Source organism: Phaseolus vulgaris, chromosome 7 (genome assembly GCF_051622355.1).
Source record: "Phaseolus vulgaris cultivar YP4 chromosome 7, ASM5162235v1, whole genome shotgun sequence".
Taxonomy (NCBI): domain Eukaryota; kingdom Viridiplantae; phylum Streptophyta; class Magnoliopsida; order Fabales; family Fabaceae; genus Phaseolus; species Phaseolus vulgaris.
In genome coordinates this window covers 50547753-50671616 of record NC_143504.1, presented here as the reverse complement: position 1 = coordinate 50671616, position 123864 = coordinate 50547753, and the positions used below count along the sequence as shown (strand labels likewise).

General features: G+C 32.3%; 10 protein-coding genes, 1 long non-coding RNA gene, 1 other non-coding gene and 1 pseudogene across 37 annotated transcripts; 6 read left to right on the top strand and 7 right to left on the bottom strand.

Moving 5' to 3' along the window:
- Positions 1-19952: 19952 nt before the first annotated feature.
- On the bottom strand, positions 19953-20696 carry LOC137829953 (embryo sac development arrest protein). The gene has a single exon (XM_068636995.2). The coding sequence runs from the start codon at positions 20544-20546 to the stop codon at positions 20094-20096; it is 453 nt and encodes a 150-aa protein (XP_068493096.1). The 5' UTR covers positions 20547-20696; the 3' UTR covers positions 19953-20093.
- Positions 20697-21094: 398 nt separating this feature from the next.
- Positions 21095-22669, top strand: LOC137829954 (uncharacterized). 2 transcript variants are annotated; one of them, XR_016523064.1, is made up of 3 exons: positions 21095-21189; positions 22037-22106; positions 22371-22669. It is a non-coding gene; the product is annotated as an uncharacterized LOC137829954 (long non-coding RNA). The 2 variants fall into 2 exon arrangements; XR_011084118.1 differs by having other exon boundaries at positions 21125-21673; positions 21819-22106.
- A 7292-nt stretch (positions 22670-29961) lies between these two features.
- Positions 29962-36016, top strand: NPGR2 (no pollen germination related 2). Of its 3 annotated transcripts, none has more exons than XM_068636994.2 (6): positions 29962-30302; positions 30877-31161; positions 31670-31922; positions 32280-33487; positions 34732-34885; positions 35408-36016. In XM_068636994.2, exons 2-6 carry the CDS (start codon positions 30961-30963, stop codon positions 35725-35727), a joined length of 2136 nt encoding a protein of 711 aa, XP_068493095.2. In that variant the 5' UTR covers positions 29962-30302; positions 30877-30960; the 3' UTR covers positions 35728-36016. The 3 variants fall into 3 exon arrangements, with proteins under 3 accessions (XP_068493095.2, XP_090160615.1, XP_090160614.1); XM_090304489.1 differs by having other exon boundaries at positions 29981-30177; XM_090304488.1 differs by having other exon boundaries at positions 30011-30631.
- A 2036-nt stretch (positions 36017-38052) lies between these two features.
- Positions 38053-42705, top strand: LOC137829943 (exocyst complex component EXO84B-like; annotated as a pseudogene). Its single transcript, XR_016522924.1, has 7 exons — positions 38053-38335; positions 38499-38596; positions 38924-39968; positions 40081-40575; positions 40810-40992; positions 41669-41793; positions 42183-42705. The product of XR_016522924.1 is annotated as an exocyst complex component EXO84B-like (transcript).
- Positions 42706-44407: 1702 nt separating this feature from the next.
- Positions 44408-46426, top strand: LOC137829950 (eisosome SEG2-like protein). Of its 2 annotated transcripts, none has more exons than XM_068636992.2 (4): positions 44408-44636; positions 44813-44907; positions 45007-45964; positions 46053-46426. In XM_068636992.2, the coding sequence occupies exons 1-4, from the start codon at positions 44574-44576 to the stop codon at positions 46146-46148; spliced, it is 1212 nt and encodes a 403-aa protein (XP_068493093.1). In that variant the 5' UTR covers positions 44408-44573; the 3' UTR covers positions 46149-46426. The 2 variants fall into 2 exon arrangements, with proteins under 2 accessions (XP_068493093.1, XP_068493094.1); XM_068636993.2 differs by having other exon boundaries at positions 44424-44630.
- Positions 46384-51312, bottom strand: CESA4 (cellulose synthase A4). Of its 2 annotated transcripts, none has more exons than XM_068636990.2 (10): positions 51114-51312; positions 50919-50976; positions 50665-50758; positions 49642-50254; positions 49400-49537; positions 49070-49195; positions 48743-48955; positions 48237-48653; positions 47661-48011; positions 46384-47195 (listed from the first exon to the last, which is right to left on the bottom strand). In XM_068636990.2, the coding sequence occupies exons 1-10, from the start codon at positions 51177-51179 to the stop codon at positions 46617-46619; spliced, it is 2655 nt and encodes an 884-aa protein (XP_068493091.1). In that variant the 5' UTR covers positions 51180-51312; the 3' UTR covers positions 46384-46616. The 2 variants fall into 2 exon arrangements, with proteins under 2 accessions (XP_068493091.1, XP_068493092.1); XM_068636991.2 differs by having other exon boundaries at positions 50919-50973.
- Positions 51313-69737: 18425 nt separating this feature from the next.
- On the bottom strand, positions 69738-79141 carry LOC137829948 (protein PHOSPHATE STARVATION RESPONSE 1). Of its 16 annotated transcripts, none has more exons than XR_016523062.1 (10): positions 78833-79129; positions 77473-77538; positions 76740-77385; positions 76437-76629; positions 76260-76336; positions 76138-76177; positions 74686-74743; positions 74149-74218; positions 73169-73457; positions 69738-70388 (listed from the first exon to the last, which is right to left on the bottom strand). XR_016523062.1 is itself a non-coding variant. In XM_068636987.2 (10 exons), the coding sequence occupies exons 4-10, from the start codon at positions 77376-77378 to the stop codon at positions 70062-70064; spliced, it is 1404 nt and encodes a 467-aa protein (XP_068493088.1). In that variant the 5' UTR covers positions 77379-77385; positions 77473-77538; positions 77632-77672; positions 78833-79117; the 3' UTR covers positions 69738-70061. The 16 variants fall into 16 exon arrangements, 12 of the variants coding, with proteins under 12 accessions (XP_068493088.1, XP_068493082.1, XP_068493081.1 ...); XR_016523063.1 differs by lacking the exon at positions 77473-77538 and adding an exon at positions 77604-77672 and having other exon boundaries at positions 78833-79117; XR_011084117.1 differs by lacking the exon at positions 77473-77538 and adding an exon at positions 77604-77672 and having other exon boundaries at positions 76437-76641; positions 78833-79099.
- Positions 79142-86518: 7377 nt separating this feature from the next.
- LOC150025979 (uncharacterized) lies at positions 86519-87366 on the bottom strand. Its single transcript, XM_090304275.1, has one exon. The coding sequence runs from the start codon at positions 87095-87097 to the stop codon at positions 86807-86809; it is 291 nt and encodes a 96-aa protein (XP_090160401.1). The 5' UTR covers positions 87098-87366; the 3' UTR covers positions 86519-86806.
- A 4367-nt stretch (positions 87367-91733) lies between these two features.
- Positions 91734-93634, bottom strand: LOC137829946 (large ribosomal subunit protein uL14x/uL14z/uL14y). The gene is made up of 3 exons (XM_068636978.2): positions 92682-93634; positions 92203-92244; positions 91734-92001 (listed from the first exon to the last, which is right to left on the bottom strand). The coding sequence occupies exons 1-3, from the start codon at positions 92977-92979 to the stop codon at positions 91919-91921; spliced, it is 423 nt and encodes a 140-aa protein (XP_068493079.1). The 5' UTR covers positions 92980-93634; the 3' UTR covers positions 91734-91918.
- On the bottom strand, positions 92463-92609 carry LOC137830810 (small nucleolar RNA snoR137). The gene has a single exon (XR_011084282.1). It is a non-coding gene; the product is annotated as a small nucleolar RNA snoR137 (small nucleolar RNA).
- Positions 93635-93695: 61 nt separating the features above from the next.
- LOC137829945 (Glutathione S-transferase family protein) lies at positions 93696-95279 on the top strand. Its single transcript, XM_068636977.1, has 3 exons — positions 93696-94474; positions 94554-94803; positions 94901-95279. The coding sequence occupies exons 1-3, from the start codon at positions 93696-93698 to the stop codon at positions 95081-95083; spliced, it is 1212 nt and encodes a 403-aa protein (XP_068493078.1). The 3' UTR covers positions 95084-95279.
- Positions 95280-95729: 450 nt separating this feature from the next.
- On the bottom strand, positions 95730-104495 carry SUVR2 (SET-domain containing protein lysine methyltransferase family protein). 5 transcript variants are annotated; one of them, XR_016523061.1, is made up of 10 exons: positions 104222-104464; positions 103220-103454; positions 102560-103130; positions 101447-101895; positions 100685-101015; positions 100287-100549; positions 99373-99439; positions 99210-99260; positions 98634-98730; positions 95730-96128 (listed from the first exon to the last, which is right to left on the bottom strand). XR_016523061.1 is itself a non-coding variant. In XM_068636975.2 (9 exons), exons 2-9 carry the CDS (start codon positions 103400-103402, stop codon positions 96097-96099), a joined length of 2475 nt encoding a protein of 824 aa, XP_068493076.2. In that variant the 5' UTR covers positions 103403-103454; positions 104222-104495; the 3' UTR covers positions 95730-96096. The 5 variants fall into 5 exon arrangements, 3 of the variants coding, with proteins under 3 accessions (XP_068493076.2, XP_068493077.2, XP_090160611.1); XR_011084115.2 differs by adding an exon at positions 98935-99059 and having other exon boundaries at positions 100685-101895; positions 104222-104449; XM_068636975.2 differs by having other exon boundaries at positions 100685-101895; positions 104222-104495.
- A 13847-nt stretch (positions 104496-118342) lies between these two features.
- Positions 118343-120138, top strand: PDLP1 (plasmodesmata-located protein 1). The gene is made up of 2 exons (XM_068634616.2): positions 118343-119273; positions 119694-120138. Exons 1-2 carry the CDS (start codon positions 118529-118531, stop codon positions 119822-119824), a joined length of 876 nt encoding a protein of 291 aa, XP_068490717.1. The 5' UTR covers positions 118343-118528; the 3' UTR covers positions 119825-120138.
- Positions 120139-123864: the final 3726 nt, after the last annotated feature.

Below are 123864 nucleotides of genomic sequence, written 5' to 3'. Positions count from 1 at the left end.
TCACGCTCCCCATTGCTGATTCTGAAGGTACGCTTTCTCTGAAAAGCACGACAGGGTTCTGACACATGCCAGAAAAGCATAACAGAATTCTGTTATGCCCAGAAGCAGGGAAAGAGAGATAAAAGGAAGAATCAGAGGGAGAGTGAGGGGGATAGAAGAGAAACAGAGTGCAAGTTTTTTCTCACACACACATTTTACTAAGTTTCCAGTTTCTGGTGGTTCTGTTGAACTAACTTGATCGTCGGAGTGCAAACGGCCGCTAGAGGCGCCGTCTGTGTATTTTGCAGGTCACATTTTGAAGACATCTGAGAGAGAAAGAGTTCAGAAGGTGATTCTTCAGGAGACACAGTCGCGAAGACAGGACAGAAAAGTGTTACGAAGCGACTCACCCACGTTCAAGTTGCCGGCAGGATCAGAAATGATGTCCAATTTTGTGTAAGACACTTTTACTTGTTTAAAGTTATTTTCTTGTTGGACAATTTTCTAGACTTTTCTTAATAGTATTGGCTCAACCTCACTTTAGAGACTAAATGTTGGTCTAACCTCATTTAGATTCACCGACAAAAATTTCATTTCTTTCAAAATTTCTACAATTCTCAGAGCTTCCGCTATCAATCACCTTTTGTTGAAGAAATTCAAATAAAATAAAAACAATGAAAGATAAGATCTACAACTGAAAATGCAAACCCAGATTGCATAAGACCCATAGTCTATTTATGGACTTACTTGCAAATATGGGCCTAATTGGATTTTTTTGTTTATCTTTTGTAGGTCCACTAAAGAGAACAACTCTATGATGAAGGAAAATATAAAACATATTGAAGAAGACCTTCAAGTCATCCAAACATCAACTAGAGCGTGGGTTAGAACAATTCAAAAAGAGTGAAATTCAACTAAGACTGGTAGAGAGAAACTCTTCTATATTTTCTAGGCCTTCATCTAGTTGTAAATAATTAGAATATGATTTATTTTTTGTAATTGTGCCTAAATATTGGACCAAGTATCATAGGTTTTAGGACTTGTATTTGGGCCAATATTATAATAGGTATTATTAGGGTTGAAAGTGAGTAGTTAGAGTTACAATTGAGCATCTTTGAGCCCAATATAACCCTATAACATCTAAGATATAATACGAGACAAAATTCAGCTTGACATGAAGCATATGACGTCCACATGAAAGCTTATGAGTAGAGAGGATTTGACATAGAAAGTGAGTTTCACATGAAAAGTATGAATCCACATGACACCTTCTCATTAGAGAGTTTTATTTTGAATTTTTAAATTTTGACTCCAAAATATTCAACCTCTTACACTATAAATAAGTTAACATATTACATGTAATCAAGTTTGAAAATACGAGTCTCTTATAAATAAGTAACCAGATTACCTGTCGTGAAGTCTCTTATCGCGTCACAATTTTTTTCTCTATTTTGTGTTTGATTTCTCTATTATAGGATTTTGTTTTGATTTTTCTCTCATGATTTCAAGTATCTTATAAAAAAATATTTCAGATTTGGATTTCCTCAGTTTAAAAGAAAAAAAAAACCCAATAAGAGAGAATAATGTAAGTTTTCAATCATTAGAACTTTTCTTTCTAATATTAAAATTTTAATTGTTATTAAGTTTGTATTTTTAGATTGAAATGAAGTTAATAGTTGTAATTAAGTTCATTTCGGCTTATTAGTGGTCCACCATGATCATGTCCAATAAAGAATGTCATGGGGTCTATATGGAGAGGAACATGTTGTTATAGGAAAATTTGCTCCAACATCGTGAAGTAGACCTTCCATGCATGTCTATCTTAAGATTGTTAAAATTATTTTGGCAACAGATAAGAGAAATTATTAAAATATACATATCTACAAGTTTATTTAATATATTATATAAAAATTGAATGCATAAATATAACACATATTTGTTTAATTGTGTGTGATTAAGACTTTATATTATTATTATTACTATATTCAACATATATGATTATTTTGTTTACTGGGTACGACTTTTCAAGTGTTGTATTTAACAATGTCTTTGTCAATATTTAACCACATTTTGTATTTAGAAATAATATCTTATTAAAATATTTTTTCTTCAATAAATGGAAGTTTCACTTTTAGATAATCTAAAATAACATTAAAAGTATTTAAATATAACCTAAAAATATTTAAACATAAAATTAAAAAATATCTAGACATATTCTTAACTCATTCGAACATAAATCATAATAAAATAACAGTGTAACTACGATTAATTTTTAATTTAAATTATATATTATGAAGTCATCAACATGTCCAGTAAGAATGAGAGAAACAAAATAAAATTTTTGAGAAACCTTCAACAAACAGTAAAACACGAGTGAGTTTTCTTAGAGACAATGTTGATAACATACTTTTTTTAATATAAGTTTTATAATTAAATAAAAATTACTGAAAAATAGAATTATATTTAAGGAGTTCCACTTAAAAAATTTAGTTTTAAATTTAATTATCATAATATGTTAAGTATACTACTATCATGTATAGATGTTGCTAGAATATTTAGAGGGGAGAGAGGTCAATAGTGTGGGCTGAAGGCCCAAAGGCCAAAGCCATTCAAACCTTTTCTTTCTGCACCTCTAGAACTTCTAACTGTATCTCCACAATTTTTAAATAAACTATTTAACTCTTTGTAAAAGTGACATCCAAATTACCTGTTTTGGAGATATTATAGAATATCATGTTTAAAAAAGATATCTGGAATACAATTTCTAAAATAAGTTTTTTCCAATAGAATTTTCAGAAAAGCTTTATAAAACACATGAATTACATTTTAGAAGAATCTTTCAAAACAAAATTTTCAGAACAAGCTTATGATACCTTCTATAATGAAACTTTTAAAACAAGTTTTTCAGAAAATAAACTTTCTAAAAGGAATTATCTCTATTGTTTTGTTAGTACGAGGAAGTGGTTAGTAATAATGGAGATGAAAAAAGAAAAAAACCTATGATTTGAAGCATAAAGCTCATGTCTCTGCAAATAATGTTGAGAAGGGTTTTGATGGGTGGTTGAAAGGGATATTAGTGACTAAATTAAGAGTGGTGTGCTAATACATTTTCAAAAGGACAGACCATATGAAAATCACAGTCTCTTAATTACGAAAGAGAAACCAAAAATTCATCACAATCATTTACAGCTACACTTGGTTAAAAACTATAATGAATGAATTATGGCACCAGGTCATTTTCCTGAAGAAGAAACAATAGAAAAAAGGCTAAAAGCTTTATGAAATATCATTGGGACAAATTTGCTCTGATCTGAACCAACTCATCTACCCTTCAGAATGTGCATGATACAGTAAATGAGGGGTATCATTATGAGAAAAGGAAGGTGACAATGACATGGTGCATGCCTTAATACCACAAACAAAAAATTGTCTGAATTTTAATTCTATCTAAACTCCATAAAACCGATTCATATTATAAATAATATATGGATTTTAAGTTTAACACAATTCCATAAAATCAGTTCAGAAAGTACAATAAAATTGTTCCAATATCGATGTCGATGTGTCACGTACAATTCAACTCACACCAAACATATCACTTCAAATAACAAAGGTAACAAGAGAGAGTGCACAAATTCATACCAAAAACTAACAATTTGTGGCAGTCTCTTTCAACCCAATATTAATATTTATTCCCTCTTCGTTAAAAAATTGTTCATCATATATAGCAGCCTCTAATTAACAATTTAAACTTATCCTCATTATAAAATATTCCAGATTTTGAATGATGTGGGACTTGAACTTGGTATCTTTAAATATACCAACATTATTCACGAGGAAAGTTAGACAACATTTAGGTAGGTTTCAGTTACACCAATGAGAAAAAAAAACGATTTGACTTATCATTATGTTAGAGAGGGAGTGGGGGCTTTAAAATACACAATCTTTTTTTATCAAATATAATAATTAACAAATTGCTGATCCTTCTTCTAGACAAGGAGAAAGAAAGTGAAAAAAACATTAAAGTAAAAACAAAAGTTATTTAGATAAAGTACAAGAGAAGTCATAGTCGAAAAAAAGATAAAAATATTCTCAAAATATAACTATTGGTGCCTAACTCCTCACTATTTATTTAAATAAATGAAATAAATAAAACCTAACCTTTATTCGTTATTAATAATTTTTTATTATTGTAATAGAAAGAGAATATTATGAATACTTAAAAGCACCTATTAGTTTTGTCTTTGTTTATTTATAGGCGAGTCTATTATTATGTCATATAAAACATGTTTGGACATGTGTGTTACACACGTCACGCATTAGTTTACAAGAGCTAATGCAAAAGTTACTCTTACATGTTTTATGCTGAGAAGTTTTTTAGCATCAGTGATAATAGTAGGAAGATGAGTATAGCAGAAAACAAAATATAGAATAATTATGGCAAAATTGTAACAGCCTTCAAGATCTTTCTAATAAAAATCACACTTCTTCGTTCTAATTTATAATATTGGTGAACATAAAAAAAATTACATGAATAGCATTTTCTCCTCCAAAAATCAACACAGACAATAACTTAAAAGTGAAATGAGGGTAACCAAAAGAAATAAGAAGCATTTAGTGTGAATAAAAGTAAGTATTGAAAATATGGTAGCACGATAAATAGTTTTGCATCCATGAACTGTATTTGCCTTATTAAGAACCATGTGTACAGAGTTAAAAAAGAAGTTTGTGTGCCTCTCTTTGACAAAAATAAATAAGGGATGTGAACCAATATTTGAAAAATTGAACATGGTTCTAAATTTTTTATACAATTTAAAGAATGCTCAAATGTCTAAGTAACTAAACGAGAATAAAGTGGTTGAAATTTTGCATTTTGAGACGTTGAAAATTTAAGATATTATTGTCATCACGTTTAAAAATGAAAATTATATACGTAAGCCTATTTCTTAAATGAAAAGAAGAAAGAAAGAGGTAAAAATATAAAAAAATTGATGTTGAAAATCTCATTTTGATAGAAATAAAGTTGATTTATATATATGAATGCAAATCTTGTTTTATAAATTGATTTTATAAAATTGAGTTAAGCTTAAAGTTCACTTATTAAGATGATTTCATAGAAGAAGTGACATGCTAGATTTCGTGAAGATTTTATGGGCTAACATAATGTCATAGACATATATGAACATAGTTATATTGTATTAGAGTCTGACGTTGTGTGATTTATGCTTAGCTTTAAAAGTCCATTTACACTCAATATAATGTTTTTTAGGGGGCAAATCCACCAAAGAGCAAATTCCATTAGACTTAAGAGCATCAAGTTCACACTGCATAGTTTTTTCCAATAATAATGTTTTATCACCTCTTTAAATTATTTAGATTCTTGGATAGAGAAAAATATTATAACCAAAAGAAGAATATGTAGAAGAAAAATTATGATAAGAGAGATATTTTTTAATAGGATATTTAGTACATGAGAAATGATTGATAACAACTTTTGAAGAGAAGAGAATAGTTTGACAGTCATTCAAGTATCCACATTGTTGTTTGAGACGAGTAGAAACTTGAACAAGTGGAGGTTGTGGATCATAAGGTTGGTGTCGTAAGACATTAGTATCAGTTAAATGTAATTGATTAGAGGAAGCTTTAGCATGGGTAATGGATGTCAGTGCATTTAAACTAAAGGAATAAGATCATTAACAAGTGTAGGCACATAAATATCATTGTAAAAAAAATATAAGGAAACAAATGCGTAAACTTAGATGGATTAGGTTTGTCCATACTCGAATCAATTTTATCCTTATAGAAAACTTACTTTGGCTGAATTGATTTGAGATGTATTTATATCATTCAAAACAATTGTTTGAGAAGATGATTGTTTAATGAAATTCATTAAATTGTTGTACTGTTCTTAAGAAATCCGAATGTTAGAATTGAGTGGTTTAAACTCAAAAGGAGCAACATCTTCTTTGGCATTAACGGATACAATGATATTACTAGATTTTGTTATTGATAAAGTTGATTCATATTATATAAGTGAATGCAAACCTTACCTTACAAACTTATTTTGCAAAGTTAAATTGGATTCAAAATTCACTCATTAAGATGATATCATAATTATTTAAAGTCTATACTATGAAGAGTTTGTGTTAAGCCTATAGCATAAGGCCGATTTATAGTATATAAATGGATGGTTTTTAGGAAATATATTTAATTAAAAGAGAGAAATAAAAAATAATATAGTAATATTATACATTTTAATTAAAAGATAACTTTAATAGAAAAACACATATATTTATATTTTAAAAATTACTCTCTAGTTTTTAATATGTCACATTTATATTTTGAGTACAAAATTAATAAAAACATTAATTTTATAATTTTTAATAAATAATTTTTTCTAATAATAGTTTTATCATAATTTTTTACGTTCTTTCTATGAAGATAATCATTCATAATAGTATCTTTCATATTTGAAATAAAACATTTTTTTTCATCATATAATAACTTGTTTTCTCTCTTTATAATAAAATATTTATTTTTCTATCCACCAAAGAACAATATGTGAAAATAAAGTGAAACATTTTTTTGTGCATCTCAATAAAAATAAGTTCTCTTCTATATTTTTTAATCTTAAAACACTATTAGAAGATTTTTTTATATCATTCGTGTTTTCACCCCTCTCTATATGTATTTTTCAATCTTAACTTCAAAAACACCATTACTGTGTATATTCATAAAATAAATAATTGATACAAACTGCATTTTATTTAGATCATTGTATTCTGAATTAATGTTGTACCGGTCGGCATCGGACGACCGAGTGGTTCGAATTTAATTATTTAATTAAGCGAGGAACGTGGTTACATGTGGAATTAACGGTTACAATTCCCATTGAGCAGCAAACACACGTGAGCACTCCCTGGATTTTCGGGAACACCCCCTAGATCTCAGGAAAACATCTAACACGACCCAGGGACCACAAAACACGTCGCGAGCCATCAACTGCTTGGCCCCAATGGCCCAAGCCCAGGTGAACTTGGGAAGGGAAAAAGGAAAAAATGTACGTTTTTCATACCATCAAGAGTTCTTCTCACTTGAAAAGATCGCTGACTTGAGCGTCGGAGCACAATCGCAGGTACCCCCGCCGGCCGACCGAGGCACGCGAGGAAGTAGGAGACTTGAAGAATAGGACAACCGAAAGTGAAGTAGACACTTTGTATCGACGTGGATCAACATTACTCAGTCCCCAATATCCATATAGGTACAATTGGCGCCCACCGTGGGACCGAGTAATCACTATTCCCAGACCTAGAGGTACCAACGCTCGAGGATGGGTTCAACGGCGAACAACAACAATGATACTGCCACGGAAGAACATAGGACGATACTCCAAACCCTCCAGATTCAAATGCAGGAGTTGCTCCAGAAGGGAGTCATTGATCAACTACGTCAAGATGAAGAGAAGAAAAGACAGGAAGAGGAACGCCAGCGGCATGCGGAAGAGATAGCTCAACTGAAAGAGCAGAACAAAAGATTGATGGAAAGACTCGAGCAATCTGAGCGTGAAGGACATTCGCGTGCGCCTTCTCCACCACCACTCCAGTCAGGAACGAAGACAATAGCCCAAACAATAGCCCAAACTATACCTCCCACATCACTCGTTCAGCACACCCATCAGAGTGTGAAGCAGGTAACCCCAAACAGGGTAGCAAACCCGAGAGGCCATCCGTTCACTGATGATATCATAGCCACTCCTCTCCCTGACAAGTGGAGAGGCCTAACGATAAATCTTTACGATGGATCCACAGACCCAGACGAACATCTGAATATATTTAGAACTCAAATGACCCTTTACACAACTGATCGGACGGTGTGGTGTAAAGTCTTCCCCACCTCTCTCAGGGAAGGCCCCCTTGGATGGTTCTCTGACCTTCCACCCAATTCCATTATAAGCTTCGACGCTTTGGAATTGAAATTCACCACACAATATGCCACAAGTAGACCTCATCGGACATCCTCCATGTCCCTCCTTAATGTCAAACAAGAAAGGGGAGAATCTTTAAGAACATTCATGAACAGATTTAGCAAAGTGTGTATGAGCATTCGTAACCTTAATCCAGAAATAGCCATGCATCATTTGGTCTCAGCCATACTACCTGGAAGGTTCACTAAAAGTCTTATCAAACGGCCCCCCGTGTAATATGGATGAATTAAGAACAAGAGCGACAAAGTTCATGCAGATAGAAGAACACATTGATTATCATCGAAAGACACATGTAGAGAACACGGACAGGGGCAAAGGGATTCGTCCCCCTATAGTGCCGACCGATCGAGATCGCCATCGCCCCAACAGGGGGAAAGTTCTAGACGAAGCACTACAGATTGAATTGATTCCGGCACTAAAGCAGTCACAAACCCCTCCCAATGCCGATATCAATAAACGTTGCCAGTACCATCGTAACTACAGTCACACGACCGAAGGATGCCAAACACTAAAAGATAAAATTGAAGAGCTTGTCCAGGCCGGTCACCTCCGTAAGTTCGTAAAAGCTACTGTTACTATATCCAAGTCACCCCAGCGTGATCATGATCCCCGAGAACGTGCAGGACGAAGAGACGACCGAACCCGCGACAATCACTATCATTCAAACAGAAGGAAAAGAAGCGAAAGTCTGGTTCGACGAACGAGACCTAAAAGCGAAAGCCCTGAGCGTAGGAGCCGAACTAAACAGAAAGTTCGCGCGGTCATCAATACAATCGCTGGACCGGTATCACTCGGCCAGCCCCCTCAAGAAATTAACTACATTGCAAGTGGTTTTGCAGGTGGAGGATGTTCTAATTCAGCAAGGAAGAAACATTTAAGAGCAGTTCAATCCGTTCATTCGACCTCCACACAACGCCGACTGCACATACCACCAATCACTTTCACTGACGAAGATTTCACATCAATTGATCCATCTCAGGATGACCCCATGGTAATAATTGTGGAGATAGATAAATTCGCAATCGCAAAAGTTTTAGTAGATCATGGTAGCTCGGTCGACATCCTTTACTGGGAAACATTTAAGAAGATGAAGATCTCAGAGGCAGAGATACAACCCTACAACAAGCAGATAGTGGGTTTCTCAGGAGAAATAGTAGATACAAGAGGATTTATCGATCTATACACTACATTCGGCGATGACTACCTCAGTAAGACCTTCAACATACGATACTTACTCGTTAACGCCAACACATCGTACAATATTTTGCTCGGTCGTCCATCTATCAATAGGCTGAAAGCCATTGTCTCAACCCCCCATTTAGCTATGAAGTTCCCCTCGGTCAATAGAGATATAGCAACCGTACATGTAGATCAGAAGATAGCACGAGAGTGCTATGTAGCTAGCCTAAAGGTAGAACCAACCCGAAGGCTCTATACTACGTCGGCCGACCGAACCGCAGAACGAAGAGGCCGTTCACCAGAAAGAAGTTCTAAAGGAAGAGAATCTAGAAGACACTTAGTCGCTTTAGTTGATCTAGATCCTTGGCTGGATGATACCCGGATGGAAGCAGGGGAAGATCTTCAACCCATATTCCTCCGTGACAAAGATCGTAAGACACACATGGGGACATCTCTCAAGCCAGACGACCGAGAGGCGATCGGTAAGACGTTAACAAAAAATGTTGACCTTTTTGCTTGGACCGCCGCAGACATGCCAGGGGTAAGATCAGATGTTATCACCCATCGGTTATCTGTCTATAAAGAAGCCAGGCCGATCGCTCAAAAGAAAAGGAAACTAGGTGAAGAGCGACGTAAAGCCGCATGGGAGGAAACAGACAAGCTAGTTCAAGCTGGTTTTATTCAAAAGGCCCACTACACAACGTGGTTAGCCAATGTGGTGATGGTAAAAAAGGCGAATGGAAAATGGAGAATGTGTGTAGATTATACAGACCTTAACAAAGCATGCCCAAAGGACTCGTATCCCTTACCTACAATCGACCGACTGGTCGACGGTGCAGCCGGTCATCAAATCCTCAGTTTCCTTGATGCTTATTCGGATTATAACCAAATACAAATGTACCACCGTGATCGAGAGAAAATCGCGTTTAGAACGGATTCTGATAATTTTTTCTATGAAGTCATGCCGTTCGGTCTCAAGAATGCCGGAGTCACGTACCAGTGACTTATGGATCACGTATTCCACAACATGATCGGTCGGAACGTGGAGGTATATGTTGACGACATCGTCGTCAAATCAGATTCTTGCGAACAACATATTTCTGACTTAAAAGAAGTTTTCCAAGCCTTGCGTCAATACCGCATGCGTTTGAACCCGGAAAAGTGCGCGTTCGGCGTGGAAGGTGGGAAGTTCTTAGGCTTCATGCTCACCCATCGAGGCATAGAGGCTAATCCAGAAAAATGCAAGGCAATCACTGAAATGAGAAGTCTCAACGGACTCAAAGAGATTCAGAGACTAGTCGGTCGTCTTACATCGTTATCTCGGTTCGTACCTAAGCTTGCCGAACGAACAAGACCCATTATAAAACTTTTGAAGAAAACGACTAAGTTTGAATGGACAGATGAATGCGAACAAAATTTCCAACAGCTAAAAACATTTCTGTCATCCCCACCGGTCATCCAGAAACCGAACGCACGAGAACCCATTGTGGTCTACCTCGCTGTCTCCAATGAAGCAGTGAGTTCCGTTCTAGTACAAGAAATTGAAGCGGAAGAACGACCGGTATATTTCGTCAGCCGAGTCTTACACGACACGGAGACCCGATACCAAATGGTCGAAAAAGTTGCCTTAGCTTTAGTCATTACCGCACGACGGATGCAGATGTACTTCCAGAATCACAAGGTTATAGTTAAGACTAACTATCCCATTATGAAGATTCTCACCAAGCCTGACCTGGCCGGACGAATGATAGGTTGGGCAGTCGAACTGTCAGAATTCCATATCGAATACCAACCCAGGGGGGCCATCAAGTCCCAAGCCCTTGCTGACTTCACAGCAGAAATCACTCCCTATCCGACCGAAGAAACTCCCAGATGGACATTATACGTAGATGGGTCATCGAACAGTCGTTCGTCCGGGACAGGAGTTGTACTTGAAGGACCAGGAGAGATTGTTATCGAACAAGCCATGAAGTTTGAATTTAAAACTTCCAATAATCAGGCCAAATATGAAGCTATAATCGCAGGTATACATCTGGCGATCGAGTTAGAGATAACAAATATAATTTGTAAGAGCGACTCCCGTCTAGTCGTCGGACAACTCACAGGGGAGTATGAGGTAAGAGAAACATTACTCCAGCAGTATTTTCATTTTGTGAAAAATCTTCTAAACAGGTTCAAAGAAATCTCATTCCAACACGTACGGAGGGAAAATAACACTAGGGCGGACGCTCTATCAAGATTAGCTACCTTAAAAAAGAAAGGTATCCACCGGTCGACCATACACGTGACCCTCGCTAAACCAAGTGTTGGTACCGAAGAATGCATGGCGACCGACACTCAACCCAATTGGATGACTCCCATAAAACAATATCTGACTGATGGTGTATGCGATCCACACTTGGAGAAGACAATGAAACTACAAGCCGCCCGATACATACTAATTGGCCAAGATCTCTATAGGAGAGGGTACTCCCGTCCCCTCCTAAAATGCCTTAGTCCAGAACAGGTCACCTATGTAATGACTGAGTTACACGAGGGGATATGCGGAACCCATTCAGGAGCACGGACTATGTCCGCCAAAATTTTAAGAGCTGGATACTACTGGCCGACCGTACAGAGAGACTGCACCGAATATGTTCAAAAGTGTGTGAAGTGTCAGGAGTTGGGCACCTTGTCGCACCAAAAACCAGAACACCTGCACTACATCCTATCCCCCTGGCCATTTGTGAAGTGGGGAATGGATATTATCGGACCTTTCACACCCGGAAAAGGACAATGCAAGTTCGTATTGGTTGGCATAGATTTTTTTACCAAATGGATTGAGGCCGAACCATTAACAGCCATCACCGCCCGTAACGTACAAAGCTTTGTATGGAAAACATTGTCTGCAGGTTCGGCCTACCTCAGATCATTATCACAGATAACGGTCGACAATTCACCGACCGAGGGCTAGCTGAATTCTATGAGAAACTCCACATCAGACACATCACAAGTTCGGTCGAACACCCTCAAACCAACGGTCAGGCGAAAGCCGCCAACAAAGTTATTCTCAATGAATTGAAGAAGAGACTCAGCCCGTCCAAGGGAAATTGGACTGAAGAATTGTTAGAAGTTCTATGGGCCTATCGTTGTACCCCCCAGTCAACGACTCAGGAAACGCCTTACAGCCTGACGTACGGCACAAAAGCCATGATTCCGGTCGAGATCGGCGAACCTTCACTACGCCGACAGACATTAGACTTAGATTTGAACAAAGAAAGTCTACTAGTCGGCCTTGACCTGATCAATGAATTAAGAGACAAATGCAGGATAAGAGAAGAAGCATGCAAAATACGGGCAGCGCAAAGATATAACTCGAAAGTGAAACCACGAAACTATCAGAAGGGAGATTTAGTTTGGCGCATGCGTAGCGACGCTCGGAAGGACGGCGGAAAGTTTTCAAGTAACTGGGAAGGACCATTCCGCATTTCCGACACAGCAACAGGAGGAGCATATTACTTAGAATATTTGTCAGGAAAATTTATACCGAGAACGTGGAATGCCACGCATCTCAAATTCTATTACAGTTGATGAATGAACTCAGTGCACTATTTCCTCGCTCGGTTGTTTTATCCCTAAGGAGGGTTTTCTACCAAGAAGGTTTTAACGAGACACTTTAAATTACCAACTTTGGTCAGAAATTAACAATTATTAGTTATTAATTAACCGTTCGTTCGGTCGGAACATGTAACTAAGGTTATCTGAATTATAACTTAAAAAGTTATCTGAATCAATTAACCGTTCGTTCGGTCGGAACATGTAATTAAGGTTATCTGAATTATAACTTAAAAAGTTATCTGAATCAATTAACCGTTCGTTCGGTCGGAACATATAACTAAGGTTATCTGAATTATAACTTAAAAAGTTATCTGAATCAATTAACCGTTCGGTCGGAACATGTAACTAAGGTTATCTGAATTATAACAAACGTTATTTGATTCAATTAATCGTTCGTTCGGCCGGAACATATAACTAGGATTATCTGAATTATAATTTAAACATTATCTGAATCAATCAGTCGAAACATGTAACTAGGGTTATCTGAATTTTAACAAACGTTATTCGAATCAATTAAGCGTTCGTTTGATAGGAATATATAACTAAGGTTGAGTTATAACTCAAACGTTATCTACCAACTTTAGCCAAAAATTAATAATTCAATTATTAATTAACATTTCGTTCGGTCAGAACATATGACTAGTTATACATACTATAACGGACGTTATTTATCAAATTTTCGGTCAGAAATCAATAATCCGCTATTAAGAAACCGTTCGTTATACATATACTATTTACCTAACGACAGAAACATTTTTTTAACATAAATCCGTACTAACATTAACAATACGAAACGATGGTCAAACAATAAAAGATGTTCAAACGAACTTGTCCTTTGCCCACATCCCGGGTCCAGGTAATAATATATTCAAACAATGTTAATAGTGTCAGGATTGGTAGACTCCTCCGGTCGTACAACACCATCTCCCTGAGACGCCTCAGCCATTGGATCAGCAGTTTGTTCATTCTCTTCGGCCTCTTCGTCCTCGAGTGGCATCAGCTGACCATCTACGACGTCCATATTTGAATCATATCGCTCGTCGTCATCCGGCACCCCGTGGAAAAAGGCGACCTGCCGAACCCCCTGCCTGAAGGACTGCTCGTTGATACTCAACATAAACCCTTGAAGTTGTTCAATTTGAGCAGTCAGCGATTCCTTCTCCGCAGCCAGTCTTTCCTGCTCCTTAATGGCATCCGCTCGCCCGGCCACTACTTCATTTAGAGTAATCTTTAAAGCCTCTTGCTCTTTCCTGGCCAATTGAGCATCAGTCCGGGCCTCATCCACGACCTTCAAAGCATCCTTCAGTGAGACAGTCGGTTCACTAAGCTGAGACTTCAATTTAGGAATCGATACCGTCTTCACTCTCCTTAACTCGTCCCCAAGGGCCCTGGTCGCCACGGCCGCACGACATTGTAGCTCGACCGTCTCTTCGACCATATCCAAAGTAGGAATATTGGCAAAAATTTCCTCATCCTCACGCAAGTCAAACTGCATTGTAGGGGCCACCCTGACGGATGACACCAACAAGCTAACAGGACTGCCCGACGAAGATTGAGCTTCCGTACGAGGCACTTTAGCAGGCCGCCCCCTCTTCTTACCTTGGGCAGGAGCAGGAACAGCCTCCACCGGAACGACCTCCTGCTTGGTCGAACGCGGGACAATCCCAGCGATGGTGGCTATCTTACTCTTATTAGCCTGCATTTTCAAACTATTCATGTACTTTTTCAAACTTGGATCCATGCTCACAACAATATATGCAAAATAAACACAAAGGTAAGAAACAAATACGCTGTTAATCGAACGACCACAAGAAGAAGGTGCTCACCATTTAGGTCCGCCCACTGCTTGGACGACCCATAAAGGGCTATCAGTTCCCGCGTAGGAAGTCTACACGGTAGTTGATTCACAACCATCAAAATTTCTTGGTCGATGGGAGACAAAGATTCCCAAAACCGATGGTCAAGGGAGGTAGGATTCTCCGTCCAATGGAATGGAAATTTTGTGCTCCCATCGGCGTTATAGAATAGATCCTGGCCGTCCGGTTCGACAAACACTTTAAAAAAGTAGTCCTTAAAGTTCTTATAAGAAGTAGTAAAAGCAGCAAAACGTACATTCCCCGGACGACTAGACAACGACAACCAACCTACTGGGGTACTCGGGTAAGTGTTGTAATAATACAAAAATGATTCGGTGGTCGGCGTAAGGCCAAATATCTGACAAATAACTCGAAAGGCTTGTAAAATGGCCCATGAGTTAGGGTGCAATTGTGTCGGTGCGACGTTGAGAATCCGAAGGATACTCATGGTAAAATCATCAAAAGGTAAACTTACATGCAAATGGGAAAACAAAGTGCTATACACAAAGAAAAAGTCGTGCGGAGCATTCTCCCGGCCGTGACACACACGGTCGGTTATACCACATATATCGACATATAGCGCCTCGGCCGGACAATCTGGTGTTAGAAAGTTTTTATGGGCAGCAAGAAATTCATCTAATTTATCAGAGGACTTTATTTTACTGGGAATTCGAAGGACGGCAGGATCGACCCAATCGTAACTTGGGTCGTCCGATGCCTGACTCGCATCGCGAGTCAAAGACGAACCTACAACACTCGAAGACCCCTCAGAGGAAGGCATGACTAACCTTGAATGAAGAAGAGGACACCGGCAACAAACTCAGCACTTGGCAAACGAAACAAGCAATGCGAAACTCAGAGCAAGAGAAACGGAAAAACCCTCAACTTTGCAAATGACGCGCTATTTATAGGCAAAGAGGTGGGAAGCAAAACCCCTACATTCGTCTAGCATCGTTAGATCGAATCTAATCTAACGATCAAACACACTTGGCATATGAAACGACACATAATCCTCATCGTTCAATCCATCTAGATGTGACAGCATCCCCAAACGGCAGCTCTGCCATGCGTCACATCTTTGCCACGCATTTAATGGTGTCAGCTATCAAGCATTGTCTCGAAAACCCCCTGCGTCTTATACGACTCTTCGTCCTTCCACGACCTCGAGCCTGGGGGGCAAGTGTATCGGTCGACACCGGACGACCGAGTGGTTCGAATTTAATTATTTAATTAAGCGAGGAACATGGTTACACGTGGAATTAACGGTTACAATTCCCGCTGAGCAGCAAACACACGTGAGCACTCCCTGGATTTTCGGGAACACCCCCTAGATCCCAGGAAACCATCTAACACGACCCAGGGACCACAAAACACGTCGCGAGCCATCAACCGCTTGGCCCCATTGGCCCAAGCCCAGGTGAACTTACAAAAGGGAAGGGAAAAAGGAAAAAAGGTACGTTTTTCATACCATCAAGAGTTCTCACTTGAAAAGATCGCTGACTTGAGCGTCGGAGCACAATCGCAGGTACCCCGCCGGCCGACCGAGGCACGCGAGGAAGTAGGAGACTTGAAGAATAGGACAACCGAAAGTGAAGTAGACACCTTGTATCGACGTGGATCAACATTACTCAGTCCCCAATATCCATACAGCTACAAATGCAATAAATGCAAGCTCCAATTTATTTAAAATCTCATCGAAGGAGTCGTTTAATTCTCTTTTGAACTTTTCAAAAAGTATAAATATTGTACCGCCCTGGTAGTCGGAAGTAATGACGTGGCATCAAGCTATTGTATAGGCGTGTTGAGAGGACGCCAGGTTGGCAGAAGGGAAGGAGATCGGGGGGCTCGTGTAGTCGCCAGTTATTAAGTTGGCGTGCTCCGATCTCCAGCACACCAGAACCGGCGGTCACCAAGTTGAGGACGAAGTTGCCAGATATGAACTCAGGCGACCAAGTGATTAGAGATCGCCGGAGCAAGCACATCGCCGAAGATGAAGGTGGTACAGATTATGAAGGCGGCCGGCGAGACCACAGGGAAGGTGTATAAGAAGGCACCCTAACTCGCCAATCCCAGTAGAGATCGCACTCCAGGACAACGATGCACTGGGCAATACCATGCATAAGTAACTTAGCCAAATGAGAGTTAGAAGCAGCGCCCAAGTCAAGGAGGCTCTAGATGATGGCACGTGTACAGTTGGATGTGAGCCACATGTCCAGGTCTGTAACTGCCAGGAGAGAGAAAGTGGCCAGGTATATAAGGGTTTCCCAACGAACTTTTGAGGTACGCACGTTCAGATTGTCTTCTTTACGCTTGCGAGTTTCTAGAGTATACTGTGAGAGAGAACATTGCACGGCTCTTTGAGAGTTCTTGAGTGTTGTTCCTAGTATTTGGTGGTTCGGTCACTGACTTGGGCGTTGGAGTGCGATCGGCCGCAGCGGCACCGCTCTGTTCTTTTGCAGGTTCTTGAGGTGGATCTTGGCGGAGGACGGAGGTTGAAGCGGTGCACACGTCGATCCAAGTTTGACGAGGCAAGTTCCAACGTTTTGGTCAACAGGCAGGATCAAATATATTGAATGAATCGATAATTAACCTAGCCTTCAAATTTATAAAACATGTATAAATATAGAAACAAAATAAAAATAAAATAAAAATGGAGAAGATGAAGGATATAATAATAAAAAAACAATTGAAAAGTTACATGACAAAATTTTACGTTTTCTTATGAGTAAACCAACTTCATTTTTATCTTATTATTTTCATCTTCATTTTAAAAAATCAATGCAAAGGTATTTTTCTAAAATTGGAAAATGAATCCTCAATCTGTTTTTGCTGAAAAACATGTCAAAAAATTTGTTAGGGCACTTTTAATAATGACCAAGTATTATTTGTAAGAGAAGGAGAAGAAGATAAGAGAAAGCGAAAAACGAGAAACGAGAAACACGTTCAATACGAATTTCTTTTTAAAATTCGCGTAAAAAGAAAACAGTTGTTTAATTATTCTTGTACCTTCTTTTGGCTACCTATTATTGCATTAATTTACCTATTTGAATCCGTAGCATTTTTTTTGTAACAGAATCCAAAAGCATTTATTATATTTATAGGATAGTGATGCATATACGACCGTTATAACTTTATCTTATTTTAGATTGGAAATGTTCCATCAAATACAAATATCCATTGCAAAAAATGAAGAAACCTTTCATGACTAATCACTAATGAACACAAATCCAGTTATAGCTTCACAATATAAGGTTAAAATTACAATAATTAAGAAACGAATTGTATAAATGTCTCAAAAGCTCCAAATTAATCAAATTCTTCACAATGCACCATCGTATTTCTGTATAGAATTAACAGTTCAGTGATTAAACTAGAGTTTCAATTCCTATTTCTATGTAAAATGTTGAATGCAGAAGAACAATTTGGTCAAACTAGTAATAATTTAGAAAAAGATACAACTAACACAATTATAACACTGAAACTTGGTGATTCTAAGAACAGGTTCTGGTCTCAATAATTGAAGATGAACCAATATATATGTGTATATATATATATGTATATATATATGTATATATATATATGTATATATATATATATTTTACATATTTTTGTTTCTCAAACTTTATTACATACACTTTTTTACATAATCTTTTTTCATTGTATTAAATACACATTTTCTTTTTCTTTTTAGACAAAATATAAAACTTAAAGGGGACTCGAAAAGTGTTTTTTTATACTCTTGTATTCTTTTTTTATCCATCTTTATATTCTTAATTGGAATAATATAAATTAGTTTTTCAGATCACTACCATAAATATAATTATTAGCAAAATTGATAAAAGATCTTTCATGAAACCTAGGATAGTATAATAATCGTTTAGATATTATCCAATTATGATTTATTATATATGATTAATTAATGACTTATTTTTTTCTAATATAAAACTCGTGTTATACAACGTTTTCTATGATATGAAATTTAGTATAAAACTAAAAAGAAATTGGAAGACTAGATCAAATCCATATAAAAAAATTCAAAATTAACCTAAGCAACTATATTAAAAGTTTAAAAAAATGAAAAATAAAAAATAAGAAGACAAGGAAAGAATCTTCTCATATCTCAAAGACAACATAGAGAAAATTCCAAAATACCCTAGTTTATGTTCAACAGTGCTAATTAATGGCTTTTATTTGATAATTTGTATAATAATTATGTTAAAAGTCACATTGAAACGTGATTTTCTTGTTGATAAACCTTGTATTTTTTTTAATACTAACAGTGAATAGCTATTCAACTCTAATTGTAATAAGAATTAAGATAAGAAAATATGCTCGTCTTTTCAAGGGTGTGAAAGAGATTTAATTTATTCAAAATTATAACAAAAAACTAAAGTGTAGTTATAAAATTGAAACAATTACTGGGTTTTCAAAGCTAAATTTATTTTAAAAGCGATCTCGTTCTTCTTTTATCACAGAACCCATTTAAAAATAATTCTGCACCAGTTCAAACCAATTACTATGAACAAAAAGAACTTCAGTTCAAGTCAGATTTATATTATGTAAAGGCTTGAATTAAAAATTAGTTTATAGCAAATGGAATTTGTCTAAACCCTAATCTAACTGGGGAAGAACAACAAAACTGATTTAGTAGTTTCAGAATTCAATGCATTCAATTTGGTTGAAATTAGATTTGGAGATTGAGTTGAGTTTATCCAAATCAAACACAAACTTGTTTGTAGCACATATACAGAACAGATTGAATGGGGGTAAGAATTAAGTATCAGTGAAAAGCAGTTATAAAAATCAAGAATGAGAAGATAAGAAAATTGGAAAGCATAACTAACACGTAAGCACTTGAAATTACCAATGCACCAAAGCCATTATGATTTTACCATCATACTAATAATGATGAAACAATCTTTGTGTAAGTGCGAGAAACAATTCAAGAATAAAACCCCACAAACCCATAATCTTTCTTGCACATTTAAATGAGACATAACAGAAACTCCATAAGCATGTTTTTCTTCGTTATTAGAAGCATTATATATGGGCGTTAAAAATGTGGCACGCGCGTTACTTCAATCAACTATGAATCAGCAATGGCTAAACAGAGTCTAATTAATTTTACTTATAACAATAATCTAATGAAACGAAAGTAAGATAATTAGATAAACATGAAGATTTGTTCAGCAGAGGGAGTAGTAATAAAACAGAGGAAACAAAAGAAATGGTTGAAATGAAAAGCATGTATTTTGCATGAGAACGCATACATCAAGAGGATGACATACATACAAGTTGCATGCATCAGAAAATTTTCCTTTTCCATCTGTCTCAGATTAAAAAAGAGGAAAAAAGAAAAAAAAGAAAGAGTGATGGAGGGAGAAATTTCTCTCCCCGATTTCGTTTTGTCTCGAGAGGAACAAAACGAGGGAGAGCGAATGGGATCGTTCCACGTGTCCTAAAGGACTCTCCCAGTGGTTTTTTTTTTTTGCGTTAGATCACAAGTGCAAGAAACGGGCGAGTTGGGTGGGGTTCACCACGCCGGGGAGCTGGGTCCCACCACCCTTCAACAAACTCGCCACTTCGGCGTACCTTTCCCGCTCCTCCTCCGTCCTCTGGCACGGCGCGGCCGCCGTGGGTTCTGCTTCCTCGTCGCCGTCCTCCGTCGACTTTCCTTTGGGTGGGGCCCACGGCTGGCCTAGTAGGGTCCCCTTGGTGAGGAACTCGTGGGCCAGGTAGCCCGCTAAGAGTTGGTTGGAGGGCTTGGGCTCCTCGAAGGCGGCTTTGCTGGTGGCGGTGATCGGCTCGACGGGCCTATCGGGCTTGAGTATTTTGGTGGTGGGTGGTGGGGGTATGGGCTTGGGCCTGTCAAATGGGTCATCTCTCTCTTTGCGCTTATTGGTAGGTGTCAACACACGACGAGGGGGGAGACGCATCGTTTTGGTATTCATGGCTCTCTATCCGCATGCCACGTCACTACCAAACCACCCTCGAAACAAAACTGACACAAATAGTTTTGTTTTCAAATAATGAAAAAGAACGGTAATTATGTTATCTATCTTCGGGTGAAAAGTGAGGGGTAAAATGGTAAATACGGAAACTAGAGGGGTAAAAGGGTAAATTGACACGAAACGGATGGGGCACGCTATGGTGAAGACGATGTGATGGGAGAGAGAGAGGGAGGACAGAAACTTGTGGCCGGAATCTGGCAATTATCAAAGATTTAATAAAAACAAAATAAGAGATGAGGTAGAGAGAGAATAGAGAAGAAGAGAGAGAAAGAGAATAGAGATAGAGAGAGAGATTGTAAGAGAAAAGTGTGAGAAGAAGAGAATGCGCTGCGCGGAAGGGACCTCGTTATTTATAGGGATGCTTCTCTCTAATTGCCCTTCTGAACTTCCGCTTATTACTAAACTGCCACATTTTGACCTAAATTACTCAATTACCCTCCCGTTTTATTATTATCTGCCCAAAGTGAAGATGAAAATTTTCCCCCTTTTAAGCTTTTCATGGCGCCGAGGATTGGTTCAGATTGCATTTGCTCTCCCTTCCGCCGCGGCGGCGGCGGACGGCGATTGGTTCAACGGAAGGAGGGTGACTAATTGTTTTGTTATTTTATTAATTTTTTGTTAATTGATGAATTGTTAGAATGGTTTGATTGATTGGTTGGGTCCGGGTCTCAAGAATGTAATTGCTATTCAATTGAATTGCATGAGACACGAGAAGGTAAAGAGTTTTCTCATTTGAAATTACTTGTTTTGCTCACTCACTGATTGATTTTGCAGTAAAACCAACCGTTCTGGATTCAAGTTTTATTCGTTTGAATGTTTAGATTAAAAAAAAAAATCGTTCACCACTAGTGATGAGGAGAAGATAAACCTCTCTGGTTGGTTGGATTTCGTGCTACTCTGTGCAGAAGATGCATGCTGAGTGACATATGAATAATAGGGTCTGGAAAATGAATTCCCTCAAAATATTGCTTCAGACAGATAATCGAGAAGTTATCATATCACGTCTATTAACCTTGTTTGGTGAAGCGTATAATCTATCTTACTTGAACAACCCTAGTTTTATTTCGGTGACTATCTTATAAAACCCTTCTTTCTGTTGATTAGATAGAATGTTGGAAATGCAGAGAGATCTGTATTCATTATCACACTTAGGTTCAAATAAAACTGGACAAATTTTGACTGATTTAAACCTTCAAAATTTTGTTGTGGCAGTTTTCAGTTCGGGAGGCATGCAGATTATTTTGATTTTTTATTACATACAGGTCATTTTGATCTGTTTATATACTGCCCCGCACAGGAATTCGGCTTCTTTACTTGTCAGTTGTCTCTTGTTATGATGGCTGGTGGAGTCATTTCTTAGCACTATTTTCTGTTGTGTTAGTTTTTTATTTTTCAGATGAATAGTGAAACTTATGTACTCTTATTCAAAGGTGGGATCTGGAACTGTAGAACCTAGAGCATGGAACTCAAGGACTTGGCATAATTTTATCCCTTCTGCAGGTAATGACCATAGACCAGCACTTCCTGGTTCATCCACTATCATGGCACGCAGAATATTCAGCAAATAGCATACTGAATCACAGATAGTCACTTCTGTTCTATCTTTTCTCCTCTCTCAGAATTTAAGGGAACTGGTAATTGAGTTTTGGGGGCTATTATCCTGTGATTTAATCCCAGAGTTTGCCACGAGACTGTTAGTAACTAATGTCATGAACTTCCATAAGTGTTTTATTATTTTTTTTAGTTTAAATCCTTGGATTTCAGGCAAAGGCTGGTGGATATGATTGTTTCCCATGAAGCTGATGAATTTAAAGTAGCAGATAATTTGGTGATGATGCAAAGGTTTATCTAAATTGGTTGGCTGCACTGTTTCGGACTATGTATCATGCCCAAAGTTCAGATGCTGGAGAGATTTTGCTTTTATGCTGATCAAACTCTGAAACTTTTATTCAGCGGGTATGATTTTTATATGTTACCCTGTTTCACTTTCCTGCAATAGGTTATCTATGTATAAATTTCTGTTTTATTAAAAGAAATCCTGTTTTCTTGTTTTGCCATGTTAATCTGTCTTAGCGTAATATTCATTCTAAAGTACTTCTTTTTTAATTATAACTAATTTAAATATATATTTTAGTTTTGTTTACAATTTTACATTAAATAAATTAAAATAAAGTTTATCTAATAACTCTGAAATAAGCAAATCGTATGTTTGAATATAACTTTTAATCAACTATCTAAACACGTTTAAGTAAAATACTATTCAGCACTAGACGCGTAGCCATACAAATTTCGTTCACCCAAAAAACCCTTAGAAACTAAATTTAATGAAAATTCTAAAATAACATGATAAACATCTTTTAAACATAGTTTTCTTTCTGAAAGTAATCTAAATGCTTATTAAAACACAAATTAACATGTTGATGGTACGACTAGGATTAAAAAATAGAGCTTAAATATGAAGCATTACCTGTATGAGGCTTTTGACTTATGGTATATGATTTTGATAGTCAACTTCTTTAACCAGTATAGAATGCATAATTAGGTTGAAATGTTAATAAAATCCTAATTTGAGTTTATGTAAATAATGATAGACTCATGTTGTTTGATCAAAGTGATTAGAATTTGTTATTAATATTTTGGAAAGTGATCACTACTTACTCCTTCCTAATGGACAAAACAAATGTTAATAAGGTTATCCCTTTGATGAATCAGTTTTTTTAGTAAAATAATCACATCAAAGTTTAGATCTAATCTTTTATGCAAACCAATCTTGAATTATGCCATCAATAGTTCAAAACCTAATTTTCATAAATTTGTAGAGTTTATATTGTATTCAAATTTTGTTCCTATTATAGTTATTCTTTTTAAGACACTTCTAACTTCTTCTTTTTTGTTGAATCTTTTGTTGCTATTTACATTTATGTTTTTAATTTCTGTAATTATTTTTTCCAAAAAATATTAACTATTTGAAAATCCTTGAGAGATTGTATTATATTTTTTTAATGAAAAATAGTCGTTATAAATTCACCACTATATAGAAATAAAAAATGACAACAATTGTTTATTAGTAGAATTATTCATAATTAAACAGAAAAGACTACATTGTTGCATTAAAAAATATTAAGAAATCTCATGCATATATAAATATAATTAAATTAAACAAATAAAATTAGCAAATGATTAATTATATGTAATACTATATTATGATGTATGATTTTGTTAGGTTAATGACTAAGATGGTAAATAGAAAACTTTTACTATAAAGAGACAAGATACTAAATATGTTATTTTAAAAAAAATATAGTACACTACTAATATAGTAAATATGATAAACCAATTCCAATTATATTTTTGTTAATTTTTAAATTCAATTACGTTATAACATATATGTTAAAATTTGGACGAGTCGTATAATTTTGGTGATGATAATAAGTAATGTAAATTTTATGTGTACACTATGCATGTTATCGCATGAAGAACCAAACTATGGATGATATATGCATACATTCAACATCATAAGGATATACATGCATACTGCATAACAATTATATACATACACTGCAGAATGAAATCATTGAACATCTTCTACAAGCAACAGAAAAGCACATTCATACTTAAGGGACTGTTTGTTTGTGGTTTGTTATGCTGAAAAGATATATAAAAAAAAATACATACCAGAATTGTTACCTCAAAGTTAACTAACTCACGTGTTAGAAAAATGACACCTCAAAAGGGATAAAGGAACTTTTGTGAAATGAAAATATCTCAACTAAACTTCTTCAAGAAAAGAGATGTTAATCCCAGTGAAGGTGGAACAAACATCAAATTTATCAAAGTGCTGAAATTTTGTTAAACCGTTGGAGGATTTGTTCTTATATATAATTTGTAACATATTAAGTTAGACTAATTTATGATTCCAATCTTATTTATAATTTTCAAACTACTTTATTTATGAAAGTTAGGATAGTGAAAAATAATACTCATGATCTTAAATTTAATTTAATGGGAGTTTTAAAACATTACAACTAAGTGTTGTGACATGATCAACACATGATAATTTATGCATCTTCCAGCAACTTTTTCTTCACCAAATGTTATTTTATGAGTTAAACTTTGTTAAACATTAAATGTTATTTTGTGAATTAAACTCGTGAGTTTGATTTTAATATCAATTATGAGATTGCGTACTTATCATTAGTATTTTTATTTTTTTTATATAAACAAGTTATTTAGGATGCATCTAAGAATAATAAAATAAACATTGTTAATTTTGTTATTTTTTCATATATTATATAGGAACACGTTGGAAGTGGGTTGAATATTAGATAAACAATCAAACTTTTTGTAGAAACAAATCAAAAATGGTATATATATGTATGGATTAGAATAATTTAAAATAAATAAGTTTCGTCCAAAGAGTTTTCGTAAAGATAGTTATGAAAATAACTTGAAAAGAATTGTATATGTATATAACATATAAATACTAATATAGGAGAGAGTATAAACAATTGTTTTATATATATTAAGATTTGACCATCACTCACAAAATTTTCCATGCTTCTATATTTTTAAAATTAAATGTGAAATAAGTCTGATTTGTACTAGTCATCCAAAATAACTATTAATTTAGAAAAATGATTAAAATTTAAAATAATTTGACTATTTTCAAGAAGGAAATATTAATCAAAATTATTAAAATGATGCAAAAAAATATTTAAATTTAAGACAATTTCACCATTTTTAAGAATGTAATTAAGCTAGGTGATACATTTATTATTTTAAGAATATCTTTATTTTATAATAATTTAAATATTATAATAATATCTAAATTTAAAATAGTTAGACTGTTTTTCAGATTAAAATATTAATAAAAAATTTAAAGTAGTAAAGTAATATTTAAATATAAGATGATTTAACTAATTTTAACACTGCAATATAATTGTTAAATAAAAAGTAATTTTAAAAACAAAAATAATTATTTATTATATTGACTAAATTAGATTTTATTTTATAGATTAAAACATTATTGGCATTAAAGTAATTTTTCTAATTAATAAAAATTTACAAACTAATTTTAAATTATATATAATTAACTACCAATATTTTAGCTACTAATTTATTTAAATTATAAAATTGATAGTTTATTAGATATTAATTTAAAAATTAATTTATAAATTTATACTAACAGAAAATACTCTCGATACTAATATTTTTTTTTAATAAAATAATATTTAATTTAATCAAATAATGAATTATATTTTATCTTTAAAGTTAATTTTTATTTAATAGAGTAAGATTATAGTTGAATGATATATTTATTATTTTATAAAAAATATGATAATTACATATAATTTACTTTTATAATTTATAATAAATCATCAACAAGGATATATTATTTTTAGTATGATTTTTACTTGACTGTAATATAATTATTTTTTAATATTTCACATCGGTTATTTATATTCAAAGATTAAAAAAAAAATTATTAAACGCCTTTCATTTTTTTAAAAGTTATTTTTATGACATTGAAAGTTATATGTAATATAAATTAACAATTATTAGCTTTTTTATTCTCATAAAGATAAAAAAAAAATTTACATATAAAATAACATGTTACTAATGCTTTCTCTTTGCATATAAAACGGAATATATATATATATATATATATATATATATATATATAATTTATTATGTTGTGAAAAATAAAAAATAAAGGCAATACATTATTTAATCTTTTATGAAAAAATAATATAAAAACCATTGTTTATAATATTTTTTAAATAAATTATAAATAGTTGTTTATTTATAGGAAATAATAAATATATGACTTATTTGAAATATAGCATAAAAATATATTTATTTTAATTGAAAATAGTTTGTATTACCTTAAATATTTTATATTAAATTTAAATTATTCATAGGTAATGGTAAGAATGTAATCTAAAGATATAAAGAGCAAAACCTAAACAAGTCTATATTTATAAAGAAATATTTAAAATGTATTTAAACCTTTATTAAAAAACTTATTGCATATTTAAGTAATTGTATTTAAATAAACAAATAAATGAACTCTTTTTTTTCTGATAGGAATGCATGTGTCATCTTGTTTTTTATCTTCTTCTTTCTTCATTTTTGGTCAATGTGCATGAATCATCTTCAAAGAGGAGAGAGAATATATGAGTACCCTACATGGCCCAATAATTATGGGTACCCTACCCTATTTCTCCACCTAGTAACTCTCTCACTATGTTACTAATTAATATACTATATCATAATTCTAACCCTAACCCATCCAAATCCAACTAACTTTATAATCTATCATCAATGAATGATCTAATATTATATTAAAACACAATATAATTATAATTTTCAAATTAAATCTATTATTTTTGAAAAAATGTGTCATAAAGTAATTAGAACATACCAAGTAATGGAGGAAAAGTTAGTTTTATATCCTTAAAATGCTACTACCATTATATTAATTTTATTTTCTATAGTTTATAACTTTGTGATTTAATTAACTTTTCTGGAAATTATTTTTATAATAAAGTGAGGCAGTGGCTGCATAAGAAACCATGGACTTAGATATTTTATTTTGACCAGCACAGATATCACGTGACCAAATTCAAAATTCACATCAGAATCTCTCTCACTTTCTTTTTTATTTTAAAAGTTTTCTAAGATGATTATTGATAAATCTAATGTGAATTATGAAAAAGTAGCCACTTATTAATTGCGCCAAAGCCAAAAGCTATTGGTCATTTAGGGTAAGTTTGAATTTTTATTTGAAATACTAAACTATTTTTTTCAGTTTTCATTCATGTGTCAATCTTGGACCCTTTTTTCTTCAGTAGAGTTAATAATAAAATTTATTATAAATTTTAATTTAATTTAATTTTACAATATTTTTTTAAATTTTTTTTAGCTTTAACTCAATTTAATTTTCTAACTAAAATCCCATCACACACTTGATCATCGTCATCATTATCTTTCAATGTGACAAATCAATGTCCTTTCATATGCAATCTTGTACTTATGTTACTTAAACATGTGCATAAGATTAATTTGAAAACGTGTGATGTTATAAAATTAAATTAATAGTGTGTAAAAAGTTACCGATAATAGACCTTATTAAATTTAATAAGTTTTACTATATATTAAAGAACAAATTTAAAATTGATATTATAATTTATTAGAGTTTATGGTTGGAATTGGATGCACGTGTATTAACTTTCTCTCCCTCGATTACATGTGTTAATTTGTGTTTTGTTTTTGAAGAATGGTATTAGTTTAATCATGGCATCTAACATCTAATCAATTGAAAATAAGTGGTGGCTATTATAGTATATTTTCAACTTTGTTCTATTTTTACCATGTAGCATCTTTTGGGTATAATATACCCATGTTAGACAAACTTTCCTAAAAAGTTAAAGTTATGCTCCTATGATTCTAAACTTAGGAAAATTTGACTAATAAAATAATACCAATTTTTATATTTTTTTTACCCTAAAGTATACTTATATAAAATTTATTTTTTAATATAATATTAGATAAAAATATTTTATTAAATTTATCAAATTACACGTTTTCAGACTACTTATATATATTTAGTATTAAGCACGAGTCGATAAAAATCGGCGTGAGAAATATGATGTAAATTAAAAATAAATATAAATTTTAATTTATAAATTAATTTTTTAAAAATTAAATTAGACTTAAAATTTATTTCTAATCACATATTTAAATACACGAATCTAAAATAATAATTAATAAATTTATTAATCAAATAAATTAAGCAATAATAATTTGTAGCACATGCAAATCATATCAACATGTTAAGAATTTAAAACAATAAATGATAATTTTACTAATCAAACAAATTAAACAATAATAATTATTATTAGGACATGTAAATCATACCAATCCAATTCATGTATAAAAAACTCATGATAACTTGATAAATTAGTTAATCTTTCACAGATATAAGATTATATTTAATAATATTTATTAATTAAAAATACACATAAACTAACTTAAGTGTCTATAAACATTTTTACAGATATACCCCTCTCGCTCTCAGGAATCGTACCAAATCCACAGAAAAACAAGACAATAGAAGAGGAATCCTCTACAGTACTTATACTTTTAGGGTAATACTTATATTATTGAGATTTTAAATATATTTGTTGTTTCACAAAAATATATATTAATAGCATGTGTAACAACGTTATTTCAAACCAGTATAATAAATTTAGAGATTAAATTGATAAAAACAATTTGAGCAATAAAAAAAATGGTTTAATGCAATTTGAATGAGTTGAATAAAAAAAGTGATGAATTTATTATAATTGTATTGTAATAAATTGAGGAGTGTGATGGAAGGTGTGTGTGAAGTGTAGTTGACCACGGTTTAATGGAAACCAGCTCAACACATTCAAACCTTTTCCCACTTTGCAACTACCAAAATAAACATTATCATTCTTTACATTTTAATATGCATTTTTAACTTATGTTTTCATTCAAATTATACATTACATATCAAATATAAAAAGTAATAATACAAATATTTTATTAAAATAAATTTATTAAACTTACAAATTAATATCATATTTCCTCTGGTTTATATAGAAGCAATTTGTACATGTAAAAAACAAATATTAAAACACGTTTTGCATAAATATCCTAAAATACTGAATAAGCCTCTAATTTTTTTGTATTAATTTTACTTTTTAAAAACTTAAATATGTCTTTAGATATTTGTTGATAGCGAATAAAGCATTTACGAAAATGACAATCTAGATATAATATAATTTAATTATCTAATCAAAATCAATTTTAAATATAAATGAATACATTTAAACTATCATCTTTGTTATATTTTTCTTTATCATAATACTAACAAAATCTAATAAATATTTTAAATTTAAAAGAGACAATAATATAAAATTAAAATTATATTTAATATATTTTCAATTTTACACAGACATTATACCCTTAAAAAAGTGCAAATAACAATTTCTATAATTGGTCAAAATTTATTAAAGAGTATACAACTAAGAAATATTAAATGAACATTGAGATCATTACAGATTTGTATCTTTCATAATTTTTACTGACATTAGTAGTAAAAAGATTTAAATGAATAATATATATTTGTAACGTGTAAAAGCTAATAATAATTTTAAAAAGCAAGTGTATTATTAATATTTAAAAAGCATTTGAAGAATATTTTTTGTTAAATTGCACACGTCTTATTTTTGAAATAATTAAGGTAAAGAAGTGCATAGTACAGAGTTGTCCTCTCCGCTGTTACACCGGTAATAAAACATTGAGTGGGTCCCATAACAGTAACATTAACCACAGCCACCCATACCATTCATCTTCTCTTTTTTCTGCTTCCTTTTATTCTTGTTCTTGTCAGATCTTCTTCCTTCCTCTTCTGTTCCAATTCCATTCTTATTCTCTTCTGTTTCCATTTCAATTTCACTTCCTGTAAATATCATCACACGCAACAAAAGGGAAAAAAAGAAAACAAAAAAGAAGCAGCAGTAGAAAAACAACACAACCAAAGGTTCTCTTTGGATGCCTTACTTTTTTGCTTTCGTTGATTCAAAGGTGCCTTTGATTTGATTGCTCAAATTCAGTAATGGGTGTCGCTGTTTGTACCCTCTGCTTTTCTTGCCTCACATTCAAACGGTGAGAGTTTTACTCGTGTACTATACTGGTTTCTACGGTTCAAGTTCAAACCTTTTTTTCAGCTTACCTCACTAGCATTATTTTGTGGAAATGTTTTGCCTTTTTTCTGCTTTCTTCTGAATTTTGTAGGTGCTGAGGCACTGTGGGTCGGTTTCAATTTTGTGATGCTGGTTCTGCTATCCTTTTTTTTTCCCAGTTTTATTTGGCGTGTGGTTTAATTTTTTTTAAAGGGGTTTACACCAATACAACAGAACGCGGATGAGGAATCTGAATGCGTTTGACTCAAATTTTACTTCTTACTGGTGGGGTTTGTGCTGTTGACTTAAAGGGTATACTTTAGTTCTAATTACTTTCAAATTAAGGGGTTTGTGGTGGGTTTGTTTCCTGTTATGGGATATCGATTCCACTGCATATCAGAGCCTATTCACTAGGATCACTTTGGTTGGAAATTCCAAATCTGTGGTGCTCTATATTTTGCTTAATCTACTTGCATGAACCGAGAGCATTGAGTTCTGAAATGGTTGTTTTTGTGATGTCTGAGTTTTGAATTATGTGTGACATTGCTGGTTTGCAGAGTTTTGAGTGAAGAGGAGCAGTATGGGAAACAAGATTAAAGAGAGGAGGGAAGGTGAAGCTAGGAGAAGTTTGCAGGAAGATAATGAAGTGTCTACGGTCAGGAGAGTCGTTTGGAGGAGCTGATGAAGTGTTTCCTTCATCTGGATCTCTTGCAAGTGCAACCAAGGACTTTTCAGCTAGTGAACACTCTTGCTTAGCTGAACACATTGATAAGAAGCAGGACACTGGGAACATAGAAGAAGCTGAATCATCCTTACGTGAGAGTGGTGTCTTGAACTATGAGGTTGATTTCATCATCCTTACCTTTTGTTGTTACACTGAATAATCAGATATGATTTGTTCTTTCTTATTTACGCTAGGCCCTAGATAAAGTGAGTGTGTATATACATACTTTTTAAATTTGTTATGATTACAGGCTGATTGATTTGTTCTTGGTGAGTTACTTGTGGATGTTTAGACTAATTTCAGACTTCTGTCCATGCTTGTAGTTGTGCTGGAAAGTCAGCATCTATCTTTTTTATTATTTGACAGAATCCTTTGTCCTAATTGAACTTAGGACCAAGGAATTGTTTTCTAATTTTCTATACTTCAGTGAAACCATGACTATTATAAGTAGTTTGTGTGATGGTCAATTTATTGAGTTTAATCAATACAATTTTTTGGGACTTTAGGATTTGAGTTAATAATTCTGCAATTGTGTGTGAATTGTGCTGTGCTTGTGTGTTTCTTATTTAAAATTAGTGAATATGGTTACCATTATTATTTAAAGAAAAAATGTTTGTAATGTGCAGGAAGCTAGAGCTTTGCTAGGAAGATATGAATATCAGAAAGGAAATATAGTAGCTGCTTTACATGTCTTTGAGGGCATAGACATAGGTGTTGTGACTCCTAAGATTAAAATTGCCCTTTCCAGAAGCAGAGAACGCCGCAAGAGACATTCTCAAAATCATGCTGAACCGCAAATGTCAATACATTCTGTTGGCTTATTATTGGAATCTGTCTTCCTCAAAGCAAAATCTTTGCAGATTCTTGAAAGGTTTAAAGGTATCCCCGCTGGTTTTGTGATTCATCCTTCATAGAGTTTTTTTTTTTTACTCCAAGGGACTTGTGGGCTTTTATTGCATATTAATCTACACAATAGTAAAACCTTTTCAATCAGCATAATGTCCCCCTGATATACTGTGTTACTTGGCCTGATAATTGTGTTATTCAAAATATTTTTTTTTACTTGAGAACTACATTAACTTGAGAGTCTAGTAACCACAATATTTACACTTTGGCAGAAATTGTCTGATGAAAGGATGAGTTTTTTTTTGAAGTTGGGTAGTTTTAGAATCAATGAAACTCTATGGGAAGTGAAAGCATATTCTATTCTAATGTATCTTTCAATCATTCTTGCAGAGGCTGCCCAATCTTGCAAAGTTATTTTGGATATAGTGGAGTCTTCATTGCCTGAAGGCTTGCCTGATAACTTCGGTGCTGAATGTAAATTACAGGAGACCCTGAACAAGGCAGTTGAGCTGCTTCCAGACTTATGGAAACTTGCTGATTGTCCACGTGAAGCTATTTTGTCTTACCGGCGAGCACTACTTCATCAATGGAATCTTGATGCAGAGACTATAGCAAAGATTCAGAAAGAATTTGTTGTTTTTCTTCTTTACAGTGGAGGAGAAGCCACACCGCCTAATCTCCGTTCCCAAATGGATGGCTCATTTGTACCTAGAAACAACATAGAAGAGGCTATACTTATCTTAATGATTTTGTTAAGAAAAGTTACTCTAAATAGAATTGAGTGGGATCCTTCAATTTTAGACCACCTCTCATTTGCTCTCTCAGTTTCTGGAGATTTGACAGCTTTAGCCAATCAATTGGAAGAATTGCTTCCACGGACAATTCATAGAAGTGAAAGGTACTATGCTCTAGCTCTTTGTTATTATGGAGCAGGTAAGGATCTGGTAGCACTGGATTTTCTCAGAAAGTTGTTGAGTAGTAGAGAGAACCAAGACCATGCTCCTGGTTTGTTATTGGCTTCTAAGATTTGTTGTGAGAACTGTTCTCTTGCTGAAGAAGGAGTAACCTTCGCCAAGCGAGTGCTTCAGAACTTGGACGGCAGATGTGATCAGCTAGAAGATCATGCCAATTTCTTTCTTGGTGTCTCACTTTCAGCACAGTCAAAATTGGCTATTTCTGATTCTGAGATGTTTAAGAGACAATCTGAGGCACTTCATGCCCTAGAAACTGCTGCCAGAACGAGAAACCCCCTTGTACTATATCATCTCAGTCTAGAATATGCAGAACAAAGGAAGTTGGATGCCGCACTTCAGTATGCAAAATGCTGTATAAAACTGGAAGCTGGTACTAATATTAAAGGATGGTTGTTGTTAGCCCGGATATTGTCTGCTCAGAAACAGTTTTTGGATGCCGAATCTATCATTGATTCTGCTTTGGATCAAACTGGAAAATGGGATCAGGGTGATTTGTTGCGAACAAAAGCTAAACTTCAAATTGCACAGGGCAAGTTAAGGAATGCCATTGAGACATATACTCAGCTTCTTGCTGTTCTTCAAATTCAGAGTAAAGGTTTTGGTTCTGGAAAGAAGCTATATAAGGTTTGTTGTTGTGAATTGTAATATAACTTATGCTGATAGAATATTTTTGAATCATTGGCCTCTATTCTTGTTATTTTTACTGTTAGAATTGGATGGGTGTGGTTTCCGTGAACTTTAGAATTTATAAGATTTTTCATGAAACCTATGATCATCATGGGTTTGTAGTTAAGAACAAGGAAACGGTCCTGCTAGTCTGTACCTGAGAAAGTGAGATATTAATAGGAACGGTAATAGTGAGGATTTGAACATCATATATTTGGTTTGAGAAGGTAGAATGCATAGAGTTCCTCAGAAGAAGAGTTTTGCTTGTATTATGAAAAAACTGAAGCTTTTTTCCTCTATGCCAGCCAGATATTACCTACCTCCTTGAATAAGGAATTCATTTAATTGAATAGCATCCCTTTCAAGAGGGTGTTAGGTTTATAAGGGCTTTACATTCTTGAAGGTGTCATATTTTCAAATCTACTATGTATCATTCTAGTGTATCTCTACCTCATCTTTTGGAACTCAAACAGTCCTCACATTGTGCCTGAAGAAGTAGTCAAATCTTCTTGGATTGGAAAGCAATAGGATTAATAAGATACTAAAACCCCATTCTCTACTGATTCAAGCTTCAAGCTTTTAAAGAGTATTATTAGTTACGGCGTTAGTTTGACCAACTCGATTTGGTATAAAAGCATTTTTAACTCATACTGGATATACCATATTGCTGAAATATAAATACCTTAGGCCTTAAATAAATAAAGCATGAGGATTTGTTGAACATGTTTATTACTGAATACATCTTATTTTTTTTCTTTCTTTATGGTCTTCTGCTGATCGTCAAACTATTTGGTGAAAGAATGTCCATAGATAGTTGCTTTCTAGGACTACTACTCATGTCCTGGGTGCAATTTATCAGGATGTTCTATTTTATAAAAAAAATGTATTGTTGATTATACCTGCTCGATTCTCAGGTTAAATGTCAAAGCATTTTTTATGAATGAATTGAAGTTAATGATGTTCATGTAAGGCAATAGGATTTAGGCATATGAAATTATCATTAATGTTAAGTTTAAAATGGCTACCTACTTGTATTTGGAAATTCAAAAATTAAATCTTGCTCCAAGGTAAACATCATTGCATCTGGATGCATTTTATTCGTATTATTTGTCTTTGACTTTTTCATTTTTTTTTTAATTTTACTTGTGCAATAAGACATAATTGCTTCTAGCTGCTTACCTTTTTTCCCTACCACACGACAGGACAATAGAGATCGTGCTAGGAACTTGGAAGTGGAAATATGGCATGATATTACGTATGTGTATATCAGTCTTTTACAGTGGCATGACGCAGAGGTGTGTCTTTCAAAATCCAAGGCCATCAAACCACTCTCAGCATCTAGATATCATGCAATAGGTAATATTATCTGACTTTATTTCTGAGTTTCATTCTCTTTCCATTTAAAGTTTCTCCTGAGATAGAAAAGAAGTACGCCACAGGTTTTAATAACTGCCAGATATTATTTGATACAGAGAATATTGTTTATTTAGAGTAATCATTGTTTGCATCTATGCAATATGTTGTTGCATTTAGGTGTCTAGAGATCAGAGATTGGATTAGACCCCAGAGGCATTATTCAAATAAAACATGAAACAATGAAATAGATCTAAGATACTCCAATAATGACAAGAAGCTAACTATGTCAATGTGAATAATTAAATATATTTCTCAAAGTACATTGTATAGCAGCTTCAGAAATCAAAACATATGTTGCATGACATGGTATACATATAGTGTGGTTCAGGAAGGAATTTTCATGGTTTCAGCAGATAAAGTTGAATCAGGCTGCACAATTATAGTAAAAGTGCTAAAATTGAGAATGAGCACTGAAAATCTCTCTCTCAGACTTGTGGGTTGTTTGTTTGTTAAATTTCACAGGCATAATGTACGAAGCAAAGGGCCATTACAAAGAGGCTCTAAAATCTTTTGGTGATGCTTTGGACATTGATCCTGGCCACGTCCTTAGCTTAGTCTCCAGTGCTGTAGTTCTTAAACGATGTAGTAGTCACTCAAATCCAACAGTTAAAAGCTTTCTGATGGACGCGCTACAGCAGGACAGATTCAATGCTTCTGCTTGGTATAATCTTGCCCTTCTTCACAAAGCTGAGGGCACAGCATCATCCTTAGCTGAAGCTGCAGAATGTTTTCAAGCTGCACATGTTCTTGAAGAATCTGAACCTGTTGAACCTTTCAGATGACTCATTCTATACAGGTTGGTCTTCTGGTGGAAGCAAGAGAGCCAGCATGTCTTTCTTTAGAGATTATCCTTCTGTCTCAGGATAGCTAAGAGAGATGCATTGATCATGGTGTGGAGAGCTAGTCCAAAAGAAATTATAGTAATATACTAAACAAAAAAAGATGACAAACTCTCCAAGCAGTTTTGTGATGCAATTGCAATGATTCATGTATTCATATATAATTTTCACTTGTGTTCTTTAGTTGTCAATTCAGAAAGTAATAAATGGAAAATGAAGCATATTCACCCGATTCAGTTTACTTAAGCTACCTACTATATTAATTCCTGTTTAGCCACGGAAGTAGGAGAAATATACACCATTTTTTTTTATTAAATAAGTAAATTTTAAATCTAACATCTTAATTGGATTTGGAATCTCCAACATCTTTCTCTTTCAAATGTTTGATGATTAAGTTTTATAATATAAGCACTATCTTAACACAGTAACCAGTATGAGAACGAATTTTGAACTGTTTGATTAATCAGCAATTTAACCGAAAGGTGTCCAAAGGAAGAGGTTTGATGCTAGATAATTTATTTTAAGGTCATTGAAGGTGCTTAGATTATGATGGTTGACACGATCTTGCGCACTAGGCGTGAATGAGGTGTTGGATTAACAGAATTATTTGATTATGAGTCATAATTATCTAATAAACTTTTATCAGATTTGGTCTATTGTCTCTTTCTGCAGTATCTTTTTTCTACACTTCAATTTCAAAAGAAAATGAATTTTGAGACAAATAATTCGAATGAGTGTGACATGAACCATAAGATAAGTAAATAATAAATGATTATCATGGAGAAATTATAAGGCTTTAGCTAATGACTTTAGATTATTATATTTTTATTATTATTACTTTATTGATGTTATTATAATATGTAACTGATATATTTGTTTGGATGAGAAAGGAAACAAAGAGAAAAAGGAACAAGAAAATAATATAAAAGATATTGTTTCCACCAAAGTCATAACATAGAAATGGGTGATGATGAAGCTCATCAATACTTTGGTCCATTTGGTTGCATAAGTTTTGATAGAAAATTACCAAAAACTAAGATTTGCAAGAAATAAAAATATTAAAAATTTGAAAAATTATCAAAAGTGATAAAAAACGGGAAATTTTCTAAAACATGGTGAATGAAAAATACAACTGGATTAATAAAATACCCAGACTATGGTGGACCATTTATGCATGTAGTTCAGGTGGTCCAATACAATAATTAAGGGTAGTTCGTTTGATGACTAAAATTTCAATATTGTGGATGAAAAAAATAAAATATATTTAAAAATTTAGTTATTTGAATTTAGTTTTAATAGTTTTTTTTTATGGAAAAATGATAGTTTGACAACTACAAAAGTTATATATAACTTTCTTGATGTGATGGATTTAGAAATAAATATATATAATAAAAGATAAATTTGTAATTAAATAATATACAAAAAAATGTTAAAATGGTAGTATTGGGAGTTGTAATATAGTTGTATAAAAAAAATTTTGGTATGTAGGACACTGACACAAGACGGATACGGACACAGAGATAAGTAAAATCTCTAAAATGTAGAACACGAGAATACGAATCTATATATTAGATATAAATTGAAATTAAATATTTATGTGCAAAAGTATGTTTCAGATTCTTTTAGGAGCATGAAAATATTTTTCATGACTGGTTCAAAAGAATTTGTTCATTATTTTACTATCATAATAAAAATTTATACAATAAATTTGAGTTTTTAAAAAATTATTATATTTATACCATTTAAAATTGTGTTAGAACCGTGTAGAATCTTCAAAAATCCAACAAATATTTTTTGAATTAAATACTTCACCGATAAATCCTACAAGTGTCGACACCGATACGTTAAAGTGTCGAGCCTAGTATATATATATATATATATATATATATATATATTACCTTTTATGACAAAATTAACCTTTTTCTTAAATGAACATCGATAAATGTGTATATGAGTTTAATGAATCTTGTTCCGGTCATTTTATTTTCTCAGGTCTAAGAATCCTTTGTTTTACCGTTGGGTACCGTTTACTAAAAACTCATAATATTTCAATGATTATTTCGAATTGAATAAAAGCTTGTTGTGGAGTGTACGGTGGCCGGTCACAGACAGTAGAGTTTGTGTGAATAATACTTGGGAAGAGAGGCTCAGCTGGCTAAGGCAGCAAATATAAAAAAGAAAACGTTTGTTTGTTTGTTTGTTGAATTGAAGATAAGAATGAAACAAATAAGTTCGATTTTACGAACACATCGTAGTGCTTAACGACTATACGAAGGACAGAGTTTGAATCGGAATTACCGAAGCCTAAGCGACAAAAACACACTAAGCTATATAATTCAATTAACACCATCGCCAAATTCCTTTTTTTTTAATTGATTTTTGCATGGAAATGGAATCTTCTTCCACGCCTCCTCCTAAGTTCCGCTTCAGAGACCACTCACTCCCGGAATCTCAAAACTCGTCGGATTCCAACTCCGACGTCGGTTCCGCCTCCTCACCGTCCGTCACTCATACTCACGCTGACCTTCAAATTGAATCCATAACTGCAAGAGTATTTTCTTCAATTTCGTGTTCACCTTTTATTTATGGAAATTTTATTTTCATAATTATTCAACCAACAACATTGTTAAATAACTGGAACAAAATAATGGAACGCACGCGTAGGTTTCTTTCGGGTTTAGTTTGCCTTATTGGTCATTCGATTATTGATTTAGGGCATTAAGCATTTGTGTGATGAACTTCTGGAGCTAAAGGAAGCAGCTAATGAAGATTTACAGAGAAACATCTTTGCTAAGTATTCCACTTTCCTTAGGTAATTAAAATCTCCAACTTTTTCCTTCCAAATGTTTATCATGTATTAATTGAATTCCGTAATCACGTGTGAGAACTAAAGAGAGGGTGCATTTTTTTTTGTCAAATCAACATTTTTTATTGCATAAGGAATTTCATTTGAATGGAGTGTAAAGAGTGACAACAATGCAATCTTACTGAACAAATTTTCAAGCTTCTTTTTTGTTTGTGTACAATATTAAGAGATGTTAACAACAAGAAGGATAGTTTATGTTAAATAGTTATTCTATAGATTGTTGACTGGGAAATAATATTGAGGCGGTGATGGTGTTTTGCTCTCTCTGTGTAGAGTACTGGAGGAAGCTAGAGAAGTGGAAAATGAGTTTGTGCAAATGGAAAACCATTTTGTATCTCATAAGAAACGAGTAAAGGATCTTATAGATCGAATATATCCAAAGATATTGTCCATAGATATAACCTTCGAAGATCATATAAATGTTGTCCCATCTTTCCCCAGAGAATTGGAAGCTCTTGTCAGTGAGTGTTTAGAGAATTTAGATATTCGCATGTCAGAAAAAAAGATAGATGAAGCCCTGCACTTTCTAGAATCTGCAGAGGAACATTATCAAAGCCTTCTATTGCAAGATTGTTCCCATAGTGAGATGATTTTGTATGAATCTGTAATTTCTGAGAGGAAGTCCATGCTTATACAACAGTTGGCACAAATAGCTGAGAATAAAAGAACAGCAGGACCAGAACTTCAAAGCGCACTAGCTAAACTTTGCAGACTTGGTGATAGTCAACTTGCTATTGATCTATTGTTTAAGCATTACCATTTGCGTATTGTGACTGGAAGAGATCATTTACAGTGGGCAAAATTATCTTCAAGTAGTGAGATATATATAAGGGAACTTGCAAGGTTTGTGTTCTCAATCATTTCACAAGCAGCAAGGAGCTTTGTGATGTTGTGTGGAGAGACTTCTCCATATACCTCAGAACTCATGCTTTGGGCTTATCAAGAAACAAAGTCATTTATCGTTTGTTTTGATAAATACATTAAAGGCACCTCAGCAATAAGTGGAGGATTGTCATCTGCCATAAAAGCAGTCAAGTTTGCTGTCATTTATTGTTCTTTATTAGAAAATCAGAAATTAGTGTTGCAGCCATACTTAGTGAAGCATCTCTCTCCCTGCGTGGAAGAGATTTTAAACACGCATATAAAGCATTTTAGGAAAGTGATTGCAATCTTCTCAGCAAGCGATCCTTGGATTTTAGAGAAGTATCTTGTGTCTGGAGTCTTTGTTGGAGCTGGATCTTCAACTCTAGCTGCTGGGGAACAACATGACTATTGCTTGCTAACTACCAGTGGCCGAAAGGTTCTGACATTATTGCAGGTATGTTCTATATATTATTAGATTGCTATATGATGTAAAGTAAATTGCAAAAGATGACTAGGTAATATTGTTAATATTATTGTTTAATTTGTTATTATTTGTTTATAATCAGGCCATAGTAGAAGATATTTCTCCCTTGGTTTCCCTTCAAATGGGGAGTTTAGTCATTAGTGGAATCACTAATCTCTTCACGGAGTATATTGCTATACTTGAAAGAGCCCTTGCTTATGAAACAAGTTCAACTGAACAAGGTAGTCCAAGAATGAAGTTAGCTGAGTCACTACCACAACAGGTTTCTATTCTGGCCAATTTATCAACGTTAGTGCGGTTTCTCTCTATCATGGTAAAAAATATCTTTACCTGCACTGATCAGGCAGAACTACAAGTCTTGAAAAACCTATCAATTGTTCATCAGCTCCAAGGACTTAATGATTTCCTATTGTTTATTGAAGAGGGTTCCAATAAGTTGAGAAACGTGTTCTGCCAGCAATTAATTCTCAGAGTATTGGGTACTTACCATAGACATGAAATGTTTTCAGATAGTCATTGCAATGGCCAGTTGGAAGCTAACACCATCCACAATTCAATGCCCTCTGGTATATTTCAGGTATTATTTTGACAAATAACCACTTAAAGACTATTGATTGTTATGATATATGAACGCAATGATTTTTTCAAGACTTATCTTAGTATGCAGCACTTCTTAATTTTTGGAAGGTACTACAACTAGAAAAAAGGGTGTACATAGCTATGGATTAGTATTTCTTATCTATTTTTGCATGCCAATATGTTTATGCAAGATTTTTATTTTGATTAAATTTTTTGTCACTGTCTTGTATAGGTTTTATTTCTAGAATTGAGGAAAATAGAACAACTTGAGAAAGAGGGTGTGTTTGAAGTGAATTGGTTGATGGGATTACTGAGAGAATTAATGGAGTCTATGTTTATTTGGGTTTCCGAAAACAAAGAGATCCTTGCAACTAAAGAAGAGAATGTGAGCTCAAAACCCGATGAAGCCAAACAGGTTTTTATTTCCTTTCCTTCTATTTATTCTTTGTATGTCTATGCTGAAAGAGTAAAAGCATCACCGCCGCTAATTTGCTCTTTTTTACCAATGTGGCTGCTATTCCTATTTACTGCAAAGTCCTTCTAAAACCGATGATCTAGTTCCTATTTAAATTTTGATTATTTCCATGTCAGTGTCTGTCCCTGTCTTGTACCCAAAATTCACAAACATTTCTGGAAGACACTAGCTTCTTGGGTTGTTAACACCTTTGATGTAATATACAACAATATCCCTACATTCTTAATCACAAAATTCTAAAATCAATTGACTTCAGATGTTAGGCTTAATAGAAATGTTCATTTTTTTAAAGAAAGTTTGATGTAGTTTAAGTCTGGTGTCTAGGTAAGTGAGTTCAAATTTTAAATGGTGAAAAATCTTGAAACATTTTCTTTCTTAACCTCCAGTAGGCAAAATCAACTAACAAGGGTCTTTTTATAGCAGTCAGTAAATCTCATCTTGACACTATGATATTAACCCAAAAACAAACCCATTTTTGAGACTATATTGTTTGCTGGAATGAGATTAGTTGGAAAAAATAATGTATGAGGTTACAAAGCATGACAACAAGGAGACTATTATCACAATTTTAGTTATGTAAAGTGGTTCTTATCCATTTTCTTTTTTCATTGAGCAGTTTCTTTTGGACGTGCAATTCTTGGTGGAAATTGGAATGTATGGAGGATATTTCTCCAACGATCCTTTGCTCCTTCTTACTCTCATGAAATCAACCTTCAATTCAGCCGGAATAGACCCTTTCAAGTAATGCATTATTGGTTATAGTGCTTGAGAAATTCAGTGTTCTCTATTGATCAAAGCTCAGAACTCAAAACTATCTAACCACACATGCCACACATTTCTTTCACAAAATGCACATTCATAACCACACAGTCCCTTTAAGTTCTCTTGTATGATTACATTTGCATCAGTTCATCTGAATTCGCATCATTTGTTCCATTATTTTTCTCTCTTTTGTTCTTCATAAAGAACCTCCTTTCATGATCATATAGTTTGCAATTATTCCCATCTTTATAATATATTTACATATATATTCTCTATAATGGTTTGTCATGATATTAAAGGCAACCAAAGTTTTAAACATTGCCTAATATAGAGATATCTCCTGATGGTGGTCTGGTGTACTTTTTTAGAGATTTAGATGATGGTGATGATGATTGGGCAATAGATGCTGCTACTAAAACAATTCAAAAGCTGTTGGAGATTGAGAAAGCAAGTTTGCATCCAGAGGAGCCTGTAGTTGCCATCACAGAGGAGTCACATGAGCATGAGAACCAAATCAATCAATCCTCATATGGCAGTGATTTTTCCGAGGAAGATGATACAAATTCTTCAGAGAATAATGCAGATGCAGAGAAAGATGAGGTTGCCAAACACGAAACAGAAGGTACTGTTGATGCAAAAACAGCTTCACCAGTCATAGTATTTAGCCCTGAAGAGGGGATCATTACTGAAGGGAGTTTATGCTGATGCTGCAGACACTTCAAATTTAAGAACACTTTCTATCAGCCCTTTGCAATTAGAGAATGGATACTGATTTTGAAAGAGGCAACTGATACAAAAAAAATGACGAATCCAAGGAAACCAAATCAAGATCACACGAATGATCAACATTTATGTAATTTATAATTATAATTTTACTCAATTTTAATTTTATGCTTTGATTTAGGCTACCTAATTTTATTAACTTCAATAAAGAGGTAGATACTTTTTCACAACCTTACTTATAAGATGAGGGAAAACAAATCCTTTCTAATATTTTTATAGAAAAAAATGTTGTAAACTTTCACAAATTCATGAAATTATAATAAAAATTATCGCTTCCATCCAATGAATAACATGGTCACTTGACAACAACTCTTCAATTATTTTTAACCCATAAATCTCTTTATGATGCTTTCTTATTCTTATTATAAATTCTAAACAAGATTGTTTAAAATTCTTATTTTAAAATATAAACTCAAATATATATTTCTATCTTAAAATATAGTTCAAATAAAATTATCATAAAATATTAATAAAAATAAAATTACTCCTTTTAAATAAATTCAGATAAGTTATACACAAAATATAAATTTATATAAAATTAATCTCCTTTCGAAAAGAACTTCGATTATACAAGTCTACATAAAAAGTATATTTATAAAAATTTATTCTAAATAATTATTGAATTATTGATATTTTTCTATCAATAAATTAACTTTGATAACTTAATTATAAAAATATTTAAATAAAAATAACTAATAATATGCCGCGGTTATATATGAACATAGATACAATGATATTCAATTAACAAATAAGTCATTAAAATATCTGTATACGTTTTTCACATGTCATAACTGAAATTCACAATATTTTTTTTTATTCTTATTAACGAGTGACATATCACTTAAACAAATTTCAGTATTTGGTTGGAATTAAAATAGAAATAAAAAAATTTACCAAAATCCAAAACAAGAAAAAAAGGCAAACTTAGCAAATTTAGAAGAAATCAAGTCAGTATTTTATTAAAATGAAAAACTATTTTATTTGGGTTTTATCCCAAGAACCTCAAATTTTCTAAACTATCAAAAGCAATTAATTGCTTGTGGATTGTAAACAATAAATTTTATCATTAAATTACCTGATAGGTGCCCAAACAAATTAAAAACTAATAAAAGGGAATACAGATTTTGATCACAAAATGCCAAAATCAATAAAACGCATTTGGAACATTATTAGTTGAGTCTTTTATTAGGATGCCAAAATAATTCTATACCGTGGAAATTTGTGTCTAATATATATAATGACAAGAACATTTTGAATGAATATTTGTTGATAAAGAATATATTTATTTTAGATGCTTGTGTTATTGATAAGGTGGATAAGAGTATTGTGTATCTAACCTACATTATGATTAATAAATTTTATTTGAATATTTTTTTAAATCTAAATAATTGTTTAGAATTTGATTTATATATTTATATTTAGATCTATAGAATTGAAATTATTTTGAAATTTATATTTTCTGATACAACTTATTTTTTTTTATAAAGATTAAATTTATTTAGAGTAATATTTAATTATGTAATTTTATTTGAATTAAGTTAACAGAACAAGTAATTTAGCACGCCAACACTGTCATACTGAAGGAGGGAATTTCAAATTAATTTGAATCTCTGATGCAATAATGGGAAGATTAGCATTTAACACGATTCATTATTGAATTGAAAGAAAGCAATGAACCAAAAATGGTGAATAATTAATTCCCCTTTTCAAAGAAGCAATAGAAGAAGGAAACTGCAATTTGCAGGGTACCATCTATGTAACGGTTAGTTTCCACTTTTTCAAATAAAATACAATTTTGGTGAAAGGGAAAAAGAAGCTTTGTTTCAGGTTTGTTGACCGTTTCTGAGGCTCTCAACACGCTCTTCCACTTTCCTTTTCTTTCTTCTTTCCCTTAACACACTCTATACATGTATTTCATGCCACCACTTCCACTCATTGCCATCCCTCTACCCTTCTTCCCCACGTTTTTCCTTTGAATGGGTTGCTTTTTTGGTTGTTTTGGTTCCTCCAAACACCCAAAGAACAAGCGCAAGGTTCTTGTAAGACACTTTTCAATCCCCTCTTCCCTTCTCAACAACAACCCCAAGATTCTCTTTTTCAGTTTTTTTTTTTATAAAAATCTGATATTTTCTTTCATTTCCTTAACCCCTTTTCTTGTTTTTCTCAGCAGTGAACAGAGCTAAGTTGATTTCTTTTTTATCCTTTTTTTTTTCAGAGAAATGGTTGTACCAATGGCAAGCAAGAGCAACCTAGTGTAACTTTGGTTCAGGATTGCCCCAAAAATGCCGTTAACCCTATACCGCAACTCCAGTAAGTAATCTAATGAACTTCTATTTCATTGGTTACATTTTATTTTTGAAGCTTTTTGGTAAAGAGAAATGTTGTTTGCTACCTCTTTGGTTGATGCAGGGAGAAAAGTGAGGAGCGATTAAGTGTAAGTAGCAGAAAGAAAGTGACATTTGATTCCAACTTGAAGACCTATGAACGTAGTTTGGTGAATGAAGTTGGAGAGAGCAAGAGTGAGGATGGTGGAAAGGAGGAAGCTTTGGTTCAATCAAAGTTATCTTCCTCTGAAGATAATAGTTGTGTGACTTCAACGGGGTCTTACCCACCCAACCATAGGTACCAGAATTGCCGGGACAGTGAGGATGAGGAGGAAGAGATTGATTATGGGGACAGTGATCTTGGTGATGAAGATGACGATGTCATCAGAGAAGAGTGCAAAGAATTGGGGAGGGACTTTGGAGAAGATGGCATGGTGGCAACTACTGCTGCTGATCATGTGTTTGTTGAAGAGGTTGACGTGAAGTCAATCGAGTCCAACCCCAGTGCTAGAGACAGAAGTGTTTATGTGCATCCTGTACTGAACCCAGTGGAGAATCTCACTCAGTGGAAAGTTGTCAAGGCTAATAAAACACCATTAAGACCTCAGAAAGAGAACGAGTTTGGGGGTGTCAAAGAATCACCTTTCAGCTTGAAATCAGAAAGTGACACACCAAAGAAGTTGAACCAGGAGATCCCTGTTGATGCCAGCCTGTCAAATTGGTTGGTCTCACCAGAAACTACACCTGTTAACAAGGCTAGCTCAGTGGCTTTATTTGCTGGTACCCCTGACAGGAGCACCCCACAAAGTCCATATTCTGTGTTCAGTCATGAAGATAGGCCAATTTTAGGTGCATTGACATTGGAAGAGATCAAACAATTTTCGGCTACTTCTTCTCCAAGGAAGTCACCCAGTAGGAGTCCAGATGAGATGCCTATTATTGGCACTGTTGGGACCTACTGGAATGTTGCAGGCTCTGCAGAAGGTTCTGGCTCAGTCTCTTCCTTCAAAGGAATTCCGAACTCAACAAGCAAGTACAGAGAGGTAAAGATGAGGTGAATTTTAAGAGATGTTATTACTCATTAGTTGAGGGTGAATTCTGATTTGGACATACACTGGTGTGGTTGTGCAGGATAAGAGAGTGAATTGGCACTCAACCCCTTTTGAGACAAGATTAGAGAAAGCTTTGAATAGAGGTGCTGCTTCTTATGTTCCTCGTGTATTTTAGACAAGCTTGATATAGTGTGTGGTGTGGGGAAGCGAGTGAATTGTGCAGGGAATGTATTTTATTTATTCTTTTATAAATATGTTATAGAGTGTCAAGTGTTTAATTTTGTATTATAATTCGTACTTGGCTGTAATGTTCATCATGTTATTCGCAGCTCTAGTGCAGCTTATAACGAGTAATAGCAATAATTTCTGTGTAGTCTCTTGGTGAGATCATATTTCGTGTTTCCATGACGTCAAATAAATCATACGATATCATATACATTCTTTTGTTCTGAACCGATGAAACTTGCACCATAAATCTCTATCCAAGCTGTAAAGGATACACAATCTGTTGCTCTATTGCACTCATAATAGCACAACTAGTGGTCTTTAAGGTTATAAAGACACTTGTTCACTTTCTTATAGAAGTTAATACTCCAACAGGAAGAAAGATGCCCATGATCGTCTCCATTTACACACCACCACCTTAGCATCTTATCCCACACTGTCTGAGTGCTGGACCTGTCTGCTTGGGCAAGAAAATATCAATTCGCACCCAAATCATTGAAAAGATTATGGCTACAAGTATTGACCAGAGGATTACAATGGTAGGGGTTCTGTTTTGCTTTCCCATTAGCCCTTTGAGGAAAGGATACAAGTGCACAATGACCCACAAGGAGAAGAAAAGCTTCCCAAAGAAAGGTCCCCATGAGTCATAGCCATTGTTAATGGCGTCAGAGATTCCAGCCACAATTCCCACCATATTTAAGATCACAAGACTTGTTGGTGGGATAAGAAGAGCAGTCCACTTGAAGAGATAGAATTGTGCAAATGAAGTATCATGTGCTGATTTTGCTCTCACAGAGAAATTAGTGTTTACTCCACCAACTTTAAGAAGTCCTTGAAATACAGCAAAAAGGTGTGCAGATACACCCCCAATGACCCAGAATTGCTCATTGCGCCACCAGTCCTGAATGCTAACCCCACTCCAACGAAGCTCTAGCACGCATGTTAAGATGATGGAGATAAACAAGGCCATTAACCAAATGCTAGCAAGGTTTGACAGCTGCACAAAAGAGAACTTTAGTGAGACGATATTGTGAATAACGTTGTTTTCCCTTCTTTCTAAAGAAATAGTACTAAGTAATCACAAGAAATCACCATTGGTTCTGATAAAATTTTCCATTTAATAAAAACCAAATTCAATCACGTGGTTGTTCTCTCTAGCCAAAATCATTTAAAATTCTTCCTCAACGGGATCAAGTTAAGTGATTGTAGTACTAGACTGCTAGTATATAATGTTAAGAAGTAGCAATAATCTTATTCTTTTGAACACTCTTTTATTGAATTAAAATTTTTGAAAATTAAAAAATTTAGTGAGCCTTATTCAATGAATTCCGTTCATGAATTTGTAATTTCCAATATTTGAGAGAGTGCCTCTGCTAGCTAGTGTGTGTTACTAGCATTCTTATGTTAATGAGGAAAGCAAAGGCATGCGGTATACAAGTTAATTGAATATAAATGCACCTACAGTAGGGAGGATGAACTTTCCAGTCAGAAGACAGACAGCTGGAATTGTACAGTAGATCAGCAGGGGGATGGAAGTGAATGGATAAACGATTGAATTAGTGTAAGCCAACCTCTGTAGCCATTTCAGCTTTCCACTATAGTCGTACCACAAAGGGCAATAGCCACTAAAGAAAATCTCAGTAGAACCCGAAGCCCATTTCAGAACTTGGTGCAATCGATCGGATAGATTTATAGGAGCAGATCCCTTAAAAGCTGCTTTCTTTGGCATGCAGTACACTGATTTCCATCCTCTACAATGCATGTTAAACCCAGTTAAGATGTCTTCTGTGACTGAGCCATATAGCCACCCAATCTGCAGAAAAAAAAATGTCAAGATGACTTCATTCCTTAGCAGTCATGAAATTCTTAGTAACTGCTTTCATAAGGGAAATAAATGTCTGATTAAAAAAATGCATTATTGTTTCTTGATGGGCGCTGGAGCCCTTCTAACTACAAATCTATAAAACAGTTTCCATTTCAAGGACTTCTGTGTACAGAATGCAAAAGGGAAATAGCTCATTTGTAATAACTGGGTTACCTCTTTTCCCCATTCAGTTTTCTCTTCATAGTCACAGCTTATAACATGAATTGCTTCCTTAATCAGCACTCGGGTGTTTGTGCCTTTGGGAAGTCCACCATCTTCCATCAAAACAGAAGCAATGAAAACCGGTGATTGTCCAAATCGTTTCTCTAAACTTTTCAGGGACATGAAGGATAATTCCTCTTCCTCTTCCTCTTCGTCATCAAAGTCTACAAGCTCTTGATCAGACTCGTCATCAGATGAAGACTCAGAGTCACTAGAACAACAGCTGCTAGATGAAGGCCAGCAACAACTCTTCATCTTTGGCCTTTTATCAGAAAGTGGATCAAAGCCATATAATGCTTGCCTGTTGAACACACATCCAGTACCAACATAAAGAGGACCTTGAATCCCATCAAGGCATTTCATGTTGATCTATGATACAAAGAAAGCAACATTAAAAGGAGTAAAGATCAGTTAATGAAATTGCAATTTGTGTAAAAGTTTAGAAAAATATCCCTTACATCAAAGAACACTGTATTATGATTAGCATATCTGTCATTGCAATCGATGCCATCAAACCTTTTTGGAAATTGGACATAACAGAACTTCTTTCCAAGTTGGGGGTCCATTAAAAAGCACATAGACTCCCTAAGAACCTTGCTGTTATTGATGTATTGGTCACAATCCAGATTTAATGCAAAAGGTGCATTGCTAAGCACAGCAGAAACTCGAACCTTTTGAGAAAATAGAACAGTGCAAAGATTATAGACAGTTTTGCTGATATCATCTTCTTATAAATCGATGGAATTAAAATACATATTTGAAGTTTTAGGCTTTAAGCTACTTACCAGAGTATTCATGGCACCAGCTTTTCTGTGGTGTTGATATCCAGGACGTTTTTCCCTGGAAACATACACAAGCCGTGGCAGTTCCTTGCCTTCCTTGTCCAGTGCACCAGTGCTTCCTAGACGTACCTGCAAAGTTAAGTCCATGGATTCAGTTTTTGAGTTCTTGTTTTGTTAGTATCCAAACTTCTGAAGAAAGAATTAATATTTTTCATACTGAAAATTAACATTTTTATTTAGCGGACGTAAATCAATAAAAATTAACATTTGTTATAGACACAAAATCTAAACGCACATAAAACAAGAAACAACTGAAGAATGCAATCGCCAAACCTGAATTATTCCTGGATGATCATCCATGTTGCTCCCAGGCCATGGGTTTCCATCTTGCATCACCCACCCTTCTTCTGGTTTTTTCAGAGCCTTTGCAACCAGTACATTAATTTTCACCTTGAATTCTTCGTACTCTCTCTGCAAAAGCGCAAAGGAAAGTGCCTCAAGTCTCACATGGGCAGTAGAACAACATAAAAAAAACATCAAAAGCAACTTTCATGGTTTAGTTATGTAATCCTCACCTTCATAGCCCTGCGATCCTTAACAAATGTGGGGTGCACCTTATCTTTCAAGTAATCAAGTTTCTCAGAGAAATAAAACTCAGGTGCCCTTGTCTCAATGTTATACATTTTACAAAAAGGAACCCATATTCTAGCAAACTCAGCAGTTTCTGACAAGGTATCAAAGAGAAGCATTGAAGCACTGTCATCTGAGACATAGCAGGTAACCTTCTCAACAGGGTAATCAACAGACAAGACTGATAAAACCGTATTTGCGGTTATAATAGGTGGTTCCTTAAAAGGGTCCGCAGTGGTTACAAAGATATCAACTGGGGCTAGAAGGTTTGGCACCTCTTCACGCTCAAACCTTAAGGACAAACGTTCAAGGTAAGTTTCACGAGTAACAGGAAACCACTTGGGAAGTTGGTCAACTATCCAAGATAATGCAAGCCAGATTTCACAGACTACAGAGATTATCCATAAGGCAAGAGCATCATGCACTGGAGTTGTGATGCGCAAGTGGAAGAAGAAAACTAAAATAACGAGACGCAAGAGTATGACTATGCGATATGGGTTGATTAGGCTTGAAGCTATTGGAACCTTGCGCCACAATGGTTGCCTTGCCTCAGCCAAACTGCAAGGTGCAACACCTCCAAATATTACTCATTATTGTTGTCACAACAACAGAATTTAATTAGAAAACATTTACAGCGGAAAGTTTTTTTATACTGTTATGTAATCATAGTTTGTTATGAGTATTTTAGAAGTTATATCCAGAATGATTTCTGTTTTATTGACAAAGTAAATTTTTTTATTCTTACATTCAATAAAGGTCAAAGATAGAGAAAAATAGTTTCATATATCCATTGTTAGCGTTAAATTTGTTTACATGAACATCCAAAATAAAAAATTCGATCACTTTTCTACATCAACAATTCATTAATCAATTGGATAACATTTTATACTAACAGTATATATAAATTTATGTCTACATAGATTATGAGTTCTTTAATTCATTAATGATGTAAGAGAAGACAAACTTACAGATTTTCATCTTCTTGATCATTGCTCATTAAATTTCTCTTATCTTTCCGTTTCTCTTCATTGCTGTAGAATGCTTTCTGCGCTTCAAAATCCTCTACAGAACATAACACCAACTCAGAAAAAAAGTGTGTAAATTAACAGAAAGATCAGAGATAGGAAAAGCATTGTGATGGAGCCTAATTAGCTACTAAGGAGTAGAGTTTGTTTCCAATTTCCAAAGTTAAATTAATAGAAAAAAAGGCGTTCATGATCACCACTTCCGGCCACAGAGAATGCTTGACCATCGTTGTGTTGATTGTAGTCTCCATTCTGCTGCAAAAAAAGACACAACAGAACCTCTGCACTCAAAATCCAATTATATGTATCATAATGTTGAGTACAAAACAATTATACTTGGAGAAGCAAGCAAAATAAGGTGGAGAAAATTGTTGAATGAGCAAAGTGAATACCTGGTCCGAGAAACGGAATCCATTTCGGGAGTGAGAGCCAGTGGCTGAGGCTGCGCTCATGACCATTGCAACTAGCAAGCGTGGATTGCGGAGAGAGCAGAAGGGTATTGCTAATATAAGAAATGGAAGGTTAAGAGTGATGATAAAGGAAGAAGGATAAGCGCTATTTGAATGTAACCATCACCCTCAGAGTTGGCAAGTCGTGAATTTGATTTTGAGTCGACAATTACTTCATTTTCTCAATCATCATAACTTCACTTGCTTACTGTTAGATGCTACTTCTGCATGCATGCATGCCCATGCAAATAGTACCTAATCTCTTCTATCTAAAGTACTTGAAGCTTCAGATGGCTCGAAACTTCAGTTTTGTCTTTACAAGATAACTTGAAGGTTCATAAAGGGAGAGAGGAATATGTATTTAAATTGACTTCTATTTGTCAATGAATACGTTTTTCATTTTTCTTCACAGTTGACATCACTAGGGTAAATTAACATATAAGGAACTTGAAGTTTCAGTTTTATCTAAAAAAAACTTGAAGATTGAGAAAATAATATGTATTTAAATTGGCTTTGTCTAAGTTAATAAGCTATCTGAGAGTATTAGACTAAGATATGCATAAATAAAATAAATTTAGAAAGACGTCTCTTTTGCATTGTCTGTGGTTCACAACATGCTAATTATTTTAAAACGAAACACAAACTGAAAATCTTACTCTTGATGATGAAATTTTGGGCACACGACCTCCAACTGTGTTGGGAAACACTGTTTCAAGGTTTTAGCTAAATAAAAAACTGTCTTTTTACATTACATCTATGTTGATTGCTGATCCCATAGTGGTAGATTTTCTGTAAATCAAAAGCTGATGTGTATATTTCTAAACTAGTTCCTAATTTTTGTGTCGAATTAGTAGTTGATGGAAACATTACTCTCCACGCAAGAGATCTAGTAATATAAAGGATAGGCATGTTTTTGTGAACAATTCTTTGCATTTGCACCTTTTCGTATCAGATTGTTACGTCAATTTTGATTAAGTTGGCACATCATAATTTTGACATCTTTTATTCATAATACTTTCTATGAACAAAGGGATCTATCTGTTTACGTCCTTTTCGTTTTCTTCTCATAATTTGCTAACTTTTCTCAGAAAATTCCTTTCGGTTTGTAATTTTTATTTCAACTTGTTACTGATAAAACATTAGATCTTATTTCATGTTTATTATTCTTGCCGCCAATAAACGAAAGATATACTTTTTAGTTATTTTATTTTATAAGCGTAAATTGCTTTATTTAGTAACAGCAGGACAAAAAAATTAAACTATTTATACATAAGTTTGAGACTAGCCAACTAATAAACCATTACGTTTGGAAAGGTATTTTCACCCTACATTTTAATTACTGTTCCTCTATATAATTAACTTCAAAATTTTATATATAATTTTTCCTATTTTTTCTTATAAAATTCATAGCATACCATATCTAAAATCCGGGAAAGAAAAAAATATACAAAAATAAAAGAATAATATTTCAAATATTATTATTCACTTACACATTTGTTACAAGTTAAATATATATAAATTAATTATATCAGACTAACCGATTTATAATAAAATTAATTATAACTAAAAATAGAGATGAAACTAATACTGACTAATTTATAGTAATAGTACTAATTTATAATAAAAATTATTTTAACTAACAATAGAGATAAGACTAATATATATTAACTAGAAATAAGACTAATACCAAGTGATTTATGATAAAATTTATTTTAACTAACAATAGAGATAAAACTAATATCTCTATGAAGTCGAGGAATGAATATCCACTCATGCCTAAATTTGGAATAAAAAAATGAAAAGTAAGTGGAGTTAATACTTTTGTGTAGACATTGACAAGTTGTTGTGTTGAATTAATAGAGGAAAGCTTAATCAATCTAGAAAGTAATTTATCACGAGTCAAGTGACAATTAATCTCAATATATTTGGTTCTCTCATGAAAGATAGGAATGTGAAGAATAAGTTTATTGTCACATAACATCAAGGTAGGTTTAGGAGAAATACCAAAGTTATGAAGCAAATATGTGAGTCATTGAATCTCACAAGTGACACCATTAAGAGCACGATAGTCAGTCTCAAAAGAACTTCGCAAAACTTGGCTTGCTTCTTAGATTTCTAGGGTATAAGAGAAGAACCAAGTTAGAAAGAGAACCCAATTATGAATTTACTAGTATCAATACAACTAACCCAAACAAAATTGCTAAAAGCTTTGAGTTGAAGTTCACTAATAGAAGGAAAGTCCATGAACAACTTTAATGTAACGAAGGATACAATAAAGAGTTGTGTAATGATTATAGTGAGATGAAAAATGGATTGACTCGAGTGTTGAACGACAAAAGTAATATCAAGTTTGGTATTTATAAGATATACCAACCTACCAATCAAATGTCTATATGAAGACACCTATAAGTTATAAAACAAAGGCTCGAAAGATTGATGCAATTTGGTGCAATAAAAAAAGAGTAGAAAAAGATTTAGAATTCAACATATTAGTATCATAGAGAAGATCTAAAGCATTTTTTTTTTTACAAATATTGATACCATAAGTTCCACATGCAACCTCAAAACCAAATAAATATCTTAGATCACCAAGATCTTTTATCTTAAAACTGGCATCCAATATGTTTTTAATGTAAGAAATGATAGATAAATCATTTTCAATGAGAACAATATCCTTAACATAAACCAATAAGGCAGTGAAGGAAGTCTCATTTTTCAAAGTAAAGAGAGTAGTCAACAAAGGATTGTTTGAAACCAAGAATTATAAGAAAGGTTGATAATTGAGCATACCATTGAAAGTTGACCTGCTTCAACCATAAAAAGAGCGTTGTAACTTATAGACTTGACCATATCTGATATATTGCACACCCAAAGGCAAAACCATATACACCTCTTTTGTGAGATCACCATGAAGAAAACACTTTTCAGAAAAGATGTGGGAATAAAGTTTATTAGCAACATGGATTAAAGCATAAGACCAAAAAAGGTTGGGAAGGTTAGATTAAAATAAGAGAGATAAAGTCATATTGAATAAATGTTTATGCTTCCTTTTTTTGTTGAGGGGTTTCAACGCATGTAGTTTGATGTATAATACTACTATATTGAAAAACAAATGACTCAGGTAAATTCCACACTATTATCTTATCAAATAATTTTGATTTTTGCATCAAATTATCTTTCAACAAAATTAACAATTCCTTCCAAAAGAGGGTGTATTTTAATTTTAGAATACATTGGGAAAACCCAAAAAATCTAATATGAGCAGTAACAATAGTAATACATTAGTTATGACCATGTATAGATGTACAATCAAGGATTCCAAATATCAACACATGTTAATATAAAAGGAGAAAGAGATTTATAATGAGAAAAATCAATTTCTTTTGTTAACTTTGACAAGCATCACAAACAATATCTCTGGAAAAATTGAAAGTGGAATAATGTTGTTTCATGACTAACATGCTTTCATTAGATAAATGTCCTAATTTGCATAGCCATATATTAATGAGCACTTTATTAAAAGAATTGACATAATTGAAGGGATTTAATATAACAAGAGATGTATTGGGAAGGTTAGAGGTTGACTTAGATTTGTACATACCTGCTTCAATATTAATTATACCAATCATCCTCTTAGTGGTGAGGTCCAGTGTATCAGACACTTATTAATGTGTGGAATTAGTTAATTTGAAAATAAAGATCAAATTAAATTTGAAATTTAGTAGATATAACACATTAGTCAAAACAAGAAACTTTGAAATGTGTATGATATTAAAATATTTAGCAATCAATTGTTCTCCACTATAAGGCTTAACAATGATGGGTGAAATGTCCCGTTGTGTATTTGTATCTCTCTGTGTAAAAGTTCGACCCTAGGTGAAAATTCTAAATTTTGATTTACCTTCCATCTAAATCTAGATACAGAAAAAAAAATAAACTTATAAAATGTATGATACGAGGAGAGATAAAAAAAAAAAATGTATAATAAATATTTTTAGAAGAAAAAAAAAATACTTGTATAATTGTCTCGAAAATTTATGGATCGACTATCAAGAGAAAAATAATATCCTTTATTTTAAATTAATCAGTTAATTATATTATATTAACCAGTATTGTCTCCCTTTCATTTGAACGTGTTAGAGGCATTACTATGTTTCCTATTAATAAGTGAAGTATGAATTTCATGGCACTACCAAGGGTTCTTTGTAACATGAGAATTTCAAAAACATGATTTATTATGTCCATAGATTCCAGATTTCTAATATATTTAGTTTTGAACATGGCCTGATTGTTGTTTATATGTTGTGCATAATTGTAGTGTTCTTCTTTTAATGTCCTAATTTTTTTGTCATTAGATTTTTTTAATGAATAATAATTTGAAAGAAAGTCAAATTTCAAAAGTGCATAAAACGTTGATTAATGACCACATAACTGATTATTTATTATTTAATCCGTGATATTGTGCATTAAATTTTGTTCGAATATTTCCATTTTTTAATAGATTATTAAAAGATACTTTTTTTAAAAAGTTTGTCATTTACGTGAATTTTGATTTTTTTTCCTTTTTTTTTTCTTTTTAATGTATTTAGTTGGTTTTAAAACACTTAATTTATTGAAAAAGAAAATAAGAAAAAAATGCATATCTCTGATTTATCACATGTATTTCCATGAATTGCTTTTCCTTTTAATTTTAACATAGATTAATAATAATTATAATATTGAATAGTAGTAACAGTAATAAAAGCAAGAAAACTAAAAGTGAGCCTAATCAAAAATATTTAATAACATTAAAAAGTATAGAATTACATATTAAGTAAGAAAAATAATTTTATCTATTAATAATTTACGTATTATTTCAGTTGTTTGAGTTTAGCATTTATTATCATTTGTTAGTTTAAGAAACAATTTGCGGAGTTATGAGAAATTTTGGGATGACGTTATGATTGAAAATTAATTATCATTAAAAAAAATCATTAAATTAAAACTAATTTTAAATACTAAAAAATTTATTGGTTTCTAAATTTATTTATATTATTGATAAATAGTTTTTAAATTGGTATCTAATTTAGTTATTATGAAAATTAATTATTTTTGTCTTTAAAATTAGTTTTTATTTAATGATTTTACGGTAGTGTATAATAAAAATAGATTGTGTATAATAAAAGTATATTTTTAGGGTTTGGATTAGATAGGGAAAAGATAAAAGTGTTTGAAAAATTATAAATCATTTTATGTCATACTTCGTGTTTAAGTATTTTGGAACACATAAGAAGAATGGAAATATGGAAGTTTATTGTAAATAAATTTAAAGAAAAGTTAGTTTTATGAAAATATAAAATTTTGTGGGAGTTTGTGTAATTAAATAGTGTTAAGAATTTTTCTACTATATTACATGTTATTTTTTAGAATGTTTAAGTTAGTAGTTAGAAAGGTAAAATAATGCAAAACATTTTTTAGGATAGAACGGAAAGGAAACCCAGTCATTGTGTATAATCTGAGATGCTTTTCTTCAACATTATTACAATATGTAATATCTCAATTACATTCTGATTTTTTGCTCTCAAGCAAGTTGGTGATCTTTAATATTTATTGGGTATTAAGTTTAAATATCTCTCCAATGCTTTTCTTCTTCTTTTTTTCTCAATCTAAAAAATATATTTGTGATATACTTAACATGTTGAAATGTGTTCTCTAAATACAATCCCTTCTTAAAGAATTAATCATTGTAAGTCGTAACAACTTTTTGTTACATTGTACAATCTTCTTATAACTACAAGCATGTATTGATAAGAACTTTGACATGAATAAAATCAGTTTCTTCTCAAAACTTCTCTTTGCATATTTGTTTCTATCAAAGCGTATTATGCCCTAAACAAGAAGTGTGATATTATTGTTATTATTATTTGAAAACTAATGCATATGGACATGTATGAAATAGATTAATAATAAAGTATTAGAACCCATACACATTTTCGGAAATTTTAACGGCTCCATATTACATCACCTTACTAATATAAGGGTAACAATCTCGTGGATTTTTTTTATGCGTCTACTCCTGCATCTAATTCTAATGGTCACCGTCACTTTTTTTTGTTATTCAACAATTGTTATGCTTCATTTGTTTTTCTCCTACCCAAAAATGTCTCAATCTAATATTTCAGATTATGTAATCTGAAAGTCTTTTTCTAAAAGCTTATTTTCATATGTATATTTTCATATGTATGATTAGTTTCTGGATTACATAATCTAGAAGTTTAAATTAGCTTTTAGATTATGTAATCTGGAAGTTTTTTTTTTTCAAATGTATGTCTGAATTACATAATCCAGAATTTACTCTCAAATCTAGACATTCATATTATATAATCCAGAATACCATTTTTTTAAAATATATTCTGAATTATATAATCCATAAGCTATTTTCAAATTCGAGATTAATTTTCGGATTATGTAATCCAAAATATGACAATGACACAAGAAGGATAAAAAAATATTTTCATGTTTTGTATGGAGTGACAGAAGAACATATGGAGATGTAGGTCTAGTTGTTAGCTCAAACTCAAAGCCCAACTAGGTAAAACCTAGGCCCATTATCAATAAACAAGTTTCTTTAACGGGAAAATTCTTTCTGCACCCCTTTTTTTCTCATGCACTCCCTTACTTTAAAAAATACTAAAATTACCCTTCTTAATTTTTTAATCATAGAATGTGAAATCCAGATACTTTCTCAATTCTAAAAAGTTAATATTTGTGATTTTTTTTTATATATTTTGAATTGTACAATTTATTTTATTTTATTTTTACACATACATTACTGTATTTTTATTCTATTTTATTTTCTATTCTAAAAGAGATTTTATTTTAATTATTTTACTTGCAGTTCTAAAAATTTAAATGAAGGTTTTGTTAATTGATAAGAAATATATATTTTATAATAAAATTAAAAAGAAAACATCTTTTACTAGCACTGATGCCTTATTTAAAAGCTCTGCATGCGGTTTCCATCTTTAAAAAAATCCTTTTGTATTGTTTGAAATATAATATATATATATATATATATATATATATATATATATATATTCTCGTATTAGTTAAACCAGTTTATGAATTAACCAATATTTGATGCCTTTTTTAAACACTTATATAATTTCTGTAAAAAAACACTCATGTAATTTAGTGTTACTATTGTAATTAAAAGCATATGCTAAACTTTTCTTATCTTCATATTATTTATACAAATTTTTTATTATGTTTTTTTCAACTTAAAACAGGTTTAAAAATTTATAATAATTGTATAAATAAAAAAGTAAAGTTTAGAGGAAAAAAATAAGTGCAAAAAATGTTATAACCAAATTACTTTTAGGTTGAACAAATTGACTTACAAAGGTATGAGGTATAGAAGCAGTGAAGGCTTGGTAGTTACTAGTATGATAATTTAATAATTAAGGAATAACCTTTTGAATATTGTGAATCGACCTTACAATTGTTTTCTGATTAATAGAATTTGGACCTGATCAATGTAGAAGTGTGGTAGAGATAATGAGTTCTGAGCAATAATTAATTAGACCTAACCTTGATAATAGGCATTTAAGTAGAAGATTATTATTATTGCAGATAAAGTGTCATATTAAACATAAAAAAGATAATTAAGTAACACGTACGTCAGATAAACCTGGGTTAATCTTTTTCTTCCCACAAATTAATTTACTTTTTGAGATTGACCAGGTGAAGTGTTCCATCAATTAAAGTAAATTCATTTATTTCTTTATCTTTCGTACTCAAAATCATAGAAGTTTGATTGTTTTAATTTGTATACTAAAATATGTACGTCAAATAATATTTTAATACAACTTTCTAATTTTGATTTTAATTTTTATATCTGTATCTACCCATGAAAATTTCTTAATACATAAAGAATCATCTCTAGTAATTAACATGATTTATAAGTAGTTTCTAATAATGCACATTTTAATTCAGTGACTGTGTGGTGTGCACGCCAAATCATTTAAAAAGGCATAAATTTATGATTAGTGTTTGATATTTAAAAATGTTAATATACAGTTTTACTGTAAACGATATTTATAATGTATGTTCATTATCTTCACATATTAAGAAATAATGTCATTTTACATTTATATGCTTAAAATAAGACCTTCATATGTAGCATAACATGCAAAATATGTTATATAATATTGTGAGCTTGATTTAATACGAGGTTGTCCATATATATATAAACACTTCTCATTTGTATTTTTATCAAAAAGTGGATATCTTTAAAATGAGAGAGATTGAAAAGTTGAAACTCTTATGCTGAGATATGAATGAAAGATGAGATTTGAAAGTGATTTTACTTGAAATAGGACTTTATGATTTCAAATAAGAAAAAAAAATGAAAATAAGAAACTTAATGTGAAAGGAAAAACAAATATTAATCTTAATAATAATATCTTAAATAACATGAGAACAATTTGTTATTTAATTAATGCTTTTTTAATCAAGAAAAGCCTTATCTGTGTAGAGGAGAAGAAAATATTATTACCCTCCTTCCTCTATACTACATATATTATAATTAACTAGTTAATGATTTTGAGTCTTAAATTACAATTATTACCACATAATTAGCATAAGGACTACTTAATACAGGACAAGTTGCTAATAGCCACCTTGTTAATCAGCTCTCATGATTTTTTTCATTGACAAAACCTAATTTACTCTTTTCCTTTTGTTAATCGTTTAATGCTATAATTGAAAAATATATCTTTATTTAAAATTTCATATTATGCTTTTTTTAATCTATCTTTATTTATTATTTTAACGCATCACATATATATGATTTTCCTCTCTTTTTTCTTTAAAAAACATAGTTAAGAAAAAATATTGATTAATATTATTTTGGACAATGATACTTTGATATTGGTATATATTTTTTTCTTTGACACTGCTATTTTTATATACATTCACTTGATAATTGCTTTTCATAATAAAATATTCTATTATAATAATAAAAACAAATAAAAAAATATTATAATAAAATAATAATTTATGAGTTATAAATTGAAAAGGAGAGTAATCTATAGTTACCCAAACTTATATTTTCTTTTCCTTACATCTATCACTTATTTCCTCTTCTTGTATTTTTATTTTTTTTTCTACTTGTCTCTCTCTTCCTTCTACCCATGCAATCCAAAATCTATTCACCCACGCATTCATACAAAAAAATAAAATAAAGCATTTGTACTTAAGCTTACCATTAAATTTCCAAGTCCGTTTGTAGCAGAGGCTTTTGCATGAGGAGCTGCAATGGCATAATCACTGGCTCTCACTCCCGAAATAAAGTCCATTAGGGTCAACAAGAAAATGCACACTACATCTTCCTTCGATCCAATGCTGGTACGAGAATGACTAATGAGAAACTAAAAAACAACCATTTTGTGTCAAGAATTTAAAAATCGAAGTGTACCACCATAGATATAACAAATAACAACATCAATATTGGAGTTTTGAACCAAACCAAGAAAAGTAAAAGGAGGGTCTCAACATGTATACCTCATCAACCACCACAATCTTCTGGGAAATGGGATTCATTTCGGGAGTCAGATCCAGTGAATAAGCTACCAGCTAGTTCATATGTATGATACATATAGATGCCAAGAAACTCAAACATTGTGGTGTGAAATTAATCAAGATTCTAAAGAAGGTGAGAGGAAAATAGAAGAACATACGGTATTTATATGTGCAGAAGAATCGAGTTGGGTGGTGACTTGACAGTAAGATATCAACTGCAAGTGTTTGAATTAGGAGAGGAGTATCTGTCAAAGAGCGAGTTGAGAAGTCGTACGTGTGTGTGTGTGGTTTGAGTCTATGTTGTAAGAGAGGAATTGGTGAGTTGAGAATAAAATATCAAGAGTTTGAACACAAGATACATATATAGTTGTTTTCATTTTCTACATTGCTTGCCCTTAAAGTTGTCTTTCCTAAATTTTTATTGGATAGAAGAAGGAATAGTGTTCATGCAAATTCAGGTTGGAGCGTCACGTCCCCACCTTATCATGGTACAATACCAAACATTGGTGTATGCTCAGAACAGAACCAAATCTCTGAGGTTCTCGACATGATGAGACTTGAGCACCACAGTTTATGTCTTAATTACCAGACATTTCTCACTCATTGATTCTTGTATACCAGCACAACTGGTTGTGATTGATTGTGAACTGTCTGAGGATTTAATTTGCATATATGGAAATGAATCCATGTTTGATTTAGAGAGAAAAAAAACATTGTACGATATAACTAGATACCACGCATTTAACTTCTGAAATAAGTCTTTAACCACCCCTGCCCTCACACATATATATTTTATAAAAATATTATTAACAAAAATTGAGAATCAAAATTTTATAATTTGTAATGTATTTAAAAATATATTAAAAGGCATATAAGTAACATTTCTAAAAAAATATATATATATGGTCACAGAGTCACAAACGATGGTCAACCTTCATGAATTGGAGATGCACATTGCATGGAGGGAAAAATTGTCATACATGGTAGAAGGTGAAGCTTCCCAACAGAAGAATATGAGGATATGAAAAATAATATGCTAAAAATCAAAAAGTGAAAAGATGGTTACAGATGTTTATGAAGCCAGAAATCATGAGAAGTATCTTCGCTTATTCACTTCCCTTATATTTGAAAAGCTTTGTCAAACATGTTTTATGATGAAACTGATGAGCTATATGTGTTTGTCTTAAATCAAATAATTTTTTTAATTTTTTATAATAATAATAATACTAATAATTTATTTTATATAAATATACAATAAAATGGAAATATTAATTTAATAAGTTGATGTAATAATAATAATAATATTATTAAAAATATTTATGATAATATTAATAATTTTATTATTAATAATAATAATTTATGATAATAGTAATAGTAATAATTTTATTTTATATTAATATATATTAAAATGAAAATATTAATTTAATAATTTGTAATAATAATAATATTAATAATGATGATGATAATAATAATTATGATAATAACAATAAATATATTTATGATAATAAATATAATAATAATAATAATATTAAAAAAATTCTTATTAATAATAATTTATGATAATAGTGATATTAACAATTTTAATTTATATATATTAATATGTAATAAAATAAAAGTATTAATTTAATAATTTGATGTAATAATAATTATAATGTTAAAAATAATTATGATAATAATTATAATTATAATAATAATATTAATAATTTTATTATTATTATTAATAATTTATGATAATATAGTAATAATAATATTCTTATTTTATATTAATATATATGAAAATCAAAATATTATTTTAATAATTTGATGTAATAATAATAATAACAATAATTTTATTTTATATTAAATAAAACTATTAATTAAATAATTTAAGTATTATATTGCGTTGAGTAAGTTCTCATTGATATTTCATTACAAATATTTATCTACTCTCACCAATTTAATCTATTGGTTTATATAAAACAAGATATAAGAAAATGATAAAAAATGGTAAGAAGAAGAGATGTTTTTTATTCTCTTATTACATCACTCATGAGTGATAGGAAATATATAAGGGAGTTTCTCTCTCCAAATTACAATCTAATTAGATAATATACTAATCATGAGATTCTATAATTATTAAATTAATTGCATATAATTGGATACAATATCGTCAAATATTGCATACAATAATTGCATATAATTTGATAATTATTATTTCCTTAATACTCCCCTCAAGTTGGTAGGTGAAGATCAAGAACCCCCAACTTGTGTCGTAGCGTAAAAAATCGTTCCTTGCTCAATGCCTTCGTAAAAATATCTGCGAGCTGATACTGTGTTGGTACATATGAAGGACTGATTATCCCAGCTTGTAATTTTTCTCGCACAATGTGACAGTCTATCTCAATGTGTTTTGTGCATTCATGAAATACTGGGTTTGCTGCTATATGTAATGCCGCCTGATTGTCACAGAAAAGTTGAGCTAGCAAGTTACATGGCACCTTTAAATTCTGCAACAGATATCGCAACCAAACTATGATCTTGATACGTTTGTCTGTTTTTTTGACTTCCATGAGATAATAGAGGAACCAAGAAAAATGCAATATCCAGATACTGATCTCCGAGTTGTCTGACAACCTCCCCAGTCTGAGTCACAATAAGCTGTCAATGTCAGATTATTTTCGGATGGCAATAGCAATCCTTGTCCTGGTGATCCTTTGATGTACTTTAGGACTCGAATTGCGGCATCCCAATGAAGTTTCCGTGGATCCTGTATATATTGACTTAGGGTCCGAACCGAAGATGCTATGTCAGGCTGAGTAACCGTGAGGTATATCAGTCGTCCCACGAGTCACATGTATTTTACTGGATCCTTTAATAACTCTCCATCGTCTGGTGTGAGTTTTAGGTATTGTTCCATTGGAAATTTGTCTGGACGAGCACCTGCGAGTCCCGTATCCTGCAAAATATCAAGCGCATATTTTCTTTGGGACATGTAAATACCAGCTTTGGAACGGGAAAATTCAATCCCTAGAAAATATTTTAGGTCTCCAAGATCTTTAATGCGAAATTATTGTAATAAACAATCTTTAACACGCTGAATTTCTGTCAAATCATTTCCTGTCAAAAGAATATCATCCACATAAATCAAAAGGGCAGTAAATGATGAGTTATTCTGTCTTGTGAATAGAGAGTAATCTGTCTTAGACTGTTGAAATCCTACAGATTTAATCACATGAGAAAATGTTGAAAACCATGTTCGATATGCTTGTTTGAGACCATAAAGGGATTTGTTGAGTCGACATACAATGTTCTCCCCTGTCGATGATGTCTGGGTGGCAAGTCCATGTAAATAATTTCATGCAATGTGCCATGTAAGAAGGCATTTTGCACATCTAGCTGGTGAGTAAACCAATTTCTGGCTGCTGCAATGGTGAGGAGACACCTCAAAGTTGTTAATTTTGCTGTTGGTGAAAAAGTTTCAGAAAGTCGACACCTTCAATCTGAGTGTACCCCTTTGCGACAAGGCGCGCCTTATATCTGTCGACGCTACCATCTGAGTTGTACTTTATTTTATAGACCCATTTGCATCCGATGGGTTTCTGTCCAGCAGGTAACGGTGTCAAGGTCCACGTTTGATTTAGCTGCAAGGCGGAAAGCTCTTCGTCCATTGCTTTTTGCCAATTTGGATCAAGGATAGCTTGAGCATAAGTGTGAGGTTCTTTGGTGGCTGTGATGTTAGCAAGATATGCACTATGTGTAGAAAAAAATCGTGAATTAGAAAGAAAATGATGCATAGGATACCTGGTTCCATTCGGTCGGTCTTGGGCAGTGGTCGAATGATTGGCTTGGGATCCCGTTACGTAGTCTTGAAGCCAGGAAGGTTGAGTTGATGTGCGACTGGATCGTCGAACAGGAAGGTCGGTTAGAAAAGGTTTGGTAATGGGTGCTAAACTTCTTGGCATGGGAGAACAAGGTTGGTCTACTGGAGGTTCAGGTGTATTATGACGAGTAGGAGAAGAATGTTGGTTTGATGGAGGTTCAGGTGCATTGTGACGAGTAGGAGAAGAGAGTTGGTTTGATGAAGGTTCAGGTGTATTGTGATGAGTAGGAGAAAAAGGTTGGTTTGATGGAGGTTCAGGTGCATTGTGATGAGTAAGAGAAGAAGGTTGATCAAGTGAATGTTGGACAGGAGTGGGTAAGTCAATGTCAATAGTGGGCAGAATACCTTGTAATGGAGGTGAGGATTGGGTCTGTGACTGTTGGCAGAATGGGAAAACACTTTCATGGAAGATGACATCCCGACTTGTAAAAAAAGTGCCTGCATCTATATCAAATAATTTGTATGCTTTTTTACTGTGAGGATAACCAATGAAGATGCATTGTCGGGCACGCGGATCAAATTTTTGCTTAGGTGAAACAACAGTTGCGTAACAGAGGCAACCAAAAGTTTTTAGGTGAGAAAGTGAAGGTGGTTGATTATATAGTAGCTCAAAAGGTGATTTATTTTTTAGTAAAGGTGATGCCAAGCGATTAATGATATATGTGGCGGTTAAAACACATTCTCCCCAAAATTCTAATGGTAAATTGGACTGAAATAGGAGGGCTCGTGCTGTGTTTAAAACATGTCTATGTTTGCGTTCTACTACTCCATTTTGTTGAGGAGTGTAAACGCAAGTGCGTTGACATTCAATACATTTTTTGAGAAAAAAATCATACATTGAAATGAATTCCAGTCCGTTGTCAACGCGGATGGTTTTAATAGAAGCCTGAAATTGATTTTGTGCAAATGTAATGAATGACTCTAAGAGATGTTGGGTTTCAGATTTGTGTGATTCATAAGAAATAGCCAAGTGCATCTAGTATAATCATTGACTATAGTGAGAAAAAAACGTTTTCCAAAATGAGTTAGGGTTTTATGATGACCCCAAATGTCACAATGCAATAGATTAAATGGAGAATGAGATTTTATTGTGCTTAAAGGAAATGGTAGCCTTGTCTGTTTAGCTTTGGGACAAATACTACAATGATTATGAATGAGAATGAGATTTTTACTGATAGGGATAGGTAGTAGGGAAGATACAAGTTGTAGACACGCTGGAGAAGGATGTCCAAGGCGCTTGTGCCATAAATCAGGATCGGTCGATATTTGAGATGCGTGGGCTTGGTTTGGAAGAGGGGACATGTAGTATAAGCCTGCGTGTTGTTTACCCGAGCCAATCATCCTCCCCGTAGCCAAGTCCTGTAAAACGCAACCATGTGGAGTAAAAACGACACAACAATTTAGTGAACTGGTTATCTTACTAATGGACATGAGATTTAAATTAAAAGAAGGAACACAAAGAACATATTTGAGAGTGATTTTGTCATTGAATGCAGTTGAGCCTGTAGGCAGATTAACATTTGAAATAAATGATGATGAAGTGTGTGTGAAAAATTGTGAATCAGATGCAATGTGATGGGTTGCTCCGCTATCCAAAATCCATGGTTTCGTAAAAGCAGAATTAGAAGAGGAGTTATGGGCAAGCAGACCTGCAGAGCTAACAAACGTGTCACTTTTACCGTTATTGTTGAGCGAGTAAATAGTCCTTGCCAATTGCTGAATTTGCTCGGCACTGAAGCGTTGTACGAGGTTTCTATCGGACTCGTTACTGGTGCCTTCTTTGCCATATATGATTTTTATTTAGGGGATAAAAATGGAGAGGCGGTCAGGACACCAAGATCGGTGCTTTAATACCATATAAGAAAATGATAAAAAATGGTGAGAAGAAGAGAGGTTTCTTATTCTCTTATGTGTATATTACATCACTCAATGTATAATAAATATATAGGGAGTTCCTCTCTCCCAAATTACAATCTAATTAGGTAGGATACTAATCATGAGATTCTATAATTATTAAATTAATTGCATATAATTGGGTACAATATCGTCAAATATTGCATACAATAATTGCATATAATTTGATAATTATTATTTCCTTAATACAAGACGACAAGATTTATTTTTTCAATAAAAAATAAAATAATTAAATTAAAAGAGAACATTTCATGTTCCAACTCTTATACAAAAGTAACGATAAAATAGGAGAGTACTTAAAATTATGGTAATAAATAGTAAATTATTCAGTTAGACCATTTGGAAAGATTGAATATTTTTAACAGTTCATTAATATGTATAGTATGTATGTCTTAATCTTCATTTCTTATATTTCATGAAATTTTGATTTATTGTATTTTGTGTTAATCTTTATATGTGTATTTGATTTTGGCTTATTTCATGTCACCACTTTAATTTCCTATAACTTGAGACTAATATGAAATGTTATCGAAATTTTGTGAGATAAGGTCATACATTTGATTAAAAAATGAAATTTACATGATGACAAAACTTAATTTTATATATATATTAAAGTTGGATCAATTCTATATACATAAGTATCGAGTATGAGAAATGAGTAAAAAAATTTACAAGAAATTGTTAACTTTAGAAATGATCGTCTTAATAGAGTTTTGAAACCATTTTAAAAGTTTGTCGTTAGTGTCTTTGTAAGAATAGAAAAAAGAAGATGACTCAAGTAGTATAGTGAACACTTAGTTTATACTAGTTCACCCAAATTGAGCTATAGTCAATTCTCTTTTACATGTTGCAAAGAATTACAAGTATGGTTCTTTGTTACTTTTAACTCAAGAGTATACAAGAAGCTTTTCCAAATTATTTGTTCATCTCTCCTTAAGATTAAACACTGAATACACAACGTTTCTAGACTAATTATACACAAAGTCTCTCCAAGTAATAAAACAGTAAAGTCATATCCTGTTAGGAAAAATTCCAACATCCATGATTTTGATTAATAGTGTGTTTGGATTGAGGACATGATTTGAGAACAAAGTATGAAGAAAGTGAGGTTGTTTGGATTTGAGTATATTAGAATGGATTTGTGAAGAAAATTTATTGAAATTTGTGAGTGATGTGATAGTTGTGAAAAAAAAAATATTTAAAAGGTATAAAATATAAATTTACAAATTTATCCAAATCTTTCAAACTATTTGAATAATAATAATAAAACAAAATTAATTTATTTATTTCTATCTTTTTTATAATTAATATTATTATTATTATATAAATTTATTTTCTATGTAAAAAATTATATTTATTTTTATTATTTTTAATTATTTTTATTAATGATATTATTAAATATTTGATTCAAATAAAATTATTATTATTTAATACAATTATTTAATTATTTTAATTAAGTAAAGGATAATTACGTAATTTGTTATATAAAATTAGGGTTCTCTTGCGTTTCTACGCAATTCTGAGCTAAAGAGTGAAGAAAGTTTTTTACAAAATTTTAACTTTCCACGCTTCCTATTCCTCTGAAATTGGTAGATACAAACAAGAGTAATTCTCGTCATTCCGTCCGGGTGAACAATGATCACCCAGAAGCAAACGAAGCCTAAGTGCTGAAAACAATTATATACAAAAACATTGTTATGCTTCATTTGTAAAATAGTAGCTTCAGGTCAACAAACAAATCATGTAAGGAGAACTATTTTTTCTATCCGACAATGCAACTTTATGTTGTCTTCTTTTTCGCTTGATATAGCATGGATATGCTCCAACGCCACAAACATAAAATTAAGCTAACCTCATGCTACACGAATTCTATGTTATAGAGAATATTCATTACTTTCATCTTCCAATAAGATTCAAGCACAAGTCACATCAATGATATCTTGGATGAAGAGGTAAAGTTGTTTTTCTTCAAAAAAATTCTTATACTAGTGTTGTCAATTTTGGAAAGATTATTTGTTTCGTACGACTTTGTGTTTTATACAAAATCAAGCAAATACACATTATCCAAAGAGAGATAAGTTGATAAGTTCATTATGCCACTAAATTGTTACGTAAATAAGAAAAATAATAATTTATGTTGCATGAAGTGCATTTAATGCATCATTCACAACCAATTTCATCAAACGAACGAACAACATTCAAGTAAGCTGACGTTGCTCAATGATTAGAAACAAATTTGCAACGATTATATTGTTCAACGCCTTTTTGAAGATTTCACTAAGAAAAAGAATACAACAAATTACTCTGCATTGTGCTAAAATGTTGCTTAAACTTGTATGCTCTTAAAAACTTCGTTTAGAACAAAACTAGAAGTGGGAGCATAATATTGTATACGTCAAAAGATGTTATCAATCCCTAGTAAACAACCTTATGATCTCTGGATCACTAATCAAACAATTTATCTATCTTAGCTAGGAGTGACTAGCAAAGAATACTTCGTTATTAGTCATGAGTGCACAAAGAATACTTGATTTAACTTAATGTTGTTGCATCTAAAGAATACTTAATTTTAACTATGGATGGTAATTACATATAAAAAATACTCAATTTTATTAAGAGTAATTGTGTCCAAAAAATACTCAATATTAACCAAGAGTAGATGCGTCCAAATAATACTCAATTTTAATTAGGAGTACTTATATTTCAAACAATACTCAAATAGTTAGTGACAAGTAACTAGAAGTCACATAAATTCTTGTGTTCTATTTCTCTACATTAGTTCTATATACTAAATTGAGAGAAACATTAATGCACAAACTACATACACTTGAAAACTTAAAACAAGAGATGGTGGGAGGTATTCTTAATGTAAAAATCTATAATATTAAATTTGAAATACTTCTTCAACTTCTGGACAATCGATTAGAAGTTTTATCTTACCTAAGCAATAATACTAATAGAGTAGACTGAAAAGGATCAACACCTGTTTTATGATTAATTTAAGTGGAATTTTTAAAATACTAAAAAAATATTATATTTTTCAGAAGACTAATTCTTACAATTTTTTCGTACGGACTAAAAAACAATTTTATCAAATTAAACGACTAAAATAATTTAAGTTTATTACTTTTAATCTCTCTCTATTAAATTTTAGTATCTATGAACTAAAAAGGTGTTTGTATTACATTTTTTCACATTAGAGATGCAGGAAAGAGGAAAAAACGAGCGACCAATTGAATCTCCCACATGAAAGCTCGTTAACTTTGACTCATTATTTGTTTTTATTCTTCTGGGGGGAGGGGGCGCATGAAGGGTTCCGCATTCTAGGGATATAGAGTATGCGCAAGCTGTAGTATGGCTTACAGTGATACTGATATTTACAAACTATCTACCAAGAAGGATTTCTAACGGCAAAACTTGACCTAAGCCTTTCAAGCAATTGAAGATCTTCTGCTAAATGTGCATTGCACTCATTCATCACAATAAGACAGAAGATACTCATAACTTACGAGCTCGACCCATCATGTTTTGATCCTGTGATTCGGCACATTCATGTCTTACTCTGTTCTTTGACGTTTTGGGGCTTGTGCACTATCACCACTAGCAATAGCATGTTGAGTTTTGGGAGAATCAGGATTCCCAACCTTTTCCAGTGAGCCTTCCTCAACTGGGGTACTGCCGTTAGCTTGATCAGGTCCTTGTGATGCTTCCAAAACACTTTTGACCGGGAAATCTCTCGTGGCATTTGAAGATACTCCAGATTGAGTCTCAATGGTAGATGATGATGCCTTCAACGTTTCCGTTCCAGATTTACATTGCTTCTCAAACATCATCTGGAGGTACCTTCCTTGTTCTTCTATTCGCAACTGTAGATTTCTTTGAATCTGACAGAAAAAAGAAGGGGAGGAGAAGATCGAAATTAGAACAACGAAAGAGATATGAGAACGACATAACACAACATTCATGAGAAATTGCTGTAAATCTTGGAACTACAATTTGTATCTTCAACAAGTCAAAGATATAAGACTGAGCATGACCAGTAAATGAATTATAATTTATTCTAAGATAAATTAATAAAATATGAATTAAAATACAGGGAACAAGATGAATAATAAACAATATTAAATTATTTCTCTAGAGAATACTTACACCCCTTCAATGTCTTTCACCTAGCTTACAAACACCCAAACTTCACTTCTAGTCGACTTCAATTACATGTAAAAAATTATTCACAGATCCCATGTGCTATAAAACATGAACTTCTATAATCATGGCAATTGCAAGCATGGTTGAAAATACCAAATCAAACCGGCTAGTTGGATTGGAAAACCAGTGATTGTTCTGATATTGGTCCTCCAATCAAGCCACAAAACTGAATTCCCAACAGGCCAAGCCAGTAAAAAATTGATAAGCAGTTTGGAATTTTATTTTAAAAATAATTACCGGTACCAAAAACATTGTGTAGCAAATGCATATGCAAGTAAGACGGCGTGCCCCTTTCTTAGCTTTTGTGTATGGAGTTGATGTTATATACTTATGATGAAGATACTCCGTTCAATAACTCTTTTATGTATTAAATTTCAATAATCCAAACAGAATATTTTAATTATATGTATCTCAACAATCTTTTAGAGAGAGAATTTAGGGAATGAAAATAGCTTTCTTAAGGGTAAGAAGTAGTGTACGGTTTCTGCATATGATCCATCTCGTCTATAACAGGATCCGCATAAGATACAGTCTCCTAACAGACTCAGTGAAGACTATTACCAAGGCTACAATTAATTAAGTGCAACTTTCTACAAACTAACAGTCAAGAACACTAAATGCATTTTATCATGTCCTACATGACTATACTAGAAAAGTAAACGCGATTTAGGATCAATGTGATCTATAGAATTTATTTTTTAAGTAAACCTGAGTTTGAAGTAACAAAATTTTTGCTAAGATACCACATATTGGAAATTGATTTTCACAGAAAGTTTGCAAACTCAATCAAAGTTAACGTAAACCCACAAAATTTAAATATTAATGATGAGAGACACAACAGAAAATTACTCACTGCTACTGTACTAAGAAGATATCTAGAAGACCTGTAGTTGAAAATTATGTGCTACTGTTCTAATTTTAAGTGCTATGAGAGAGACACATTAATATAACATATCTGATGGACTAGTACACTTAGGAGGTACTATTTAATACAGTAAACCATTAGCAAATGCTGAAGATATTATGGACAGGGTGCCCAATAGGCTAAAAAATCTAATAGTAGCATGAGAGATACAGCTCATAGGGTAATTTCAGCATCGCATAGCACAGGTAGCCCAACGGCTTTCGTCGGCAAACAATTCCTGCACCTTGAGAAGGTAAGGGCAAAGGTGTACCTGAAGAGAAATTATCTCTAGGCTCATGAAGAAGCTACCCCCGGTAACTTGAACTTGCGTTTATCTTCTTTACTAACATTTGTAATTGGCCTAAGAATTACTTTAAAAAAATTACACCAACTCTTGAACAATTCAATAGTTTTTTACTGAATAATTTTATCTCAAAATCTACCACTGGATTGAAAGTTATCATATATAGATTTTATTTACAAAATCTTATATTAAGCTAAAATTATCTAAAACTTCATTGATATAATCAAAATTGACATAATATAAATGTTATATATATGACCTCAAGTACGTTAAGATGATATTGTTAGGGTCAATCACCGTATATAAGTTATTGTCCGTTTTGAAGTTTTGAAATTTGGAGTTCCGTTATGATTTTTTCCTTAAAAGCATCGTGAAGGGTTAAATGAGGAATATGTATTTAAATTGTCTTCAACCTCAACTCCTAAGTAATATGAGACAATTGAGCATACTGGAACAAACCACCAAGTCAAGGGATAAAGGGAACAAGAGTTTGTCTTTAGAAACACTTTTTTATAATGTTTCAACCTCAAATTAGTAGATATAACATCGTTAGGGTCAATCACTGCATCTGAGATATTCTATGCTCTAGAGCTCAGAGCTTTGTCACAGTTTTGTCCATAAATGGCCTTGTCTCCTAAACAATGTGAGACTATTGAGTTTGTTGGAACAATTCCCCTAGTGGAGGGTTAAGGGGAATGATGGTTCTTTTTTTAAACCACTTTTCCATTACTCCTAGAGAATAAGAGTTTGTTTTTTGAACCTCTTTTTCATTCTCATAGATGACATCAATATTCCAACTTCAAATCCGTTAAGATTGCATTGTTAGGGTCAATCACTACATTAGAGGTATTATCCGCTTTGGAACTCGAAACTGCATTACGGTTTGTCTTTAAAGGCCACCTTAGAAGGTTGAGAAAAATATATTTAAATTACTTTTGGCCTCAACTCCTAAGTGATATGAGATTAATGAGCGTTAGGTGGATCAAGTCAATCGAATTGTAGGACTCAAGTTATTAGGCTCTCAATTAAAGAGCTGTATGTTGACTATCAATAACTTTAGGTCTAGTGATAAATGTTCGATCCAATAATTGATATCAAAACTAAGGATGAGTTTCATTCCCAATAGGACAATTAGATATCGTAGGTGACATCAATTGCCTTGTGACATTAATCAAGTGAGAGTTGTCTTCTAAGTCTAAGTTATAGACTTTAAATAGATGTAGGAGTTTAGGTGCTAATATTATGCAAACCTGATTAACCCACCAGCAAACTTGGTTTTTGAGTCCTCGAGCGAAATCGGTAGAGTCGACCAAAACTCACGAGTTCTTAGACAAGTTCGTGAGTTTCACCGGGTGAAGGATTTTTTGTTCACAGCGAACTGCATAGGGACATTTTGAGTCCTTTTTTTATTAAAACAAATATTCAAGGCTTCTCTTGTATTCTATTCTCGCAATCAAACTTTTTTTGGAGTCTCCCGATTTTCATCCTTTCTCGTCTGCTCTATGCGTTTTTCCTCTTGGTGACTGAGTTCAGCAAGACCTGTGGAAGGCAGCGAGACAATAACAACCAGCGGCACCCATTCTACTTCCTAGTTCCATTCAAGTCTCTACTTTTTGTGAGTTAGTGTTTTAGTTTCTATACTGTGATGTTGTCATTTAGTGAATATTTGCTCTCAGCAACCTGACTTCCAGACTCGCATTTTTATATTTTGTGATTTTATTTTCATATATTATATTAGTGATATCTAATTTGTCTTTAATTACATCAGTGATATGCTTATATTATTTTAATTTTATATTATATTATGTTTGTTTATGCATGATTTGGGTGTAATTTGACTGTAATGTACTACAAAACTATGATACTTTATTAATTTGTTATTTTTTTAATAATGGAATTGAGATGTTGAATTATGTATTAGTATTGTTATATTATTAATACCTTTTTAATATTAAGTAAACTTTAATGAGCTTATAGGAGTCATGTTTACATGATCTTCACGAATTGTTTTAACAGCTTTAATCTCTCACTCGGCGTGTGTGAGCATATGAAAGTTTTGACCACGGTTCATGATTAGTTAATTGTGCCTAGGATCAATGACCGATATAGTTTCAAAAATAGTGATTCCTATAGAAATAAATCTTTCAAGCTGAATTTGAACCACCCTTGTAATACAATTAAATTCATTTATATATGTTAGAAATAAATTCTAGAGGAATGAAGTTCACACCTCAAGCTGTTCATGGAGCCGCTTCTGAACCTCCATTTGTAGTCGTAGAGCTTCAGTAATCTCGATACCACTGTCAGTAATAGAAAAGTAAAGTCAGCATAATAGTTACTGTTTCTGAAATATTACCAAAAATTTTACATGGAACCATATATTGGCCTTATTGTGGCCTTAATCCTGGTCACTGAAAATTCTAAGCCACTTGTTGCTCCAAATACTAATACTTTTTGGACCTTGTCGTAGCTTCTATTCGAAGATACAGTAACAAAGCCTCTTCTATTCTAATCCTTATACTCAGCTCAGGTTAAGTGGTAAGATACTGAACAATAATTGCCATCTGAAGAAACGAACTTAACAGCGCATTCCATATACCATACATGACGTGCAACATAATCCATTTAAATTCTTCTGAGGATGTAACATTTGCACCAGCAAAGTCATGTTAAAGAATGAACTTCTGTCTATCAATTTGATGTATCAACGTTTATGGTAAGACTGTATAACATAAATTATTTAAAAAGCAGTAAATAGCATACTTACGTTTTTAAATCTAGAGATGACATCTCCTCAATGGAACTTCCTTTTTTCTCCGTAACTCCTGCCATAATCAAAAAGGGAACTTTTGATCAGCTTACAGCACAGAGGATTGTGGCTCTAGTTTCAAGGAATTGACTCATGACACACCAGTTCTATACAACAATCACTGTGGTCTAGGTCAATTTCTCAGACACGTTAGTAGGCGATTTTTGAGTTTCTTGAACAAGCGTAGGTTTCTGGAAACAGAAGGTGGTTCATGGGGAGAGACACAGAGAGAGAATTGGGAAATATCCAAGAGGCTTAGATTAGTTAAAAATTGTTCCGTCCTCTTATTTTCATGCACTCAAAATAATTTTAGACTTATACAAGTTTTTAGTCCTTATAATATATGCACCGTTTCATTTTAGTCCTCTTTTTCTTTTGCTGTTTGTGTCCCTGATAATTCTTTTTTTCAATTTTAGTCTCTTAACTTATGGTTCCAGTATATGTGCAATCATAAACTTTTGATATAGGTTCCTTCCAAATGAGAAGGCTTTCGTTTTAGTTCTTGCCATTAGAAATTAAACTGCTTATTCAATTTGTTAGCCGCATCATCATGACTAATGACCAGAACTTCACGGACTAAAATGAAACCTTTATTTTAATACGGATGCAAACAGAAAAAAATAGTTTTGAGGATAAAAAAAAAAACATACTTCCTCCTCTTGAATATTAGCAAAACACTAATTTATGCCAATTAAGAAAGTTAGTTAGAATTATTTAAATGCACCAATTCTAAATAAAAAAATAAACTTTCCAAAACTATTTTTCATTGGAACTTGATATCAAGAATAAACAAGTCACTGGAAATAAAATCTCAATTAAAGGAAGGGTTTTTTAGGAAAAACCTCATTAAAATAGGGTGAAAATAATTAAAATTTGCTTATATATGAGACAACATCCGTGAGGTTTTTTTGCCTATATTCAAGAATAAAGGGAGTATAATATAAAGACCAAGAAGTTATTTAAATCTTAATTTTATTTGTATATTCAAATAAATTCAGATCTGAAGTTTCTGCATTCTAAAAAAAATACCAATGTTAAGCACTTCACAACTAATACAGGGATAGTATAGGAAAAGAATCCAAGTGCATATCTAACTCAAAATCATAAATTCATTAACATCAGTTTAAGATATTAAGTGCTTTACACGATTCAATAGTTTGGCATTCAAGGTGATTTGCATTAATCTAACCATTGGCACAGGATATTATGCATTAATAGGTATTTAATAACCTAGTTTCCAATCAAGACTGATCTACTTGATGAGCTTTTAATCCTACAATAAATGTTGCAGTGAAAGATTGGTTTTATTTTATAGTGGCATCAAAGAAATACTTACTCGAACAAAACAGATAATTATAATTAATGCATGCTGATAAATATTGCATATTATACGAGACATAATTTATGTACCTTCAGATGACTCCGGCCTATATCTAGCTGTCCTGTATTTCTTCATCTCAAACCAAATCTGTTTCAGTAAAAGCACAGATGCTACCAAACAAACAAAGGAGTTAAAAGCAGAGTGCACATACCTGCAAATGGCTTTTCACATGATATATAGTTAATCCTTCAACTTTCATGAGCTTCAGCACACCCTTTGGAGTAGCTCCTGCAGATAAAAGACAGAAAAACGGGAAAAAAAAATGAGAACGAAGGTTAGCAAAGTAAGGCTAAGGACTTACCAAACAGAGAAAAATAGATTATAGTACTTTCACTTCCCCCAAGTTGGTTGACAGCCTCTACAAATGCCTCGTGAAGTTCTGGTGTCCAACGCATTCGTGACTTGGCTGGAGTTGAATTTGCTGAGCAAGAGAGGCCAATGCAATTGTCTACAAAGGAAGCAGGAAGTTGTTGTTGACCTTGGCATTGATGTCCTGGAAACTGTGAAAGTGGTTTTGCAACCTGAAATGGCACCTAAAGCCACAAAATGAGATCCGAACACATTCCTTGAATAAATTACCTATCAGTTTCCTCTGAAAGCTAATATTGATCTGAGTTATGAAATAGTTCACCTTCGGCTCAATGTCTTGAATATTGTCAGTAAGAAGGTCATCCCAATTAGAAGTCAAAGTGTCATCATCACTGATTAGCCGCTCAGCCCACTCCTGCCAATCATTTTGCTTACCATACTCCTCGGATGCCATTATAGGGCAAGCACTACTTTCTACCCTATTATCATCAATTGAGTCATGTGCAGGAAAATCTAGAAAATTCGGCAGGGAACCTGTATGCCAGGAAGCACTGTTTCCTTTGGAAAAGTGGCTTGGTGTTGCTGAATTTGGTGGTCCAGTATTTGAAGAGTATGATAAAGGGAATTGGGAAATGTTGGTTGATGATTGTGAAATAAAATGAGCATTAGTAGAGTGTTTTTCATCGGGTGAAAGAGATGAGTGATGAAGATCAGTTGAATATCCAGGGGAAGACGAAAAAATATGCCCAACTACTCCATTGGAATTCAAATAACTTGAATGAGTAAAAGGTCTTGTCACAAGGTCTTGTTCTACTATATCCAACTGTGATTCAGGCAGCCTGAGATACATGTCTTCTGAGGGTATTGGAAGGACTGACAAAGATGAAGAAAGTGCTCCAGACATCCCCATGTTATTGAGTTGCTTTGATCTTTCAATGGAAAAAGTAGGATGTGCTTCCATTATTTTCCTTCATTGTTGATTAAAAGGATAAAAATATCAGTTTTCAGTCAATATATAAAATTTTAAACCCTGCATTTTCCCCCATAATGCTCACCAGCAAAATACCACTCAACTTGATTTTTGATACCCAAAACAGACTATTTGTCATCAATCTTCAGATCTGTGAAAGGAAAAAGTACTCTAATCTGTAATACAAAAAGTTACTCAATAAAGAAAGCAACTCACTAGTAAGAACTTCTGAAGATTATAAAACCTCATCATCAAAGACAGACTAGATAAAAAGCATGCCCAATCCTGAAAACAAGTAAAAAATAGAAACGTACTAAATGAAATCATAATTGCAGATGATCACAAACCTCAAAGTTCTAAAGCAAGATATCAAGTTAATTCCTATAATAGTTCATAGTTCACTGTGATTTAGGTTCAGAATGAACGACCACTTCCTCTCTATCTCTCCATCCCCAATTCAAAACCATTCTTGTTTGATTGATAAGTAAGTTAGTCAGGTATTTATTTCATTTACAGTAGCAAGAGAAACTGATAATCAAGTTATCTCCTGCCTCACCTTATAGTTTGCCCTGTCCAATTAGAGAAATGAAATTATGAAGAGATTTCAGGCGCCTAGATACCAGAAGATAAACCAATGACCCACAGGCTCCTCTCAATATGGAAACCAGCTCTTGTGGTCATTATGCAACCATAGCATTGCTACCTTTCTCTCAATTTACACAATACATACTAAAAAAAGACATGCAGTCCAACTACAGACAACAGCCTCAAATACAGACTTAAATTCTCATCCCCAATCTTTCATTTTTCAACATAAAATTTTCTGTGACACAAGTCTATCATAGGCTAAAGTACAGACCAAGCATAGTTTCCTTATATTCATAACCATCTTTCCTTCTATTTGTAAAGATAAGGATTCTTTTTTTTACAATAGCTTGGATTTACAAACCAAACATGAGAAGAAGAGTGGTTACATGTCTCTCTAAATGAAATATAACTGGAGTATGAGTGCTTTAACCACTAAACGTTTTCAGTTTCTTTCTCTATTATTTCTATGAAGTTTAGAGTTCAGAGAGGAATGATACCAATCCAATACATCAAAGAGAAAAGCATAAACCGATTATCAAACACTTTCACGCAGCAAACAACACTTAAAAAAAGGACGAAAGCAAATCAGACTCACACGAATAGGCATGCAAATTGATTAAATTAACAACAAACTTGAAAAGTTAAAAATAATTAAAAGAAAGAGCGAGAAAGAGAGAAACAGAGGCGGTAGGAAAACCAGCGTAGGATCGGAATTGGGAGGGAAGTGGAGTTAGACAATGCGATGCAAAGTGGAGTGAAGTAACGCAACAAAAAACGTGAAAATGAAGCAAAACATAATGAGATCAGATACCCCGAAATTCCCCTGCACGAAGAAAAACGGTGTATCGAATTCTTACCCCAGCGAATTGGAATCAAAACCAGAGAAGACGAATGGAACAGATTCTGGTCAGAGGGAGAGAAATAGAGAGAGGCGGCTGTTTTTGAATCCCGTCACCGGCAGGTGAACGGTGATCAACTAAACGAGTGCGCTATGTCTTCTCACTGTGCTATTGCTATTGCTATTGCTGTGTACAAATAAAAGCCTTATACACGCGCCACACTCACTCGCGTGTCGACAATCTCGATAGCGTGGACTCTCTGCGCTTCCTGAACCTGCATGCAATTTCGAATATTTTTTATATGAATTGGATCTTGCGTTGTTTTCTACTTTAACCGTTTTGCTGTTGCATGTTTTTTCTTAAAAGGTAAAAAAAATCACATTATAACAAATAAAAATAAATCTTTTTACCCTTACGCGGCGTCTCAAGAATTCGAATTTGTTTTTGTTTTCTTTTTAAACAAGAATATTCGCATATTGTTATATATTTTTCAATTCAAAAATAATTTTAAATATATCATAAATTTAAACGTTTTGCTCATTGGATTAAACTGAATTTGTTATACATGACAGTAATGGGATATAAATACTTTATTTAAATTATAATACAAAGTTGCAGTTATTATTTTGATTGGAACTGAATTAAGAATATGCAATGGTAAAAAGAAAGGAGGTGACTTTTTTAAATGGCATATTTTGTGTTGATAGAAGAAATTCTATGTAATATCCGGTGGTTTGTAATGGGTGTGCACTAAGAGAAAAGATGTATTGGTGTGACAATTCAATGTAAAGTTTAGAAGCTCCAATAAAACAAAATCCCTAAACTAGTGCCATTTTCTAACCTCATAAAACAAAACCTTAAGTAGCAAATTCGGATTAATTTTGCTTTCAATTTGGAATGTTAATCATTGTTGATTAGAGTGATGGGAAAGCGACTTTGCATTTATTAAATTATTAAGTTTGTATTATGCAATAAAATACTACTTAAACATCATTGTTTTCTATGTCCTCTTTGTTTAAACTACTTCTAGGTTCCATTCCAACCTCTCTGTCCGATGACTTTTTTCTAATAATTGTTAAAAATTAAGAAGGAATTGAAGAGGGCAAGAACGATTGACAAATGGGCTTGTGGAAACAACTGGAATTTTTCATTCAATATTACTTAATTTTCATTTATAAATTTTTTTATTTATTTGAGGATATAATAAAAGAGTTTGTTCAACCACATTCTAGTGTGACTTATTTTACTTGAAATTGTTGTTTTGGTATGTGGTTCTAGATAATTGTGTATCAAAATAGCTTAATATATTTTGAGCCTACTATTTAAGTATCGGTAAAAAAAAAAATATCTGTATCAAACTGGTACACTTTTTCACTTGTTTCACTGAAAATTCATTTACTTAAATTTGAATTTTGATTTTTTTATTTAAATTTTAAAAATTATAAAAAATCTGAATTTTCAATCTAAATTACATTCAGTTCAAAAAGAAATAAAAAAAACATATCTTAATTCTCTTCTCTTTTCCTTCTTTGTTGTTGATCCTTAAATTTCAATGTGATAAACTTTAATTTTATGACAGAGAGGTAAATTCAATTGTGAACCATAAATATCAATTTTTTAATGCTTTTTTTTATGTCCTTCTCCTAATGTAGTTTCTTGATTTTTGATGGATGATGGATTGGTGAAAGAGTGTCGAAGCTAGGTAGAATTAGAGAAGAGTTCTGAATTCGTAAAATGAAAGCGGGAGAATGCTTAGTGAAAAGTCGAGTCTATTTACTAGGGAAAAGTTCAGGTTCAGACTATCTAGAAGACTATCCTAGAAAAAGCTCAAGACAAGTGTTTATGACTTAATTTAGACAACATAAAGAACATAAATTTTCTCTCATTCAAGCTAAAAATTACATAATCTAGCACATTTATTTATAGGTAACAAATTCGACCAATTCATGAAACAAATGGAATTTTGAATTCAAACTAGGCACCTAAGCTAATCACACTTGCCATGTGATTAGACATGTGAAACATGTTTGGCGCACAAGGTGAATCTAGGCCCGATCTAGAGTTTCTCTTGGGCCAAGAGAAGCTCAATTGAAATCCTGGATAGGTCTAGAAACCCTAATCTACAATATACTCAAATTAAGCCCAAAACCTACTATATCTAGCCCATTTTCTAAGCCCAAATTATTTAGCAATTACAAGTTCAAATAAATCTTATTCTACTCTATTATGTACATTTGTCATCTTTATTGGACCCACAAAGGAGAGACAAAAATCCAACTAGGATAATTTCTGCTAGTAAGTTCTTGAACAAAATTTTAGGTTTTCAACCTCCTTGTTATGTGAATGTTATGACTGAATGGTATCCATCATCTTCTTCATACTTTGTTTCTTGTTCTCGTTTCTTTAATGTTAATATGTGTTTGATATTAATATTTGATTTCCAATAGTAAAAAAAGTCGTGCAATATTGTGACATATTGTCAACAACAAAAAGAGGGACTAAATATGTAAGACCAGCATCACTAATTTTACTCATGTAATTCCTATTCATGAGAATGTTGGATGGTTTGAGGTACAATTCACAATAGGTTTTGGCTTGTTTTGTTGAATAAAAAAGAGTGAAGTTGCAATCTCAACAGATATTTAGAATCATTTCTTCCATTAAATTAGCCTATTGTTGTCTTTCCGGTACAATATGTCTTTTAAGTTGTCATTATCTAGGTATTCATACATAGGAAATTAAAATTGCATAGTAAATGTTAACATTTGATCACAATCAATTGATGTCCATAACTATTATATTTCATGCATTTATTTTGATTTTATGTTAAATTTATATCGATTTCATATGTCTGATGTAATGTGTTATCTTATTACTTTTAAAATATGGTGTACTTTGTATTTGTCATAAGGTATCCTTATGTGTTGTATTCATGTTTTCTAGTTTTTTATTTTTTCTATGCACAATCTTACCAAATATACATTCATCATCGAAGGATAAAAAATAAGAATATGGTTTGATTAAGGTTGGAATTCTCTTGTGCATATTGATAAGGATGTGTAGAGACATAATGATCTTCTCGAGGTGGTAAAACAGGGTCCTTTAGAAATCTCCTAGCATCATAGACATTTTATTGAGGAGTGGTAGGACTTCATTTTTCAAGATTTTAGGATCTAAGTTATACCTGAAATACATTTTTGGTTTTAGTGTCCAATTTTGCATTAAAAATGTAAATGATGTATAGTTGAAAAACTAGAAGTTTCATCTTCATCCCTCATCATATGAGAATATCATTTTACATAGTTGTGCGTTGCTCAAGCTACAATTTTCTTTATTGCATTTTAATGATTACTAATAAGTCATATAGGAGAAATGATGACAAAATTTGTTGAGTCATGTTTGCATGAATGAGGTTGAATCATGTTTTGACCTTAACGACAAATAATATTACATCAAATGAAACAAGAGTGAAACACTTAAAGAAAAAACTATTATCTTAGAATAACTTTGTTTTTGAATTATGACTATATTTGTATGGGTTGTTGTGCACATATTGTAAACTTAATTGTGAGTGGTAGGCTAAAAGAGATTGACAACTTTGTGTTTAAAAATTCGTGTTATAGTGAAATATATTATATCTCCTTCTAGATGTATGAAATTCAAAGAGTGTATTGAAAAATAAAACATTGAATATAAGAATTATATTTCCTTGAATGTTAGAAACAAGATGGAATTCAACCTATTTAATGTTAGATGTTGTTTTCAACATAAGATGTCATTTTATGAATTTGATTTTCACAATACAAAAATATATTAATGAACTAGGAAAGGAGATTAGGAATATATTGAGTCTCTTATATTTTTTTTATTTTTTTTAGTATATTTTCTTATAATTTTGTTTTATACAAAGCTACTTTGTACATACATGATAGCTCTTATCTCACACTCCATACATGTAATTATCCATCAACATTGAAAGCCAATAATCACACACCTATTGACCAAATTTAAGCAAGATCCAACGGGTAATGAATATTTGGTTGCTATTTAGGAGAATAAAATTCTGGATTTGGGTTTGCATTTTTAAACTTAAAACATCAAGCCAAAGTACAAAGACCAGATCTTTACTAAAATTATTGAAACAATTTTCAGGTGGAAATGAAAGTTAGATATAAATAATGAACCACTAAAAGCCATACCATAATATATCAAACATAAAACTTGTAAATATAATTTTTGTGGGGACCTTAGTTTTTTGTCATTGGATCCTAACCAGTTTTCAAATCACGGCTTCAAGTTGCCTAAGAAATAAGTTCATAAAAAAATAACCTAAATATTTAGCAAGATTCTTTTGTCGCACAAGTGGCCTCAATAATGTGAAAAGGATAAAAAGGCCAATAGGACCATGTCTATAAACTTTGGAGCATAGGTCAAATTATTAAAATGGCTAATATATGAACGTAATAAATACAATGGAAAAATGAAAAAAATATATATATCTTTTTTTCGTTGTATGTTATATATTACGTTAATATATTATTTCAAAAGTATATATATATATATATATATATATATATATATATATTTGAAGTAAATAGCAATAGTACGAGATAAACTAACAAGACTATGGATCAATATTTTTTTAAAATAAATATCAGTTAAAATACAAGAAATAGGTTTTGATGCAAATCAGCTATTTAGTGTTTAACGAAAAGTATTAGATCACAAAAAAAATGTGGTATCAACAAAAATATTCAATAAGATTGTATTTATCTAGAAATTTTAATAAAAATAGATATAGATATAGTGTTTTGACAAAACAATTCATTTATTAAGAGATGAAATTGTGATAAAACTATTTCATTTATGTTTGGAAAATAGTTCTTTAAAAAAAAAATCTCTTGAAATTACATTCAAAATCATTTATCAAAATAAACTTTATATATTTTATCAATTTTACTCTTTAAAATAATAATAGAAAACTTTGATTTTTTATGACTACTATTCTTGCATTATTTTTTTACTATTTTTTTGAATTATTGGTTTGTATCACTTTTGTTTTTTTGTGTTAATTATTCAATTTTTTATTTTTTATTTTAATGAAACATTTTTATTAAAAAAATTATTACTTTTAAATTTTAACGAAGAATAATTTGTACACAAACATTACTTGAAATTTAATTTACATAAAAATTAAAATGAATTAAAAATAAAAAATAATAAAATATCTAATTACCTAATATTAAAATTTGATTTAATAATAAATTAGACCTTTATCACCATTTTACAACTTTTAACTAGTTGACCATTAGTTTTACCGAAAGACTTTAGTTTAATTATTTTTCAATTAATTTTCAACTTCAAGGTACCTTTTTTTTATCTAATTTTACCATAAACAGCCATTATAGTATGAAATATATGTCTCGTCCCACGTATATTACATATTTTTATATTATCTTTTTGTTATATTATGTTGTTACTTAATTATATAAATACCTGTTTTATACTTTTAAAATGATGATAATATATAATGAGTTATGGCTTATATTTGAATTACTTAGTATTATGATCTTAATTTTATTTTTAAATAATGTTGACGTTATATTGGAATATACAAGAATGGAAGAATTTGTAGTTTTTCATTATAACAATAGTTGGAGATTCGTATTTTATAACTTTTAGCTTTCTCATTGTTTTGTGTTGATCTAAAAATGTTTTCGTTGTTTGACATGGTTATATTTAATACGAGAAATGTGAAAATAAGAAATAATTAGGATAAATAATATTAACAATTTATATAATAATGAGTGAAATAAAAGCAACAATTTGGTAATCAAACCACATCTTAAGAAAATCAATTTTTTCCACATATAAATCATAATCTTGAGTTATGTTTACATGCGGGAACTAAGAGTGTCAAAATCGAATAAAATTTAACATTTTTAAAAAAATTCTCTACCAATAAATTCGATTTAGGTTTTGGATTTCAAATTAAGAATCAAACTAAACCCTTATTATGCTGAAATATAATATTATATATTTAGAGTTAATTAGCCACTACTAAAACATATACATAGTGTCTATTGAAATTTGTTTTAGGATTTTATTATGTTATACTTATAATATATTTAGAATTATCAAAATATGATAATAAATTTGTATTTAATATAGTTTCTAACAGTAAAACTATGTGATTTATATATATATATAAAATAGTGATTAAATTATATATCATTTTAGAGACTAAAAATATTTAGTTTTTAAATTGGTGTTTAATTAGCCATCAAGGTTTTTCTACCAAATTTAGAATCTAAATAATTGGTAGCAAAATCCTTTGCTAATTAGACATTAATTTAAAAACCATTTAACAATAATAAAACTAATTTAAAAACTAAAATTTGTTTAGTTTCTGACAGAGTCTATGATTTAGTTACTATAGCAACTAATTATTTTTTGTCTTTAAAAATTGATTTCTATTTCATGATTTTCTTGTAGTGAGATATGAGAATTGTTAAAAAGATTAATTACACAATATTTATTTATTTGATAATTTTACAACTTTTTATGAAAATATTTAACAATTTTATGATAAAAAAAATCATAAAATTAATTCAAATTGAATTTTTAGTTTGATTTAAATTTTATATTAAATTGAAACCAAACCTAATAAAAATATCTTTTAGTTTAGTATTGTTTGAATTAGTTTCTAATTACAATTCGAAGCAATTGACCTGCACACCTTAATAGGCTACACCTAATTATCATTTTACATTTAATTATTTTATGTATTAATGTTTCAGAAATTTTCTTTTGTGATAAATCCTTCAGAATTATTGATCATAGTCATTGCATATACTATAACCGTATAAACATAAAGTACTTACTGTGATGCTCCCTTTTAATGGCGTAACCACAAAGTTTTACTAATGACACTCAACCTCTTTAGTCCTTTTTTAAATAATTAGTCCACACAATTACAAAAAAATGCCAAAACGTTATGCTGGTTGGTACCTAATATATTCCTTTTTTTTTCTTTAATTTTCATCATTTTTTTCTTTTTCTTTCGTGTGTTATTACTCTAAATTTATTCGTACATTAAACATACTAACATTTCATTAATTTTAATTAAGAAAATGATTGAACAAAACACATTTCATCGTTTATATTATCTGAAAATAGGAAACAAAAAGTCAACTTTCTATATGTTACAAATTATAATGTGTTTAAAATATTCTCAATTAGTTTTCACCTAACTGTTGAAATTATTTATTCTATCTAAAGTCATCTGAAAAATAAGTTTCTCTGATGCTTTAGATATATACCATTATTTGAAAATTAAAAAAAATCAAATAATTTTTTAAAAAATTCAATTGTTTCATTTTCTGATTCTTTGAATTTAATTGTTTGTTATCATTCTAATTTTTAGATTATTAATTTGGTCATTTAAATCACGTAATTGTTTTTTTATTTGAATTAATGTAAGTGATGAATTAGAATTTTAAAAATTAAATTTAAAAACCAATATAACAATAGTATAAAGTATATAACAAATTAAAACGGTGGTTCGTTGAATCAATCTAATAAGAATTTATGGCCGTCATCAGTGGCACAGATTGTGGTCTCCTAACACTCCTCAATCCACCACACACAAGAACAAACAAATCATTGCAAAAAGCATCAATTTTAGAAATTGTTTAAGCATACTAGCCAGAAAAGCATGTCAATTTATATAATCTATTGAGAATAGTTACATAACTTCACAATGCCAGAGACTGAATGAAGATGAAGAAGCTCCATGATGATACAATAGCTATTACAAGTTTCAACCATGGCTAAAGAAAAATAATGCTTGGATTTGGATCACAAGTATCTGAAGAGTCAATTTACAAATATGCAATTTGAGGAGTATTTTATCTATATATATAGAATAACAACAAACTTTTACAGATCAATTTATTCATTACTCAGAGAAGAGAAAGTTAAAAATCATGATCAACAAAAACGAGGTGGCATATGTTCATTTGAAAGGCCATCATCAAAGTTGAGAGAATAGCTGCGAAAATCATAGCTATACTGTGGACTGGTCCTTTTCCAAACCAAAGCTTGCTTCAACCGATTCTTCAACTTGTAAAATACTTGCCTGAAAATGCATGATGGAGGGAAACACCCAAGTGGTGCTCTTCTTTGGACACTACCAAGTGTAACTGAAGAGGTCACTCTTGTTTTCCAATGAAACTTCATGAACTGATCCCTTTGAAAGCTATACACTCTTGAGACCTTCATTCTCACCAAGCTCTTGTTAGATGTGTGGTGTGTGAAGGGAGAAGTTCTTGTATTTGCAAATTGAAATGGAATGGAAGAGTGGAAGAGTGGAAGGGTGGTAGAGTGGGAGGAGGAAGCATGACAGATGAGGCTTTTAAGTGTTCATAAGGCAATCAGGAAGTGCCACTTTGTGATGTGTGGTGGATGGAAAACATTATCATGAACAGTCATCAAACTTTACTTTTTCTACTTTTCCACAGTCATAGTGGTCCCAGCATGGTGAATGGATTAAAGGGTGTCCCTATTAGTGATGTAACATCAATGGGGTGTGTTCAAGGCTCCAAATCACCTTTTAAAGAACAATCTTGTGATGAGTTGTTCAGATGCATCATTGTGATTATCTTGTGTTTTACTCTAAGATTTTGGCAAAGTTTCCTAGGATGGTTCTACGATGGTGTACTAGAATCAGGTCGGTTCTCACTCCTCAGACACCAAAAAGCTACACGCAATTCCTACGTAACCAGATCAGAATTTGGCAACCCTTTTTCTTCTTTCTTCAAAAAGCATGCATCACCACACGTCCACACCGCAAATAAAATAGTCCCGAATGAATTCCAACTCACATTTGAGGGACAGATCATATCATGCTGACATGCTTACACGCATCAAAAGGTATAACAAGGAAAACTTGACTGTAATTTACGTGTGTCTTGCCAAAATAAAGCATAGAAAAGATATTCCTACGTTCATATCCTCATCCATTTTTTATTCAGAAATTAAATCCTACTTTAGCTTTTAGAATTCAAACCTTTATCAAAAGTGAAAGTTTGAAAGCAGAGAATAATAACATTCATGTGGATAATTCGTCAAAGTTCCACATACAGTTTGTATTCAGACCATGTTAATGTTAGCCACAAGCATACATGTGATAAGGTTACTCCAAAGTTCTTTCTGGTTGTCAAATTTCCTTCCTATATTCATAAACTATAACATATCACCATTTACTCCAAAGTTCTTTCATTTGTTGTGGCAGAGATCGTTCAAGTTACTATATCAGTGATGTAGACTTTCAGAATCAAAAGTAGTTATGGCAGATATAACTTAGTGATAGGTACAAAATGGAAGGAGTTTGTTAGAATCTTAGTTAAGCAATGCAATCAGATTGAGATTGATGAACAGTGCTACAAAATACTAACTAAAGGGTTTGTTTTACCTTGCCTCTTGTTGAAGTAAAACTCACCAACATGCTGATGTGAAATGGAATTGAAGGAAAAATCTATCACATTATATGCTCAAACAAATCTTAACAATAGGTACTTCAAATGAATAAGAGATAATACTTAAAACTTAACATGCATTCAATCAAATCCATCTTCTTGCCAGCTAATATGGTAAGGGTGTAAAATGGCCTAATTGATGCTAAAGAAAAATGAATGCTTGAAGTATGTGTGATGAAGCTACCGAAGCAGAACCAATGAAAGTTTTCACATGTCACAGTTTCACAAAAGTTAACACAATTCTAGGAAATTCTTTAACAAATATGGAAATAGTTACCTTACAAATTAAAATTAAGTCTAATTCAACTCTACCGAATCTGTACACTTCACTCCTATACTTTGTTATAGTTATAGGTATACACATTTGTGTTAAGTAGATTCCTATATTTTTATGAAAAAAAATGAGATAAACAGGGTCTATTGTTCTGTATGAGAAAAGGAAAAATAGTATTTTTTTTTTGTTCTCGTATTTTATATTGGAGTTTAGAGATTTGGATGAGATAGTAGTTTAATGGAGGCCACAAATTCCGTGAGGTTGTGAAGTGACTTACCAAATACTCTATTAAAGGAGCCAACAAATGAAAGGATATAGTTTTTCTTTCTTGGTTTTGAGGCGATTTCTTCATGCACCTCCATAATTTTTTCATGCACCCATACTTTTAAAAATACTAAAAATATCCACTTTGAATTTTTTAAAAATACTAAAAATATTCACTTTCAATTTTAGAATCTAATGTATTTCAGATTCTACAATTTAAAATGCAAATTGGATTGTAGAATTTAAACTACAAATTTTTGTATTTCAATGTTGTATAATTTAAAATATAAATTTTATATTTCAGATATTAAATTTAAAATATAAAATTTATATTTCAGATTTTATAATTTGAAATAATCCAAAAAAAAAAAGTAGATTTTACAATCTAAAATTAAAATTAATTTTTAATAAAGAATATTAAAGAATATTTTAAATATTTTTTAAAGTATAGAGTACAATGAAAAAAACGGAAGAAATCACATTTTTTATTTCAAGAAGGGAAAAAGGCCCAAAAGTAGCAGCAAACTAAACTTGGCACAGATGGAAAAGAAAATGATAGATTCAACTATTTTTTAAAATAAAAGAAAGAAGAAAGAGAAATATAAAAAACTGTCAAATTATATATTTATACAGTCTATAAGATACCAATACTTAATTCATATTTATTAAAAAAATAGTTAATAATATTAAATTCGTTTGTAATTATTATTTTTTTTTAAATGGTAGTAAAATAATTAATGTATGAAAAGAGAATAGTAAAAAAAATATTAAACTATACTCTTCCAAACTTCTGGTTGTGTGAAATTGGAGTCGGATAATTCAATAATTCAATCTAACCTAAATAAATTGGATTGAGTTCTTTTTTTCATAAATCAAATCCAACTTAATTCAGTCTTTCCAGTTTGAATATGAGATTTAACTCGACTTGTGATTTAGATTATTAAATGATATTAATGTCAATAAAATAATAATAATATATTATTCAATTTTTCCTTTTATTTTATTAAATAAATATTAATATTTTAATGTTAAATAATATAGTTTATTTTTAAACAAATATTATTAAAAAAATACAACTTTTACTAAAAGAAAATTCCAAAACCAATCTATTTAATCAAATCCGATTAAATATATTTTTTATTATATCAACATAAAGATTTAATACAACACTATATACTATATATATATATATATAAATAGTCAAACATAAATTTATGTCATAATATAAATGTTTTACCATGCATCAAAATATAATTCAAAAATTTTAAATGTTTATTTATTATAACTTTTAACTAATATAATAATTCATATATTTAAAAGTATTTATTTATAATACATTTTAGTTATATAAAATAGATATTTATCATGCACGTTTCATAGACTAAAATACCAATGAACAATAAAGTTCAATAGGATTGTTTTCAAAATAAAGAGTTTTGGTTCTTGTATGTTTTAAGCAAATCCTGCCAATTTCTTCATTTATGTTTTAAATGTTATTCAAAATTATTCTTTTTGTTATTTTTTACATTAATTGTGTATATTTTATAGTTTAAAGTAATTTATTTAAGATATGCAAGGTTAAAAACTATTTGAAAGATACTGATGAATTTAAATGTCATAATAGAATGCATAAGAGTAAGGGAAAATAAGAAAAGAGGATGAAAGAGAAAATTATAACTAAGAGTCATTGATTATACACATTCATTTGCTGCTTCTGCCATCTTTCGAATAGTCCATTGATTACCCAAATCCTCCCCTTGGAACGCAATAATTCATATTTCATCAAGTTTACATGAAATAATTAAATCCCTTCTTGCTTTCTTTTAAAATAATATTTTGAATGATAAAAGGGATTTTAAAAAATTTCTCATTTTGTTTAAATTTAAAATAAATGAAATTATTAATGCCATCTTTCAATATTAATATTGATGAATGAATATTAGAGAATGCCACTTTAAAAAAAAACAGACCAAAATAAGTTTGAGATTTCTAAACACTACTCAAGTCTCACCCGATAAACCAGACAACATCACATTTTTAAATGATGAACATTAGTTTAATTCTATTAATTACACCTTATTACGAAATAGAAAACATGTTAGTTATTACGATTAAAATTAAATTAAGGAACCAAGAGATAAAATAAAATATTTCAAAAATATTAATTAAAATAGAGGACATAATACAAAAATATATAAATATAGATAGGTATTTGACCTACCTAATTCCCACAAAATCACTACCCTTACAAATCTAAATAGCATTAAAGTAAATGAGGACTTATTCTTCAGATAGGTTTAAGCTATCTATTGCTGAATGTGAAAACTCTTAGACATTTAAAAAGATTTATACATACTAAAAAGAAATATGTATAGTATAAGGACGAGTTCCAGTTTAGGATATTTTAATGAATTTTATATCAAACCACATACAGACCTAAACTAATAAACAAAATTTTTACTACAAACAACTTTCACATCGCCAATCATAATCCATCTATGCAACCTATTTAATCCTATATCATAAATTATAAGAATATTTGTCTAATCACACATATTATCCTATCTCAATTAGCCTCAACTACCACTTCCACCCTTCTTCTATACTAAACAACTACATTATTCAATTAAGAACTAACAATTCATACCCAAACATGAACTGTACGTGAAATTAGAAATTGACACAACAAATTTCTCAATGTGTGTCTGGCATCGTACCAAATTTTGAATTAATTTCAATAATTTTTCTTTCTGTAACAAAAACTAAATCAAAACAATGACAAATTGAAGCACAAACAACAGGTCACGCAAGCAACAGATAAAACACATTAAAAGTGGGTCAATAAACAATAACAAAATTCTCAACTACCAATTAATCTCGTCTATTCAAAAGGTTTCTTGCTGATAAGTTACGAAAGGATAAAAAAACACTGTATCACTTGGAATCCAATTTGAAGCTAAAACAAAATCTGAGGCAAATTTAAGTTCTACAATGAGGAAAAAAAGTTGACTTAATAGGAATTCCAACTTAAACGATAGCATTTGCGGCACTAGCAATCCTTGGCCAAAGATCAGCACATTCCTTTCCTATTGGACCAGTGATAGCGGAACCTAAAATTTCAAAAGTGAAAACAAAATTACTAAAAGTACAAGCAACAACTAAGGTCTAAAGAAAAAAATGAAGGCAAATATCACATGTGGCTTTATCTCCTTTTGAACCAAATCATATAAGTGGAAGCATGCTCATAACAGCCTAAACATGCAGTGCATTTTGTTATCATACAAACATAACAGAAAAAGAAGAAAATATACCTTTCATTTCCCCCTTAGGATTGACAATAACACCAGCATTATCTGCAGAAACATAAAATGAAGAATAAATAAGCACAGATTACCCAGTTAAAGCAAAAAGTGTAAGAAAAAAAAACATGAGAAATAACTTTCCCATAAACCCTAAACCAATAAGTCATTGCAATGGGAACTCCACAACAAGAGGTACATCCAAATATTCACTGTATCTAGGAACTAACTACCCATCATAAAAAAAAGTACAAATTTAGGGTTAAATGAAGGGATTTACCAGCAGACAGGTAACACTATGCAAAGAAAAAGAACACGTCATGTTGTTTAAAACTGGCAATTTCACAACTATATGCTTCGCAGTGAGAAAGCCCAATCGAATAAAGGGGCACTCAACGTAATATAAATGCAGAAGCAACACATAACAAAACAGAATTATAAAAAACAGAGGAAATAAAGATCAATAGGGAGAGTGGTAGAAATAAATGTACCTTCAAAGTACATGAAAACGCCGTCCTTTCGGCGCCAAGGCTTGCGCTGGCGAACGATGACAGCTGGCAGCACCTTCTTCCTGAGATCGGGCTTCCCCTTCTTCACGGTGGCCATGACCATATCGCCAACACATGCCGAAGGAAGACGATTCAAACGACCCTTGATCCCTTTCACGGAGATGATGTACAGGTTCTTCGCTCCCGTGTTGTCAGCGCAGTTCACCGTCGCCGCCACTGGGAGACCCAGTGACATGCGGAACTTGTTCCCCGCTGATCCTCCGCGCCCTCTCTTCGACATCTCTCTCTCAATGGCTTCTCAAACCTATGTATCCCTCTATATATATGTGTGACACGAATAGGGTTTTAGGTTTTGAATGGGCTGGGCTTTGTCATGTTGGGCTCAAAAAAACACTCCGAACACGGTTTTCTTTTCGCAGTTGTTTTTTACTCTATTTTTCTCCTTTATATTGTGGTTTTCTTAAATATTTAAAAAAAAATATCTTAGAATCTAAATTTCAAAATTTATTTTAATAATGATATATTTTTTAAAATTATTAGAACAATATTTAAAACAATTTTAACAGCTGTTGCTGTATGCAAAAGTACAAAACAATATTTTGGAGACTAAAACAGTTAAAATAAACTTATAGAAGAAAAAAAAGGCAAATCTGTAAAATATAGGAACTATAAAGATTTTTTAAATAAAAAAAACAAGATTATCAAATGCGACAATCCCATTATTTTTTTTTAAATATCATTTTAGAAAGAAACATATTTTAGCAAAAAAAAAAATACTAAAAGGTGTGTTCTCATTTTAGTGAAAATATGAACTACAAAAATCATTCCCTTTAAAAAAGTTGAGGGTGGTAAAACTAAATTTTAAAATGTCAAAATTTTAACATTTATAAAAATCAACTTCGAGAACACATTGAAGAGCTGGAATTTATTCTGAGAAAAAAATGAAAAAAAAAATATTAAAAACATCTGCATTCGTAAGGACCTTGTTCGAAAACGATGTCGTCGTGCACTAGTTGTTGTTCTGCTTCTTCCCTTCTCCTGGTGAATCTTCCGCGCGGACCTTCCCGCCACGATATCCGTGGAAGCCTAAGGATGTCATTTAACAACGACAACACCAATTCAAAGTTCACATCTTCATCGTTGCTCAATTCGGTAACAAAATTGCTTTGGGGCCAGTCTCTTCCGCCGGGGATCCTCGTGGCCACCGTGCGCACCGCCTGGAACTCCACGTGGGGGCTCATGATGTCCCAGCTCGCTCCCTCCGACTCCTCCGGCGGGTATTCGAGGCCCGCTTCCAAATTCCGATTCCTGGGCCCTGTTTCTCCGGGCAGCCTCCACCTGTACGTGGGCCTGGCGTGCCCGTGGGCCCACCGGACTCTCATAGTGCGGGCGCTGAAGGGGTTGGAAGAGGCCGTGGCCGTGTCGGTTGCGTCGCCGGGGATGGACGGGTCGTGGGAGTTCAAACGGGTGGGTGGGGCTGATTCGGGTTCGATTGGGCCGAGTTTGGATAAGGCGAACGGGTGCAAAACATTGAAGGAAGTTTATGGGCTTCGGAGAGGTGGGTATGATGGGAGATCGACAGTGCCGATGTTGTGGGATAAGGGTTCGAAGGACGTTGTCTGCAACGAGAGCTACGATATTATTCAGTTGTTAAATTCCGGGTTGAATAGCGTGGCAGGGAACCCAGAAATGGATCTCTCGCCCCCTCAATTGAAGGAACAGATTGAGGAATGGTATCGAATCATATATCCCAATGTGAATAACGGGGTTTATAGGTGAGTGGGGATTTCAGAATTGAGAGTTGAGATCACAATTTTTACTGGTGTGTTGAATCTAGAATTTTTGGATTTGCAGGTGTGGATTTGCGCAGAGCCAAGAAGCGTATGATAGATCGGTGAATGAGTTGTTTTGTACACTGGACGAGTTGGAGGGTCACTTGGCTAATTCCCGTTACTTGTGTGGAGATCAATTGACCCTTGTGGATATATGTCTGTTTACTACTCTCATTCGGTTTGATCTTGCGTATAATGTTTTGTTTAAATGCACCAAGAAGAAGCTCTGTGAGTATACCAATCTACATGCCTACATGCGTGACATTTATCAGGTACATGCATGCAATAACGTGTTCATTTTAAGGATTTTCGATTGTCTTTCGGTTGGGTAATGTTGATTGTAATCTCGTGCTGAATAACCATTGACAGATTCCGAAGGTGGCAGCTACTTGCAATTTTACAGAAATTATGGATGGTTACTACAAAGTCCTTTTTCCTCTGAACCCAGGGAGCATTAGACCGGTCATGCCTTCTACTTCCGAGCACCAAATCCTTTGCAGGCCTCACGGAAGGGAATCACTGTCATCAGCAACACCGGTATTTGTAAAATAGACATCAGTGAAACCCCAATCACCACCACCCAGAGCAAAACCAAAATCACCCATCATTTCTATTAGTTAAACAACAGAAATGTTTCTTTCGATTAATGCAACAGTATAGCACTTCTACTAGAATGTTATATTGCACTTGCTATGCAGCTCCAAATTAGTTTCTAATGCTATATAAATCCATTCAGCTTACAGTGTCATCCATGATTCTCTAAGTCCCCGGTCAAAACCTCTGCTATCTTCTACTGCGGGAGAATACAACAAGAATAACCCATATACATCGCATATCAATTACGTCGTCAAAAAGATTAACCAGTAGTATTAAAACAACTAATAAATTTAATTAAAACGCCCAAACAGTTTACCTTATCAAAGATCGTCAACTGTTAGCAACACTACCATTACAAAAACTATATACAGAAATTACACTGCATATAATTATTTAAATTGAAATTAAAATCCCGGTTAATTAATTTAGATAAAAAAACCAACCCGTCTTTCAAGTACACTAACAATATTTTGCTCACCGATACAACGTAATAGGCGTGCAGTACATTTGTATGACCTTCTATACTAAAAAGAGATAAAAATGATAGTGTAAAGATATCAGATAAATAAAGTGTTTTTAACAAAATAGTAAGAATAATAACTTCAAACAAAAGGCATATAATTCTAATAAATATTTCATAACACGGAATTCCAACACATACTACGTTAATATTAACAAGCCCTCTATGCGCTACAGCTATAAACTACATATTCACCTTCACTACTGCCTAACCTTTTTGTTTTCGCTAACAGCGATTTTTGTCTTTTCGAAGTTTGAACACCTCGTAATAAGTTTATCAAAATAAGTCCCAAAATGAACGACAACCCTTTACTTTCGTAGGCCATGAATGCCCATAATAGTTTTCAAAGATCTGTACAAAAGGTCTCCATCCACTAACCAAAAAAAGGCACCACAACTCGTCGAAGGGCGGTGAGACATCAAAATTGGCTCTACGGAGAAAGGACTTGTCATTCGGAAATTGACGCAGATATGTTAGATCCTACATACAAAAAAGAAAGGAATTCATTACCGACATTACAAGTTACAATAGCAACTAAAGCTCATACCAAATACCTCAAATATTTGAATAAACAAAATGCGTAGCCACAAAAAAGCCCCCCATTCTCGCTACATAGTTTTCTACCATTAACATGCATCCAAAATAATTCATCGTTATGGCCCCTCAGAAACGAGTTTTGCATAATGCTCGAATCAAACTGTTGTTTAAAATGTTGTTTTGAAATCAGCAGCAATATAACCCAGCATAAAGTTGCTACAAAAGAAATTTTTCTTTAATTGTAAAAAGGTATGAACTTTGGTAATTTTAGTAAATCAGCGAATGAATTTTGTGTAGAATCCCATGATACCCAAAAATGCAAGTAGACTGGTGAGGGATGTGGGCCTGGGCCAAAGCATAATGGCATGTATTTTGTCTGGGTTTGGGGTGGTCGTGCCTTCTTGAATAAGATGGACCAAATAAGAAACCTGGTGGTTGAAAAAACACATTTAGATACCTTAAGTCTCTAGCAATTGGAGAATGAGTTAGGTGCTGGATGTGTTCGGCATAGACTAGTTGCAGATGAGAATGTAAAAAAAAAAAAACTAGGACAAAGTGGCGTACATGTGGTCTTAAAGGGTCATTCATGACTGCTTGAAAGGTGGAGGGTGCATAATGTAAATAAGAAGGGCATAACTAGAAACTCATAATGCCTATCAAATATTCTAAAGGTTGTTTTGTGGCAATCCCTGGGGTCTACTCTTATCTAGTGGTACCCTGATCGGAGATCTAGCTTAAACACTTCGGCAACCGTTAATTCATCCAATAATTCATTAATTGTGAGAATAGGAAATTGATCCTTTATTGTGATTGTGTTTAGTGCCCTGAAGTCCACACAAAAATGCCAAGTGCCATTTTTTTATTAAGATGACAGGAGATGAGAAAGGACTATTGTTGGGGCGGATGATGCTTTCTTCTGCCATTTCCCAAATAAGGGAGGTCATAGTTTGTGTTATGAGCATGTGGGTAGCAGTAGGGTTCGATGTTGACTAGGATAGCTTAGGGAAGAAGGGGAATATGATTATGAGGTCGGTGAGGTGGTAATCCATGAGGAAGGGCAAAAACTGTGGTATGTTTTTAGTTGTGTGTAAATATCCAATTGGTGGGTAGGGTTTTGAGGATGGGTAGGAGAGAGGTTTTGTTGAAACGTAAGAAGATGCATAGAAACTACGACATTGGTGTGTAAAGGTGGGAAATATAGGTGGGGGAAGCATGGTTGTGGAGGGTAATTGGGGAAATATTTGAAAGAAAGTTGAGGGGTAGAATGGAGAAATCATGTTTTTGTATAGAAACCAAAACATTAGGACAAAGGAAAGAACATTGGTTTCGATCTCCATTTCCAACTGTGACTAAGAAAGGTGTGATAGGAATGGTGCAAAGTTGGAGGTGAAGGGCTAGACAAGGTTGCAATATGTTATGTAAATTGTTTGTGTCTAATAAGATAGGAACTAGAAGATGAGCAATGTGGCCTTCAAATTTAAAAGTATGGGCGGAAGGAGTGCCTGGTAGAGCTTGGAAAGAGAGGTGAATGTGAGTAAGGTCATTTGTCTCTAAGTTAGGGAAAGTGTTTGGGGAAGTTTCTGTAGGGTATTATGATGAGGTGTCTTCACTCAACAAAAGGAGAAAATGAATGGTTGTGCAATTGTGACCTGGAGAAAATTGTCATCATAGTTGTAGCACAATCCAGCATCTCCACGCTCTTGGAGTTGGGTTGAGGTAAGTTTTTTTATTGGATTAGGAAGGGATGCAATTAGTTGCGATGGGGTGGAAAGAGGAGGATGTGGTGGGGGTAATAGGTGTTGGGACAGTTGGGGTAGCCAATGACTATGCCGTTTGACGAAGTTTAAATAACTCAGCCAGATGGTTGACATATGTAGAAGGGCCAAAACAAAGTTTAAAGGCTCGACCAAATGAGACTCGGTCACTGAGTTGGTGATTTTGATACATCCACTTTAACCAATAGAGGGAATCACCTCATATAGAAAGCAACCAAATTTAAACCAAAGTCCCTGAGAATATTATAAAATTGGAAAAAATGATCAGCCTGGAATAGCCAATCTAAGGGGTTAGTACCATAAAAAAATGTTGATTTTTGGTTTGTGTATAGGGTGACTGAGGGAAGGTGAGTAAAAAGGAGGGATGGTTGTGGTGGTAGTTGTAGTAACAGTAATATGGTTCCATATTAAATGACCAAGATCAGATACAGATGTACTGAAAGAAGAATAGCAACTATCCAACAAAACCCCAGACCAAAACAGAAAGGAGCTCCATATTTTATAATTATCATTATAGGCTGGCTTATGGCGCTGAAACATGAAATAGACTGTACAAAAAAAATACTGCAACAAATTAGGGAGCATAAATAAAAGATAAAAGACACATTTTTGGTGTTGGAAAGTGTAAAGAAATTTGCAGATGAGTGACACAATAGCTGCAGAATACACTTACTGTTTGACCTCTTCATATGCCTGCAGAATTTACTGCCACAACTGCACTGGAACAGCTTGAGAGGATGATCATGATCATCAAAGTCAATGCCATAATCCTGCAGAAACACATTAGCTTTTACAGAGAAAAATTGATTCCAAGATTAATTAAATGATTTTGCATATAGTGAACTCTAGAAAATGAGAAAACACAGATCAGTATAACCATTCTCAATGGTCTGCCTGCCAACTACCCAATTAATTCAATAGCCATAAACAAGTACCAAATAATTTCTGCAATGAATAAATCAAATTATCCAAACCTTGATGGCTGATGCTAATTCGCTTGAACTGAGACACTAACAAGCCCAACAAAGTTAAAGATATTTACATAACCATTTACCAAACATTATATTGCATGGCATTGGTTAAGCCAGTACCTACAAAACTACCAAAAAATGTCTACCATGAATATATAAAAAATTATCTATCTCGACTTTGATAGTCATTGTTATCATGCTTCCTAGTCAAAAAAGGGCAATTAATATGCATCACAAAGAATTGAAGATATTTATATTACATTAACAAACTTACTCACCCATGTTAGCTCCTCATGTGCTGATATTTTTCTAGAAGTGAAAAAAGCAAACTGCCATTTTAACACAAAAACATCGGTAAGAAAGATATTCAGTAGTCCACCATACCACAAAAAAAGCTACTAAAAACTACAGATGGAACTGAGAGATTTAATAACTTCTCACATGATAGTAATAATGGCCAGGATCCTCAACTTCAACTGGGATCTCAACCAAGTTTGCATCAAAACATCTGAAAAAATGAAATATGATTACTATAATTTTTCTAAATTTTCTAAATTTTCAATTTCCAAATAATGTGTCAAATGTGTGCTTAGACACTCTTTAATGAAAGTTGAAACTACAAAGAACATAATGACAAGTATCAAACTATCTTCATATTCAGTACTTGGATTAAATTATTTGACCACTCTAACCTAATTATGTTTGAGCTTTTCTATTTGCACATTTTATCTACACAGAAATATTTCTTATTCATAACAATTATTTGAAAAAATGTTTTCCCCATGGATAATTAGAAGGGCATGCGTTACAAACAATGTGACCTACATGTATTAAAGTGAAATTCACGTTACTTATCTTGTTCATATAAACCATAAATAGTTAAATTTGATGACATATACCCCAAAGTGAACTACATGCATCAAAATGAAACTCTAGTTATTTGTCTTGTTATATAAACCGTAAATAATAACCATATTTGATAACATTTTCCTGATAATGGTTTTATTTGCTTCTGAGAATGCAAAGTTGAAAGCCAACCACCAACAACAATTGTCTTATTATGATTAGGTTGCATATTCCTTTAATGAAGAATCAGATTTCAAAAATGAATGTAAATATATTTGCCTATACAAATAATAAATCGAACAACTATATAAATGAATATTTGTCTTTAGTTTTTCTCAGCATTAATTATTTATTATTAATAAACAGCACGATCAAGTAATGTCAATAGAAATATAGTAATAAGAAATTTTACTGAGAAAAAACTGACATTTTCATAGACATGTTATAAAGAGGAAAGTTTATCTGCTTAACACATGGTGACCAAAGTTAGAGCAGTAGGGTTTCAATACCTGTGATTGATGAACCTAGCAATATTGCCAAAGGAAGCTGCATCCAAGCATAGAGCTTCTTTGTTATTCACATGTCCTGAATCCCAATTTGCATCCAGTAGTACTGGGTATGTATGTTTCCCTTCTCCAGTGCATTTCATGTTCCTCTCGTACAACTCTTTAATGGATAAAATTTCTCCAACAAACTCACATACAAATGCACCTTTAGGCAGGTCCTCTAAGGTACGAAGACCCCATCCTTTACCTTCTGAAGTGAAAAACACCTATGCTCCATAGATTTATTAGACAAAACAGTTTCACAACACCCAAAAAAGATATAAATTAAGAAAATAAATTGTCCATCGACATGCAAGAAAAAACCATTTGTTTACAAGTGAAAGGATTACTTAAACACTCACCTGCAATTTGCAAGTCATTCCTCGCTGGATAACCCGATTTCCACAATGTTTCCCACAGCCACATTTGCTCCAGCATTCTTTAATAAACTTCCTTTTTAAGTGTCCTTTACAAGGTTCTAAACCACCATCATTCTTAATTCTATCAAGTGGACAATTTTTGCAATAAAAGAAATGTTTTTGAGGATTGCGACTAATGGCAATGCAACTGTTCAAGAATTGTTCCTTCAGTAGGCCTCGAGAACCATATGCAAATTCACCACCAGTTTTATTTGCACAAGCACAGGGTATGGACAAGACACAATTTCCCGCACAAGTTGAACAACAGTCCTCACTGCCAACACGTGATAGAGAAATGTTAACATAAGCATCTTGGAACACAAGGTTTTGGGGTATGTAGTTAAAAGATGGTGGGAAATCATTAGTATATTCATTCACCCAAGGAATTTCAACATTTTCTTCTCCTTTTGTAAGGTCACTAATATCATAAAAAGACCTTATATCATCAGCTGTTAGCTGATCCTGTGGAACAATCACTAAACTATGTGAATTGGGAGAGATAGGACATTCCAGCTCCTTCCTGACATTACATTGTGAAAAATCATTTGTTGTTTGGTCCATCTTGGAATCCAAGACAGCATCATTCACACCATTCAGGTCAGCAAGAAGAAGGAAACTTTGGGGAGAAGCCACTGCAGCAGAAGGACTAACATTGATGGGTCCATTTGAAACATCAGAAAGCATATCCAAATCTTTGTTTCTAACCACATCCAGTGTGCCAGGTTCCTGTGATTCCTTCGACACATCAACATTAGATCTTAGTATAGAACTTTCTTCTGGATCATTATTAGAGTTGTTTCCGAATTCCAACATGCAATCGCATAGATCCCTCAACAGTTTCATAACAGAGAAATTTGGGTCAGCGATTTTATATGAAAACAGGCATTTCTCCTCCATCATTTCTATAATTTCATCTCGTCTAGGCATGTGAAATTTTGATCCCCAAAGTGCTGAGCTGCAGCTCAAAGATAGTTTTACCTCTCCAAGAGTTGATGAGGCTATCTCTACATTACAAGTGGCTTCTTCATTTGAGGTAGGACTAGCATCTTCATCTCTGACTCCATCTCTGCATTCTGATGATGTAACAGTAACATGGCTAACATGCTTTCCAGCTACACCATTCTTCAATGACGAGTCCCTTATGCTTGATGGTTCTGAGAGGAAGAAAAACAATTAAACAACCTCTTACATAATGAATGTTAATTGGCAACATAATAATTAAGAAATGACAACATAATTATTAAAAAAATATTTGAGGCAGAAATAACCCTGGTTATGTATGTGTACAGAAAAATAGGATCTAGAAGCACATCAAACAGAAAATACTTGATATTGTTTATGCCAGTTAGAGCATATAGAGTGGCCAATGGCTGACTTCTATCAGTTGAACTGAAAACAAATGTAATGCAAATTGCAATTATGCAAACACCAAAACAAATTTGCAAATTGTCTTCTATATTCTTGTGATGGATGGTATGGTAGCATTAAAGATTTTTCCAGTACTTAAGTAAGAAAACAATTTTCCTCTAATACACAATACTAATACTGCACCATGCTTGGTTGTAGTTTGCAAACCCCAAACCTTGAGATTTGGTGAGTGCAGACACAGTTTCAACCACAACTAACATGTTTGGCAAACCATGGTTAGATTGTGTTTGAAAATGTTTTTGGGCTATGGAAATGAGGAAAAAAAATTGTGTCAGACGAGTAAAGCCACGTTTTGCAAACTATAATCCAAACATAGCAGTTCCAAAAATGTGCCATGCCACTATACACAAAAGAATAAAACATCAATGAGGGGAATAATCCATCCAATACCAGGAGGAATCACTGCAATGGGCATTTCATAATCAGGCACTTCATCAATAGGCTCATCCTTGGGTATGATAAGTGCCTGAGTACGAGGCATCATGTTGTTTGGCAACAGAAACTTCCCCGATTCAACTGTTGGTTCTTTAGATGGTGTGGATGGGGACGATCTTCCAGATGTAAGTTTTCTTCCTCTTTGCAAAACTTGGGTTGATGCAGGCTGCTTTCCCTTGTCAACAATGTCATCTGGTAGTCGAAGTGACGGTGCTTCAATCCTTGGGTTCCCATCAGATGACTCTGGTTTGTTTTGAGGTTTCTTCCCAAAAGAACCCTGGTGTAATGCATTATCTTCTAATTTAGGCCTTTTTGAAGGAGGGCTGGTGGCACTGTTAGTCAGAGGATGCAAAGGCTGACTCTCTTGGTCTCTTAATCGCAGCCTTTTTAAAGGTTGTGCTCTTTCATTATGCATTTGAGCCTCTTCACTCTCTGTCTCATCTTCCTGGTTGTTTGAAAAGGAAGGCAAAGAATGACAAGTGCTGTGTACATCGTCAGACTGGATTTTCTTTTTCAGTTTGGGCACCTGGATCCAACACTGGAAGTAAGCATGCAGAAGAAACAGAACATGCATGCACATGTGTAAAGAGACAACACATAAAATGGGAAACACACCGTATTATCGTCCTCCTCAAATATAGCATCTGCTAGAACTCTATAGTTCTCTGCCTCGATAAGTTCCCAGTTTTTATCAAACACTTTCAGGAGTTTCTTTAACGCTGATTTCACTTTCGATTCATCAATTCCAAGACTTCCCATTGCACGATAGGCCGCTACCACTCTTTTATTGGGTGCCATTTATAATCAGCTAGCAATTACTTTTCCCACAGATTCCCAATTTCAAAGATTTCTGAACAGGGAAATACAAACATAATTTATGAGAAATTAAGCTATTTGATCAAAACATTCTTTTGGCAGTGACTTCGAAAGAAGAGGCTCGGAGAACACTGAAATATTAGCTATTCAGCTTTTCAATAATTAAAAGAATTAGGTACATTAGTAAAAATCCAGACAACAATTACGAAAGGAAACTAAATGATAAGAAAACTGTCAATCCTGATATAGAAATACAACTTTCCATACCAATAAGAAAGACTACAGTATGCATTAGAATATGAACATTTCTAGGTTCCTGTGCTTACAATAAAATACCTAAGGAATCAATGAGTCAAGTGAACTTTTCAACTTCCCCATCTCCGTAATCTTTCAACTCTATTCTTGAAATTCAAAGAGAGAGAGAGAGAATGAACATAATGCGTGCTCCTCAGGCAAAATGAGGGGAGGAAAAAGGACAGCGAACACAAGTTTAAGTGCAATAAGATGAGTGAAGGAACACAGAAACCCACTGAAAACCTGAGTTAAATTTTGAAAAAACACCATGTACATTACACATGCGGTCACAATAAAACCCTAACTAAAACCTCCAAAAGAACATGCAACAGAGTATTCGCACACAGCAGACGTTGATAATCTTACAAGCCGAAACTTAAGAGCTCACTCCAACAATCAAAACATGAAAGCGACACAAAACCGTTTCGAAACACAAACAACATTCTTTTCACCGAAAAAACAAAAGGGAGAAAAATGGTGAAGAGGAAATTTCAAGAATAACTCAACTGAGAGAGAAAAGATAATCGAAACCTCCTCCAGTGACGAATTTGAGTGAGAGAATGGGTCTGAAGTAAAAAGTGAGGGAATCAGAAAAGGTTGATTAAAGATTAGAGAAAAGAAAATTGAAAAAGGAAGGTGAAAGGTTATATATGCATTCACAAATGCTGATCATAATATTTTGATTTTGGTGAGGAAGAAGGAAGAGAACAAATAGGGCTCCTCAGTTAACTCTACTAAGTTTCACCATTCTTTTCTCTTTTATTATTTCTCAGTATTTCTCAGTATTTTGGTCACAGGAATCTTTTCAAATATTGGGTAAAATATCTAAGGTTAATTTTTTCAAAAAAAATAAATCTCTTGTTTACAAAATTCAGTTGCATCGTTTAATTTTTTTAAAATTATTAAAGTAAGTTCTTCATTTAATTTTTTTAATTTGTATCAACTTCATTCTTTTTAACATCAGATGATTTTATAGTTTTAATGTATGTAATTTAAGAAAGTAAAGTTTGCATTAATAAACAAAATTTAAAACTATATTTTAAATGGGTGCGATGTACGGTTGATTAATATTATATATTTTTATATGTGTATTAGTTAATATATAATATAGTCATGTAAATATAAAAAGGTTTTAAACAATTTAATAGCGGTGATTTTTTAACTTTTCTTTGATTTTTTTTAAATTCGCACACTGAAGAGTCTTTTTCAATAAAGTTTGTAATCACCTATTATTCGTGTTCTGAATGATGAAAGTTAGTTTAACCGGTTTAAATGTATGACCAATGAAAAAATACAAAAATGTGATATTGTAAACATATTTATATATTTCTTGAGTAATAAAATAAGTTTTATATTATTCATCCAATATTTCAGCTTTTAGTATTCCTTTTTAAGTACATAATAACACATTATGCGATACTTAATATATTAAAAATATTTTACAAATAAAAAATATAATTCATTATTTTACCGGTTCTCACATTATTTAGAAGTCGAGATCAATGATAATTTATATACACACTTTTTTATGTGTATTTTAAGGAAAAAAGACAACATCTCGAATGCGATGATTGACCATTCTTATGAACGAACTTGAGTTTGGAACATTGGGGTGTCTTTTATGGGGATGGAAAAGTGGTTTAAAAAATGAATGTTAGCCCTCGACTGAGGAGGGCTCAATTGTCTTACATCGCTTAGGAATCGAGGTCAAGGACAATGTAAATACATCTTTCTCTCTTGACCCTCAGAAACACCTTTTAAGGACAAAATTGTGATGGAACTTTGAGCTTCAAAGCGGACAATAACTCAAATGTGATGATTGACCCTACTGATGTTATCTCAACAAACTTGAGGTTAGAACATTACTCGGGGGCTTGTTTCAGTAAGCTCAATTGTCTCACATCACTTAGGAAACGAGGTCAAAGACAATTTAAATACATATTTCTCCCTTAACCCTGTGATGCGTTTTCTAATGACAAAATCATGATGAAACTCTAAGCTCCAGAGCGAACAATACCTCGGATGCGATGATGAACTCTAGTAATGTTATCTCAACAGACTTAGGGTCAAAACATTAACATGGCCGCTGGTGAGAATGGAAAAGTGGTTTCAAAGACAAACTCTTGTTCGCTTAGCCATCGATTGGGGGGTTTGTTGTGGTACGTTCAATAGTCACACATCGCTTAGGAGTTGATGTCAAAAACAATTTAAATACACTTTTCTCCCTTAACCCTCTAAGACGCCTTTTAATGACTAAAACCGTGAGGGAGTTCCTAGCTTCAAAGCAACAATACCTCAGATATGGTAACCCTAATGATGTCATCTCAATAAACTTAAGGTCAGAACAATTATAAACTTTTAATTATGTTAATTATCTAGTTTGGAGTTTCTTTATATATAATCATTATATTAACGCTAACTATATATTAGTGTGACTTGTAATTTATTTTTTATTACATATTTATTTATTTTTTGAATTTAAAGTAGCTTTAATATTAATTTAAGTGTTTGGATAGTTTTGCAAACATACCCATAGACAAAAGAAAGAGAGAACATCTCGAACAATAAAAGAGGAAACAAAAATTATAAAATAAAAAGGTGTTAATTTATCAAAATCATCTTACTTCATATAAAAGTAATTGGCACTGAAGGCAAATTAAACTATAAACCATATGATATCAATAAGAAATATAGTAAATAATATCAGTCACTCAAAGTAGGATGAGAATACGGGACAGGTTATGTGGGCTGGTTCGCAGCTCACTACAAAAAAACATGGGACAGACTCACTAATCTAGCCTGATGACTTGTTTAGGCTTGTCCCACATAACCCGCAACCCATGCGGGCCAACAGCGAGACGGGGCGGGTTGGTCCACTGGCCTGCATAAATAAAAAATAAAATTTTATTCTAAAAAAAATCTTATTTCTCATCCATTATTGCAATGTGATCTTAATTTTATTTTATTTTAAAAAAATTGAATTTAATGTACTAAAAAAAGAAATGTTTTATTTTAATAATCTAAGGGAGTTAATATTAAGAGTGACCGTGGATTTAGTTTTAAGTAAAATATTATATTTAAAATGTGTTAATAAAAAAATAATATAAAGAAGAAAAATCAATAAGATAGTTAAAAAAATAGTTATCTTCATTAAATTATTTTGTGGCAAAACTTTAATAAGATACTCTTATACATTTACATACATATATAGAAAAAATATATGCAAAAAAAACTCTAATTATTTTTAGTCAAACCTTTTAACAATCCTCATAATTGAATTCATATTTTTATCTTAATTGAATGAATTGAAACAGGGATGCAATTTTAATTTTTCAGTAGTAGGAATAAGTTTTTTTATAATTAATAAAATTTTAATTTTTTTAAAAAAAATGTGGGTTGGCCCGCAGACATGCGGCTTACGTCTTATGCGGAGCGAACCTGTGAAATGAGCATGCACTTCTTATGCGGACGCAGGCCAACCCGATCCTCTTTTTGCGGGTCAAACGCGGGGCGAGTCTATGCGTTGCAGGCCAGCCCACGTTGTCACCCCTAACTCAAAGCACGAGAGAATCATGTAAGTGACATTACTTGTCGAACTAAAAAAAAGTTAATTGAACCGAATAAACAAAGTACTGAAAAGATAGACACGTTAAGGCAAGAAAACACCCGTATAAGGAGAAAGTTGGAATAAAACATGTAAACCTCACATGGGACCAACATTGAACACCTAAGGGAGGAGGAACTAAAAGCTTCATGTTATTCGCAACTAACACCACCCCTAAACACAAAGGAGAATGATAATCAAACGATTAAAGCATAATATTAATGATACCCCTTTATGGATGAGATTATGAAAATTATCTTCCATCCAAGTTGAAAAAGACTGCAATAAACCATTATGAATAAATTATTGACTATGAGGAGCATATAGATGTGTGCATCCCCAAGTTAGTCTTTACATTACAATAGTGTATTCCCATGTCTCTCAAATGATGTTATTGAGTTGGTTGACATGGTTATCTATGTATTTATATATTGATTATACATTAATTTTGACACATTGGTAGAAAAATTTAACATGTAGTTTGCCATAAACAAACCTCATCACTTAACTTTTATTGCATTGGTGAAATATCCAACAAGACAAAGAGAATCCTAGTATTCATGGAACTATCAACTCCTAATTTCATTTGGATAAATAAAATTTGTTTTCAAAGAAAAAGAAAATAAACAATAATAATGTTTTTTTAAAATAATAAGAATTAAATAAATAATTGAAAAATATAAATCTTTAAAAGTGTATTTTTTATTATAATTTTTTAAAATATCAAAATTTCTATTTTATTTTTGTTAGACTTTTTTTGTTTTCTCCAAAAAAAATTCACGCTCAATAGTATTGATTAATAGTTTACATTATTTTTCTTAATGTATAATTTTTATGACTATTAAGCATAGTTACTCACATTATCTTATAAAAAAAAATATATCAACACAAAAAAATAGCTTTGACCTTTAGAATTAAGTAATCATTCATTTTCCATTATGAATTGAAATACGTAGGAAAAAGGCCAATCCTTATTGGGTCGAAATAAAAAATTCTATAAATATTTTCTTTGTTTTTTTTCATAAGCATTTATGTTTCATTTTTTTTTGGGGAAACTAAACAATATTGAAAACCATATTCGTTTTGCATATTTAATTAAAGGTATCGTCATAAGACAAATGTTGTAAGCTGCTAACACATTCCTTACATGTAATAGACTTTTGCACCCTAAATTCGATTTTGCAAAACTTTTCTTTCGATTTTTCCATAGTTTTTCATAATAACCTATGGCAGCGACTCCACTATTTTTCATAACTTTTATTCACCACCCTTAGTTGATGTTAGAACAAAAGGGATCTAAATCATTTGTTTGGTTTTAATTTTGTGCTTTAAAAACAAAGTGTAGAATATATCTTTATAAGCATCAAGTTTCGTCAAACGCAAGCGTCTTGTTTAACCTAAAAAATGCAAGTGTGCTTCGTTTGACAAGCTTTTACTTAAACAAATACAAGTGTGTATATTTTTTTTGATAAGTTTTTTATTAGATAAATGATAAGTATACAACTCATGAAAGACACACACCTTCAGCATTTCATGGTATAGTCAAACTTATAAACACTTATTCTCTTTGTGTATGGATTGTTCATTTCTTCATTTTTCCAAGAAGAGCACACTATGTTATGCCAACATCAAGATCTCTTGGAAAGTATGCTTAATGTTGATCCATACAAACATTTTTTCTAAAAAGGCAGAATGTCAGTGTTACGGAGTTAGTCAACTTTATTTTAACTTATGTGTTATGCTAAAGAAAAAAGAAGCTTATTGTATAGGCCTAATAATCCATGTCATGTATCAGAAGAGTTGTGTAAAGGAGTAAGATGCATTTAATGTTAAGTCCAAAGCATTTAATGCGTCTCTAAGTTCCAGACGTGGTCAAACGAATGCCAACGAAAAAGAAAGGTCCGTAAACCTCCTTACAACTCAAAAGAAATTTATAGTGACTATTTTCTCCTCAATTCTTTATGAAGATCTTTGTGAAAAAAAAATGTTGATGAAACATTTTCAATAAGAATGAGAACAAGCTCTTGTAATTTCATGCAATTCTTAGGCTTGTATTTGCAAGGAAGAACATTGCTTCTTTTCATAGCTATATAAAAGAGTATGTTCAATATTGTATTTATCTTAAGACATCAACTCTCTTCAGTGAGCAAAACTCACGGTCATTTAGATCACAACCTTATGTAATCAAATTGCTTTAGCCAAGAGTGATTATTGCCAAAAAAATACTCATATTTATCTAGGAGTGGTTGCGTTTCAAAACAATACTCAAGTTTAGCCAATATTGAATGTGGTCCAAAGAATACTCGGTCTTAGACAAGAGTGGTTGTGTTTATACTCAATCTTAGCCATAAATGACTACATTCCAAATATTAATCGATCTTAGCCATGAGCGATTATGTTCCAAAGAATACTCAGTCTTAAGTAAGAGTGACCGTATTTCAAATAATGCATATGTTTAGTAAATAATTGTTGGGTCCACATAATACTTGTTTTGTAACTTGCAGTGTGAGTCTGCATTAGTGAAACCTTAATCATGTTTATTATGATCTGGACGTAGTTTGAGTTATCAAACAAACTAATATAAAAATAATGTGTGTAAATCTCTTTAATCTCTTATCTTTTTATATTGTATGTTATTAATTTGCATCTAACCCAAAGTGGAGACTTTTGCGAAAAAAAGTTTTGAACAACGTTTTTGGCAACACATCTATCAAACTTGAAGTTGCAATATGATGTTCTTCATCAAATAATGTCTCTCTTACAAAAAAAAAATAACAATGAGTTTGTCAAGTATAAACTTCAAATGTTTGCATTTATAAGGTGAAGTTTTGCAAATTTCTTGATTTTTTTAATACATAACTTAACTCTCACTTCTTTTTGTAGTTGACTTGATTTTCACACATGATAAAAAACTCAAACATAAACCCCTTTTTTGTATAATCTTTGCCATAAATTGACAACGAATTATGATGAGTTAAGACATTAAGGTATGAAGTTACCATATATATATCATAATTCAAAATCAACTACCAAATAGTTTCTCTTAAGTTTAAATTGTTTGTGTTTGTGTTCTAAAGAATAACAAAAGGAAATGTAAAATGCATCGACACGTTTAGAAACTTAGAGAAAATCATCAAAGTAATAAAGATACAAATAAAAGGATAAACGAGAACAATAATTTTCAAATTAATAGGATATGTTCTTTAAAAAATATGAGAAATATAATAAAGGATTTTAGAAAAAAAGATAAGATTGTTGAGAGAGATGGAGAGACTTACAAGAAGTTAAAGAAAAAAAAGCAGGTTAAATATATTTTTCGTTCTTATACTATAACGCGAAATTTGTTTTTGTCCCTAACAAACAAATTTTAGCATGAACTATATTATATGATTATAATATCTACGTATACGATGAGTCAACATGAAATATTTTAATATCCTAGTTTATACTGAAAATTCGATTGCCATGTAAAAAGATTAGGAATAACGTATTCCAATAGTTTCTTTACTATAAGTATACATGAGATCTAAAGTTTGGACTAACAACAAAAACCAATTTCGCGTGAAGGAACGAAAATATATTTAACAAAAAAAAAAGTTAAACCAAACTCCAAAAATTTACATTAATTATATCAAAGAATTTTTTTTTGCTTACATCATGCTTGTAAAATATTTCAAAAATTAAATTCATAGATAAAAGTTTAAAAATTTAATTATTCTTCTACGTAAATTAAATATTTAGAATAAAAGATAAGATTGTTGAGAGATGGAGAGACTTAGGAGAAGAGAAGTTATGTATGTAAGAAATTATGTATATTAATTTCTATAAAGTGACTCACATGACTTAGAGTTTGGGCTTTGGGCCCAAATATGATTTAATAATAATAATAGAATTAAAGGCCCATTGGTTAATGTGAGAAATATATATATATATGATGATATACCTAATGAAAACCTACATCTGATGGAGATTGGGTACTAAATGCTATAGGGTTTTGTCTCTGCAAATAATAGTTGTCTCACTGTTAACCATCACGAAAGTGTGTGACAAGTATGGAATTGCTAAGAGATAGATTGAGATAAAGGAGATAAAGTAACTGCTCAATTAGGATCACTCATAGATTAAGGTAAGTGCCTATTCCTTCTTCATTGTATGTTTTGTGTGAGAATCATGATATGATAAGATCAATTTGTGAACATAATTGTATGTTTTCAATTTACGTATATTCATGTTTTGACTTACATGTGGTATCAGAGCCTTGTTGCTCATTTTTTGTGATTCTCCATTAATGTTTTTCCAAGATTTGAAAAACCCTAATTTTAAAAAAAAATTATTCCCAATTTAAGAACCCTAATTTAAAATTAGGGTTTATAAATTAAGGTTTTCATTCATCTATAATAGTTCCCTAATTGTCCTAAACCATCAAAATTAAAGAACCCTAATTTTAATTAATCCCAATTAAAGAACCCTAATTTTAAAATTAGGGTTTATGGATCCACGTCATTAACAGTGTAAACGCTTGTGGATTCAAAAGGTTTTACGATGTGAAAGAAGTGAACCCTTTACGCTAATGCATAAACCTTGCCTTCAATTGCATGATGCGTTTCCTGCACCTTAGATTAAAGCTTAAATTCATTCCTGCACCTATTGAATTTAATTAATAATTTATGTTAATTCATGTGCACCTTAAGTCATTGGCTGCATTTTATTGTGAATAATGTGGAGTAGCATTTTGGTCCCAATTTTTTTTAATTCAACTTTACGTCAAATTTATTTATTTTTATTATATTTGTAATGTAATTTTAAAGAAATTTTGTTATGTTATAATGTAATTTTATTTAAATTAAATTAAAGTTTAATTAAAGTTTTAATGAAATTTTATTATGTCATAATGTAAAGCAATTTACATTTAAATTAAAGTTTAATTAATTAATGAAAAGTGAGTAACGGAAAATTAATTTTTTTGTTTATGTATTATTTTTTTAAAATGTAATTTAATTTGCATTAAATTAAAGTTTTAATGATTATGTTCATTAAATTAAAGTTTAATTAATTGATTGAAAGTGAGGAATGGAAAATTATATTTCCGTTTTATGTATTTAATTTTAAATTGAAATTTTGGAATTATATGATAGATTTGTAATCACCAAAGTGATCAAATCTTTAAGTTTTATTTAATTTCAAATTATGGATGAAATTTTATTTCATATAATGGTATTATTTATGGAATTATTTGTATGATAGATTTGTAATCACCAAAGTGATCAAATCTTTAAGTTTTATTTAATTCCAAATTATGGATGAAATTTTATTTCAATTAATGATATTATTTATGGAATTATTTGTATGATAGATTAGTAATCACCAAAATGATCAAATCTTTATGTTTTATTTAATTCCAAATTATGGATGATGAAATTTTATTTCAATTAATGATAATATTTATGGAATTATTTGTATGATAGATTTGTAATCACCAAAGTGATCAAATCTTTAAGTTTTATTTAATTCCAGATTACTGATAAATTTTATTCCAATTACCTATAGAATGGATGCTAAATTATTTATATATATGAGTAAATGGAAATTCATTATTATAGGGCATTATGGATCACCCAAAGGTTGATTAGTTGTCCTTATAATTAATGAATATGATTGTTGGTGGTGAGTATGTGTTATTAGTTTTGCTTGTATATCCAAAGATAACAAGTGTTTCTAGTTAATGCATACATCTTGCCAAATAAAGTTAATACCATTAGCATCATTATGTTTTGTGTATTAATGAATCTCCCAAAGGAGAATAATAGTATACATAGAATGTTTTCTGAATCTGTATAGTATGTTTAGTTCATGACTCAAAGTATTAACGTTAAGCATGTGTGATCAAGTATTGTTCCTGTATCTTTATGCGAATGAGCATAGCAAGTAATATTAAGTCTGCTCTTTCCAAAACTGATGGTGCAAAAGAATTTATGAAATTTGTGGAAGAGCGCTCCCAAACTACTGATAAGTCTCTTGTTGGGACATTAATGAGTATATTAACCACTATGGAATTTGATGGTTCTCGTACTATGCACGAACATGTCATTGAAATGACTAATATTGCGGCAAGACTTAAGTCTATTGGATCTGGTACTCTTTATGATGGATTATATAGATTGAATCTCAATAAACTATATGCTGAAACTCTTATGACCTCGCATCATAACGTAGTTTATTGAATGAATGTTCTGCTTTCTTGTGGCACAAACGTTTGGGGCATATTTCCAAAGAAAGGATGGAAAGATTAGTAAAGAATGAAATACTTTCAAGTTTGGATTTTACTGATCTGAATGTTTGTGTGGATTGTATTAAAGGCAAACAAACAAAACACACAAAGAAAAGAGTCACAAGAAGTACTCAGCTTCTCGAAATTATACACACAGATATATGTGGACCTTTTGATGCAAGTTCTTTCAATAAAGAAAGGTATTTTATCACCTTTATTGATGATTTTTCACGTTATGGTTATGTCTATTTACTGCATGAAAAATCGCAAGCGGTGAATGCCTTGGAAGTTTATATAAATGAAGTGGAAAGGCAATTAGACATAAATGAGAAAATTGTCAGGTCAGATAGAAGTGGTGAATATTATGGAAAGTATGATGAAAGTGGACAACACCCTGGTCCATTTGCTAAGTTCCTTGAGAGACGTGGTATTTGTGTTCAATACACAATGTCAGGTACACCACAACAAAATGGTGTTTCAGAAAGGCGTAATCGAACCTTAATGGATATGGTTAGGAGCATGTTAAGTAAGTCAACTGTACCTGTTTCATTGTGGATGTATGCTTTAAAAACTGTCATGTATCTGTTGAACAGGGTTCCTAGTAAGGCAGTTCAAAAGACACCTTTTGAATTGTGGACAGGAAGGAAACCCAATTTGAGACATCTGCATGTTTGGGGATTTCAGGCAGAAATCAGAATATACAATCCGCAAGAGAAGAAATTGGATGCAAGAACAATCAGTGGATATTTCATTGGTTATCCAGCAAAGTCAAAAGGGTATATGTTTTACTGTCCTACCCATAGCACAAAAATTGTTGAATCTGGAAATGCAAGGTTCATTGAAAATGGTGAAACCAGTGGGAGTAATACTTCACAAAATGTGGAGATTAAGGAAGTTAGAGTACAAGTTCCTTTAACTAGTACCTTTACTTCAAGTATTGTTGTTTCTAATGTAGTTGAACCACTCAACAATGAATAAGAACAACAAATTAATGATCATGAAGAAAACAATGAACCTGTAGTAGAACAACCACAAGAAATAGTATTAAGAAGATCTCAAAGAGAAAGAAAGTCTGCTGTTTCGAATGATTATGTGGTTTATATACAAGAGTCAGAAAATGACTTAAGTATTGATAATGATCCAGTTTCATTTTCAGACGCCGTCAATGATGATAATTCTGATAAGTGGTTAGATGCCATGAAAGATGAGCTTAAATCAATGGCACAGAATGATGTATGGGACCTTATAGAATTGCCAGAAGGATGCAAGAGAGTCGGGTGTAAATGGGTCTTTAAGACTAAACGTGACTCTCATGGCAATATCGAACGTTACAAGGCCCGACTTGTTGCCAAAGGTTTTACTCAAAAGGATGACATTGATTATAAGGAAACATTTTCACTTGTTTCTAAGAAAGATTCCTTTAGAATTATCATGGCATTAGTAACTCATTATGATCTTGAGTTGCATTAGATGGATGTCAAAACTGCTTTTCTGAATGGGGATTTAGAAGAGGATGTTTATATGGACCAACCAGTGGGGTTCATTGAAGAAGGAAAGGAACACATGGTGTGTAAACTTAAGAAATCAATATACGGGCTTAAACAGGCTTCTAGGCAATGGTATCTTAAGTTCAATGATACTATTGTGTCCTTTGGGTTTAAGGAAAACATCGTTGATCGGTGTATATACCTGAAGATCGGTGGGAGCAAGTTTATATTCCTGATTCTATATGTTGATGATATCTTGCTTGCAACTAATGATCTTGGTCTATTAAGTGAGACTAAGAAGTTTCTCTCTAATAACTTCGATATGAAAGATATGGGTGAGGCATACTATGTGATAGGAATTGAAATATTCCGTGACAGATCACAAGGACTGTTAGGTTTGTCTTAGAAAGCATATATTAATAAAGTTTTAGAGAGATTCAGAATGGATAAATGTTCGACATCTCCTGTTCCAATACAGAAAGGAGACAAATTTAGTCTCATGCAATGTCCAAAAATGACTTGGAACGGAAACAGATGGAGAATATACCTTATGCATCTATTGTTGGGAGTTTAATGTATGCTCAAACTTGTACACGACCAGATATTAGTTTTGCAGTTGGTATGCTTGGTAGATACCAGAGTAATCCAGGATTGGATCATTGGAAAGCTGCAAAGAAAGTTTTAAGATACTTGCAAGGAGCGAAGGATCACATGCTTACTTATACAAGATCTGATCACCTTGAGGTGATTGGATATACATATTCAGATTTTGCTGGCTGTGTGGATACACGAAAGTCTACATTTGGTTATGTGTATCTTTTAGCCGGAGGAGCGATTTCATGGAAAAGTGCGAAGCAGTCAGTCATCGCTGCGTCCACTATGGAGGCTGAATTTGTGGCATGCTTTGAGGCCACAGTTCAGGCTAATTGGTTGCGGAATTTTATTTCAGGACTTGGAATTGTTGACAGTATTGCCAAGCCGCTGAAAATTTATTGTGATAATTCTGCAACAGTCTTCTTTTCTAAAAACGACGAGTATTCCAAAGGTGCTAAACATATGGAATTGAAATACTTTGCCGTTAAAGAAGAAGTTCAGAAACATAAAGTGTCAATAGAACATATTAGCACTGATCTTATGATTGCTGACCCTTTAACAAAAGGGTTACCGCCCAAAACATTTACTGGTCATGTTGTAAATATGGGCATTATGTCTACTAGTGAATTATGAATGTTGTTAATGCTTATTTGACACTCTAAGCTCATTGATAAATAAAGTTTCTGAAATTTATGTTGTTTTTCTACTTTATGTATATGCATGCAAATTATGTTATTATGGTGTGGAAAACAAATTATGTTGTTATTGATGACAATGACATTATGTTTGAACCTATTATGAATTTCTCACTATAAAGTCATATTAAGGAGAAAGAATGATATAGTAGTACATGGAAGGAAATGTGTTGATTCAAATGACATGTAACCGCCATGACTCTTATTATTTCTGTATTCTTGATTATGAATAATGATAGAACCAATTTATGTAAGGCCTTTTAAATGCGCATTTATGTAATTATTAAATCATGAAAGTATTATAACTCATATGAGTCAAGTGGGAGAAAATGTAAGAAATTATGTATATTAATTTCTATAAAGTGACTCACATGACTTAGAGTTTGGGCTTTGGGCCCAAATATGATTTAATAATAATAATAGAATTAAAGGCCCATTGGTTAATGTGAGAAATATATATATGATGATATACCTAAAGAAAACCTACATCTGATGGAGATTGGGTACTAAAGGCTATAGGGTTCTGTCTCTGCAAATAATAGTTGTCTCACTGTTAACCATCACGAAAGTGTGTGACAAGTACGGAATTGCTAAGAGATAGATTGAAATAAAGGAGATAAAGTAACTGCTCAATTAGGATCACTCATGGATCAAGGTAAGTGCTTATTCCTTCTTCATTGTATGTTTTGTGTGAGAATCATGATATGATAAGATCTATTTGTGAACATAATTGTATGTGTTCAATTTACGTATATTCATATTTTGACTTACAATGTAAAGAAAAAAAAAACAAGTTAAACCAAACTCCAAAGTTTACATTAATTATATTAAAGATTTTTTTTTTTTGCTTACATCATGCTTTTAAAATATTTATAAAATTAATTTTCTAGATAAAATTTAAAATTTTTAATTATTCTTCTACGTAAATTAAAATACTTCTAAAATAAAAATTTTACTATACACAAATATTCTTTTAATGCAGTTTCGTATTTACCCTCAACATTATTAATTATAATATGATTTAAAACTTTAATGTATCAAAATTTGAATTTTACAGTATAGTAAAAATATATTTCTGATTTATTGCCCAATTACGTAACTAATTCATTTAAGATTTTTATCCAAAGAGTTTTTGAATTTTGTTATCTAATTAATTGAGATTTATTTACATGATAGAAAATAAAATCGATCTAAACAAGTAGATTCATTCAACAAATAATTGATAGCATGCTACAAACCCTCTATTTTTTTTATCAGAATTTGTACAAACTTAGATGACTATATTTTTTTTACCGTGACTATAATTTATTATATGTACTAAACTTTCACAAAAATCAAAGATATTTTAATGAATACAGCTACGGTTACTTGTTTTAATTACTTTAGTTTGGGTTACATAATGCTTTTTAAATATGGTAAATTCCCATATATATTTTTGAGTGGAAAAATAGTTTTGATAACATATATAGTAGGACATGATTACATTTAAAAAAAAAAAAATTATACTTCGTATTAAGATATAATTTATCTTGTACTTACACGATTTGGCTTTCTCATTTTTCTTTTACATACATTGAAACGTCTGCAACGTTATTTGCTAATAGTTTTATATTTTCTTTTCCTTTATCATTCAATGATAAATTAATATAATAAAACCATTAACTTTATTAATAATTATCTTAAATTAAATTATTCTAAAGTTAGAATGAATTCTGATATGTCAAATTGTTTCAGGTTGTAAACAGTTGTTTTTCACTGTTTTCAAAAGTAATATTATATTATATTATATATATATATATATATATTAATATAATATGTCATAAGTTAAGAATCGGTGGCAAGCTTGAACACGGTCTTCCTGTGACTCAAGTTATTAGTATCATAAGTTCAGGTTCAGTCAATGCATTCAACAGTTTTTTCTTCACACGCTCCAGTCAAAATTTTCATGCAATCACATTAAAATAGCTTGAAACAGAATAAACCACTTCCAGTTACTGTTTAATTAACCTTTGATTCATCACTTCAAGATGAACAACAATGCCTAACATTAATGGTAACATGTAAAAGTGTGAAACACAAAAACAACCTTGGACGATGTGACTTGTGAGATATAGATCCACACACCAAAAAATAAAAGAAAGAACTTCACTTTGTTTAATCTCTCAAATGGGTATGATCGGAAAAAGTTCCTCTCTACCCTTTCTTTTTTTCTTTACTGTTTTCTGGTTCCTTCATCTTCCCATGTCAGATGCAGAGGAAACAAACTTGGTTTTCAAGGGCTGTGCAGAGCAGAAACTACAGGACCCAACTGGGATATACTCACGGAACCTGAAATCCCTCTTGGATTTTTTGGTGTCACAATCTGAAAAAAAGGCCTTCTTCACCACAACCTCTGGAGAAGGCCAGAATGTGATCATGGGTCTGTATCAATGCCGAGGGGACCTCTCAAACACTGCTTGCTGCGACTGCGTGAGCAAGATTCCTGAGATGCTTGAAAACTTGTGTGGCAAGGTGGTAGCTTCGCGTGTTCAGCTTTCTGGATGCTACCTGAGGTATGAAATTGTTGGATTCACGCAGGTGCCTGAGACTCAATTGCTTTACAAGGTTTGTGGTTCCAAGAAAGATAGTTCTGATGATGGGTTTGACGAGAGAAGGGACTCTGCATTTGGTATGGTGGAAAGTGGTGTGAAAAATGCTGGAAACTTGTTTTACACAGGGAGCTATCAGTCTCTCTATGTGTTGGGCCAGTGTGAGGGTGATTTGGCCAAAGATGATTGTGGGGATTGTCTGAAGAGTGCTGAGGATCAAGCCAAAGCTGAGTGTGGTGACCCTATTTCTGCACAAATTTATCTACACAAATGCTTCATTAGCTACAGCTTTTATCCTAAGGAAGGAAGGTCATCTTCTGCAGGTAGAGTAGCACAGAAAATATCTTCTTTTCCTTATTTGGTGCAATTTCCTACTTAGTATTACTCACAGTGAGATTATTAAAAGATGCATGCCAGTTTTCAGTCTTGCTTTCTTGGCTAAATCACAATGAGCTTATAGGGATTTTAGCAAAGTAGTATACATGTTTTTCTTTATCTGGTGAAAAAGGTGTGTGATATATAATGTCATCTTTGTTGAGAATTGATACAAGTTCTTAGTTTGAAAAAATGAGCCTAATTTCATAAGTGAATTTAGAAGTGGGGTTGATGAAGGAGTTCAATGGATCTTAGTAGTAGGAGAGGTGTGTTTTGCTTGAGATTTGCACCCTATGGTTGTTGTTGTGTGCATGTCTCAAGACACAAGACTCTAATAATAATAAACCTTATGTGTTTGATTGGATCAGGATCACTGGGGCAACAAGAGACACAGAAGACTGTAGCTCTTGCAGTGGGAGGGTTTGCAGCTTTGGGTTTCTTAATTGCTTGTTTGTTATTTCTCAAGTCATTGCTGAAGAAAAAAGGTGAAAAGTATTGACAAATTGGTCTTTTATATATCATGCATACCTAGGTGGTTCATATAGAGTTATCTACATTCAAGTATATAACATCTTAGATGAATATACTTGAAGACTCATTAAAGTTAGGATTCGAATGTGATAAATTAAGCCATAGTTATCACACTGTATTTTTGGTTTTCCATAATTGATGTGCTTCTGAGATGGCTGAATCTTAGAAAGTGAAATGTGGGACACATGTTCCTAGGTGCTGTTTTATTTAGGTAAAAAAACTATAGTACCTTGTTGGAGTTAAAGATTTTAAAATTGAATTTGATAGAATGTTTATCTCTAATTCTTTATCACATTCTATAGTCATACTTTAAAAAATAATAATTAACTGTGTAAAGTAAATGACCTATTGAAGTGATTGTAGTAGGTTGGAATTATTTTTTGATGATATTATAGAAAAATATTATTATAACAACCGTAAATTTTGAAAGATACAAGTTTATAACTACAATTTAATTAATACAATTTTTAAATTATTTCTAAAAAATATTTTTCTTTTTAATTGTAATTTAATACTGTCAATATATCGGTACTTGATAATATACCAGTGCACAATTTTTCTTTTACTTTTTTTACGTGTATATTGGCAAATGTAGTAAGAATACTTTAGGTAGAAGCTTATAGTGAAGCTTTTATTGTTGCATAATTGCATTTTTGTTCTTACTTATCTTAAAAGTTGTAATCAATCTTGCATTTGGGGGCCATTTTTCACCTTTTGCTTTTCCTTTTGTCCCCAAAAATGTAACACCCCACACATTTGTTTATGTATGATGTCAATAATAATTTGAAGGTATTTCTTTTTTTACCCCCATAATCTTATCGTACACTTCATTAAAATGTTTTATGTTTTAGATTTTTGAATTGTGAAATTAACAAATAGTACACTTTTCGAATACAAAATAAAAAATGTAATTTAAATTGTTGAATTTGAGGGAAATTTACTGCATCCTGGATTTTTATAATATTTCTCTACAAAAATTGGAGGGAAATTCCTTTCTGCCCCACTGAAATTGGATATGCACCCTCATAATTAGGTGAAATGATCAAATTGTCCCGTTAATTTCTCCTTCAATGCACCCATCACTGCTGTCATCACCATTGCGGTCACTGCTAGTATCAGAGTAGCTCACACAATACTTAGAAGAAGAAAACCGTTTTATTTTTTTTTTAAATTTCTGTGACATGTAATCTTTCTGAAACACATGAAGTGTGTTCTAAAAACTTATTCAAGAACTTTAGTTGAAAATATATAGTTGAAAAACTTATTCATGAAATGTGTTAAAAAATATAATCTGAAAATTATATACGTTTTGAAAAGTTTATTCTAAAAATATTTTTCGGAAAGTTTTTTTACAATGTATTTCATGAATTTTAGGAATTTATTTTGGAAAAATTTCTAGAACAAATGATCTGAAAGTCACTTTATAAAAAAGGTAAAATAGTTTTCGAAATTTAAGGGGGTGCAGGTCCAAATTGAGGGAGTGCATAAAGCAATTCCCAAATCAGAGACTAGGAATTGATGAAGATGGGTACTAATAAAAAAAAATATGGATGATAATAAACTACTCGTATTAAAGAATTTATTTATTTTTAAAACAAGAAAAACAATTTTCAGAAAAAGTAGACAAATAGATCCTTGATGGGTAATAGAAATTACATTAGGTGAGAGAAGGGACTATGAGTTTAGTACCTTTGTTGAAGTATTACATTACATGCATCTCCCCGCCCAAATGAAATACAAAGAGGCAAAATATGATAAACAAATTAATATAAAAATTACACTGTCTAATTATAATATTTGGCAGTGGAACATATTGAAAACACATTCTTTCGATTGAGTTAAATAGTTGGAAAATGATGTTTCTTACAACCACTTTCCAAATTTGCTTTTATAAATAGTGTAGTCATTAAAAAATAGTGTGAAAAGTACTACACATTCTAACTAGAAAAGATCTTATGAAAAAACTTATGCCAATTAAATAAAAAAAAGAACAAAAGAACAACTTCGAAATATCAATTACAAATTTCTAACTTATATCAATCTATAAATAGTTTCATTAGTTTCGATAAAAAAAAATATCAATATTAATAAAAGAAAACTTTAATGGAGAAATAAAACCATTAACAATAACAACCAATAAATAACCACACTTTATATAAACAAAATCTCATCGACATGAATAAAAAAACGTGCTTCAAACCAATAACATTTCAACTAAAGATAAGTTTATAACATCTCAATTAAAGCTAAATCACAATGTCCCAATCCAGATTGAACTGGAAAGAAAATATTAAAGAAAGAAACATAAATACAAAAGAAGGAAGTATATGAAAATTTTCTAACTTTTAAATGAAGTTTAAATTTTTCTAACTTTTAAGTAATCAATTTTCTTTTTTAAAATTTAAACTATTTCATTTTAAAAAAGAAAATCTCTTTCCAAACAACGTATCCCTTTCCTCTGTGACTTAAGATTTCCAATTAGAATGTTATACGTTGCCTATCTTAATTCTTCACTTCGCTAGAATCGTCTCATGGGATTCATCTACTGTTGTTACGCAAAGAGCTGTCTTCATATGTAGTTTTAAAATCACTTATATTTCCAAAAGAACTACAATAGTTTTTTTACCACTATTTCATAATAGTTTAGAGAGTGGGAGTGAGAGAAATTGTGACAGTGTAAGAAAAAGTTGCAAACAAACAGACACGGGGCACTGGCGATGATAAACTAATAAATTCTGCTTAACGTTATTCCATTACATGAGAGATCAAGTTGGTCTTAGAAAACAGCAGAGCCATATTCTGTCAAAGCTCCAACCATGGGTTATTTTCCACACTGCAGGAGGAAGCATAAGGCTTCCTCTCTCCACCAATTTTCTCATATTTCAAAACATATGAATCAACAGGAATAAACGCAGGTGAACAAGAATAAAAATTCATCAACCAATGCACCATCAGCGTCTGCTAGTTGGCACTTAGAAGTGCTAGTCACAACCAAATGGGCCATCAGAATGCATCAATCAAACCGCGTACTACGGATATACTGGACAAGAGCCTCCCGGTGACAAAAAGGCAATCGGTTTGGGTAGCAACGAGACTCCAGAGAGGAATGATGTGACAGAACAGTATATGGCAGAGCTTCATTGAATCAGAGGAAGCAGATTGAATTTGACAGGACATCATGAAAGATTTATAGATGAAAAAAGAAATGAAAATTAAACGAAAACGAAACTAGAATTAGGATCATGTCACAAAGACATAAAATACTAAGAGCCTGTTTGGATACAAAACTATAAATGCTTTTGAAAAAACTTCCCTACTGGAAAAAGCTCTATATTTCCAATGGAGAAGCTTTCAAATGCACTTCTAGCTTGTGCTCAACCATACCCTAAAAACAGAACCACCCAATCCAAATAAGAAAAGGTAGAACCACCTTATCTGAGAGGTAGCCAAGGTTACTAGAGCTAGATCCGATACTAGGGTGCTTCTACTTGCTAGGTTTAGAGGAACTCACCAAGATGCTAAGAAGCCACCAAAGATGATAGCATGTGCAGGCACAGCGTTGGTCAAATTAAACAATAAGCATTCAGTAATTATAGTGTTGTCCCTCCGTTTCCAACTGATTATAACTTCACGTTATTGATTTGACTCAACCCACCCCCTTGGTTTATGTTTTGTTGTGTAAAGTGAAAGAATTTAACAGCGCCCACAATCAACAGAATAATTCAAGCTCCTCATGTCTCCGAGCACCTTCCCTTTCCATATTAATCCCCAAATGAGAAGCATTTGCAGCCAAAACTACTCTTGAAAGTTTCAAAAAAGTACGAGAACAAGCACAATCATATCATAAACTACAGAAGCGTGTTTCAAAAACAATACCCCCAAAAAAAAGTGAAAAATAAGACTAGTCTAAGCCTAAACCTGTGAAATGCGATCTAAATTCTACCCAAATATAATTATATTCAGCACAGGAAGCCCTTCTCAAGTTCATCACAGAAAAAAATAACGCAG

What these genes read in the sequence shown, in the direction of transcription:
- LOC137829946 (XM_068636978.2), bottom strand. Translation starts at nt 92,979, where the DNA reads ATGTCGAAGAGAGGGCGCGGAGGATCAGCGGGGAACAAGTTCCGCATG. An exon ending in CGTTTTCATGTACTTTGAAG is followed by an intron (nt 92,245 to 92,681) that starts GTACATTTATTT and finishes ATGTTTCTGCAG; the next exon opens with ATAATGCTGGTGTTATTGTC. An exon ending in TCCTAAGGGGGAAATGAAAG is followed by an intron (nt 92,002 to 92,202) that starts GTATATTTTCTT and finishes TTGAAATTTTAG; the next exon opens with GTTCCGCTATCACTGGTCCA.
- CESA4 (XM_068636990.2), bottom strand. Translation starts at nt 51,179, where the DNA reads ATGGTCATGAGCGCAGCCTCAGCCACTGGCTCTCACTCCCGAAATGGA. An exon ending in GATTCCGTTTCTCGGACCAG is followed by an intron (nt 50,977 to 51,113) that starts GTATTCACTTTG and finishes CTTTTTTTGCAG; the next exon opens with CAGAATGGAGACTACAATCA. An exon ending in ATAATACAGTGTTCTTTGAT is followed by an intron (nt 48,654 to 48,742) that starts GTAAGGGATATT and finishes TTTGTATCATAG; the next exon opens with ATCAACATGAAATGCCTTGA.
- LOC137829948 (XM_068636982.1), bottom strand. Translation starts at nt 77,378, where the DNA reads ATGGAAGCACATCCTACTTTTTCCATTGAAAGATCAAAGCAACTCAAT. An exon ending in CCAACTTGGGGGAAGTGAAA is followed by an intron (nt 76,337 to 76,436) that starts GTACTATAATCT and finishes TTTTATCTGCAG; the next exon opens with GAGCTACTCCAAAGGGTGTG. An exon ending in GGCTCCATGAACAGCTTGAG is followed by an intron (nt 70,389 to 74,148) that starts GTGTGAACTTCA and finishes TTTTTCTGTCAG; the next exon opens with ATTCAAAGAAATCTACAGTT.
- LOC137829953 (XM_068636995.2), bottom strand. Translation starts at nt 20,546, where the DNA reads ATGAATACCAAAACGATGCGTCTCCCCCCTCGTCGTGTGTTGACACCT.
- SUVR2 (XM_068636975.2), bottom strand. Translation starts at nt 103,402, where the DNA reads ATGGCACCCAATAAAAGAGTGGTAGCGGCCTATCGTGCAATGGGAAGT. An exon ending in TTGAGGAGGACGATAATACG is followed by an intron (nt 103,131 to 103,219) that starts GTGTGTTTCCCA and finishes TGTTGGATCCAG; the next exon opens with GTGCCCAAACTGAAAAAGAA. An exon ending in CTGGCCATTATTACTATCAT is followed by an intron (nt 99,261 to 99,372) that starts GTGAGAAGTTAT and finishes TTAAAATGGCAG; the next exon opens with TTTGCTTTTTTCACTTCTAG.
- LOC137829950 (XM_068636992.2), top strand. Translation starts at nt 44,574, where the DNA reads ATGGGTTGCTTTTTTGGTTGTTTTGGTTCCTCCAAACACCCAAAGAAC. An exon ending in AACCCTATACCGCAACTCCA is followed by an intron (nt 44,908 to 45,006) that starts GTAAGTAATCTA and finishes TGGTTGATGCAG; the next exon opens with GGAGAAAAGTGAGGAGCGAT. An exon ending in CAACAAGCAAGTACAGAGAG is followed by an intron (nt 45,965 to 46,052) that starts GTAAAGATGAGG and finishes GTGGTTGTGCAG; the next exon opens with GATAAGAGAGTGAATTGGCA.
- PDLP1 (XM_068634616.2), top strand. Translation starts at nt 118,529, where the DNA reads ATGGGTATGATCGGAAAAAGTTCCTCTCTACCCTTTCTTTTTTTCTTT. An exon ending in AGGAAGGTCATCTTCTGCAG is followed by an intron (nt 119,274 to 119,693) that starts GTAGAGTAGCAC and finishes TGATTGGATCAG; the next exon opens with GATCACTGGGGCAACAAGAG.
- NPGR2 (XM_068636994.2), top strand. Translation starts at nt 30,961, where the DNA reads ATGAAGTGTCTACGGTCAGGAGAGTCGTTTGGAGGAGCTGATGAAGTG. An exon ending in GTGGTGTCTTGAACTATGAG is followed by an intron (nt 31,162 to 31,669) that starts GTTGATTTCATC and finishes TGTAATGTGCAG; the next exon opens with GAAGCTAGAGCTTTGCTAGG. An exon ending in CTGGAAAGAAGCTATATAAG is followed by an intron (nt 33,488 to 34,731) that starts GTTTGTTGTTGT and finishes ACCACACGACAG; the next exon opens with GACAATAGAGATCGTGCTAG.
- LOC137829945 (XM_068636977.1), top strand. Translation starts at nt 93,696, where the DNA reads ATGTCGTCGTGCACTAGTTGTTGTTCTGCTTCTTCCCTTCTCCTGGTG. An exon ending in GTGAATAACGGGGTTTATAG is followed by an intron (nt 94,475 to 94,553) that starts GTGAGTGGGGAT and finishes TTGGATTTGCAG; the next exon opens with GTGTGGATTTGCGCAGAGCC. An exon ending in ACATGCGTGACATTTATCAG is followed by an intron (nt 94,804 to 94,900) that starts GTACATGCATGC and finishes AACCATTGACAG; the next exon opens with ATTCCGAAGGTGGCAGCTAC.
- LOC150025979 (XM_090304275.1), bottom strand. Translation starts at nt 87,097, where the DNA reads ATGAAGGTCTCAAGAGTGTATAGCTTTCAAAGGGATCAGTTCATGAAG.